This window comes from Silene latifolia, chromosome 8, assembly GCF_048544455.1.
Source record: "Silene latifolia isolate original U9 population chromosome 8, ASM4854445v1, whole genome shotgun sequence".
Taxonomy (NCBI): domain Eukaryota; kingdom Viridiplantae; phylum Streptophyta; class Magnoliopsida; order Caryophyllales; family Caryophyllaceae; genus Silene; species Silene latifolia.
Genome location: NC_133533.1, coordinates 104,993,094 through 105,137,272, shown reverse-complemented (window position 1 = coordinate 105,137,272; position 144,179 = coordinate 104,993,094). Strand labels below are relative to the sequence as shown.

The following is a 144,179-nucleotide window of genomic DNA, read 5'->3' as shown; positions in this document are numbered from 1 at the left end:
TCTCAGTCATTTTGTAATTCTGCTTCTCTCTCATCATTCTTTATCTCTCTTCAACTCATCTCATCTACTATCAAAACCTTCCGCCATCGTCCATCATCAAATTCTGTTTCTCTTTTCTACAATCGAACGATAAATTCTTCGACAATTAACCTTTCGATTTGCTTCAATCAATGACGCCTTTAAATTCGAGGTAAAATTTCGATCTTTATGATTATTTGTTGTGAAATTAGTTGAATTAGTCGATTAAATTAGATTGTTCGTGAAATTAGGGATTGATTAACCGATTAGAATTCTGAATTGAACAATTATGCTTCTGAATTTTGGATTTCGTCAATTAAATTGGGGAAACTGCGAAATTAGGGTTAGGGATTGATTAACCATTTATATGCATCAAAATCTTGTTTAAGTGCATCCAAATTCCTGTTTATGTGCATCAAATTCCTGTTTAGGTGCATCAAAATGTGATTTTGTGAATCAAATTGGCTTAATTGAGAAATTAGGGTTTTATGAATTAAATTGGGGAAACTGAGAAATTAGGGTTGGAGACCGTTTATGTGCATCAAAATCTTGTTTATGTGCATCCAAATTCCTGTTTATGTGCATCAAATTCCTGTTTAGGTGCATCAAAATGTGATTTTGTGAATCAAATTGGCTTAATTGAGAAATTAGGGTTTCATGAATTAAAATTGGGGAAACTGGGAAATTAGGGTTGGAGACCGTTTATGTGCATCAAAATCTTGTTTATGTGCATCCAAATTCCTGTTTATGTGCATCAAATTCCTGTTTAGGTGCATCAAAATGTGATTTTGTGAATCAAATTGGCTTAATTGAGAAATTAGGGTTGGAGAAATTGTGAAATTGCCTTTATTTGTTAAAATCAGGGACTCAATTTCATGAATTATACTGTTGTATTGTTACTTATTTAATTTTTGACATTTCTTGTTGCAGCAATAATGACAAAGACAACTCATCAATACTATCACAAACTTTTTCAAATGTCATTACAAACGAAAGAGCGAATGTTGAAGCTAATGCATGTCAGCCTATATTAGAAATATCTGCAATAGCAGTTGAACATGATGTTCCTGAAGTTGTGACTTTCGAATTTGTTGAAGGTACAATTCTATTCATCCTGGTAGTTGCTTGATGTTTTCAGCTTTTTTAACGTACATTTCATATGCTTTTGTATCCCTCATCTTTCTTACTTCAATTGCACCACATATGCAAATATCATAGTAGAGGAGGCAAAGGACGAGGAGGCAGCAGAAGGTTCTTCAAGCAACAAGAATCGGGTTTTTGAGTGTCTCAACCATCTTAAGCCTGCTATTGGTATGCTATTCGATAAGCTTGACTAGGTGTTGAGTTTTATGAAGCATATGCAAAAGAATGTGGGTTTGTGACTAGATTAAGCTCACAAAAGTCTAAAAATGGTGTCGTTACGCATAAAAAAACAGTGTGTAATAAAGCTGGAGTATGTGAAGCGAAAGGGAAAAATCACAGGAGGCAAAGGACTAGGATAGAATGTCTTTCTTGTATTAAATTTAAGCGAATTTTGGAGGAAGGTCCTGATATGGCTAAATACCAAATATATGATTTTCATGAAGGTCTTAATCATATGCCACAAACACCATCAACAATGGTACATTTGACACAAACGAGAGAGTTGAATGTAGTTCACAAAAAAATGATAATTGACAACTCCAAAAATAACATAGGTCCAATTATGTCATATAGGTTGTTCAAGGAGTATGTTAGAGGTTATAGGAATGTGGGTGCGTCATTGGAAGACTTTAAGAACTTTTCTAGAGATATCAAAAATTATTTATCAGAGGGGGATGCTCAAATGCTTATTGAGCATTTTATGAAGATAAAACACATGTGTCCATCTTTTTATTTTGATTTTGAGGTAGACGAGATAGGTCGATTGTCACATGTGTTTTGGGCTGACCCTATTAGTATTAAAAACTATTTGCTATTCGGGGACATGACCTGTTTTGATACGAACTTTAGAAAAAACAAGTATAGGATGATATTTGGCCCTTTTACAGGGGTGGATAATCATAAGAGATGCGTGACCTTTGGGGCTGGACTTATTATTAATGAGAGCAAGGACTCCTTTGTTTGGCTATTTACGAAATTCGTAGAGGCTATGGGGGGTCGTCATCCAGTTTGTATGATAACTGATGAAGATGCGGGGATAGAAGAAGGAATGAAATTAGCATGGAAAGACAAGGTGCAACACATATATTGCATGTGGCACATACTAAAAAAGTTGCCTGAGAAAGTAGGGCCTGTAATATGTAAAGATACTGAGTTTCTGAAGAAGATAAACCGATGTGTTTGGAGCGAAGATGTGGAGCCGCCTGAATTTGAGGAAAGGTGGACAACAGTAGTTGAATCTCATGGGTTGTCGGATAACGAGTGGCTTAAGGAGAAGTACAACATTAGAAATATGTGGGTTCCAGCTTACTTTCGTGATCTGTTTTTAGGAGGTTTGATGAGAACGACCTCCAGGTCAGAGTCAGAAAACCACTTTTTCAGCAACTTCACTAATCCTAATTTAACCCTAGTTGAGTTTTGGATGAGATTTGGGAGTGAAATGGATGCTCAAAGATGGACTCATTCGAAACTCGTTGCACAATCAAAAAACTCCTTCCCCCAGTTGTCGACTCCATTAGCCCTAGAAAAGCATGCATCAGAAATCTACACTCCAACAATTTTCGGCGAGTTTCAAAAGGAAGTCGAAGCAGCTTGCTATTCATGTGGTGTTGGGGATAAAGAAAAAGATAAAGCCTATCCAATTCTATACACAGATATCATAGATCAAGTTCGAAACAAAACGTATAAGGTTGGTTTTAAGAAGGATGATGTTTCAGTGGTATGCACTTGCAAGAAGTTTGAAAGGCATGGAATACTCTGTCGACATGCTCTGTGTGTCTTTAAAGATCGGGGAATTCAAAAAGTTCCAAGTGACTACCTGCTTAGTCGGTGGAGCAAACTAGCAACCTGTCAGCCAATCGTCGACCCTAATGGCCAGTTGCTTGCTGATTGTACGTCAATAGATGTACAGAAAAACAAAGTTGGCGAGTTATGGTCAGAGTTGTTTACTTGTGTGGCACTCGTTGAACAGAGTCCTGGACATTGTGATGAGTTGGTTGGGATTTTGCGTGAGTTCAAGAAAAGGGTAAAAATTACCCCTGATGAAAGTGGAAATACTGGTATTGCAAAGGTAAAGGACAAGAATGCTGAAATTGGGATGCTTTTAGGAACAAACATTCCTAGTGAGATTAAGGTTTTGCCTCCAAGGCAGTGCAAAAACAAAGGCTCGGTAAAAACGCTGATCTCACAAAGAGAATGAGCTGGGGAAGTGAACAAGAAAGCGCTAAGAAAATGCAGAGCCTATGGGGAGACGGCGAACCACGACAGTAGGAATTATGACCGAAGGACAACCGACAATGAGTAGAGTAATTTTTTATTTTACCTTATTGAAAAATTCGGGATTTTTATTTTATTTAATAGATGTTGGACATTTGCCTTATTGAATAATTCGGGACTTTTTATTTTATTTGATAGATGTTGGACTTTTTTTCTTAAAACGAATGAATGTAACACTTATAGAATGTAAAACCTGAGTGTTCCTGTCACCATTATTTCGTGCACATACAACGGTATTTCATGCACAAAGAACGTTATTTCATGCACACATTATGCGAGTATCAAGAAACCTTACGGCAATTAATTTATTCACTGTTTCACCAGATTTGGTAATGCAAAATGAGAATATCCCAACACTAAAATGTGATCAATTGAAATGAATCTTCCTGTACGACAAGTCTTTAAAATTCAAAGTGACGATCCGAGCGAAAATATTAAGAAATCGGAGAAATACATGGTTTAATTATGCACATCATGGTTATTTCATGCACGTAGAACGTTTTCTAACGCAAGATTAAAAGAAGTATTAAGAAACCGGAGAAATGTGATCTACCACTACATCCTTCTTTGCTACCACATCCCCAACCGTCAAAGTTAATAATAAAATTCCAAAATCTAAATTAAAATGCAACATTTTAAAAGTTCACTTGAGATTACTTTAAGATTTGACCTTGGACACATGAGTTACATATTTCATGCATGCACACTGTTATTTCATGCATGTGTAACGGTTTTTAATGCATTTACGATGTTTTCAGATTTCATTACAGCCTTTTCGTTGTCCAATTTTGAAAATTGTCTCTCGTTTTCGTTGCCTCGTGACATGTTCGTTATCCAATTTTGAAAATTATCTCTTGTTTTCGTTGCCTCGCGACATGTTCGTTATTCAATTTTAAAAATTGTTTCTCGTTTTCGTTGCCTCGCGACATGTTTCTAGAATTAGTCCAGAAACATGACTTCATGTCTTACACGCCTTACATATTCCAAAATCTAATATGTACTCTCAAGAGTTAGTGTACTACATATTCCAGAATAAACTCCACAAGAATCTAATATTCCAGGGTCTACTCCCTTTGTACATCCCTCGACTCAAGGAATCAGATCAAAAAATGGCTCAGTGTTTCGAATTTTGGCTTAGGTCATCTGCCACTCCCTTTGCACATCCCTCGACTCAAGTGTTTAGAAAATATCACCTAGTGATAATCCTACAAAAAAACGGGGGGGGGGGGGGGGGGGGGAATACTGTTACGTAAAAGAAGATTAAAATTAGGCAAAATTTAAATTAGGCATTCAAGGTTCTTTATATTTACCTTTCTCTTGTTTCGCTTCCATTTGATGAGACGTGCAATCATACTCATACCATATTCATCCAAATCCTACATATAAATTTTATTTGACAACAAATATTGAAATGCTTGAAATAAAATATACTGAATAATGTTTACATAAGTTTGTTGAAAAATTTATACCTCGTAAGAACGCTCATCACTCCATGATGTTTGATCACACAAATTTTCTAGCCACTTTAACAAATAAACTCAACAAGAATACCCATTCTTTTGTTGAGGCACTTGCACAACCTCCCACTGAAAAGTCTTGATCTCCAACAACCTTGTGTATCTTGGAGAGTCTCTTGCGATGATCTCCAAAGCAGGCAGGAGCTATACAAAAACAAAAAAGTGAGTGATTGTGATTGTGGTATAAGGCTATTTAATGCACATGCAAGGTTATGTCATGCACATACAAGGGTATTTCATGCACATAAAGATCACCAACAGTATTTTCATTCGACAATGCATTTTGGGCAGTCAAAAACTGTTGAGCAGCCTTCCGGATATAATAAGTCAGGGGTAACATGTTTTTGTGCAAAAACTAATAAATCATACCTGTTCAACTATAAAATTTTGCGTGACTTCACGGCGCCTGGGCAGGTTGGAGTCGAGTATGAAGTTCATCCTTTTCCTAAAGTCAACAACGCATGCAAACCAATGTGATCTCTCCACACAATAAGGAAAGAAAGCCTGAAATATTACAAACTAGTCAAGTAGGATGTATCGACTTCAAATGAAAAAAAAATGCATTGGAAAAAAATTGCATGGAAAAAAATAGTAAGAGAATATTTATTTACCAGTTGGGTTGTGTTTAGATTGAGGGGCAAGTAGTCAAGTAGGACGTATTGACTTCGAAACCCCTTTTTACCGACAACTCCCAGAAATTTGAGAACATTTGTCAAAATTCTTTGTCATTTAAAAACCAAAAACAAGCATTTGACACAATAAGGAATATGAATACCTTTATGATTGTCGGAAAATACACAACACTTGGGTTTTCGATTGTAGTACGAATACCAATAGCATCAATAACCATATCCATTACCCAATTTCCTGGCAGCAAGGTCTGCAACGCGCCTTGGGTAACTTGCAACCAATCGGTTTCTACAACGACCTCACTAATGATACACATGTTGCAATTAGATTAGAAAACACGGAACAGCAGAGAGTAATACAGCACGATATGAGATTTCTCGGGCTAGATGAGGGAATGGTGACAGAGAGGGCACAATGGAGGGCAATGATACATGTGAATTTTTAGTATTTGACGTTATTTGAGACATTTAATGTTTTTATTTAATTTTAAAAAAAAACATTTGTTTTTTTCGTATTTATTACACCTTTTTACCAACAACTTTCTTATATATTAACAGTCTGTCTCATTATAGACGGTCACTATACGTCTATAGCTATAGACGGATAGTGGCCCTATCACAAAATTAAAGTGGGAGAACAAGTGGGGTATCCATTTCCCACCCACATGCACTACCCACTTTCATTTGTGAGAGGGACACTATCCGTCTATAGCTATAGATGGATAATGTCCGTCTATAATGAGAATTTGTTATATATTAATACTTGGTTCACTTTTAAGGTATTCCGGAAAGTTTTACTTCAGTTTCAAAATTGTTTTAATCTTTATTATCATTTTAAATTCTAAGTTTTTATAAAAGAAATCCGGACTTCGTTTTTAAAGCCTATAACCTATAAGTTTACCTGGCTTTTGTATTATGTTTCACTCCTCTTTTATTTTTTCACTTTTTATTTTCTTTTTTTTCGCATTTTGAGGGGTGCGTTCATCCGTGGACGGTTCCAAGGATGATTCATGTCGTCAGCCGACCCCAAATCATTTTGGGATTAAGACTCTGATGTTCTTGTTGTTGTTGTTTTTGGTTGTTGTTGTTGTTGTTGTTGTTGTTGTTGTTGTTGTTGTTGTTGTTGTTGTTGTTGTTGTTGTTGTTGTTGTTGTTGTGACTATTAGATTTGAGATGAAGAATCAAAAGTCATCATGAATGACAATATACAGATTGTGAGTTCCGAAAAAATATTATATTGAAATTACCAAAGATTTATATTGACTGAAGATATCAAGTTTATCATCAACTACGGTGGATTTTTTTTCAACGATCGAGAAGTTACGTCAAAAGATGGTTTTCAAGTTATTGCAAGTTATGTTATCATCAGGGGGAGTAGACATGTGATGTACTCTTTTTCCTTATCCATGGTTTTGTCCCACTGGGTTTTCCATGGAAAGGTTTTAACGAGGCATCTTGTTATGCGTATTTGGAGGAGATTGTACTTTTTTCTTTTCTAGTGTTTTTCCCATATGGTTTTTCTAGTAAGGTTTTAACAAGGTAACTTCACCAACGTATTTACGAAAATGGACATCCAAGCTGGGGGGTATTATGAGAATTATGGTGAATGTCCATAAGTCATGTTCTAATGAATGTCAATTACTATAAGATTATTCTAGAATGTCTTTTTACATTTCCATTGTATAACTCCTCCTTATATATTTGTATATATACCCCATATATGCTAATAAGATGTACACGCTTCTCTATTATCATACACTTATGGGGCGTTTGGTTAGAGAAAGGGAAAGGGAAAGGAAATTACAAAGGGTAAGAGGAGGAAAGGTAAAGGATTACCTAAAACTTAACTAGTTGTTTGGTTACATCAAGCAAATAAAGTGTGGTGGGTTGTGGTTTGTTTTGGTGTGCTGGTGGTGGTTTAGGTGGGGTGGTTGTGGTGGTGGTGGTGATGGTGGTGGTGGTGGTGGTGGTGGTGGGGTGGCTGTGGTGGTGATGGTGGTGGTGGCATCATTGTGGTGGTGGCGGTGTTGTGGTTGTGTTTTATGTGGGGTGGCTATGGTGGTGGTGGTGGTGGATGGTGACTGGTGTGGTGGGAGTCGCAAGTGTGGTGATAGGTAAATAAGGTGGTTGAAGGGTAACAACGGTAATGAAATCTCATACCTTTGGGGGGTGGGGGTAAGAAATTAGATTAATTGAGGGATAAGGAAGGGAATTTCATTCTCTTGTTTATGTCAAACAAACACCAACAAAGGAAATCAGTAACTTTGTTTCCCTTTCCCTTTCTTATAGACCTCCAACCAAACGCCTCTTTTTTGGTTAAAAACTGTCAAAACACGATATTCTATCTCGTTAGGGGTTAAAGTGACCTACTCTTTTTAGCCTCATATCGGGGGGTTAAATTATATATGACTTATGATAGAATAATGATGTAAATAATGTAAAGGGCAAAATAAAGGAAATAATGAGACAAGAGATTTTGGTGACGCGAAAAACCCGATGTGGGAAACAACCGCGGGGGGGAGTCGGTATCCCGCCAATATTCCACTATATGACGATCGGAGTACAAATATAATATACAACGGACATATACTCCTTTAACAACGAATCTGTATGTGCGCGTATAATTGGCAAAGCCATCTTCCAGTGGGTATTGGTGTGATGTTGGCTATGTATGGTGATCGGGATTCATGATGAATGATTATTGATGATGGGTGTCGTATGAGGGTTGGTAATTAGGGGAACAAGATGATAATGATGAGGTCATCACTGCCTCACCATTAATAAGATTATTTGTACGTAGAATGAAAGGGCTTGGTTGTGTACGCCGTCTTGTATGTGAATGAATATTCCTCCTTGTTTCCTTGGCTATTTATAGGGTAAGAACCCTAGTTGTGTCCTACTCCTTTTATGGCAAGTAATATTTGTCCTACCATGCTTCTTTCCATAATTGCGACCTTGTATTCTATTCTCCTTGATCTCCCAAAATTCTCCCTGAATTCTCCCTGACGACTGCACAGCACGCGGGTTTTTTCTTGTTCATGGGCCACTTATTATCGCTAATATACTCGGCCTAATATGCTCAGTGAGTCTTGATGGGCTTGCTCCCTATTAGGCCAACATGCGTAATTTGGCCCAAACAAGTAGATTCACGGGTCGTAGCTGTCTTTGGTCTTCTATCCGTATTTCTCTCTTTTCGGTCCAAGGGCCTGACTCCCCTATGTATGACATGGGTCCATTTGCTTAATTAATTACCCACTCCTCTCGTGCCACGTAGCTTAGGCCAAATAGTGAATTTTGGCCCAAACAGTTTGCCCCCAATTTCGCTTCTCAGCTTCGTTGAGGAGGGAAATTGACTCTTCAAATTTTGCCTGCTATTGTAATTCTGCTACTGGAACAAACAACTGCTATGCTTCTGGATTCAACCACTGAGAGTTTTTTGGAACAAGATGTTGTCATTGTGCTGGAAGATGGCACTGAAACTCTGCTAGAGAAGGATGCTAGAATATTATGCCAGCAAGCGGATTTCTGCTGAAGGATGCTCAGCTCAACTTAGTGGATGCCAGGATTCTGATGATGGACGTTGGGTTCCTGAAGGCGGACATTATTGGCTGCCTCTTGGAATCGGATGACTGACATAGGGATCCTGTTGGCTGACGTTGGGAACCAGTCGGCTGGCGTTTGTGACCAGACGGCTGACTCTAGGAACCAGGCAACTGATCAGATGCCTGATCAGAGGACCAGACGGCTGATCAGAGGGCTGACTCTGAGGACAAGAAGGCTGACTCTGAGGACCAGGAGGCTGGCGCTAGGAATCTGACGGCTGGCGCTGGGGACCAGACGGCTGGCGTTAAGGATCAGATGGCTGACTCTGGGGACCAGACGGCTGACCGGAGGGCTGACTCTAGGGACCAGGTGGCAGATGCTGGGGAGCAGATGTTTGACACAGGAATCTTGTTGACAGCTGCTCAGGAGGAATAGTTTCCACCTGCCCTTACCATCATGTTATCTGGTCACCAAGGATGAATCTGGTAGTTGCCACAAGTTTATTGTGCACTTGTCATGTATGTGGTACCTTAGGTAAGTTTATTGTCGTTCTAGGACCGTTGAAATGTTCTGGGAAGTTGACTTTGCAAGGTGCAAGTTCTTGTTAGTATTTGTTGTCAAATACATTGCTTGTCGTGTGCCCAGGGAGCAGATTTAGACTGGAGGTGGCCGTGTCAACCCAAGGGGCTGATTTAGACCTAGCTAGCTGTCGTGTCAACCCAAGGGACTGATTTAGACATATGTTGAGTTGTGGATAAAGGTGGTCGTGTCAACCTGGGAGGTTGATTTAGACCTGTCCTGTCAACCTGAGAAGGTTGATTTAGACTTAGCTAGCTGGCGTATCGGCCCAATGGCTGATTTAGACATATGCCGCATTCTGACTACTTAACCGTATTCATGACGCAAGGTGTGTTCATCATGTTTAAAGCCAACATGGGCGTATCTTAGGCAAGTTTATCGTCATTCTAGGACCAGTGGAACGTTGCAGGATCCTGGTTGCTCAGAAATCCCTGCGCTCCTTATGCCTGTCTAGTTGGTTGTACACCTTCAAGGGCTTGTATGCCTGTTTAGGTGGTTGTACACCTTCAAGGGCTTGTTTTTGAATGCATGCTAGGGCCCTATGCCTGTCTAGGTGGTTGTACACCTTCAAGGACTTGTACGCCTGTTTAGGTGGTTGTACACCTTCAAGGGATGGTACTCCTGATTAGGTGGTTGTACACCTTCAAGGGATGGTACGCCTGTTTAGGTGGTTGTACACCTTCAAGGTAACTGTATTGTCCTTTGCTGATTTGTTCTGCGTGGTCATCTCCACCTGGTTCTGTTCCTTCTTTCCTCCGGTGGTGTTAATGCCTCTCCTCCGAACACCAGACTGGAGGGTGTTTGAACTGTTCTTTGAGCTTCCGCCCCCAGTCTCTTTTAGCTTTCGTTCCAGGTTCTCAATAGTGAGTCCGCTTGTCCATTGGACTGCTTGTTTCTGGCTGCCACGCGAAATATGTATTCTTTGCCCCCTGCGTGATTTTCATAGCTCGGGTGTGGATGACATGTACTTCTGCTTGTCATTTATTATTTCATGTTCTGGGTTTTAGGGGACCTGGCTGATGGCAGCATGTATTGCTGTGATTTTTCGCTTGAGGAAGCTGATGTAAGAATGTTTTCTGCAGCATTCTGGCTGCTGCCTGTCTCCTGCATATTCAGGGTGCTATGAACTTTTATGTACTGCCAGATGTCGGGCAGATGTTGGGGGATCAGACGCCAGAAATTGGGATCCTGTTGAGGACCAGGCGCATGTCACTGGGATCCTGCTGGCAGAGCGATCTAATACTCATTAGGAGGCGAAGTATCCTGCAAGCAAGGTGATCTCGCAAGCCGCCTTTGGCGCGAGCGAGGTATCTATTTGGCCGGGCCGGGTGGACTGATCCGCATGCAAGAAGGCCATTTTCGCAGTGAAAGTTTCTTGCCGGCGGCGTTCGCGCTCGCTCTCTGCGTTCTGCGCCCTGCATTTCGCAGAAGGACGCTCCATTTGATATGGGGAAAGAGTGGCAAGTTCTGGAGCCCGTGTGACCACTTCTGCTGGCAGGAGAATTTAATCACGGTCATACAAGAAATATTTCTGCTAGGGCTGGCAGATGGCATAGCCAATAACCCTCCGACGCTCAAGGCAGTAGTTATACAAAATATAAATATTGTAATAAGATCACGAATTGATGAGCTACCTTAGGAGCAGGTATGTGCCTATGAAAATGAATCTTCTTTCTTTTGCTTACCGCTAATTGTAGCATATAAAATTATGAGTGTGGTTAATAAGATACCTGGCTTGAATGTTGTCCCCAGGGTTATGAGAGTGTTTGCATCAAGGTTCTGGTTACCGACCAGGGACCTCCCTGGTTTCAGATCTTTTTAGGTGTCCGACTTTTTCAGATGTCAGATTGTCAGGTGCCAGACTTTAAGGTGTCTGACTTCAGGTGGCAGAATTTCAGGTTTGTTGCATGCTTTGGACGATCAGGTGCCTGTCTTTCTCAGGTACCTGTCCTGCTTCCCTCGTAGGTACCAGGCCTACTCATATTCCCCTTATATTGGTGGCCCTACCAGTGCGTTATGTCCAACTCTAGGCCCTATATCTCCCTCTAGGTTAGGGGTGCTTTTATCCACCTAGGTATGAGGTGCTAGACTAAAGTAGGTACAGAGTCTAACATGGCCTGTGACTTAATGGTCGTCCGAGGTTCGTATTTCATATTGTAAGCACTTAGATGTGTCGTTCAATTGGTCATCCCTCCTGATATCTATGGTTTACTCATAATGGCTTTCAGGGGGTAGTCAGTTAGCACATGGACATTACTAGATTAAAAATAAGAACGTGATTAATAGAAGGCTGTAACACGTGCAAGAACCAGTTTTTCAAGTGATGTGTACCTAGTCTCTGCAAGATGCAGAGACTTGCTGAAATAATATTCTGGCTTCTAGCATAACATTGGATGTTGTCTCTCTCAGATAGTGTTTCAGTTTCGTGAATGACTTTCATGCTCCTCTGCCCAATCGAGCTTTTGGCGTCTCCCAAGTATGCCGTAAAATAACCTGCATATGCCCCCTTTCGCTTCTGGCTCCTAGGTGATGCTCCCTGTCCAAGCTGTTGCTAGATTCTGGTTGCCTGGGTCGCTGGCTGAAAGGGTTGCTGCGACAACTAATCCAGGTTGCTGTTCTGGTGTCTGCTGACTGCTTCGTGCCTCCTCAATTTTCGACTCTGCTCCCTCCTGCATCCTGCTTCCTGCTTCCTGAATTTTCGATTTTGGCTCCTCCTGCTTCCTGAATTTGAGAGGAGGCAGCTGGTCAAGACTTCCTTATTCTGCTAGATCTCAGCGTGCTGGGGACTTGATTCTGGATGTTGATAAGATCAGCTCCCCTTAAATATTGCTGAGGCTGCTGATGTCTCCGAGCCAGAGCTAGTTCCTGTATATTCTGAACCTCGTCGAATATGACAGGTGGCATATTTTTATGGCTGACTCTGCAGGAGGACTCTAGGAGATCTTTTTGCCTTTTCTTGCTGCTTAGTATGCTAGGCCGCACAGTTCTGATCCACCTGTTATCACGTATAAAAGGTAGAACCTGATTTGTGGAGCCTATTTTACTGGACCTTGCCCCCACGTGATAGCATGTGGTCCAGGTTGCCTTGTTCGTATTGAAAACTCTCTAGAAGTATTTATGTGTCTTACGGTGCTGCTGGTCATGTTCCTTAGCTTTTGGAGTTGTCACTCCACCAGGTTTACAAGTCCTGCAAGAGGGTTAAGAATAGATAGAACAATACCAAATATGTTACCTCCGCGATGACATTCCTGTAGAGATATGTTCTTCGGAGTTACTGATTACTGGAGTTGGGCGACAATGGCTCCAGATTGTCATTCTGATTCCTGATGGCTGAAATTCCTGCAATGAGGAGAATTTTAGCTTCAACAGAATCAAAAGATAAGGTGTTACCTGACGTAGCCTGCAGTCTGATCAGCTTGAAGCGTGGTTGTATGTTGGGCCTCCAGGTTGTAGTCTGGTGACTAGCTCCTCAGGGATATGTCTATCTGCGCCATAGATTCTTGAGGTCCTGATCTGCCTCCCAGCCTGATATGTTTGGTTCTACGACCCTGTATTGAATACTCCTGCTAGTCCACCTGTTGTCTGTACACTTGCTGCTGGCACACTGTTGCTGATTTCTGGTGGATGGATCATTCCGGCTCTAACAGAGGCTGGTGGAACTCTAGGAACCATATCTGATGTAGGACTCGAGAGGAACTCTAGGGAGTAGTTCTGCTGCGAGCATCTGGATGAATTATGGGGAGTGTGTCTGCTGCAAGCATCTGAAGCGATTCCAGGGACCAGATCTGCTGCCGGGACTAAGGCGTTTGTCGGGGACCAGGTCTGCTGCCAGACTCAGGCGTCTGAAGGAATTCTGGGAACCAGATCTGCTGCCAGACTCAGGCGTCGGAAGGAAGTTCTGCTGTTAGATCTGCTACCAGACTCAGACATCTGAAGGAATTCCAGGAACCAGATCTGCTGCCAGACTCAGTCGTCTGAAGGAAGTTCTGCTGCCAGATCTGCTTCCAAACTCAGCCGTCTGAATGAATTTCGAGGGCCAGATCTGATGTAGGTCTTCTGGAGGATCCCAGGAAGCTGATCTGCTGTTGGCTTCCGGATAACTTCCGGGGAGCAGATCTACTACTAACTTCTGGAGGATCCTTGCAAGCATATCTGCTGAGAGACTTCTGGAGGATCACAGGAAGCTGATCTGCTGCTGGCTTCCGGATAACTTCCGGGGAGCAGATCTACTGTTGACTCCATAAATAGCGATGAGATTTTGCTCGCTAGCAGACATGGCACCGGAGATTAATTTGATGATAACTTAGCTATAGAAATCGATCACCATGCCCCACGGTGGGCGCCAAAACTGTTTTGGTAAAAAACTGTCAAAACACGATATTCTATCTCGTTAGGGGTTAAAGTGACCTACTCTTTTTAGCCTCGGATCGAGGAGTTAAATTATATATGACTTATGACAGAATAATGATGTAAATAATGTAAAGGGCAAAATAAAGGGAATAATGAGACAAGAGATTTTGGTGACGCGGAAAACCCGATGTGGGAAACAACCGCGGGGGGAGTCGGTATCCCGCCAATATTCCACTATATGACGATCGGAGTACAAATATAATATACAACGGACATATACTCCTTTAACAACGAATCTGTATGTGCGCGTATAATTGGCAAAGCCATCTTCCAGTGGGTATTGGTATGACGTTGGCTATGTATGGTGATGGGGGATTCATGATGAATGATTATTGATGATGGGTGTCGTATGTGGGTTGGTAATTACGGGAACAAGATGATAATGGTGAGGTCATCACTGTCTCACCATTAATGGGATTATTCGTACGTAGAATGAAAGGGCTTGGTTGTGTACGCCGTCTTGTATGTGAATGAATATTCCTCCTTGTTTCCTTGGCTATTTATAGGGTATGAACCCTAGTTGTGTCCGACTCCTTTTATGGCAAGTAATATTTGTCCTACCATGCTTCTTTCCATAATTGCGACCTTGTATTCTATTCTCCCTGATCTCCCTAAATTCTCCCTGAATTCTCCCTGTCGACTCCACGGCACGCGGGTTTCTTCTTGTTCACGGGCCACTTATTATCGCTAATCTACTCGGCCCAATATGCTCAGCGAGTCTTGATGGGCTTGCTCCCTATTAGGCCAATATGCGGAATTTGGCCCAAACAAGTAGTGTCACGGGCCGTAGTTGTCTTTGGTCTTCTATCCGTATTTCTCTCCTTTCGGTCCAAGGGCCTGACTCTCCTATGTATGACATGGGTCCATTTGCTTAATTAATTGCCCACTCGTCTCGTGCCACGTAGCTTAGGCCAAATAGTGAAGTTATTATAAAATTATATTAAATAATTACGGTGATTTAATTACAGCTGAAATTAAATACAAACATAATAAATGCTGTATAAATCTCAGCAAAATATTAATTATAGTTTAATAAAATTATTATAAAATTATATTAAATAATTACGGTGATTTGATTCTAAATTTACTAAAAAGTTATTTTGATAAAAATTCTAAAATATAAATAAATACGTTCATTGTGAAAAATGTTTTTAATTGAGTATAATTTTCATTATATTTATTGAAATATTTATTTTGATATGTAGAGATGATTAAAGTGAGTGTCTCACAATGTTTTAGATTTACGTAAAAAAACATTTTGCGAAAGTTATAAAACTTAGAGTATTAAATCCATTAAGAAAAATATATTTGGATCGGAAGAGTCATTGAAAACACAACTTTAAAAAAACTACTAAGAGATAAGTTTTTATAGTCTAGGAATGAAAAAAATTATATTGGACAAATTGAATACATATGAGATTTGATAGGTTTCAATAGTGTGATAACAAGTATATGTACGAGTGTGTATGTACATAGTGATCGCGAGTGTATTTGAATAATCAAAATAAAAGTTATGATTATTAAGTAATATAGTATTATAAACGACATGAAAAAGTAGAAACACGTTACATTTTTCTTTAGTTCTTTAACTAAATATGTATAAGTCAAATATAAAATATTGATTATGACATACAAATACTCGTATTACTTTTAGTTAAATATTTTATATGTTATCTTTTAAATACTTTGAAGTTAAACATCAAAAAATAATATTTGGGAAAGTTCAACCTATTATATTTCCAGGTAATAAACTCTTAAACATCATTATATATACTTTTTTTTAAAAAAACAAAAGGTGCAAATTTTTCATAGATATGTTTGACACATATCACATGCAAGACACAATCAAAATATTTGAATAAGTTGAGTTTGAACCATATATGTTTGATAGATAAATGTCACATGTTATACATAAAAAATTAAAAATTACATAAAATTATGTTCACATCATTTTGAATAAAGATTAACTGATTTGAGACATAAAGTATCGTGAAATGATTTAATTTGAAAACTTATTGTTTTTTTTTTAGGGAGAAAACTTATTGTTGATTGTTGTATTATTCGAATAAATTTTATTTTGATTAATATGATATTTCACCAGTCACAAATTTATTTATAAAACGTTGATCATGCATAATTAATCATCACTTATTAGTTTTAATTAAAACTCTTATGTATTTTATTTTAAAACATTGAAGTTAAACCTAAAAATATTAAATTTGAGAAAAAATTATTTATAAGAGAAAATATTGAAGATCATAGATAAATCATATATTTTTTCTTCAATTATAATCATAAAATATTAAAACAGGCCGCGCGAAGTGCGGAATACTACCTAGTTCCTTGAATATTTTTGTACATTTCTCACAATCTCACCCAAAAGCAAGACATTATTTAGTTACGTGTGCAATGTATGACATGAAATTTAGGAAGCCAATAATGGTAAGACTTCCATGCAAAAAAAAAGTGGAAGGAATATTCAAAGCTAAAGTTAACAATAATGCCTCTTTTTTGTCTTTTTTTTTTTGTCTTTATCTTTAACAAATTTGCTTCGTTTTTTAATTTGGCCTATAACTCATACCCATAATCATTCGACTCATTACATATACCCAGCTCACAAAATTCAACAACTTTGTATTTTTTTTCTTCACCTCATTCAAACTTCACTAACCCAAAATTTGTCTTTAATTGACTATCATAAATACATTTTCTTTCTCTTCAGGCTCAGATTTTTCGTACTACTAGGTGCTGCAATTGTTCATCATAACCTGGTAATTATTGCATTCAAATTATTTTTGAAATTATGTCTTTTAAGTGGCTTTTATACCGATCGTTGCAAAGTGATGATAATTTTTTTGGAGCAAACCAAAGTGATAATTGAGATCCTTTACTTTGCCTGTTTGTGAAATTATAGCCTTTCAATTTAAATTGTAGTGATTAGGCCTCATAAATTAAAGTGAAATTAAATTCATTACCCAAAATTTCAAGAGACATTCAATATATCGTAGTATATAAACAGTGAAATTATACTTTTTACAAACTCTTCAATCAAACTAAAAATTAACAAATGAATCAAAATCTAAAATGAATTAACATCAACTAGAGAAATTAGTTTATAAAAATCAAAATATTTAAATTTTAGTACTCTATAAAAAATCTGAATTTTTTTCTTACTATTTTTAACAATTATTTAAAATACATATTTAATTTTTCCTTCTTTTTTTTTAAAGTTGAATTAAAAAATATGTGCCTAATTTTCAGTACCTAAAGTTTTTGTTAGGTAATAGGGAAATTTTTTAATGAAAATGCACGCGGTGCCCTTGAACTTTCGAATTTTGCCCGAAATACCCAATTTTTTGATCCGGAAATCTTTAAGAGGCTATAACTCGTGTTTACAAGCTCGGAAAGTAACGATTTTTTTTTTCAAATTGATTATCTTTTCGAGACCTACGACTTGAAAAAAAAAACTGTCGTGTTTGGAATTCGTGACCAAGAGATATGGTCACTCAAAGTTTGTACGGTAAAAAAAAGTTTGACGTACAAAAACTCCTAGCCACGGGATCCAAATACGACAATTTTTTTTTCAAATCGTAGTTCTCGGAAAGATGATCGATTTGAAAAAAAAAATTATCACTTTCTGAATTCGTAGACAAGAGCTATAGCCGCTTAAAGTTTTCCGGAACAAAAAATTGGGTATTTCGGGCAAAATTCAAAACTTCAAGGGCACCGCGTGCATTTTCCCTAAAAATAAAGATTTTCTCAAAAGAAAATATAAAATAGAATCAAAATTCTCATTTCTTCAGAATTAGAAAACATTATTTTTATTTACATTTAAAAATTTCGATTATTTTTTTTTTTTTGAATAAACATAACCGATTTCAGCTATTATGGTATGAGAAAGTAAATTTCTAAGTGGGATTTTGGTATCGGGCTTACTTTCACTTTTTACAAACATTAAAAAGACTTAATCACTTCATTTTAAACTTAAGAGATTAAATTTCGCGATTAGACCAAGTAATGGGGTTAGTTTACCACTTTCGCGCATGTTAATGTTAATGTTGTATACTTGTGTAAGTATATGATGTTGAATATATGTATATTTGTGTGGTAGGGAATAGGGATAATTTGACTCCGATGAAAATCCATGAAATAGGGATAATTTGACTCCAATGAAACTCCAGGAAAATATAATGCTAGTTCGAGTGGTATCTATTTGACTCCAATGAAACTCCATGAAAATATAATGCTAGTTCGAGTGGTATCTTTAAAATTTAGTGTACTTTGAGGACATAAATTATATGCATATCTCTAAATGGCTAAATCTTTCAAGTGTACTTTAATTTGTAATCAGTTTTCCCTCTCTATTCTCTATCAACCACACTCCGGCGAGTAAGTTTTGGTTTGGCACTACATATCTATTGTCTACAATACTTCTTGTGTTTCGGACTAGTTGGAGCGGGTCATTTCCGGTTTTCTATCCTCAATTTCAATTGCGCTGTTATCAGGTTAAAACCCTCTCGATCGAGTCACTTCAAATCTGTTTGGGGTTAAACCTCTGTAAATAATTTGGCGAGCCAATACAGTTTTGTATATTAAGATTAATTATTTAGAAGAGTGTGGTTGATGGATCCTTTCTCTTAATTTATAAAATATATGGCAGGACATAAAATTAGTTGTTTTGGGTCATTTCAGGGAAATTTGGATTTGTTCAATTACGGTGCCAGATGGTTTTTCATCCGAGTTAAGCTAGACATGCATATAGATTGGGTCCTCAAATCGTCAATGGTGTAATATTATTGGGAGATAGGTTTGAACAATACATTCAAAACTCTTATCTGATATTTATTTCTTCTTGAAGCTGTCAAATTAATGGCAAAATTTGCAATTATACTTGCTCTGCTGACGGTTGTGGTGGTGATGGCGGCGGACGACATCAATAATATTCGTTTGCAACCCCTGGGAGCTCTTATGAGATGCGTGTATGGTTGTTTTGAGAACTGTTGCAACATGGCGTGTAAGCACAAGTATTCACATATAAGGGTCATGGGATGGTGCACAGACTTTCCCTCAACTGGTGTTATCCTATGTGGCTGCTACCAAGTTTTATAGTATCATTGCAGTTTTTTAAGTTCATCGATATCATTAATAGTTATGGAGTAACTAGTTAAGAGAGTTATTAATATGTAATTCTGTTCTTTGTCCATCCGTAAAAAAAGAAAATTGTTGTGGATGTAGTTATGCACTTATGTATCCATTATCTCTATGCATAGTAACATTTGCGGGTTCTGAAAGTCAAAGTGGGTGTGACATTTGCGACTTTATTCGGGTGTGACCGACCCGGTAAAATTTCCCCCGTTAAGTAATTGAAATATTATTACTTTTATGTACTCTTTTACTTGTCTTAAATCCATTTAAAATAATGTATTCCCTTGATTTCATTCACTAGTTTAATATCCCATATATACAAAGAGACTAACCTAAATTAGGAGATTACAATCCCAGTGATCATGCCTAGAATCATGGGATACGTTGACTAAATTAACAACTACAATCCCTAAAATATGGCAATACAAAATCAATGTATATATAAAAGAGTCTTTTTTTAAACACCGTGAGAGACTCCAACTATATTAAAACACTGAAAAAAAATAGCAAATATAAATAAAAAAAATAGCAAATAAATTAAACTCCTATGTACGTTAAATGAGCTTGTACTCTTTCACTTACAGTATATAATATTAATTATTATTATTATTATTATTATTATGTGATTCAATTTCATTAGGAAGCCAAAACTACTCTAATGAACAAACATTTGTCCACAACCCCGACTCCAAACCATATATAAATGTTATGAGTATATAAACATCCGTAGACATCTTCGTTGGTGCATATGCTTTAAATAGCGGAAGCGATAAATAAAGATCGAGAATTAAACCTCCAATCATTGCTTTTCGGAATTCCTGAACAATTCTTAAATCCCGAATGAAGAAATAAACTCGTTTTCGTCTTTCCGATAACTCGTCTGTGTATGCACGTCCGACTCTTGTTTTTACTCTGATTTCGGTTCCGAAACTTCCTTCTCACTGATTTAGATGGTGTATATTTTCTTAAGGGAGAGTAGGTTTGGTGACCTTGTTAATCAGCAATTATGTTGTACTTATACTGATTTTCCTATCAAAAATCAGTTGCAAATATAGGGGAGTGAGTGGTGGTCAACTGAGGGAAGTGGGGAGACAAAATAGGACAGTTTTACTTCATAATTTGACTGTCATTTTAATGGGCCGAAACTTTAGGATTTTTCATAAACTAAATAATTAACTTATGAAAAATCCAACATTCTTCCACTTGGCATTTACGCAAGAGAAACTTCATGTACGAATCATAGCGACGAATTCTCTAGAGCGAGAATTAATCTTCCATGTATTACGATACACCTAGTCTCTCACCACTCACACTTAACTTAATGAATAAACCATATGTTTACTCTAGGTCAAAACATAATGATGTTTCTCAATAAAAAATAAATAACTAAAGTATGTACGTATATAATCCGAAATGAGAAAATATCCAACTAAATGAAAAATTTCAATACAATAAATAAAGGGTTTTTCTATAAGGTGACCCTGAACTTTTTCATATCCCACATGGTAACCCTCCATATTAGAAAAAGATTTTGGTAACCCTAAAGTCCCTTAATTGTAATTAAGGTGACCCTGAGCTTTAATTCCGTCAAAATGGGTCGTTAAATGTAATATGTGGCGAATGACATGGCTAATGTTGGCTGATGTGGCTAATGACTAGGCATCCTCCTCCTTCATGCGTCTTTTTCGACTCTTTACTTTCATATTCTAGATTCACCAGTGAAGTGTCATAATTTTTGGGTGGTGCTCATGCATGCGTGCTCATGGATGCGTGCTCGCTGACTATGGACCGTGGAACGGCCCGTATATAATGAAGGTTAGCCTCCTTAAGATGTTTACTATTACTGTAGGGAAAAAAATGTGCTTTTGATTTTGCACTAATACTTACCCGGCTTACTCCTTAACATGTGTGTAATTACATCGAACGACTTCTTCATGATTAAAAGAAAAACATAAAACTCGGATATTTGCAGACACACTTACATGTACCTTTGTTGTGGCCCTATGTATGATGCTGCATGTCTTGGGTTTCTGTTGTTTAAACTGAATTTGTGAGAAATTCTGAAACAAGTCCAGCAAGTTTCAATTTTACCGACCTGACTGACATTTGACGCCTATGACAGGCTCTCACTAAGCATTGCAAAAACTGGATGAGATCTTGACATGGCGGCTTAGCCCATTTTCCAACAACATATGTTTTGCAAAGTCCACCCATGAAAAGGTAACGAGACCAACTATGAATCCCGGTCAGGAAATACAGGCTGATTCGGTCTCGTGTTTGAAAATATGGATAGATACTTCTACCTCAAGATCAACCCTATCATTCATCCCTGCTATGCCAAGGCAAGCAAGAACACCTCACTTCCATTGTATGCTGCAATAACACTGCATGAATGAAATAACCAACATTAATTTCGACCAATAAATATAATGTGACAAGGGTTTATGAACGGATTGACAGGCTTACACCTATTTTTAAAACCACAGACAGGCTATTTCCCCATAACTCACTCGCTCAGTATATATTTACTCAAAACACCAAACAGTTCAGTAAGCCATTTCGATTTACATGATTTACTCAGATTAAACAGATGGATAAGTGAAGTCTTTGGCTCCACAAAGGAAGGGAAAATAAATTGTGACAAGTGACAACTATGAGAAATTAAAATGATTAGATGGATAAAGGTTGCCCCAAGCAACTGATCTCACCAAGTAAACCACATGCTGTATACTTTTATTCGGGGTGTAGACTACGAGTATCTCATACCAACAGCCAAGGCGCAATCTCCTTTGGGGTGAATGACTAAATTGGTTGTCAACCCTACACAAAATATGCATAAATTTTCAACAATTTCAGGGTTCTAATCAATCTAGGTGGGGGCAAAGTTAAGAAAGGGTAAATTACTACTTACATGATCCAGCTTAAATGATCTTATTCCTGATCTCTTCGAGTTTCTTCAATATCTCTGCAGGAGACCTATCCAGTTCATCTGCAATTTTCCTCTGCATGTCTATTGGGAGAGTAGGGAATTGTTCGCATAGATCGCCGTCAATCACATCCTGTCGTACAAAGTCCAGCATTATAATAAGCATGATTAAATTAACAATCCCTCCCCCCAAGAAGAAAAATAACAATTTCATATTCCCATCTCGGTTTGTCCCAAAATAATACTCCATGAGCTACTTTCAACACTTGCTAACATCATAGTTGATCGTGATGGCTTTTTAACTAGTACGGAGTAGAAAAAATGAAGAGGCCAGATAGGAATACAACCTTACTTGCACAAATTCTCATCTGAGACGGGCCCATATGAGAATTGAAATAAAGTAGCCATTTTTTTGAGTTAATGCGTATATGGGTAGGAGTTTATAGTTCAATAGACTGGTCTCACATTATATCAAAATGAGATCATCTTTCAAGACACTTAACTCCTTTAATTTTGTGTGAAAATGCGATATTAAGCTATATTTCATTTATTGTACTGAAAATGAACTCCAACTGGAACTTATCCATCTTATTAGGTCAAAGAAACTACTAGCTAACAGCGAACAAAAACCATGCAAACAATCCACATAGAGGAAAGTAAAATAGCATGCTCACCTTAACAGGAAAATATGCAGATCTATAAGCCATATGATCTCTGCCGCACAAAGGTGGATGCTCCTGCCTCATATGCATTTCCAAGTGAGAAAAGAAGTCAACATCATCACGAGAACCAAACGGAAGAAACGACCCCAAGCTCCCCATTACAGTCCCGTAGATGATGCATTCTCCACCGCCAGGTATTAAAGATGCCTTCTGCATGCTAGAAACTACATCACCAACATGGAATTGGACAATTTCCTCCACCTTGTTAGGAGCTCCATTTAGCTTTCCCTGTTCCCATTTTATTTTTCCACCGGTTGGGTCTTCTTCAATCTCATCAGATACGTCTTGAGGCAACCGAACAAAATACACATTTCCGAACTTGTCCGAACCAGCCATAGTGTCGAAATCAACATGGTGTGCAGAAGTAAGCCATCTAGGATAAACGTCATCGGCAAATATGTAAAGTTGGTTCTCATCCCGCCTATACTTGCAGTAATGGAATGACTGCAAAGACCACACAGTTAAGAAGTTAGGTGAAATTTGAACATGGCAAGTATAACCCAAAGAACAGTTTTAATCCGATTCCACAAGACGGATTAAAAAAGAAATTGAAGTGAAGAATCAATCTCATTAACCAGTGCAGCTTTGTTTCAGGAAGGATCTATGTCACTCGTTTATGTACAAAGTTATATTCTATTGATTCTGACGTCCATTTAAATGCCACACGGCCTTTCATGAATGAATTGTTCTACAATCACGAAAAGCCTCAATAAGCACTTAGCTAAAAGACTTGGGAAGGACTCGGCCACCGATATTTGTACCAATGCCTTACTTGGTCAGCCCCCTTGGGAAGGACTCGACCAACGATATTTGTACCAATCTGTGTTACTCGGACACTCCGACACGTGTCGGCGTCCGACACGTGTCGGTGTATCGGACACGGCTATTTGGGGTGAATTTTCCTGTTTTGTGGTCTAAATTGAAGTGTCGAAGTGTCGTGTCGTGTCGGACACCGACACGTGTCTGACACGCGACACAGCAGTTAAGTGAAGTGTCGGAGTAACATAGGTACCAATGCCATACTTGGTCAGGCCATACACATAACGCTGATAAATTATCGTCCAAATGCTCTGGCAATACATTTTTTACTGCATGTAATGCCTCTGGCTCTGAGAGATTCTATTCAAAACACACTCATGAATAAGAGAGCACATATTTTACCCTGAAGTGCTAAAGAATGTATCAAGATTGAAGAACACAACATGAAATCATAACATCAATACTATTTGACCCATCTACTTAATGGGTTTTTAAAAACAATATATAAGTATATTTTAGTTGTTATAGGAAGATTCATTACTAAAATTTTTGCATAAGTTAGCTGCAATACAAGAATATTCTTTTTGTTCATTTTTCAAATGTACTGATCAAACGTATAAAATTAGAGTGAATGGTGGGAGTACCATGATGAATAACAAAGATGTTAAAACGAACATGATATGTTCAACAAAGTTAGCTACCCGCATTGCTTTGTTTACCTGTCCTAACTTGCATGTGAAAGACAACATCTAACGGTTGTGAGGTTCCTAGCTACATCATGCACACATTTACATCTTCCTCAAAAGATTGTGTACAGACGGGAAGATACATAAATGAAGAGGACACACTCATAAATGCTCAGGTAAAACCATTTTTAAGTTGCTTGTTGTGCTACATATCTGGTCTGATGTGTTTTGGTTGGCCTATTGTTCCATATTCGTGGACTACTGATTGGTGTGTGCCAAATGCGACCTTTGATAGCGTGCAGCAAAACCCATTTGAGAGTTGAGACATTTGTGATATCATTGTTGTATTGTTTAACAATTTAACATGTAAAATTCCTATTTGTGTTATATATACCACTTAGGAAAATGGTTTTAGAACAACTATACCGCAGATGCAAAATTTAGCCTGCTTGAGAATGTAAAACAAGAATACAAACTAATTGCCCATTTCTACAAAGCACTCGTACTTGTTTGACCAAGCAACATGTTTGGCTCGACATTTAGCTTGACCCAAAAGAGTACATGACAGTGAATAATTGTTAGCAATATATAGCTGGCTCACATGTTAATAAAGCAACCGCAGGCAAGATAGATATGTGCTTACCAATTATAGTTCGTCTTACTTTGAGTAGAATGCCTTCTTGTTAGAAAAATAACTACAAGTCAGATTTTTGCTTAGCATTATAGTTGCATTTCTAAGTTTTGTTCAGGACTTCATCTATAACTTACTGCAACTTCATGTCTAGTAATGTGAGATGGTATAAGGTTGTATAGGAAGGAAGTTGGTAAAACCTAGCATGCTGAAATTGAACCTGACTTAATTTGAAGTTGTTGGGTGTTGATAGGTAAGATCTATAATTCTATATATTAACCACTGTACTGACTGTTTTATCCTTATTTGTAATGCATATTGTTGTAATTTATGATTGGTCTACTGTTTCATATTTTGAAAATTCGCAGGCTGATCAAACAAGAGAAGTTTGGCACCGTAATACAAAAAAAATTACTTCAAATTTCATATCTTTATCGACAAAGCCATTTTTGACAGGTTTTACTTCTCTTCTACTTGACTTGCACATTAGAGCTACCTCAGATTTTGATGTTTGGTGTTAAAAGCAAAAAAGACTATTTTGTGAACTTTAATTTTAATGTCCTAATTTTTTTTCCTGAACTTGTTATTTAGCGTCACCAACGCTATAAATAAAGGGTCGCTAAAGCCCTGTCTCCTTGCAGGGCAGTCATTCACTATATAAACCCATCGTACATGTTTTTCAAGAAATTAGCAGTGTCGGTTCTGTTTTAGGTTAAGAGGTCGAAAAAAACATCATTAGAATGACCGACTACCAACACAATCAAGCAGGATAAATAACGAATGAACAAATGAAAGCAAGGAAGCAGAACAGCTTATACCTCTTGGATATCACCCACGTAAATACGATCTCGGTAAGTGTGAATTGAAAGAATAGTGTTCGGAAACAGCTTGTTCTCACATTTCCTGAGCAGCCTTTTCTTGCCCAAATCATATAACCTGAGTACAGGTCCAATCCCAGCAAGTAACCTCCCTTGGAACTGGCTAAGAGCTAGGGGGACTCCATCAACTTGGGTTTTATGCAAGAGTTCGAGTTTCCCGCCCTCAACAAATCGATAGATATGAATATAAGCTGCCTCAAATGCTCTCTTAGGGAAAAATTGCAGCGATTTTGCGGTACCAACAGCTAGAAGAGTACCATACTCCTTATCATGGAAATTCACAGTACATATACTGAATGCCGCTTCATTATCCTGAAGCTCCAAGCAACATGTGGTTTCCTCCGTCCTTGGATCGAGAACCCTAATGCAAGAAACCCATTTTTCCTTCTCTACCTTAGGGTAACCATATTGCTCATCAGAAAGTTGGCTGTCCTCATCCTCGTCCCCATTTTCCATTTCGATATTACCATTCTCATTCACTGCGGCCCCAAAGCATTCCTTCTGTGCAGTTTCACGCTCCTCAGCGGTCAAGGCTCGCTGATCACTCTCGATTGTGACCAACAGTTTTCGCTTGGGTTGAAGCACAAATTTCCTTGGGGTGTACCGTAAAGGAATTACGGTCTCGTTAAATGTTTCACCAAGCCTCTCAATGGTGAAAACCTTAAGCGCTTCCGCGGCAACAGCAACTACACCCTCAGCACACTGGTCAGATGAAAACGAGGCAGCAAATTCAAGGGTGCCACATGTAAGAGGTGTCAAAAGAAAATGTCCTTGATAGATGTAACCTAACCACGGCCTGCTAGAGAGGCAAAGCATAGCACGTCGGCCTCTGACGGTAATAGAAAACAATTTCGGGGGTCTCAGTCCCAAAAATCGGGAACGGGAATCAGAGAGTTGACCCGTTACCATGTCCACAACAGTTCTAAAAAGAACACCATTCTGAAGACCAGCATTGAGGAAAAGACTAGCAGCATGATCGGCACCATCTTCTCCACCTGACGATGCTTGAATCTCAAGAAACAGGAGTGACTCAGGGGGCGAAAAAACACTCTGAATACTCAATACCTGCATACAATCATCCGGGTCCAAAGACAAAATACGGATAGTGTTGTCATATGATCCGACAGCCAGAAAGCGGGATCTTTGTCTCCCTTCTGGAACAGGGGCAATGTCCAAGCAGGCCACATCCCCCGGCATCTCATGTTTTTCCACTTCCATCAACTGACCGGTCATGTCGACCGCAAAGTAAATGAGCTCTCCGCCACTGAGAGCAATGACAACCTGAAGCCTATTGTACCCGACTTTAACAATGGTCCTCTTTCCGGGAGTTCTCCACTCATTGATACGTCCATCTTCCCTAATATGCCTAATACCGCTAGGATGAACCTGCATAAGGGAATCATCCCCAACCAAAGAAACAGCAAGAGAAGGGGTAGTATCCAAAAACCCACTATCATTAACTTCCTCAACCGTCTCACCAATAGACAACACAAGCGTAACAGTAGCAAAAGACACAACAATGTAAGCATCAAATTCATCATTAACATTCTTCTTAACAGTCCAAACAGCGTTAGGCACGCCGGGAAGGGGTGAAGTAGCCATCTCGGTTATCCCTAACCCTGGCCTTAAAACTCGAACAGACGACCTAGGCCCCTGCCCACACAAGGTAAAAATCTGAGGTGTCTCCTCCTCAAAGAGGTTAAACACCTTCATATCCATAATGGGCATCAAACTTTGAACCTGATCAACCCTAAGAAGGTTTTTAAGCCTCCTAGGCTGGAAAAACACGGGTTGAAACCCGTCCTCAGTTTCCAACTCCATCATCCTAGCACTAGAAGACTCAACATCCGGGTCCTCCCCAATGGCCTGAAACTGATACAAGCCATGATTACCAAACTCAGACGCAGCGAACAAAAAGCCGGATTTCATGACACACAAGGACGAAGTGACAGGAATGGTATCAAAATACTTGATAATCAACTCAGAAACCCCGTCATTCCCATGTTGTAACGTAACCTTAAAAATATCACCATACTCGGTTTGCAACAAAAAGAAAAACATACTCTTCTGCCTATGAGTAGCAGCAGAGACAATCAAGACCCCGCGTTCAGCAGGCAAATCGGCCCGTCTTGGAATGAGTGCCCTAACATCAGGATGGCCTTGATTCTTATAAATAACGAAATTCTCAGCACAAACGAGTACCCCACTAGGACCATCCCCACCACCCGGAACGGTTACAAGCATATTAGCCCCATTATCAACAGGTTCAGACCACTTCCTAGAAACATGATTAAGCCCTAAATCAAGCTCATAAAAAGTTAAATGTTTCTGGGCCTCGGCAGCTGCTAAACCAGTACTATCCTGATCCGCCTCACTATAATCCATCTCAATTGCAGCGAAAACGGGGTTATCAAAACCGCAATCGACACCAACAATAGAGTAAGTAATAGTATGAGATTTATGAGCCTCAAGAGGAGAAGAGATAGTTAACCTGGCAGAAGCATCCCTGTTGAGAACATAAACAAGCTTCTGCTTCTCGGCGGCGGCAATCATGACGGCGCGTCCTTTGGGGTCGACGGCGATGTACTGACCGGGTACAATACGGCGGGAACCGGATTTCCCGAATGTCTCTTGGTGAACCTTGTCAAAAGAGTTGTTCTCCTTGTTGTAATCCAGGATTACGATCCGACCCGAATCAGAACCGATAACGATGTAGTCTTTGTGAGAGCCGGTAAGACGGAAGTGAGCGAGGGAGCGGATAGAGCCGAAGATATCGACGGAGAGGAGGGTTTGAAGTTTGCCGCTGTCATCGGGACGTACAAGGTCGACAACTTTACCACGGGCGACAACGAGTTCTTGGGATTTAGGGTGGCCGGAGAAGTTGCCGTTAATGGCGCATAGGATTCCCGTCGCTTTTTGGAGGGTTAAGCTGTACAGGTACATCCTAATAATGGTGGTATACTGGTTTTAGGGTTTAGGCTTGTTTTAATTCATTTGGGGGTTTTGGTTGACTGGGGAGGAGGAGGAGGTTTAAGGAGTAAACTATAAAGTAGCTACGGAGTATGAAGGAGGGATAGCAATAAGGACTTCAACTATTTTTGCGTAGCTATAAGCACCTAACTTGTATTTCCGTCAAATATTCTGTTATCTTCTCTTCTTTTTTGTTTTTTTTTTTTTTTTGACAAAGGTGTACTTATATTTTATAAATATAAACAAGATGACTTAGAAAGATTCCGATGGTTTCTTTAGGGACTTTTTATGATATTTATAAAATTGCAAAGACAACTTACAATTGGAGTAGGGAATAATTGATGTAGCTTTTGAGCATTGTAGCTCTACCAAGCATGTAGCTTGGTTTTAAAAAATAAAAAGTAAAAAAAAAGTAAAAAAAATTTCATTGGAGGAAATTTTATTGTAGGACCCATAAAGCGACAAAGTGTTGTAGCCAACTATTGGAGTGGTATGTAGTTGGAGAGCCAAATAGCTTAGAAAACCGAGTTGCAAAATTAAGCTACAATGCATTGTAGCTGTCCACTGGAGATGCTCTTACAGTAGACTGCTAACAAACCAGGTTTCATTACAATTTAAGAAAAGCTTAACATGACTAAAACTATTAGAAACAGCTATCGGGACTATAGGCGTGTCACTTTTGTAAAGCAACTGTAGAAGTTTGTCGTTGCTGACTTTGAACAGCACCGTTTGAAGTCTACGAGAGCAGGCGTAAGTCATAGCCTCCAGTAGAGCTATGATGGTAGCTTGAAGATAAGAGTTGCATAAACAGTTCGTACAATCGTGAAGAACACGATTGTTGTAGCGAATCTGAAAGGAACAAGATGACATATATTTGTTGAAAGCAGCAGCTATAACGAAGCAGTGGTAAGAGTGTTGTAAAACAGAGAAAGAGGGGCAGGACGCTGGCTGTTTAGAAGTTATAATAACATTCTCCGGTGGCCTGGAACTGAAAGCAAGCTGTTGTACGTGAAGCTGCTCAGCGTCATGTATAATAGCAACAGGGTTGACAGGGGAAGCTTTAAAAATAACATTATTCCTGTGATTCCAAATAGCCAAAAGTAGAAGCGTAAAGTGTATCTGTGCGCAAGAATCATCCGCATCAGTATGAGATAAATACCTGAAGATATTTTGGAACCACGAATGAAAAGGTACATTAGAGGTAGACTCCGTTCGAACTCCAAGGTGACTAGCAAACCAAACTCTTTTGATGACTTCACAATCTCGGAAAAGATGGCTCATAGTTTCAGAACTCGTGCGGCAGAAACAACAAACAGGGCTAATAACCAAACCCCTTCTAATTAACACATCCGAAGTAGGTAAAATCTGATGGGCCATTTTCCACAGGAAAATCTTAATGTGAGGTTGACATGGCATATTCCAAATTAAATCCCATTGGAAGTCGGAACAATGGCTTGCAACAAAGGAAGAAAACAAGGAACCTTTTTTCAGAAGGAAGGAGTAACCAGAACGAGCTGAGTATCTTCCATCTTCCGTCTACTTCCAATATATATAATCATCCATTGGCTGGTGAGGGAGTTCCAGTGTACATATACTTTTTGCAGAAAATTTATTAAAGAGCTGAAAAATAACATTCTTGTTCCAGTGAGTCGAGTCTAGCAGAAGATCATCAAAAGTAACCGATTGAGGTTGCATCAGAGACTTAAAAATAGGCTTATTACCAAGAATCCAAGCGTCGGATTTAAGATCGATCGATTTTCCATTTCCAAATTTCCAGGCAATTCCATCGCGAAGTAAAAAAGTGGTCTTGACAACGCCTTTCCAGGCAAAAGACGCTGTAGAACATTTTGATTTGCTAGATGGTAAAGGAAAATCATTCTTGTATTTGGATCTAATAACTTTGGAAAAAAGCAAAGACGGCTGATGGTGAGGACGCCAAAAATTTTTGGCCAGCAGTGCTTGACTAGCAATCGTAGCATTCTTCAGGCCAAGCCCACCATTCGTCATTGGTTGTTGTAATTGATCAAAAGGTAACCAGTGCTGATCATTTGTATGATGAGGTTTTTTCCACCAGGAGATATCAATTAGGTAATTTATTTTAGAGGTGATTTGCTGAGGTAACGGAATGACGGAGGCGACATAAGCAATGGATGCCATGAGAATAGAGTTAATAAGAATTAACTTGGCTGCTTGTGAAAAATTTGCTGGCCCCCACGAAAGGATATTATTTGAGATCTTGTCCAATAGAAACTGAAAAGACGGCAATTTTCTTCTGCCCAGATCAATTGGGATGCCCAGATAAAGTCCGAAATTAGATTTTGATTGCACATGTAAAATATCAAGAATATGCTCCTTAAAATCCGTCGGAGTATTGGGGCTGAATTTGATATATGATTTCTGATGATTAATCATTTGACCCGAGATAGAGCTGAAATCATTCAGGATTCTTCGCAAGGACTCACAGGCAGAGGTTGTAAGACGAAGGCACAAAAGCGAATCATCTGCATATAACAAATGAGAAATAGCAGGACTTTGCCTAAAGAGTTTAATGCCTTCAATTTCACCATTTGCTTCAGCTTTGAAAATCAGAAGCGACAAGATCTCCATGCACAAAATAAAGAGGTAAGGCGAAATAGGATCACCTTGACGCAACCCACATTGAGGAAAGATACGGCTGGAAGGAGTACCATTAATAAGAATTTGCAAAGAAACAGTTCTCACACAAGATTTGATGAGCTTTCTAAAAACCTTTGGAAAACCAAAAAGTTTGAGAACTTTGAATAAGAAGGCCCAGGAAACTCTGTCGAAAGCTTTATTCATATCCAGCTTAATAGCCCCAAAACAGCGGGTACCCCTTTTCCGCTGATTAATATAAGTCAAAATCTCGTGTCCCAGAAAACCCCAATCACTGATTAAGCGTCCGGGAACAAAAGCATTTTGATTTTGTCCAATGGTGCCATCAATTACCTTCTTGAGCCTAAGAGCAATACATTTGGAAGCAGCTCTGTAGATGACATTACATAGACTGATAGGTCGGAACTGAGAAATCATCTCAGGTAGGTCAACCTTCGGAATGAGAACAACATGAGTGTTGTTCCAGGCAGGAGGAAGAATACCTGAGTTTAGGAAGGATAGAACAGCCGAGGTGATATCCTCCTTGATAAGTCCCCAAAAAAGCTGATAGAAACAAGGTGGAAAACCGTCAGGTCCAGGAGATTTATTTGGTTTCATCGAAAAAACGCATATTCCACATCACTGGCCGAGAAAGGCCGAGACAAATAATCCTGCTGAAAACCATCAAGCCGAGGAATAGATAAATCTTGAAGCGTTAAAGAACCCGTAGACTGAGTACTGGAAGTAAACAGGCAGGTGAAGTGAGAAACAATAAGATTTGAGAGATCCATATCAGAAGAAATCCAATTGCCCATATCATCTTTCAAAGCAAAAATCCTAAGACGTTTCTCACGAGCTTTCGATCGGCTAAAAAAATATGAAGTTGGCAGGCCATCATTAAAACGGAATTCGGATTTAGCACGTTGTTTCCAAAAGGAGTGCTGGATGTAGACATCATGTTCAATTGATCTAATATTGGTAATGTGATCAAAAGCAGAGGAGCTATCCTGAGCAAGAGCCGCAGAAACTGACAAGTCTTTGGAAATTAAGCTCCAGTCTAACATAAAGTGATGACGATTCTCCAGAACCCATTTTAGAATTGCAGAACGGATTTTTGCAAGTTTCAAAGAAACAGAAGTAGCAGCATTGCAAAGAGAAGAAGAATTCCAGATGGATGAAATAAGAGCTTGAATAGCCGGAAGTTCCAAACACCAATTATCCACTCGATAGGGTCGCTTTGGTTTCTTGACTTTGGCAGAAGTAGATAACACAATTGGGGCATGATCGAAAAGGAAAAGGTTGAGATTTTTAAGATAAGCATCTGGAAACAAAAGATTCCAATCCTGAGAAGCGTAACAACGATCAAGACGCTCCAAAATCAAACTAGATGAATTCCTCTTGTTAGCCCAAGTAAAATTAGGGCCGGAATACGGAAGTTCTGAAAGAGGAATATTTATACGCCAATCTAAAAAAGATTTCCATCCCGTAATGTTTGAAGAGCCTCCAAGTTTGTCGTAATGATGTTCAACCTGGTTGAAATCTCCAATCATACAAAGAGGAGAGTAGGATGAACACAGAGCTTTCATTTCGTGCCAGAAACTATCTCTAGACGCAATACAAGACTCGCCGTAAAGAAAAAGAGCATACCAAACACTATTTGAGCCATGATTTACAACTTTATAAAGGATGAAATGCGGATCCGTTACAAGAGGGAAAATATCGGATCTGGCATCCCATATCAAAAGCAACCCACCACTCGTACCAACAGAGTCAGTACCACAAAAACGAGGTAGGTTGAGAGGACTAGTTTTACAAACCGCATCCGCTACAGAACATTTTGTTTCTTGAAGGAAAACTAAAGAAATATCGTAGTAGCGTACGGACCAACATAAATACGGAATTTTAGGGGCGTCCGTACTTCTCAAACCCCTACAATTCCAAGAGAACATCTTCATTGGCCTACTGGTGGCAGCAACGGGCCTGCCACAACCCAAGTTTTTGGAGAATCAACTCGGATATCCGGAGAAAAGGAACATGAAAACCCCCTAGAATCTGCAAGGTTAGAGGAAATCTTTAGGCGTTTGTTGGGGAAAGATGAAATAAAGCCACGAGATGCTTCATCCTCAGAAAACAAAGAGAAATCTCTTTTACGAGAGCCATTAAAAGGAAAAAAGCGTAACATAGATTTTCCAGAGGTGGACGAGACTGTCCTGCGAGAATTGATGCTAGAATTATCATTAAGAAACTCTGCAAAGGCAGCAGTTGACATTGGAGAAACAGATGATGACAAGGAGCTGAATGCATTAGACAGAGAACCAGCAGCTGAAAAAGTATCTCCAGGAGTTACGGCATTCATAAAAGCTTGGCTATCAGAATTATGGCTAGAGTGAAATGCCTGACGAGTTTGAGTGAAAGATGCAACCGGCTGAACCAAGGGAGGCGAGTCTGAGAAACTTAAAAACCCGAGGGTGGGATCCTCAGTTGGGTCTGGAGCTTGCATACGAAAAACTAATCGTGGGACATCTCCATTCGGAATATTTGCAGGGGTAGGATTAGGGGCAAATTGAACAGGCCCCAAAACCAAATTAGGGTCATGTGTATCATGAACATCATGACGAGGGTCTGCGTGAACAGTGTGACCTTGGTGTCCCGCTAAATTAGCGCCAAAGGTTGGAGGTGACGGGTGTTGTCCAGAGGAAGAACCAGACGAAGAAGTAGAATAAAATCCAAAAAGAGAAGAGGACGACGAGGAAGAGTTACCGTGAGCATCAGGCTGTTCTGGAACAGAGATTACCACCGTATTGATATTCGAAAAAGTAGAAGGAAGACCCCTGATAAGCTTAGTATAAAGTGGCGCTGTATTTGGTCCGTAGACTACCCGGAAACCAGAAAGATGCAAACCAAACAGACGACGGTCTATCTTGGCTGATGCACGAGCAATATCAAGCTTGCAGAAGGAGTTCTTATGACCCACTGTACCACACCTGCGACAAAAACGAAAAACTCCTTCATAACCAAACGAAACTCAGTGAACTCTATCGTCAGAGAGCGGTATATAACAACCAGGAATAAGGGGTTGTAAGAGGTCAACCCAGACTCGAGCTCTAACAAAAGGCCGAGGAGGAAGCTCGGGACCAATATCCTCTTCTTCAATCACCTCTCCCACATGTTGAAGAAGGTGAGCAGCCACAGAGGGATGAAGATATTGGACTGGAAGACCTTGAACGCTAATCCACAGAGGAACAGTTGTAAAGTTCATGTCTTCAAGCACAGAATCCCAAGACAATTTGCGGAGAACCAAAAGACTACCTTCAATATTTAAAAAACGGAGCTGACTAAAATGCGCAAAGTCAGCAGGGTGTGTAAATTCGAACACAAAGTACGGCTTCATAACGTGGAGCTTAACGACATCTCGAGTGGTCCATGAAATATTAATATACTGCTGGACCCTCACCACATCAAAGTGTCTCTGATCTATAAAAAGGCCAGCTAAGGTTTGATTGAAATTGATATATGTGAGATTGACACGAAGGTTTGTGGGTAAATTAATTAAAGGACCGGTCTGATATGGTAAAGCCATGGAAAGCAACAAGGATTTTGGAAGAAGGAAGGTAAAGAGGGGATAAAGGAGGGATTATTTTATCTTAATTTGTGTGGAGGAGATTAAACGGTGGATAAAAGACGATAAACAACAGCAAAAGCAGAGTGAAGACGGTGGGGGAGATGAAGTGGCAGGGATATGTGTGGAGGAGATTGACGGTTTGGCAGGAAAAAGGAGAGATATTATCTCAAAGGATAAGGAAAAGGTTAAAACTGTTAAATTATGGATTAACCAAAGAGCATAAACAATTAACAAGAAGTTAGTATGGAGTATTTTTTAGACATGCAAATTATTTTGACTCACGCTTTTTTACTGCAATTTTTTTAAACCAGTATTCCTTAAAATAGAGGTATTCGTCTTAATAATAAAACGATTCAAATATAAACGTGCATAACCATATAAGACAAATATTTTGTTTTTCCAAATGTAATTTTGCTTTTTTTTCTTCTTATTCCTTCCACACGAACACATTTGACCTGTTTTAAGTTTAAGACGGATATACCTTTCTTAAGTAGTGAGAATTTGCCTTTTTCGAGTCCGTAACAGAAATATTTTATTTATAATTTTATAGGGTGTGTAATTCAGTGGTGGACCTATATTAATGACATAGACCTATTTGTATTCATTTAAAAGTTACTTGGAAATGATACGAGTAATGGGACGGGTGTGGCTACTAATGGTTCGTTGGGTCATAAGCTGGTGTTGGCAGATTGGTTGTCGAGTTCGAATGCGCGGTTCGTAAGTTTACTCACCTGCATTGGATCCGTCTAAATGATCATTCCAAGACTTTAAGTTACATTTGTTTATTTGGGTCAATAAAGGGGTTGTAAATGCCTTATTTAGTGGGTAGTTATTGCCATTCAATATGTAGTTTTAATTCTGTTTTTAAGGCCTTAATTTGCCTTAGTAATGGCCTTAATTAGTTTTAAGTCTAGCATTAGGAAACTGCTTGAAACGGTAGTTTTAGAGCAAACACAATGAAGAAGTTTTGGACACCTCTTAAACACTTTTTCACCTCAAAAGGTGAACTCTTCATAGTGAGCACCTTTTGCATTCCCTCTACATATAAGGTAACCCCTCTGCAAGGGGTTTGTTTACCTTGGCCCATGTGCCAATTAGTTACCCTTTTTTTACATTTTTTGCATACTTTGTTTGTTGATATTATATTTATTTGCTTTTTTTAAGTGTACAATAATAATGAATTAAATAATTTATCTATTGTGCATATTGTTTTACAAAAATATTTTAATAGAAAAACTAAAAAATTTCTATTCTATAAATAGATTATAATTTCAACCTATTTTCACATACTTGATTTTCATTTTTATTTTCTCTATCTTATGAAATAATATTTTGTTTCACACTAATTAACAAAAAAATATCCACAATAATAATAATAATATAATTTCTTATTATGGATGACAATAATCAACATTATGGAAATAACACATTTTCCCATAAAAAATTGTTTCTTAATCGTTCAATTTGTTCCATCATAAATGAGTATTTGTGTTATAAATTTATAAGAAATAATTTATTTAATAGTATTTGGTAAAAGTAAATGGTAGATAGTATATAGTGGGGTCAAACAAAAGGGAAGGGGAAACCTCTCCATTGTAAAGAAATATAAGTAAAACTTTAAAGGGTAGTGAAAAATAAGTTGGAGGAAAGAGAAGGTGAGGTGTAAAAAATATAAGAAGAGAGAGAAAAATAAGAGGGAGATGAACAAACTCTTTGTTGTTCATGCTCTTAGGGGCTATTTATAGTCCTTCTTGTTTACATTTTCATTCATTCAGTAATCAAATTTCACTAGTTTTGTGACCCGTGAAAATCACGGGTTTTTTTGTTTTAGGAAATCGTGTTTGTTTTCGACCCTAAACCGTCTATGTTGGGCGGGTATGGGTGTCAATTTGCTGGGCCACTTGGGTATTTGTTTTGGTTTGTTGTTTTTCTTTTCAGGTTTTTCACAAAATTGTTTATACTTTCCCTCAAAATTAATTAAAACTTTGAGCTGTATATCGTGTTTCTTTCTTCGTATTCCATTTTAGATATTCTACAAAGGAAGCCTGATGTTCACTTGTTCCCCCTCTCTCTCTCTCTCTCTCTCTCTCTCTCTCTCTCTCTCTCTCTCTCTCTCTCTCTCTCTCTCTCTCTCTCTCTCTCTCTCTCCATTAAATCCTGCACCCGTCGATTCACTGTTCAGCACACCCGAGACGAATCAAACGGTGGCGCGCGTAGTTGTGATTGCATGTGTACCTGGATGCTGATCTTATAGAAACCATATCAGAAAATATCGTCATATAGTTACAATATGATATGGTGTATATATTTAGTATATAGAAAATATTGTATAGGATATCTAGTTGCTATGTTTAGGGAGATATTTCAGGAGTATGAAGTGTATATAATGTAGGGTTATTTTTCTGATGAATTGATAAGAAAACCTTCATCATCAACACTGCCTCTCACGTTTTCGGATCTTGGTGAAGAAGAAGATATTGTATTCAAACTTGTTGCGATTTGATTGCGTATTTTGGCCTTCTATTGTCTGTTTTGTTTATGTATTTTGTCCTAATTGATACGATTAAGTTTGTATTTGGTAGATCTTGTGTGATTTAAAAAATTACGGTTCTTTAGGTTTTGGCTATTGGGTTTGTCATTGTTTTTGTACATCTTATTTGGTTGTTGTTTGTTGTCGATCAATATATGGGGAATTGGGTATGGTGGGGGTGTTCCCATTCCCGATCCATTCTTGTTTGTGCGTTGTTGTTTTTCTGCGGTAGTTGTTTTATGGCATTACTGAATAAATGGAGTTCCTAATATGCTCACTTTTATTTGTAGTTTCTGTAATAATTTGTTACATATCGCGAGTGTAGTGTAACGTTTTGAGCTGTTGTCCTTTGTGTAGCTATCTATGGAGTGGCATATATTTTGTTGTTTCTTCACTATCATTCTTCGCCCTTGCTTCCATCACTTGCTTTGCTTGTCGTGTTGTTGCCTGGGTCTTCGTTATTGCCAAGCATGCTCTTATTTTCTCCTTTCTCAGGGTCATTGTGGTTTTCATTTTGATTTCTTGCCTGCTTGTTGGTCTCCCAGTTGCTTTTCTTTGGTTTTGCTGATGTGTGTGGTATGTTGTACCTGTGATGTGTCATGTTTGAATTTTGTTTTAGTTTATTTTTTCTTTGGTTTGTTTTGTTTTATGCAATGCTAGGTTTGTTTTTACTTACTCTTCTATTATCTTCCTCTTGTCTTCCCTGGGGTTTTGCTGTCCGAGGCCTTTATTTTCCGCTGCTTTTGCACCGTCGTCCTTTGTTGGTGGTTCGTTGGCCTACGCAGCTTTTTTGTCTTAGTTGGGCTGCCGAAACTCCAGCCTTTTAAATATTTCCCTGTGGAGGTAGCTATATTAATATACAAACTATGGAATATGTTAGCTGGTTACATTGCGCTCTATCACAAATTACACTGAATATATATAGAAACCCACTTGCACGCTTAATTTATTTGATTAGTTAGAAAGTGTAGAATTTGTTAGTTGATGGCGTTGCACCATATACAAATTTCAGTGAAAGGCACTGAACTAATAATAAAACAAATGTAGGGTAATATAATACTCCACGGAGGAGGGAGTAGGGAGGAGGTTATATTTTTAATAGGGTAAGATGTAGAAGTCGAAGGCCTGAATAAAGGGTGAAATGTAATGATAAACAAACTGAGACGTACTTGAAGGTGGGTTGCTCGATGTTTGGGCGTTGTCCGTACTTTCAGATGCAGGGACTGTTTTTCTAAAATTGCAAGTAATTAAAAACAATGATGTGTTTATCGTTAATCAATAGAGTTTTCTGGGAATGTACATTGTATATAAATATACAATGTGTTTTGTTTTCGCATCTTAACACCGTTGGCGTAGGAATAATAAGGTTGTTGTTTGAGTTTCCAGGATTTGTAGCCTTGTGTGGTCAGCCTTTTCAACGATAACTCAGCTTGAAGCTTGACGTCAATGCTGCCTGTCATTTGACCCGCAATAAGATTTCAAGTTAGGTGAAATCAGCTAAGGAACAAAAGTAGTCAAGTGGCCTGCATAAATGAGTAATATGAAGGGGATAAAATAGAGTAACCAAATAATAAAGTATGGCCTACTTTAAGCCGGATTCGTGATCGGGGCAGCAGGAGATTGGTCATGTGTGGATTTGGGGGTGGAGGTGTACGTTGCACCTGTTTTTTATGAATCAAATAGTTTTATAGAGTCTGTTAACTGATGACATTGTAACACTACAAATTTCAATGAATATAGAAACCCAATTAGTAGGTGGTAAAGTTGTTTTGTTATTTAATAATTTTCCATCTAGCCAAACTCCTTAGTGAAAATAATATTGCAGAGAAGAAGGTATACTTATAGTAGAATAACAGGCGGCATTGGAAAATTTCAATGGTTGAAGAATGTGTGAAAATCGTAATCAGAAATTATACCTCCGTTGTTGATTTCGCTGCTTAACACGGTACGGTCCGGAGTCATGAGGTTGATGTTTGAGTTCCCAGGAATTGTAGCCTTACGTGATCGGCCTCTTCGGCCATAGCTCATCTCCACGTCACCCCTACCTGCGTGTTTTTACCGGCAGAAATAATGCTTGTCACGTTACATAAACAAAAATACTGAAATTACGCAGGTACCTGCCTAGAGTCGTTACTATGAAGGAGATAAAATAGGGTTAATAAACAATAAAGATGGCGTACTTGAAGTCAGGTTCGTCATTGCCGTGGCAACAGATTGGTCATGCGTAGACGCGTGGCCTCGGAGATGTGACTTGGACCTGTTTTTAATGAAGGCAATACTTATGAAACATTTTTGTGTAATTCAGAAAGAGCAAAACATAAATAAAGTGGGATAATATACTGTTTTTGGATCTGAAGACCACTTGGAGGGCGCGAGCGGTTGAGGCAGGGTTATCAGCACTTGTTGACCTGCGTGGACGTCCTCGCCTACGGGGACTATAAGCCAGGTCACTGATGCCTGTGTTTCTCTTACGTCCGTTGGTGGCTGGATGAACCGAACTGATCGGGTAATTTCCGCCCGCAGTTTCCATGGATGTTGAGATGTTAGAGGTACCAGCTGGTTGGGCCGTGGTCGGAAAATTAGTTGGTTCAATGTCCATGCCGTCAAACATTGGAACTGCGACTCGGAATATGGTAAGTAAGAACAATATATTTTTAATTACAATATTCAGCAACAAATATAATAAAGGGCAGAAGAGGACAACATTGTTGTCTACACTCCGCAACACGGCCGGCCGTGAGATGTTAGGGGTGATCCAATTTGAGTCATTGGAACTTGTCGCCTTACGTGGACGACCTCTTTTGCGACGACCACACTTCATATGAAAACTGTGAGTAGCCATGTTAAATAGGCTGGAATTAAACAAATAATGGTAAATATGTCTAAAATTAGACGTTGGAAGATGGAACAAATAGCGTGCAATTCCTGATTTCGGCATGATCTGTGGTGTACTACTGGAAGGAAACTTCAGTAGAGAAATGTACGACCAAGGTGACACATTCCCAGCCAATAAACAAATAGTGCCTTCCGCACATAACTGTTGTTGGAATTACTAAATACTCTCTATTCAAAATAAGTTGATCGACTTCTATCTTAATTAGTCAAAAAAACGATTAATCACTTTCTATGCTTAGTATCCTAAAATGATTGAAAGTTGTAACAAAGATCGGGCAATTCCTGATTTCAGCATAATCTATGGTGTACCACTGGAAGGAAACTTCAGTATACAAATGTATGACCAAGGTGTCACATTCCCAACTAAGAAACAAATAGTGCCTTCCTGACATAACTGTTGCTGGAATTACTAAATATTCTCTATTCATAGTAAGTTGATCGGGTTCTATTTTAATCTGTCCAAAAATGATTAATCACTTTCTATGCTTAGTAACCTGAAATGATCATATTAACATTTAGAGCACAAAAATAAGGCGTGTTCAAATGGGTGGGTAACAATCTGTAAATTATATGATATTAAGAGTGCAAACCCTGATACGCTTAAATATGAGCTCAATCAAAAGTGGCCGAATTCTTTTACGATGCAGGAAGTTGCGCTTGCGTATCGGACGGTGAGAACTCGCAGAACTCAACTTAAGGATGCTTCATTTATGCTAAACTACGCTTTCTATTGGGGTGGGGGTAGAAAGAGAATGGCAACAGGATGTACTTATCAGTTATCAACTTATCACTAATGACAACTTTTGTGATACATTTTTTTCCATTACTCGTTCCATATCAGAGAAGCATTTTTCTATATAGGTTCTCCTCATTCCCTAAATATAAATGTGTTGATGAATAGCAAAAGTGCTGGCAAAATTTGAAAAAACAAACAACCCACCTCAGGAGAACTTGCTAAGATGAATGTAAGTCTGCCAATTCTTGTTGCGAGTGAATCACAAGCACAACTGCAACAAACAAACACATTCTATTAAAATATAAAACAAATAAGGAATAAACCATTAGTAACACCATGTTACTTAGACTCAGTTATTAGTATCCGCCAAGGGTGCGTCCAAGTGTTGGTCTCAGATATTTTGTTGACACATAGTTTGGGCATTATTAGTTAACCGGTCTTAAAGCCTCGCCACATTTTACTGATCTTCATATCGCGATACGAACACACTTCTAGAATAACAAACTTGTAATTAAACCAAGAGAAATGAAACTAACAAACTACAGTGAATAGATTTGCAGTTGAAGGTGAAGAAGAATTCCAGATTTCGCTAACACGGACAAAATGAATGGGGCATAATTCACGCCAATAGGTAGACCCAAATTACAAGCAAATCCAACAAATATAAGACCCCAATTTAATACTACAATTGTGTGTACAAATCAATTTGGGTAGGCAAAGGGACGACAATTACTCCAATATGTAGACCCAATTTACATCCAAATTCACCTAATGTAATGCCTAAATTAAATCAAATTGTGTGTAGAAATCAGTTTGGTAGGCAGAGGGACGACAATTAAGTGTCATCAATGTAGGAGCTAGTAACCCTGAGAAGGGGATGTTCAAAAGTTGCAATAAATTTCAGACGGTAAAACTGACTAAGCGCAATAAATTAAAGGGCAGAAACGGACCTTTGATTATCGAGAACTGCCACAATCTGCGCACAAGGATAGCAGCTTGCCGTCCAACCTACCGATCGGGGTGAATATAATCCAAAACCAAGGGCGTCGGTGGGGCTCTCCAGATTGACCATTCCATCTTCGGCAGTCGTGTGAAGCCGATAACAGATTGTCCATAGCAGATGATGAACGAAGTGACGGTGTGTCAAGTTGTTGAATGGGATTTTCGCACAGCATAATTAAAAAGCTAAGATGGAGACTTTAATTAATGTAGGCGAGAGATGGTTTGTTTTGGTTGTGGTAGCATATAATGATAATGGTGATAACGTGTGAAGTTGGTGAGTTGGATTTTTTTTTTTAACCAATGTGGCATTTAGTGTGCCTATGTGGCATTTAGGCATGCCTAGGTGGCATTTAATTGAGGGTTTAGTTTACCCTTTTAATAATATTTATAGATTTCACAAAACTATTGCTTGCTAAGCACAATTTCAGTTTATATTCGATTGCGTTTTGAATATTAACTTTGTTCATACTCAATAGGTCTTGAGTTCGTACATCATTGACAAATTATAGGTTTAATTTGTCAAATATCCTTACAAATCAGATCGGGTCGTACCTAGTACGTTCGGATCTTGTTTGTTCTTTCTTTGTTTCCGCTGCACTCACACAAGTTTTATTCTCTCGAGTAAAATTTGTATCATTAGTGGTATCAGAGCTTCGGCTCTTGATTTCCATTTATCAAGACGATCCTAGGCATTTGGGCTCGTCGAAATCTTATTCCGTCACAACAACAAAAAAAAAAAAAAAAGTACTGTTCACGGGTACTGTTCATTCGGGAAAAAAAAACTTTTAAAAAAAAATGGCTGGTGAACAATTTGACGACGAGTTTTATGACAAGCTTCAAGACTTGTTGCGTAATAGACCTACCGGGAGTCGAACCGGTGGAAAGGCGAAACAGGACGAGTTCAAGGTGTCGGAACTGCCCGAATTCGTTGGTGGTACCAACCCGGAGGATTATTTGAGTGGGAAAGGAAAATCGATCGCTTGTTCGATTTTAAAGATCTCAGTGATGAAAAGAGGTGCAAATATGCTATTTTGAGATTGAGCAAGGGTGCATCGCTTTGGTATGAGGGTTTGAAGGCCAAACGAGCACGGGTCGTCAAAGACAAAATTGCTTCCTGGGAGTCCCTTAAGCGCAAGCTTCGTAAACGGTATGTACCTACGACTCACAAAATGTCTACCTATCGAAAAATTGCCGAGTTTAGACAAGGGAAATTGAGCGTTGGGGAGTATATCGATGAATTTGAAAGTTTAGCTTTGATGGGGGAATTAGAAGAGATAGAAGAGCAAAAAATGGCTAGGTTTTTGCGGGGATTGAATTTTAATATTTCTAGTGCCGTAGAAATGTACCCTTATGCGGATTTTGATACATTGTGTAATTTATGTATTAAAGCTGAGGCCCAAGGAAAGTATAAGTCGGGGGGATCGAGGAGAATACAGTAGCCCTAATGTTAACCCCAAACCCGTTTTCTCCCCTAAAACTGTGTCGACCCCAAACTTTACCAATTCGACCAAAAATACACCAAAAACCTCGGAGTCAGGGAAGGAGACCAGTTTATCGAAGGTTCGGTGTTTCAAGTGCCAGGGTTTCGGACATTTTCAAAGTTCGTGTCCTAATAAGAGGGTAGTGACTTTGAGGGAGGCTAGGGAATTTCGAGATGAGTTGGTCGAGGAAGAGGAGCAAATGGGAGATGTGTTTAATTTTGATGAGAGTGAGAAAGAGGAGGAAGAAGTGGGTTATGAGGCTCCCTGTGTATGATACACTGTTGGTTCTCCGTTCATTGCAAGTTCAAGCCGAGTCTTTTTATTCGGATCAGCGGGAACAATTATTCCACACCAAATGCCAAGTCAATAACAAATGGTGTAGCGTAATTATAGACGGTGGGAGTTGTACTAATGTGGCCTCGGAGGAAATGGTTTCTAAATTGGGTCTTGCCACCATTGCTCATCCAAAATGCAGGTACACTTTTGGTTTTTAAGTTTATCTTAATATTATTTTATTTAAGTAACATTGTAGTGGTTTTCTCTACTACTCCCTTTACTTTTAGTTCGAATTAATTGCTGAAATACAATAATTAAAAAATACTTCCTAAACAAAAATATACCCCATATTATATTAATTAATATTTATTAAAATACAACTCATTGTATTGGAAGATTAAAGGACACATTGTCATTTCCTAAACATATTAATTAAAATACAACTTCCTAAACAAAAATATATTAATTTAATTTTATTAACTAAAAAAACTCTTGGCATATTAAACGACACATATTTCATTTAAATACTACATATACAGTAAATGCTAACCACATTTCTCAACCAACTGATTATCTCATTTATCTTTTAATTTCTCCAAAACCTAAATCTTTAAAACCTTTCCAAACTTCCTTCAATAGCGTTCTTCATTAAAAAATGAATCATAATTTGCGATGTGGGATAACTAAATTTAACCCAAAAAACTCCAGCACAGGATTCGAACACGGGCCGCTAATAAAGCGAGTAACAAACGCACCACTACACCAAAATCTTATACTTTTATAATTCCATTCAAAAAAGTGTATTGCCCATTTTCACTATGGACCCTGCCATTTATATTACCAAATATAAATGACCAAAAAAATATTGTCGAATAATAAGTAGGATTTTATAAGTGAAAAATATAACTGAATATGTAAAATATTAATCATAATATACTTAACGAAAAATAAATTAAATTAAAAATTTTAATCAATGTGTAAAAAAAACAGAATTTTTTTTTTAAAAAAATTGATGTCGCAAAAAAAATTACAAACAAAAATTAATCATAACACAACATAAGAATAAACTACAAAATTTAAGATAAAATAAATTTAATTACAAAATAACCGCAAATTAACAAAACTACTGTAATCTTAAAAAAAAAAGTACAAAGAAAAATATGGATAAGAGGTAATTAATATCGTATAAGCAAAGTACAAATATACGATATACGAAATGTATACGCTGAAATTTAAATACACACAATAATGCTTAAATACTGAAAATAATAAATGTATTATTAATTAATTAATTAGAGTTAAATAAAAATTAGTTGAAAAGTAATATTAATTAATAAGGTAGGTTGTCAATACCGAAAACATTGATTAAGTGGCAATTAATGAATGAATCTTGAGAATTAATGACTAAAATAAAATTTTGCAAGTTTGACAAGTGACGCATTTTAATTGGGGTGTATGAGGCTCTCATACACCCGGTGTAACTCTAACATCTTCCATATGAAGGGAGTACAAAATTGATCATTTATGTATTCAAAATCTCAAAAGTTAAAAATAAAGTTAGAGTTAAAGTTAAAGTTAGAATAAATAGTTAAAAATAAATTTGTAGCTCTTAAATTTGACTTTTTGGTTTAAAATAAATAGTTTTGACATTTTTAAATAATATTGTTTGGCATGATATGTGCTTATTCAGTACAAAAGTACTCCTAAAAATTGGCCAAATATGTAATATGAGTTGAGTTTGTATACAAAGTATTAACTAAAACATTCATTGTTTTTTTTTCTTTTCATCGAAGTTATTTCACAACCGTATTTACATCAATCGAGCTTAAATCCAAATACAAAATGGAAAAGATCATCCCCACAACTCGCATTTATTAAAATGCAAACTCAACAAGGCATTTACATCCCTATTTTCAGCTAATAATTAACGATGTTCTCCGCACTAATACATGGAGTATGAAGTAGCCTATGTTGTGAAAAAAATTATTGTTCCTATAAATAAATAGTAAAGGATATTCTCCAACAATAGTAGCATATGACTAATTATATTATATTGCATAATGTGTATGTATGTATAATTATCATGAAATCAATCACTTTTTATGCTCTCCAAAATGGTCTTCTAATTCATCAAAATCACATAAAAATGAACCAAGATCACTAAAGAGCAAATCTTCATCGATTCCCGTCTCATTACTAGTCGAGGAAGCTTGACCTTCCACATACCAACACAAATCACGGTCGATTGGATCAAATTGCAACAAGTCACATTCATCGAACCCTAGCAAAGTCGATGAACAATCGACCGAAGATGGCTCACCCAATAACATATCTACATCAATGTTAATATCATCCTCTTCAATTTGATCATAAATTTGCTCGAAAGTATGCTCACTTAATGTAATAGTGCTACCACAAGTAGTACTACTAGAAGCACTAATTTCATCAGTTGACTTAGTTGGAGTAGGACTAGGTTGGTCATCGCATGAGTTATCAATTGGTTTGACCAAGTCAATGTAGCGGCTAAGGTCAAAGTTGGTCACGGCATTGAGCCCTCTATACTCAATTGCAGCCATATCATAGGCAGTTGCGGCTTCTTCTTGTGTAGCTGCAAAAATGACATAGGAGATTAAATGAGAATTCAAATGAAACCGGATATGGAAATATTAAGAGCCAAATTAGCTCGTATTATAATATACATATCAGGAAATCAAGGAGGTACCGTAAGTCCCAAGGTACATATATTTGTTGCCAAGTACTCTACCAATTCTAGCTTCCCATCTTCCGTTATGATGATGTCTGAAACGAAAACAATACCCACTAGTTGTTTATAATGATAATCGCCATATGTTATACGATTAGGTTTTGATATAGTTTTTGTAAGAGTGAAGTACATAAAATTAGTTGTGTTTATACTTGTAGTACCTAGCGACTCCTCTATATTTAGAAACGCCTCTTGAAAATCCACTGCTTTTTCTGCAAAAGAAAAAAAAAAAAAAAAAAAAAAAAAGAAGAATGTAGCTAAATGTAACATGATAGATAAAAGAGAGAAGGAATGACATGAAAGCATGGGGTAGTGATAAAATTAGGATCCCGGTTTTATTTTCGAATTTTATCTTGTGTTTTACTATTTTTATGTTCTGACACATTATCTCTTATGTCATTTTATCATTTATTTTTAATTATTACAGTAATATTTATGTGTCAAATAAAAAGATAGTGAGACACGAAATAAGACATAAAAATGAGATCTCTTATGTAGATATACATGAAATATTTCAAATGATGTCGCACCTTCTTAGGGATCCAATATATTCTTCCCTTGAGAGTGTCTCCATTTCTTCCAAATCTTTTTCATAATTTGATGGCTAAATTCACAATACACACAAAAAACTAGGTGGTTAATTAATAATTATCATATGAACAAAAATGAAACTACCATTAATCAATCACCAAGTATAATAATACGGAGTAATATACTAAAAATAATAAAAAAATTGAAAATGCAAAGTACGTAGTTGAAGCATAAAACTGACGGGAAAATTGAGAATGGTTTCCTTGCCCCAATACTTCAATGCTGCCAAGTCGTATGCCCGCGCCGCTGTTGCTTCATCATTATAAGCACCTAACACAATTGCCATCATAAATTCTCATATTAATATTGCTCTTTTTAGTTAGGTTTATAAGCTTATTTATATATAAAATCGTTTTACAAAAATATTATTGCAAAATCAAGTGATTATTTACTTAAAAACCCTACTACGATATCTTCCACCAATCACCACTTTTCATATAAAACCGTTTTACATCAGATTTTTCATTATATGGTTTTACAATATGATATTGTAAAACCGTTGTACAGGAGACTAGCTCTATGGCTTCAACACGTTCTAAGATATTGACGAACAAAATGCAGACACGTCAAATGCTAAGCTATGCTGATTGTAATTGTCAGTATATTTGTAAGGTTGACTTTATTAACGAAACAATCTCTTTTTTTTATAAAAAAAATGTGAAAGACTAACACTTTTATGGCTTTTCATATCCCATTTTGATTCATTTTTAGTTTACAAATAATCAAATTGAACAAAATTCATATTTTCAAAACACTGCTCCGTATTACACATATAAATTCTCTCGTAGAAGGTCGTATAGCTTTACTCTCGGTCATTTGTTTACTTATTTTATTTTAGGATGTCTCGTCGATTATTTATATTTCTGTTTTAAAAATACCTTTAATGAGCAATTGTCTTTCAAATAATGAAATAAGTATCATTTTTTTTTCACGATTATTGTTATTTAATATTGTGTGACATGCCACTAATCTAAGTATGATAGGGAAGTACGTAGGGAGCAATCACACGGGAAGGGACCATGTTCATGAGTCATGACTATTGATTAGTAAAAGGTCGGTCCACATGTAACATTAAAGGGACGGAAAATGTAGTTTAGAGTTTCTTGCTAGATTTAGCAGCATTCATGTCAAATAAACAATTCATTTACTACTTGAATTTAATTTTGCCAGCCAGCATGAAGTTAGGGAACATACCAAGATACACTGCATTGTAGGAATTTCCATCCCCAATTTGAAGCACAATGCCATGAGAAATGAAAAGGACATGCAAAATTAGTAAACTCAACTACCCAACAAAATATAGTCTACCTATAAAAGTATTTACGGTCTACCCGAACAATTTTTTTGTAAAACGGTCATATAATAAAATATTACAGAGCGGTTTTTTTTATGCTCAGTGCGCAACAGAGGTAACTCTGTGGCTTACAGAGCAATTTTTTATGCTCAATGCGCAACTGAGGTAAGTCTATGGCCAGCTTTAAAAAAATAATAGTGTATAATAAAAGTCTAAGAATTTTCAATAAAATGTATACAAAATTATAAACACAAATTAATTAGGAAATTAATTTGGAAGAGTAAAGGAAAAAACCTTGTCGTCCTTTTTTCTTTTGTGCATCAGTCCAGCAATCTTTGTCCCATAAATGTGCTTCAAATCTTCCAGTCCACCTATGTCTATGCATGACAACCATAAACAAATGTAAACAAATTAACGAGGTCGTATACAAAATTATACACACTTTTTTTTTTGGATATTTTAATCAAATATAAACAAATGATCAAGATGTAGTGAATAGCTTATCGCGAAAAATTTAAAATGGATTAAAAAAAACTTAATAATTTCAAAAGTTTAACAAAAAAAAAAACTTTTATTTATCCCTTTTTCTTGGTCCACTACCATATCATATACTTGATCAATTAATTACATGCTTAATCAAATTGAGAAAACCAAATAAATCACATTAAAAATTTTAGGGACCGGAAATAAAAAGTTCACCTAATTCAAGCTTTAATAATACTATTAGAATGGTAAAATCTTCAGTTCAAAAAACCAAAAAAGCTTTAAATTTTCACCATGTAGTCGTGCCATAATAAAATTATATCGCGAAACATAATCAATCCGAGTAAAGATTACGACTACCTTGTGACGCCGCGGAATATGGAGCTACGTTGAGAAGGGGAGTCTCTAGGCAAACTGCGTCTTGTTCGCTTACCTTTACTAGTAGAAACTTTGACACAATCGTCATTGTTATTACTATTACTATTACTATTTCTAACGATTTCAACTTTATTTTGGTAATCGACATTCTTCCTCTTATGTGAAGCTTTTGCCATAATAATTATATATAATTATGTGCAAATATTTTTTTGTAGAATTGTTAGATGACGTAGGAAGAAAGATGATGAATATATAGGATATTTTGATTTGTTTGGGGTAGTCAAGTTTCAAGTATATATATTTTTGAGAAGATGGTGAAATAATAATACTATGATGTTTGGGTCCTACGTTTCCCAAGTATTAGGTAAGCAAAATGAGGTGATTCCCAACTATATGGGAAATTAATTAAAGATGGATATGCCTAATTTGACATTTTGGTGTTTCTCTTTTGTCCTTGTGATTTGGAGTCTTGCTTTATGATTCATAGGAGTACAATTTCTTATTATAACTTTTATAATGCTAATGTAAAATGTTGCAAAACATTGATGTAAGTCCATATCAATTGGATTCAATTTTCTTTGAATATGATGAAATTTGTGATTCTCTTAAAAGTTGCTTGGAAAATGACTATTTCATTGGTAGTATGTGCAACAAATTATGTGAGTATTTCTTAAGTTCATTATTAGCTAGAAAATGCAGGCGGTTTTTTAATCGGCCTAATTTCGGGTTTTTAATTCAGCTCGCTTCAGTTCAACTCTATTTATCTCAAGCTCAATTTATCTCAGGAAATTTTAATTCAGTTTAACTCACTTCAGTTAAGTTAAGCTCACCTCAGCTAAATTCAATTCAGTTCAACTTCATTCAATCGAAAAAAAATAAGGCTTAAAAACACACTGTCAAACTAAAAGTATCCGGAAAAAAAAAAACATACTCGGTATCCATTAACAATTCAAATGAGTAGGTATAGTCTTACTCATTGTTTCTACAAAATCCTACTCTATTATTAGCCTAATAAGAAGGAATGTAGACGTATATATTACACTAATTTCATGTGCAAATTAAACTAGACAACAACTATATATGGACAATTTTGTCATGATCATCTCACTTTTTCCACATTAATACAATTGATTTAACAAAATCCTTTTTAACTAATACACTAATGAGGGAAGCAATGTAGTTGCAAGTTTAGGCACGTTATGGTCAAAATGGTACGGTGGACATGTCTTCTTCAATCATCTGAAAATGAAGCCACAAAAAAGGCCACATAAAAACTTAAAATATAAAGGCTCTAATGTTTGCAATTTCTTCGGCTAGCTTAATTAATACGGTCTTTGTCCCGATTATTTATTTACCTTTTTTATTTTTTTGTGAGTGGTATTTTAATTAAAGATAAACAAATAATTGGGACGGACGTAATAATACGAGACTAAGTATTGCAGGCATATTAGTTGTAGAGACCGTGTTGTCTTCTTTTTTTTCGGCTACTTTGTCCTTTTTGTGTTTGTGGTTAATAATAATTGATTTGGCAACATCAAAGCGATCAAGGCACCGTTTGATTTTCATTTAATAATTCGGAGAATGTACTTTTTAAATGTTGTACTATGTTGAAATCACTTCGAAAATATAGTACATTTTATAACTTATTATATATGCAGAGTATGCCGTACAAAATTATAATTTTCATTTTCATGAACTTGAAATGTATTGTTTTGTCGCCCAATTAAATGACCTTGTATATGGTTATCTTAACTTTGGTACAATAATACTCCGTAGTAATTTATGCTCGATATAGCTTTTTATTTGTCGACAATTTATGATTCACGCTATAGTTGATCTTGTTTCTAGTATCGAACAAGTAACTTCTAAAACCCTAGTTAAATAAAATAAATAAAACCCATACAAATAGATAAAAGTGCTATGTGATGTAACTTGGATTAATTGTGTTCTTACGTCTTGATGAATGAGGTCATGTGGTAATTAACCAATCCCGGATACAAAGGAAGTGAATAATTGGAGCCATTATATTTGGTAAACGACCACACGCTCATGTCTTACAAACTTGTACCCATATGCCATCAACTCTCAATTATAGTTCAAAATTATGGAACTTGCGTGAGTTATGGGTTAATTCAATGTGCATTTTACCTAACACAATCTGATTATATGGTATATTTCATTCCAGTAGGTCTCATGAGAGACCGTTTCTCACTAATTTAGTGAGAGACATAATATGAAAAAAAGAAATTTCGTGGATCTCTCAGACTCACCCTATCATATGAGAGGTCTCTCAATAACGCTATTGAGAAACCGTCTCTCTAAAGTTTTTGTGATTTCTTTATATTGATCTATAGATATTTATGTCCATAGTACAATAATATTAGGGGCGGATCTAGGTAGAAGGCAGTGTGGGCTTGAGCCCAACCAGTTTCTAAGAATAAAATTAACTTTTGTTATCAAACGTTCATGACGTTCATGGATTCAATGTATCTTAGTTGGTCTAAGTACTAACATGAAGAATTTGCTTCTATTTTGACAGCCGGGTGTCAAACCCCATATCAAGCATTTTGTTTTCCTCATAATATCCCACAAGTTGGTTGACATTTCATCATAAATCTTAATAATGTTTATTTTTTATTTTATTTTTTGGTGCGAAAATCTTAATAATGTTTATCATAAATGTTAATACGGTGCACATAATAATTTGATTGTTGTTAAAATTAATTTAAAAAAAAAATTGTACACACCTGCCTATTCGAGAATGCAAAAATATCATATTTCAAAAAGACGGAGATAATAGGACGTCTGCGTTTTTTTCATGATGGTTGTTAAATTTAACGGAACTTTGAAAATAAATTGTAAACAAGTATAAAATTTGCAATATTTAATCATATATTTTTAAAAGATAACATTTATTCCGTATATTGTAATTCTCCTTAAAAAAATAGCTTTGCCTAGTTATGATATACACTATGTGCGACTCCGATTATACGGTTTGCCGGTTTCACAAGTCTAATCACTGCGGATGTTAACCTAGTTAGCCCAACCTACTTCTAAATCCTGGATCCGCCCCTGACAATCATGTTGGTGTCATGACTATACCTAAGTATCTCAATTGATGCTAGTAAATAAACAAATAACTAACAAAAAATTCGGGTCAGCTCTTGGCTTCTAAAAAAGATTGGGGTGAACAAGACACGATATCAGCGAATAGTAGAAGAATTCAAATGCAGGTAGACCTGATAAATGGGTCAACCAGGCCAGGTTCGAGTCAGGTCAGTTTCGGGTTTGTTGGTTGACATTCTGGAGTTAGCATCGTTGTTGCCTTGATTTTGTTGATTTTGCACAACACTTGAGTAAGTGTTTGAAGAATAACATTGTCAACACTTATCGGTCGCACCATCTTTAACCCAAGTTAACAAAAAGGTTAGCATCTAGCAAAGAGAATGCACTAAGAGACTGCTACCTGCAGCAGGAGTTGATTAAGGGGACGCCAACAATCCTGACCTTGACTCAAGCTCCAACCAACCTCAGACTGAATCAAGTCCAACCCAAATCCCTAGGAGGTTCATAAGGTCCGGTCAATTGCCAATCTGGCGAGCTGATAACAGCCTTAATTAAGCCAGCAACATCCATCAAAATTCAGGGTTAACAAGCAAGTTAAGCAGCTCAGTTAGCATTAAATAATAAAGCAATGGTAGATGAAATGTCACTGTCACAGTTTCCTTATTTGATCAGGCAATGACCAAGCCATGGATTCGAGGCCTTTGGAAAGTATACCACAAAAACAAGGCCTCTTTTGCTGAAGTCAAAAACAGCGGGAAGCTTTGAAATTATAAAGAAAGGCAAACAGCAAAGGACCTGCACCAGAACAGAGCAAAAGGGAGGACTGACAGCCTGAATTTCTCCTGTTTTTACATATGCTTTACCTTAGTTGACATCTTTGTAATATATTAATCTATATTGTGTATTTCCTAGATGCATTGCTAGCCCTTAGATGAACAAGTGTACTTAGAATGTAACCTAAAGCTGGCCTATATAAGGACCAAGCTTCTACTGAATTCAGCAGACTTTTGTGAATGAAAAAACTAATCTTGAGAATTTTCTAAACCAAAAATCAACTTGTGCTTTGGTGTAGTTGAGTCCAGGCCTGTTAATTAACTTGTGCATTGTTGTAGTTAATTGAACAAAGTCTGTTGGCATAATTAGATTAGTCTTGTGCCTTGCTGTGGATTAGTTTAGTTGTGTTGTTTCAAGTTTGAGTCTTTAATCCTGCCAAGCTGTGGATTTGAGTCTTAAATTTGCTAAATTATCATCTTAAGTATCTTGTACGTGATTCTTCTGTGTAACTTGAGATCATAATTATATCTAGTTACTAGTCTAAAAATCTAAACTACTTCAGTTCAAGAAAACTGTCAGAATCACAAGCATCGGGCCGTCTTGCTCGAATTATTAAAAATAGTTAGAATGATCTTAAAATCTTGAAACTTTACTCAGAGTCTGTTTATATATTGAAGTTGATTGCCACAAAATTTCAGAATTTGTGGAGGTCATTTGGTATTTTATCTAAGTCACCACAGTTTATTGCATCAAACCTTTGTAAGTCTAATTTCCCTTAAATTAGTGACTGTCCTGGGTTATTACACTGCACTACCAACTTAGGTCCTTAAACTACCCAACTCTCATTCATTATTAAGGGTCAAATTCACTTTAAAGGTTGGGTCGGGGTTACTCAAATGTGCGTCGTGAACGTTATGCTTTGATACCAACTATGAGAACCCCGCGGTTATACACAAATATAAACACACAAATATGTAGCGGAAAAACGTAGTTTATAAAATTTTTGAGTAAAAACCACAAGACTCGCTAAAACATTTATAGGAATGATAAAAGTATCTTCGTAAAGGCAACGGTTAATTTTTTTTTTTTTTTGAGAAAACCCGAAGGTTACTTAAATTAAAAGCGAATCAAAACGTACAGCATCAGATGCAATCGGAGGTAACGTATCCGACCACACACACCTACCAATGACTCGAGGCTCCACGTGTGCAAGAGCGTGTGCCACAGAGTTATTAATTCTACGCGTAAAAGACCATAAAACCGTATTAAAGTTACAACAAAGAGCTAAAATGTCATCTAAAACTTGATGAAAAATACTCTGACCTCGTTTCCTCATCTTAAGAGCCTCAACAACTTGGATGCAGTCACTTTCGATGAGTACATTCGCATGCCATCTATTCCTTGCTTCCTCGAGACCGTCATAAACCGCCACCGCTTCAGCAATGATAGGTTCCCACACTTGTCGTCTCATCCACGACAAACCCCATAACACCCCTCCATGCTCATCCCGACACACAACACCCGTCCCAACCCCCACATCTTGTTTCACCCCCGCGTCAACATTAACCTTCACAAAGCCACTTTGAGGAACCTGCCACGCTTCACTCCCACTACCCTGCCGTGCTGCTCCCCCCCCTTCCATTTTCCTGTACATTTCCACCCCACCCTGCCCCTTCAGTTTCCTCCACAACATCTCGGATTCTCTACAAAACTCGTAAATGATTAGGCTCAATTGACTCAAAGACGACTTTGTTCCGATGCTCCCACAAGGCCCAACACCCTACCATAAGCCGCATATGCTCCACCGCGCCCAACTCCTTCCACCTTGCTTCTATCCAGTCTCGAACTCCCCCTCCATCCCCCCTCGTCTCATCATCACATTCCAACCCCAACCCTTCCCAGACTCGACAAGACACATGACAAAACTTAAATAGATGTATACGTGACTCAATATGAGAATTACAAAAGGGACATAAAGGGGACTCACCTCCAACTCGAGCGACTATGTTTGCTCTCGTCGCCAATGCCTCATTGCACAGCTGCCAGAAGAAGAATTTCACTCGGAGCTGAGGAGTCTATTGATCGAATACGAAAGAGGGGGGGGGGGGGTGAATTGAGTATTAAAAACGATGACCGCTTTTTCGAAATATATGATATAAATTAATTAATTGATTTTATTGATTAAAATCAATTAATTAAATTACTAACAATAAATGCAAAAATGAAATAACAATAATAAGGAGAGAGAGAGAAAGAGAGACACACAGGATTTTTGAAGTGGTTCAGTTTCACAATTCGAAACCTACGTCCACTATTCTCGATTAATAATTTTTAGTACCTTTCTCCGGATTACAAAAATTATCAATCCACTCGTATAATCAACTATATGATTATAACTCAGATTGAGTATCGCTAAATACTCTAGGTTGCTCTTACGTTAATAAGAAAAACACAACGACAAATACTAATCTCACGTTATGCGAGTGAGTATACTATCCTTGTGTATTTAGTATCCTATAACGATTTTTCTTTGAGTGATTGACAAATTTGATGCGTAATTTTTGTATAAGCAAATTTGAAAAATAAGAATTAAAGCTCAAATGATTTTGCTTAAAATATTTTTCTCTCTTGAAATTTGTAGATGTGTGTGTCAACAAAAATTGTTGAATGAATGAAAGTATTTATAGTAGAGCGAATTAGGGTTTGGAATGTTCTGGAATTAGGGCATAGGAATATTCTGGAAGAATAAATCCTAACAACTTGATGAACAAGTAAGAAGCAAAAGGAAGGAGGAGTTTGGCCTCCTAGGGTTTCGGCCACCCTAGGGTTTCGGCCTCCCTAGGGTTCGGCCCACCTAGGGTTCGACCACCTAGGGTTTGGCCGGCCTCTAGGGCTCCTTCGGTCCACTACTTGCTTCTATAGCCCGCAACAAATCGAGATAGAATTTAGTTAAAGTCCTAGGTTGCATGACGATATAAATATCGTGTTACAAACCAATAGTTTATTTGACTTAAATTCTAATTAATTAATTCCAAATAAAATAAATACTCTCTTATTTTTATAAACCATTAAAAAAATATATTTTCCAAAAATTAACGCATCATTTTTGTCTAGCAATGAAGTTATGTCTATTAGGTCATAACTTCACTAACCTTTTAAATCAAACAAAGTAAAACCATTACCGGATGACGACCTATACTATCTAATCTTCAGTAGATCTTCAGTAAACGAATCATCTCTTCACAAGTCTCTTATCTTGAGTCTCGTGGTTGATTTCCAATCTTGATCTCGCTTGAAAACATCGATCAAGTATATTTGAAGTTGTACCTCCTTGGTCCAAACTTCAAGCTTGCATCATTGTAATTGTTCCTTTCTAAATTAAAACTTAAGCACACAATTTCATGCATATGTTTATATATTAAGTCCACATACAAATCATTACTGTCATTATCAAAACAATTAATAAGGACTAAAGGTCCAACAAATTCCCCCTTTTTGATGATGACAAGTCTCCTATGATTTGTGTCTAAGTCTAGTTCCCCCTCAACATAATACTTCCCAAATTATAGAACAGTTGAGCGCAGAAGCTAACAATCTCTTCAAAGTTATAACTATAGAACGCCATGAGAGAATTAACTTTGAGACGGTCGCAAATCATAAAAATAATTCCCCCTCTTGGCATCATTGAAAAGATAAGAACAAACATAAAACGACCAGAATAATATATTATGAGACAAGAATTAATCATGAAAATCATATTATATTAAACGCAATCTAGTTCTTAATTAGCATAATAATATTATAAACTTGCAATCACAAAAGAAATAATGCGGAATTGAAAAAGCTAATATCCATAAGAATGGATTTTTATTGTGAGCAAAGGAATTAAAAAGATAAGGCTAGGTTGAATGGATTAGGGCAAGATGGTCAAGGGTAGCGTGGGCTTGGCGGGTTGGACCTAGGACGGGTTCGGTATTCCAAGTCCTCGAGTCGCGTATGACAATGGTCTAGGAGTGCAGCTTGGGCAGTCAATCGAGTATCAAAGTTACCAATCCTCAAAGTCATTGCTTTAACTACTTCATATATAGTTTGCATCTCAGACCTCATCTCCTTCCCAGATTGCAAAATATCATCACCAAACTTAACCAAACTAGTCATACCTTCCTTCATAAGAGTAGACTCGGAGTGTGTTCGCACGGCGGCCTTAAGAGCACTGTCGAGTTTTGTGTCAAACCGTGACAACACGGTGTTTATACGAGCTGAGCTAACTTCACTTGGTCCAGTAGTATCAACTCTCTTTTCCTTTTTAATAAGATCAAACAATTCTCCTAATTTCTTGTCTTGCTCATTAATCCTTCCAAGAATAGAAGTAAAATTTGAATCCATCTTTGAATCCAACATATCAAAATTCACATTGCTTTTTCCTCCTTTTTCTCCTTTTTCTCCTTTTGTCTCAAAACATAATTCCGGGCCATTAATAACGAGCTTCATATAAGATAAATAAAGATCGCTCATCTCGTCATTTGATATCACTCCATAACTATTCTTCCCAATAACTCCTTTCTTCTCTAAAATTCGAGATATCCAATTCCCATAAGGCAAACTTAAAGTAGAAGCTAAATCATCCATCTTAGCCGTTACACTAGCTTGTATAATTTTATGAAACACAAGCATGGGTAGACTAACCTTTTCTCCTTCAAGCCAAGCCTTCATCATAATCATCTCATGTGCCCCGAATTTATCTCTACCTTCTTTTCGAGGAACAATGGTAGTCCAAAGGAACCTCTAGATTGGCGAAAACTTTGCAGTTAAGATAGTCTCAGATGAAGTCGCATCTTGTTTGAAATACCGTTTCACAATCAACCTCTTTTCGGGTGTCAGACTTCCCCATTCTACGCTTGGATTAATTTCGATTCCTCCTCCAGGAACTCGAGCCAAGTCGCAAAAATCACCAGGAGAGACTCGTATAGAAGTCTCATTAACTGAGGAGTCTATTGATCGAATACGAAAGAGGGGGGGTGAATTGAGTATTAAAAACGATGACCGCTTTTTCGAAATATATGATATAAATTAATTAATTGATTTTATTGATTAAAATCAACTAATTAAATTACTAACAATAAATGCAAAAATAAAATAACAATAATAAAGAGAGAGAGAGAAAGAGAGACACACAGGATTTTTGAAGTGGTTCAGTTTCACAATTCGAAACCTACGTCCACTATTCTCGATTAATAATTTTTAGTACCTTTCTCCGGATTACAAAAATTATCAATCCACTCATATAATCAATTATATGATTATAACTCAGATTGAGTATCACTAAATACTCTGGGTTGCTCTTACGTTAATAAGAAAAATACAACGACAAATACTAATCTCACGTTATGCGAGTGAGTATACTATCCTTGTGTATTTAGTATCCTATAACGATTTTTCTTTGAGTGATTGACAAATTTGATGTGTAATTTTTGTATAAGAAAATTTGGAAAATAAGAATTAAAGCTCAAATGATTTTGCTTAAAATATTTTTCTCTCTTGAAATTTGTAGATGTGTGTGTCAACAAAAATTGTTGAATGAATGAAAGTATTTATAGTAGAGCGAATTAGGGTTTGGAATGTTCTGGAATTAGGGCATAGGAATATTCTGGAAGAATAAATCCTAACAACTTGATGAACAAGTAAGAAGCAAAAGGAAGGAGGAGTTTGGCCTCGTAGGGTTTCGGCCACCCTAGGGTTTCGGCCTCCCTAGGGTTCGGCCCACCTAGGGTTCGGCCACCTAGGGTTTGGCCGGCCTCTAGGGCTCCTTCGGTCCACTACTTGCTTCTATAACCCGCAACAAATCGAGATAGAATTTAGTTAAAGTCCTAGGTTGCATGACGATATAAATATCGTGTTACAAACCAATAGTTTATTTGACTTAAATTCTAATTAATTAATTCCAAATAAAATAAATACTCTCTTATTTTTATAAACCATTAAAAAAATATATTTTCCAAAAATTAACGCATCATTTTTGTCTAGCAATGAAGTTATGTCTATTAGGTCATAACTTCACTAACCTTTTAAATCAAACAAAGTAAAACCATTACCGGATGACGACCTATACTATCTAATCTTCAGTAGATCTTCAGTAAACGAATCGTCTCTTCACAAGTCTCTTATCTTGGGTCTCGTGGTTGATTTCCAATCTTGATCTCGCTTGAAAACATCGATCAAGTATATTTGAAGTTGTACCTCCTTGGTCCAAACTTCAAGCTTGTGTCATTGTAATTGTTCCTTTCTAAATTAAAACTTAAGCACACAATTACACGCATATGTTTATATATTAAGTCCACATACAAATCATTACTGTCATTATCAAAACAATTAATAAGGACTAAAGGTCCAACAGGGGCCAAACCCGGACCTTCCACATCCTATTCCAGAGCCATTTCTCCCTTTCCCAATCTGATGTATCGCCCATATCAATCGTCTTCCCCGCTAGGCACCTGTAAGTTGATCTTACTGTATATTCACCATCACGCTCGGCCTCCCAATACCACGAGTCAGCGGAAGCAGATGAGCTAAGACGGATGTTTATAATACGCTCACCCTCAAAAGGTAAAAACCGAGAAGAGATAGCCTCAGATCGCCATGCTCCATTACCGTCTATAAGCTCAGCTACTAGGAGATTCTCATCCCCTTGGGGGCACGGTGAAATTATCCGACCCGTTTGGGTCCCCGGTATCCAAGCATCCCCCCAAACCTTCGTAGCCAGCCCATCCCCCACACGTCTCCTGAGTCCCTTAAGCAGAACTGATCGAGCCTCGAAAATCCCTCTCCAAGTGTAGCTTGGGTTGTACCCAAGTGAAGCCGACAATAAGTCACAAGCGGGAAAGTATCTAGCCTTCATTACCTTTGCCCATAGCGAATCCGGGTTGACCATTAATCGCCAAGCTTGTTTACCTAGGAGTGCAAGATTAAAAAGGCGAAAATCCTTGAATCCCATGCCTCCTTTACTCTTCGGGTGACACATTTTCCTCCACGAAATCCACGCCATTCCTCTCTTACCCTCTTCATGACTCCACCAAAAGTGCGTGACCATAGAACAGATGACCTCGCAAAAGTTCGCAGGAATTTTAAACACACTCATCGCATATGTAGGGAGTGAATTGGCAACCGCCTTTATAAGAACCTCCTTACCCGCCCTAGACAAGAATTTCCCACGCCATCCATTAAGTCTCTTGCTCAGTTTATCGCGTAAAATGTCAGTGATAGCCTTCTTCGAGCGCCCTATAACCGTAGGAAGGCCCAGATATCGCTCTTGCTCCTCCACCTCGACAATGCCCAGAATATCCACAATATCATCTCGCCTAGCCCTCCTCACACCTTTGCTAAAAGAGACTGTGGTCTTATCCAAACTTACCAGCTGCCCCGAGGCTTCCTCATACCATCGCAGCAAAGCTTTAACCGTGCTTGCCTCCTGTCCCGTGGCTTTCACAAAGAAGATGGAGTCGTCGGCGAACAAAAGGTGCGAGATGACCGGAGCCGAATTTGAAATGCGGATACCATGAATTGCCCCTCTCTCAATAGCCCTTCTCATCAGATTCGAAAGAGCTTCCGCACATAGAATAAATAAATAAGGCGACAACGGATCCCCTTGCCTTAGTCCCCTCGACGGTTGAAACTCCTCCGACGGATGCCCATTAATAAGAAACAGAGAAAGAGACAGAAGAAACACAAGCCATAACTCGGTCAGTCCATCTCGCATCAAACCCCATAACCTCCAGAACCCGTCTCAAAAAAGACCATTCCACCCTATCATATGCCTTAGCCATGTCCAATTTGATTGCCATAAACCCCTCCGTCTGTCTGGCGTTCTTCATGTAATGAAACATTTCGAAAGCTATAAGAATATTATCAGTTATCGCTCTCCCCGGAGTAAAAGCACTCTGAATTTCTGAGACGATATCCCCTAGAAAAATATTCAATCTATTCGCCAGGACCTTCGAAACTAGCTTGTATACCACATTACACAAACTAATCGGACGCAAATCGCGAATTTTATCCGGCGCTTTCTTTTTTGGAATGAGGACAATATTAGTTTTATTAAATTCCTCCGGTGATCGAGAACCACGAAGGATGCTCAAAACAGTCCGCACCACCTCCGACCAAATAATACTCCAATAAGACTAATAGAAAAGGCCATTCATCCCGTCCGGACCCGGCGCTTTAAGTGGATTCATCTGGTTAAGAGCTTCGACCACCTCAGCCTCCTCGAAATCTCGCCTGAGTTCCTCATTCATACCTTCAGTAACCCTCCTCTCTAAGCCCACCAGCACATCATCGACCGCTCCTGTATTCGACGAAGTAAATAACGACTTAAAATAATCATTAGCCACAGCCGCTATAGCTTCATTTCTCTCCCTCACAGTTCCATGGTCATCGACCAGTTTTTGAATATGGTTCTTTCTTTCCCGGCAACGGTTAATTATAAAATGTCTATAAGTAGCAAATCGAAACATAAGTGTATCAAATATAAACAAGAGAAATCAAATCTCTCAAAGTAATACGTTCGTCTCAAAAAGATAAGCTAAGTTACACCGTGAAGGTCTATTGTTGTCATGACAATGCCAGATAGCTCACTCGTCGTAATCCCCCCAAAAAAACACGGACTTTAACTTGTACATTTATGAAACATGAACGTCACATACAATCAGTGGGAGCAACTCAGGTGTCCTCTCAACCGTATTACACAATGATAATGCAAAATAAAATAGATAAAACATATTCAGGACTCACGTTAAACATATAAGAAAATAATAAACAATCGAAAGCGGTAAATAAACATCCAATGACTCTTTATCACCATAGGGAGACATATCTATACAACATCAAATGAGACCAAACAAGACAATTAAGTCAACAAACATCCAACGGTCCAAAATGATACCAAGGCAAGCAAGTAAAGGTGACTCATGAGCACGAACAACATCATAGCCAAACAACAACAGTGAACCAATGCAATATGCGACTCAACCAATACGACTCAATGACACGACAAGCCTCCTGATGAGGCTACGACTATATTAAGTCCTCAATTTGAACCTGGTGCACCAAACTCACGGGACAAACCATCATGTATAGTGATTAATATTTCACTTTAGAGACTCGAAATATGGCTCACACATTCATGGCCAACAGTTGAGTAGTCTCAGTTTAGAAACATGACCACACAACCATGGCTAACGGTCCAAAAGAGATGGATATGTTAGTCTAAGAAAGTATACAATAAGCAAATGGACACAACAACGCACAAGTACAAGACGACGGGGTCGGAGAACGCAAACGTCCAACTCCCAACAACTTTTTCATACTTACACAACTCAATCAAAGACTCAAGCAATGAAGCTCAAAATGCATGATGTCGACATACAACATGTACAACAAATTAACAATGCATTTGACATAATGATTAATTATAAACATGAGCATGACATAAAACATGTGATATAATGGACGTATAGAAAATGAGGAATCATACTTAACATAAATGTGAAGTAATATAAGCAAAGAAAGAATAAAGCGTTGCAAACAAAGCTGACCAAACTCAACAGAGCTCGACCGAGAGTGCTCAAACTCGGTCGAGTAAGCCTGGCTCGGCCGGATAGTGTTGAGCTCAGCTGAGCTTGTACAGGCAGGGGGCAAAGGCTGTTGTTGTCATCTACGGCTTGACCGACGAGGAGTGTGCTCGGTCGAGCCTGAGATCGACTCGACCGAGTGACTTCTAGGTCAGCTGAGCTAGCTTAGTGTAGTTCGGGCATTTTTCGTGCATTTCATGCTACGAATAACACAAACAAAACGACATAAACCATGTACCATTACTTATAAGCTTCAACAACAACAACAACAACAACAACCCAGCATATTAGTCACAACTCACAACCAACGACATACAAGGTTGATTTACAGCCAAATCATTCAATAGAATAGACAGGAACGACTTTACAACATAAACATGTGAAAACAACCTAGATAACGACTCTATAGCATCGAAATTACATTATCATGCATGATACCGAGTAAATCATCACAGTTACCTCGATAATAGGGTAATCTCCAAGATTATTGTCGACAACGTAGATGTCGGAGTCGAGATCGTTCGTCCTAACATTTATAATAAACAAAATAGCACAAAAGTACACATTCGTCATTTACTCATAACTAGGGTCACGTACTGACGTGCACTACGTGGCCTTACATGAACAGTGTACTGTGACGGAAATTCCGTCGCAAATTTTGACTTTCTGGTTGATCCTTGTGCCTACGTGGCCTTCCATGAACAGTGAACTGCGACGGAAATTCTTTCGCAAGTCCATGTTTTGCGACGGGTATTTACGATGCTTTGATCCGTCGCAGATTTTACTTTGCAACGGAATTCCCGTCGCAAAACGAAATTTTGCGACGAAATAAAGCGACGGGAGATTTCCGTCGCAATTCCGTCGCAAGTTCTATATTTGCGACGGGATTTCGTTATTGGCGACGGATTTTTCCGTCGCTATGGAAGCTTTTCTTTGTAGTGGTGGTTATAATTTACGGACTTTTAACTCCTTAAGTAACCTCATTTTGCATGTTATTTTGGTCTTTTATAGTCATTTTCCTAGTCAATTGCTTCCTATTTGTTATCCTAATGCACTTCTACGTGTTTTGTAGGAAATGAGCTAAAAGGGGCGAGATTCCCAACTTTTGTGCGCATTTGAGAGCAATTGGACAACATAGGAGGTTTAGCTTGAAGAGGAGGCGAGAATGACGACCGGAAGATGTTAGACACAAAATTTAAGAGGAATATGTGGGAGCTCGTTTGATTACAAGTTGTTCTCAAAGAGTTTGAAGCCATTAAAATCAAAGAGGAGGAAACTAAAGCCTGTCCCGCTCGAGATAAGGAGCAATATACAGTAACTCGCTCGAGTTTTTTCTATCCCGCTCAAGATACATCCCAGAAAAGCTCATCTCGCTCGAGTTGACCACGACCCGCTCGAGGCTACGACCAACTTCGCCTCTCCGCATTTCCACTTAACACTACACTTAACCTAATCTTGTAATGACTATAAATACCCTATTTGTAATAATTCTAGGGTGTTACTTTATTAGCTTTAGGAAGCCTCTTTAAAGTAGGTTTGATTTCCTTAGCTTAGAGATCTCTCTAGATTAGGAGTAGATTAGACTTAATCTTTCCCTAATTTACATTAATCTTTCAATATTGTTCTTTCAATTCCATCTTCAATAGTTTACATTTGGATATCTTGGTTATGTATTTGAAAACTAGGTGACAAGTTTTCATCATTATACAAGGATCCACCTTTGTTCATATTCATCTTTACATATTAACCAGGTGTTTGGTTGGGTATATTGGAATGGAATGTAATGGATTTGATACATTCGATTGTTTGGTTGGGGTGATTTGGAATGGAGTTAGATACCCAATGGATTCTAACTCCACCCTAAACCCTTGGAATCCCATACCCACACTCCCCCATGGATTCAAACTCCATTCCCCCCTTTTATAATTTGTGGTGAACCAAACAAGATTAGGCAAGTATGAATTTAGATATCCATACCACCCTACTATCAAACTCCATTCCATTCCATTCCAACTTGTTGAACCAAACGGCCCCTAAGTTGGTATATTTCTATTTTCCTTTTGTGACACCCTCACATTTAGCGATAAATAAACACGTAAATTCTACAGAAAAACTGACAGGATATGTTTGTAATTGGTTCAACTAAATAAAACCTGTAATTTTAAAAACTTTTCTAAACCATTCACAAACATTCCCAAATGTAGAGTGCCAAAACCTGCAAATACTAACAAACTAATTTACATATCTATGCTAAAGACAAGAAAATATAGTGATACAAACCAAAGTAAAAGAGGGAGACATATGTCCCTTCAAAATATATACACAACCAAAAGTTAAAAGGTTTACTACAAAAATAGCCAAACTAGGTCCAAGGTTCTTTTGCTCACTAGCTCGTCTGTGACCCCATCTAATCATCATCAACCTGTCGATCGCATTTTATACAAACACGAAAGCCACAATTCAGTGGGGAGTAACTTCGAGTCCTCCCAGCCACGAAATGTCATATTTAATGTAACATGTAGTGTAACATGTAAACAACATGATAAATAATTTAATTATCAAGTATTCTAACATATTAACACTAGACTGACCAAATTAAACTATCATGTGAAACATATAACAACCAGTAATCCAAACTTTATCAATTGTAACCGGCTTACATCTCACCTATTACAATTCATAAAATCACCATACAAGAAAGGACAATATATCAAAGACAGGCATAAGTTCTTAGTCCCGTCAATAGTCACTCAGAACTCGAGTCTATACCACGAGGTAGGGAAGGTAATCGAACCGGTATCTTGGCTCAGAGGTTCTATCAAAACATGGCCAAGACACAACACAACCCTAGCCTAAAATCTGCGCAGACCTAGACATGCGGATACACACCACCGCACCCAAGACCCACAATTTTTCTAAAACAAAGTGAGTACCCTAAGGAGTCCACCAAAGGGTTGGCTAGTACTTAAGCTGACCACTTACTATCAAAATAAGTAACGAGGTCATGCCCCAACTTGGATATAATCCCACCAAGTCAGGAACACAAAGGCTATTAAGCAGTGAACATATACTCGTCAGAGACTATAAAGGCCTATCTATGACAAACACAACAACCTGCAAGAAGTATTCAATACCAATTCCAATTCTAGCAATATTAACAATATTAAAGGTTTCAGGGAATCTAGGGCCGTTTCTACAATATAAGAAACTATTAAATTCAACCAACTACACATGTGAACTAAAAACTTAACAAATGGCCTAAAACAAGAATAAGGCCAATTATCCATTTTTCACATTAATTTTCATCCAACCGAATTTTTACCCGCAACCCCAGTCCTGCGACAGGTACGGGTTAAATTGCGGCTGACCAATCACACAATTGACTGACATCGATTCAGTCAAAGGGACCAAGGCTCAGTTTTCGGCATAATCATCCAAACATTACAATTATCGCTATAAAATTCATTTTGAGCCTATTCATTACAATTTCATTTTATAATCTATCCTAACATGTGCAACTACCAATATAAACATAATTTTTTTACTACTAATATGATTCATTTCAAAAGATTACCCATTTGTTACTTATACTAATTATAACATTAATAAACCCGAAATGACAAATAATGCATGAAAAACCGCGAAACAAGCAACGGACCAACCCGGGCCAACCCCAAGGCCGGCCGTGGGCTGCTGGGCTCTGCCGGCTGGTTGGCCGCCACCCCTAACCCTCCATTTCCCCATTTTTGTTCGGTTTAACATAAATCGAAGCATCAATTAATCATCCCCATACTAATATGTTAACTTAAACTAACAAAAGACATGAATTAGACATGCATTTAACCCATATTATCATGTGAAAATTAACTACTCAAACAACAATCACAAAATCATACAAGAAAACAAAGTTGTGACATTTATTCGTCGAGTAACTCGAAATAGTTACCTTTAGCAACAAAATGAGCAATTAGCACCTTGAACACCAAACCCTAATCTGCCAACTAACCACTATCTTCAACAATATACGAGTCCCCAAACTCGTCCTCTAAATCTTCACCTAAATAAACAATAAAAACACAACAATTAGCATAAAAACCGAAATTATGCCAAAATCGTCTTAAATTGACTTAATGAAAACTGAAATTAAAACATACAAGGATGTAGATCTCGAAGAGAGGATTCCGAAAATATAAATTTTGTGAAAATCGGACTAGAAACAAGTGAGTTATGGTGAAATTAGCTTGGATTTTGTATAAAAATGGTGGTTTTTTGATTTGGGAATTATTTGGAGTAGATGGAAAAGAAAAAAAAATCAGAATGGAAGGGGAAGGGGGGTGTGCCGCGGGAAAGGAAAGGAGGGAGACGGGTTTTAGGCGGGATTTTACGAGTCGGTTTTGGCTCGTTTCGACGATAATTAGAACCGTTTGTCAAACGCAAATTCCGACAAGACCAAAGTTCTTAAACACGAGATTACAAGAAAATTGAATACTCATACGACCCATTTCCAAAATCGTTTACCCGATTTTCAAAAGGGTTGTCATTTTTTTCCCGATATGCCCATTTTTCGAAATAAAAAGTTTTTACACGGTTTAAACTATTTTTAAACATTTCGGAACTATCAAAATAAATACTTTACTTCAAAATATAATAAAATTATATTTCTTTGAATTATTATTACTTCAAATACATTAATATCAAATTTTACTTGATTAATAAATTACTTTCGCAAAATAATAACGGTCCGAAATTACGGGGTGTTACACCTTTAATCCTTTGTTATTACTTGCTTTATATCATCATGCTTAGTTTAGACTCTTTGTTTGTTGTTTTTATTAGCATAATTTTCATGATGATTAGTGAGTATAAATAGTCTCTTAGCTAGGGTTAAGAGGGGGGATTAGGGGAATGATTATTAAAGGGTAAATCCATGCTTATTGAGTCTAATAAATTGATTAAAAATTGTGGTTTCACGTAGTGCATATTAAGTGTTTGATGAAATGCTTGTTTGACAAACTTGTATGAATCTCTATATATTCAACGCTCATATACGATGTAGAGCCTTAGGAGTTGTTAAACCATGTACTATGTTGGTGGGAAGAATGGGTGTACGCGAGAACTAACCCGACTCGACCTAGGTCGGACCGTAATATCGAGAGCCTCGACCCATAGTCCGACTACAATCTTGACTCAACCTAGACTCATACTAGTGGACCTTCTCTTCTATAAACTCATGATGACACCCTAGTGTTTTCTCTTGATTGTTTCATCTCTTGCTTTTGTTTCATTAGCTTAGTTAAAGCCCAAAACCCCCAAACATTGTGACACCCATACAACTTAGAATAGACAGACTTAGAATCCAAAGCACACCGTCCCATGGATTGACTTCGACCTAATCACTTGCTAGTTTTTAGTTTGATATATATAAATATGTTTGATAGAGCGTGACGACTAAACTCTCATCACATACTTACGTAAAATACTAATTTATGTGAAAATTGACTCACAAAAGACTTGAAAGGAGGAAGAATGAAGAAGAACGAAACTCGGATGAGTGAATCCCATCAAGAAATGAGTGGTTGATGGTGATTTGGAGTTTGGTGAAGAAGATAGCTCATTAATGGGGCTTTTCTTAGTGAAAATCTGATTTTGTTGGAGAAGAGATGGAATAAGTTCATTTTCCTGATATAAGGTTAGATGAGTTGCATTTAGATATATCTTACCAAATAGGAGTCGGGTTTAGTAATTAGAGCAAGTTAGAAGCAGTTTGAGCTAGAACTAGACTTACTCTTAAATTAAAATCAAAACTCACCTAAATTCCTATTTATCCAAATTAGAAAACATTCGGTGTTACAATCGCCCCACCTTCAAAGGTTTTGTCCTCAAAATTTGAGAGGACAAAAATAAAGGAAAGAGAGACAAACAAAAGGAAGGAAAAAGGGAAATACTTAATGATTAGACGTGTTTAGTATGTTGTAATACGGTATACTCTATGTTAATTTGGTTGCTTGGAAAGGGTATTTGAGAGCTTTATTTCATATCTTGTCTTTGACGGTATTTAGCTGGAGTTGTGTGGTATTTTGATAAAATAAGTAACATGTGTTGGGCTAGTGGAATAAGGATGAGGTTTTGATGTTTGTGATGGGTTAAGGAGTGCATTAGGAGTTATTTATGATGAGGGTCAAAGCCCAACTTTGCAAGTCAAGCCACAAAGTCAAGATTGGAGTCAAAGCGCGAGGAAAAGAGCAGCCGCACTATGCGGCTGTAGCCGCATCAAGCGGCCAGACCAGTCCACATATTTCAGTTGGCCGCATCACGCAGCTAGGGCCGCACCACGCGGCGGAGCACGAAACCACTCAAATTGCAACGCCTCTTTGAATTCCTTCTTAAGTTATTACATTTACTTCATGACATTAGTTTAGAATTTTATGGGCTATAATTAGTCATCAGTTTTAGCATTGAGGATGATCTTAAACATTAGAATGAATACATTGCATCTTCATCTTCTTAGTTTTTCCAATAAAAATTGTAATCTTTAATTATTCATGGAGGGCTAATCCCCCAATTCTTGGAACAAGAGATTGAAACCTTCAAGCTATTTTGATTGTAAGTCTAGTCTTTATTTTGTCATTTAAATATCAAGTATTGTTTTGTTTAATTGTTTGATTGTTAATTTAATTCTAGTTTGATCACCTAGTTGTTTAATTAAGAATCAATTGCTAGTTTGGGTAATCGAATCCGATTGTTCATTTACCTAGATATTTTTGTGGCAACTATATTTTCTCAATTTCTATGCCGATTCATCGTTGTTGATCTATAGAAAGATAACACTTGTATGAATCAAATCGTCTCCCGCTTGTGAATGCGTTCATTCATCTTTGTTAATTCTCATTGATTTATTCTACATTATGATTAAACTTAGACGCTTGGATTAGGTTGTCATATTCGTAAGGGTTATTTGCGTACGCGTCCGTAGTGAATAGCTAAACATAACTGAGAATAGAAATTCATGATTTCAATAACAAAGTATTCAATGACAAAGTAGAGTAATAGAGTCAATGATCAATCTTTAGTTTGTTGGTGGAAATCGTTTTGTTCCGGGTATGAATTCCGAAGTAGGTTTGTTTACCACGCTAGCTTTGTCGAATAATGCCTCTTCTAGCCTTGACTGCTCTCCTCGGCCTCTCCTGCAACAATGAGCAAACTGAGGGCTTGGCTTTGTGCCAAGCGTACTCACTCCGACGCTCAAGTCAGTGAACTTATTGTGATTAAGTAGAATGTTGCTTGATGACGTGTATTGTAGAGAGATGAGAGAGATAATACCAATTTAAGTGGTTCTTAGGTTAGATTCTGAATCCCTTCCTCAATGAGGATTGAGGAGTATTTATAGACTTTCACCTTTTGTCACGTAGTGGCCAAGTGGGCCAAGTGGCGTAGCGGTGGAAAGATCGATCTACCCTCGGCCGAGGGACCTATGGCAGCGGCGAGCCTGGTTGACTCCATGCCGAGGGTTCTTGGATATGAGTACGCGGGTATGTGCCCCGGCTGGTAGGTTGCCATCCGAGACCAGTGGCGGGCAGCCGAAAGGTCGCATCGGTTTGGGATGTCTAAGTCATTGGCTTCTTTGTGGATATCTTTGACCTCGTTCAATATGTTGACTTGGTCGGGGCATGAGAATATGCCCCATCAATTTGCCCCAGCCGTAGTCTATGCCGTGGTATGGGCTCCGATGTATCTTGAGTGTATATTCGTGCAAGTGAAAATTTTACGCCCGGCTTTTTCTCCTCGGCTTACTTACGTACGGGCCGTACCGTATCCCCCTCCACATGGATGTGTAATGGACATCAAATGTGGAAGAGAAGGTGTTCTTTGGCCGGCGGACCCAAGGTTGAGAGTCGGTGTATTTTTGATTGCCCCGGCCGTCTTTGCCTAGCTTGGTTAGTCGTGTTGCGGCGGAGAATAGATACTTTAGGAGTTTTCTTTGAGGAAGATGAATAGGCAAAGGGATATGAAGGGGCGTGTTGAAGACGCTTGGTTCTTGTTGCTTTGATTGACATTCAATTTGTTGCGTCGATTGACATTCCGTGTACGCATGCACGACATGTGTCTCTTCGTTGATTGGCCGACGCTTCATGGGCTGCGTTTTGATTGGTCCTCCTTTATGGGCCTTTGCCTATAAATACGGATCTACGAAGTGAAATTGGTTAATAATTTCATTCATTCTAAAAATTTTCTTCTTTCCAAAATTCCAAGTCTTTCCCTCTCTTCCGATCTTCAGAATTTTTACGTCGGCGTAGCACTTTTCTTCAAGGTAAACCGAAAAACCTTTTCAACTTTTTGTTTTGTTTAAGTAATTGTTGTGAACCATGTCTTCTACTGATGCCGGTCCCAGTACCCGTGCGCCGGGGGGTTCCCCGTCGCATTTTGATGAGGAGGAGGCGGTAGCCGCAATTCCGTTAAGGTCGAGGGGCCCTAGGTCTCCTTCCCCGAAGTTGACCGCGAGTTCGGAGCGAGTGGGAAGATGATGTCGATGATGAGGAAAGGAATCCTTAGGTGCGGAGAGGCGGCAGTCTTGCATCATTACGATGCTGTACCATCGGCCCCAATCGTGCTTGGACCGATGGGCTCGCCCATTGCTCCGGCTCGAATTTTTCGAAGAGCACTTCTTTTTTGGCAAGGGTACAACATTGTCATCCCGGAGAGGGTCGACCGTCTCGTTGCCCTCCCCGGGTCACATCGGCGTATATATGAGGCACTTGGAGTATGGTCTCCGGTTTCCTCTCAATATGTACGTCTCTACCATAATTCAGGCGATGAACGTTGCAGCGGCGCAGCTTCACCCTTTGGCCGTTAGGACTATAATCGGCTTCGTGTGGCTGTGTCGCTTCAGGGGTGTGATCCCAACGGTAAACTTATTCCGCCGAATTCATTTTCTTCGAATGAATGTTCAAGGTGGCCGGGGGTGGTATAGCGTCCAGACTGAGCCAGGCTATCTCACCGTGCCTAAGCTCACCTCTTGCAAGGGCTGGAAGGAACGGTGGGTGTATGTCGAGGTCCCAGATGATTATCCGTTGCCTCGGTCTTTTCAGCACCACGTTAACTTGCGGTGCGAGAGCAAAGGGGAGCGTGAGAAGATGATCCCCAAGGGCAAGAATAAGATGGACGCCGGGAATGTCTATCTTAATGAGGACGAGAAGCAGGCACTGAAGCTTTTCGAGGTCGATGATGATGGGGCGCCGAAGGTTTGGTTGCCCCCGACGCAAGTCATCTTGATGGACGAGCCGCTTTGCTATGTCGGCCTCATACCGGCCCTAGCACAGGGTGAGTGGGGTCGGTGTGAGGCCCATTTCTGCTTTAATGTTTTTCGTTGTTTGTTTCTTGACATGTCCCTTTGTCTAAGTTTTACTTTGTTTCTTTTACAGAGCACTTTGGTCCCGTTCTGTCTGAGCAACTCCTCGAGAAGATGGGGCTGGACAAAGACGGAAACGTTAAGGAGAAGAATCCGAAGGTCGATGTGCATGACCGCCGTCCGTCGCCTCTCGACCTCTGAAGGGCTTGGACGAGACGGCGGCCCGAGGCCAAGGTAGCCGCCGCCTTGCCTCGCCGGTCCGAAAAGCCAAGTCTACGGCGGCGACGGTGTCAACCTCGCCCGCCTCTACCGAGGTGGAGGTCGTTGACATTGTCGATGGAGAGGATTCCGATCTTTGAGGATCTCCGCTTAGGCGTAAGAGGAAAAGATCTACCCATGCCACCGATGCTTCGGCTTCCGTCGCTCATGTTAATGCCGGTAGCCGAGAAACGGGTCAACCGGCCAAGAAGAGCAAGCCCTCCGTGACATGGTCTAACTTGCGGCTCGTATTTAGCCGGCTCATTAGATATACCGATGACCAAGCTCTCTGGTATGTCCATGAACGTTGACGTGGACTCTTTGGTTGAATTTTTGTAGATCAACCCGCGCGATCTGTCCCAGTGCGAGCGGCGAGTTGAGAAGAGGCCTATGCGGACGGCGGGAAAAATGCCGACTCCGTACTCGCGTCGATATCCAACGACCCGCTCTCACGGCGGAGGGTACAAGGTGAGCAAGAGGATTGGGATTTGGTCCGCACAGTCGGCTCTCGTATTAGGGAGCAAGAAAAGGCCTTGGCCGAGACGGGACCGTTGATAGAGCAGCTGAGGCTCGATGTTGTTGCCGCAAAGGGGGTGGCCGGGAAGGCTAAGCTTGACCTCCTTGCCGCACAAGCGCGGGTCGAGGATATCTTTGACCTCGTTCAATATGTTGACTTGGTCAGCGGGCACAGAATATGCCCCATCACGTTTGTTCCTAGATTCGTTTTATTATTATTTTCAATACCAAATTATTGCATCTTATTTTAGTAGAATTAGAATCAAATTTAAACACCCCCAATTGGTTACTTTAGAGATAATTTCTACACACATTTGATTGACATTAATACCTTCCTTGTGGGTTCGACCCCTACTTACACTCGCTACTAGTTTGAGTTTGTAGTGGATAAAAATAATAATTTGAACTTAATAATTTACACTTCTTTGTGGGTCTTCCTTCACTAGCCCTGGCACGATCCACCCCATATCCCCGGACCGGTTCTGGTTCTGCCTAGCCAAGCCCGGCCCGAACGTTTGACCACTCCACAATAGTCCTACTTAGGGGTGGTCAACAGTGCGTGTCGGCCGGGTCCGGGCTAGGTCGGGGGCGGGCCGGGTCAGGTTTTGGGAGACTCGGAACCGGCACGGGTAAGGGGTGGGACGGGTCGGGTTGAGGCGGGCCGGGTTAGAAGTGACCCGTGAGGCGGGTTTATGGGCGGGTCTAGGACGGGTCCAGGGCGGGTCCAGGTTTGACATTTGGGGACCCGTAACCGGCCCGGATATATGGCGGGTCAGGCCGGGTCTGGGTCCGGCAGGTCGGTTTCATCAGCGGGTCACGGGCGGGCCGGGTCCGGGTTAGTAAGGCCGACCCGCAATGTTGACCACCCCTAGTCCTACTCAACACATCCCAACAATATCTTCGTAACATCATATCCTCACACTACTTACTATTTTATCTTCAAAATCAACTCCTGCAACTCTTCTTCCCCTCCAAAAGCTTATACTTGAGGGTCACAGAAATGGCGATGTCATCAGTGTTATCATTCAATTCAACACTAGTAAGGCCTAAAACACTCCCGCCTTCCACACCTCGTAGTATTTCATCCCATGGCATTTCTGTTGCGCATTTCAACAAACATGTTATGAGCACTGTTAGTCTCAGCTCTTCCTTCAGCATTTCTTCTTCTTTTTTGCAACCAATTCTTCTTCACAAGAGAATTTCAACCGTTGATTCAAGTTCGTCATCATCTTCTCCTTCAAAATTCACGATTTTTGCTGCTAAAGGGTATAAGATGAAGACCCACAAGGTTATTTCTTTCTCATTATGTCTAATGATGTTGTAATTATGATTTGTGGTTGAATTGAACTAATGGGTTTGTGAGAATGTGATTAAACATGGACTGCTTTGGTGGGTTTTGAATTATAATGGTTTTTCTATTGTGCAATTGCGCCACTGACAAATACTTGTGTAAAACCGTCTTAAAGCGCACTTGTTAGTAACTTCTATACGGTATGTTATGGGTTATGTTAATTGGATATAGAAGTGTGACTAGTTAGGTGGGTTTTGAATTATTATGGTTTTTCTTTTGAAATAAGAAGCAATTTCCTTGGGGGTTGATTAACTTATGTCATTGGGTAATGGTAATTTTGGTTAACTGTTGGTAAATTGGAGTTCTTGCAGGCCTCAGCAAAGAGATTTAGGGTGACTGGCAAAGGTAAGATTGTGAGAAGGAGAGCTGGAAAGCAGCATCTTCTTGCAAAGAAGACCACCAAGCGAAAATTACGCCTTTCTAAAACGGTATAATTCTTAACTTTTGCTTGACTTAAAATATATTGTTTAGTTTGACATCGAGTTTTTGCTCTGCTGGGTGTATAGTAAATAATAACAATAACATTACCAAAGAATAATGAGTCGTTGTCGTGTAACATTACCGTTTTCGTGTTCTTTTGTCAAATGTAGTTATCAATTTAGAAATTTTGAGTGATTGGGTGGTTCCTAACTTCACATTATGTTGATTTCTAGGGGTAACTGTTCTTTCAGTACCCAAATTAGCTTAACGTTCTGATCATAGTTTCATTTGGTGTCTCACTCAAGTCGCATTCTGCGCATCTGTATTGCATTAGTTATGCCTTGCACAGTTGGAAGGACTGTTTCCATTAACTATGTGTCTTATCTAGCCAAAGTGTTGTTACATTTCATGACACAATTATCACTGAGGGTCACTTGAAAACTATTAACTACCTCTATAATTTTAGTGTGATTAGATTCCATACATTGGACCTCTCGAATTATTCCACGTGTGAGAGCCATTGAGGCACGGGGGAAATGCTGTAAAACAGATGGAAAGACTAGCAGCATCCTGTCTGTTGACATGAATGCTAGATTGTTTTGTAAATGGCTAGTCATCGGAAGACAGGAAGTAATCTCTTGAGATTGCGCCCTAGTAATGTCATGGACTCATGGTAGCGTTTTTTAAAGATAGGGAAAGAAGGCTTGGCTTACTATTAGGCGAGAGCTAGCATATTTAAGTTTATTTACTGCATAGCAGTAGCGAGACTCGAGCGTGTTTGAATAATAGGAGTACATCTCCCAACTTTTTTTGGATCAATTGAGAAAACATATGCTATAGTGAAGAGCATATAGGGTCACCTTGAGGAATTTGGTGATGAGTTAAGATTCGCCTGTATTATGGTATGCACAATGGACATTTCTGATACAACTATACAAGAGTTAATCAAATAGTGAAGAAACAAAAGTTTGCTCCTTTTGTGACAAGTTAGATGCCTAATTGTCAATCTGTAACGAGTGAAGACTACCACTTCGGTTTTTTCTATTTGTATGCGAGGTCGACAAATTTGAGAATTTGGGTTAAGGTCCTGCTTTTCCTCAAGATATATTGAATCCAAGCAAGCAGCGTGATGATATTTCCCCTTCTATTTTTCCTTTCTAAATTCTAAACTTTATAGCTGTTATAACAGAAGCAAGAAAGACAAATAAAGAACAATAAAGAAGCAACGCGCAGATTTACGTGGTTCACTAACGAACGGTGTGTTAGCTACGTCCATAGGGCAGAAGGGAGAGAGTTTTATTAATGTGTGAGGAGTTTTCAGATTACAGATTTAGACAGTATGATAAGCATGATGGCTTAGAGAGTTTATATAATACTCTTTAAGACCTAATAGCTTGATAGGATGGAATGGTTTAGAGGGAAAGGAAAGAACAATTTCGTTTGTTTGGTTACTAAGTTAAGGGGGAGTAAAATTTATAGTGGGGAGGGAAATCGCTTATAATCGTTGAAAATCATAGTTGCTGCATCATCTTACATCATCTTCCTCTACTTTGCATCGTTTTTGTTTCTCCTTGTTGAAGTGTCTCGCAACAGTAAATGTCAGGTTATGTATTCTGCCCTTCTAACCTTAAGTATCATGTCAAACACTAGTATGGCCCCAAAAATGGAGGTTTGAAGTTACATAGTTCATGATAATCTTTTTATGTACCATCATTGTTGATTTTGACTGTTTCTATTCTACGAACTTATAAATAGGTCCAAGTCAACCGAAGTGATTACGACAATGTCATTGGGGCTTTGCCGTACCTGAAAGTGAACCGAAATGTATAAAACTGGAGCTACAGCTCAGTTTGAATCATGTACAACTACCTTGTAATTCTATCTTTTGTAACTAACTCTTGAGTTATACTCCCGTAATTCCGTATTCAAAAGCTAGCAAGCTTGTTTTAGTTCTAGCTAATCATCTGCAATCAAGATTTGCTATTGTTTATTTCCTTGTGTACCTTTAGATTACTGTTGGAGCTAAATGATCATTCTTTTGAGTTGATTTTACAGCATTCTCCCTCGGGTGCATCAGGTTTTTTTGCGTTAATATTTTTTTTTTTACTGAAATTTAAATGTAAAAAACCGGTTGAGACGTATAGCATACTTTACAAGGAAATTTTGCTATAACTTCGGCTTGTTACACAACATATCTAACAGTGCATTTCCAGTTGCACCTTAGATACTTAAATGGTAAATCATAATTGATAATCACAACTTAATCGGTAACCAAATAACCAATTTATCAAATCTGGGTTGTTTAGTTAAGTTGTACTCGTAGTAAGGAGATTTTGAGAAAACAAGGTTAATTGAATAGGACCCTACTACATAAGTACATATATAAGACTAGTTTCCGATAATAATATTATCTCGTGTTAATATATATACGAAAAGAAAATTATTTGGTGCCTAGTTGTACCACAACACGACATGGCTAATTTCACGGTTTCTTGAGTTTTCTCATTTGGTGCACAAATTAATGAACGCACTATCTTATGGATGAAATTGAGTAGTATTACTTTCATCTTCAAAAATGAAAAAGTATACTCTTATCAATTCAAATCATGAAATATTTTTTAAAAAAAAAAAAAAAAACTTCTAAAAATGACGCAGAATCTGGAGAACAAGTGTTTCAATTGATCCAACATTCCAAGTAGTTCCAACCAAGCTAGCCCCAAAACGGACACGACACGGACACGTAATACGGTATCCCGTGAAATTTAGGACACGAGACACGTTATTTAAATTTAAAAAAATATACAGTATATTTTATAGTTATATGTGTGATTTTATTTTTGAAAAAGTATTTGATATTAAATTTAAATACGTGAATGTAAAACTTGACTTTGATTATAACTCATTCTTATTTTCAAAACCAAAACTCAACTTATAATCAATCTATTTTGACTTTTCATTACTCGTCTAAAGAAAAGCATTTGCCCCAACTCAACTTATTTCCCCACCAAATTCAACCATAAAACAATTCACACCATTTACCTTAAATTCAACTTAATTCCGTTTGAAGGTGTGTCCAAAATGTGTCCAAGTACCACGGACACGGGTCCAAATACAATGGACATGGGTCGGACACGTGCCCAAATAAACGATAAAAGTTAGACACGACTTTATAGGTGTCCGACACAGAAAGGCCGATTAGGAGAAGTGTCCATGCTACCTAAGTTCCAACCAATGATAGAATCATCACAAAATCTCATTATAAACGGCACATATCCGTCTATAACTAAAGACGGGTCAAATACAATACCACATTCCTAATAGGACGAGCAACAAGTGGGGGTGGTGGGGGCTAAAAATGTCACCACTTTTAAGCTATTTGACCCGTCTTCAGTTATAGATGGATATATCCGTCTATAGCAAGACTATCTGTAGAATCATTGACAAGTATGACAACTAAAACTCAGGTCCCATACATTATCCATAACTAATACTCAAACCCCCAAAATACCCTTATCATACCAAACACAAATTGTACAATACCTAACATTACAAGGGCATTTTTGTCTTTAAATCCATGCCACCTTACCGTTACCTGTAGACCTGACAAAACTTACCCGATTCGAATAACCCGATCCACACCTAAATAGAGCACCCGAATTTAATCCTGGACCTAAATTAACTCGACCCTATCCAACTCGACTCGAATATTTATTATCGAATACTGATCGTTGTCTCCAAATAATTTGACATTACCTTCTTTACCGGTCTTCAAACCACTAACCTAGTATTTTTGGTTTTGAGACTTGGGTTACCCTCTCTAAAAAAACACTCTCTAAAAACCTAGCCTCCATTATTATTCGGGGGCTTCCATCGATGGTAAGCCCCACAAAAACTTTCTTAAACAACTAATATTATGCAGATCTATCTTATTTTCAATAATAGTCTCCCTTTTGGTGAGATCTGTTGTTCCGTCCCTTCTTTCGGGGTTTTTCCATTTTTTCGTGGGATTGTTATCAATATAATAAGTTTTAATCGACGGGGAGATTATCAGATTTGTTTCGTGGATGAATACATCAAGACGGCTACACTGTTTCCCTCCATCAAGAATGATGCAAAGACATCGATTATTCATAGATTCAAGAAATTATCTGATTTTGGAGCGGTATACCATTCAGAGTATTTAGATAGTTATTTTGAATGTATTTTTTACGTTAGCAATCTTGATTTTCCTTTGTCTATTTGTTATCTTCATTGTAACCTACGCTTAGTTGATTATTAATGAGATGACAATTTCAAAAAAAAAAATAATAATTTGACATTAACCCACCTGAAAATTAGCCGAAGCCTGTGATGGTCAACCCAACTCGGTCAATCTCTTTTGCAAATCCGAATTGATTCGATCAGAACCGACGAGGTTGACCCGTTTGCAAGGTAAGTGTCTAACGCGTGCCAAATCCAAATATTACCCGTACAACTACCTGAAATCCCCAATTATTTGTCTTTCAAGTTTCAACAAACCAATCCCCAATTACTTCATTACTCCGTATAATTATACAATAAATAAATTCTAGGGTTTTGAGAAAAATCCCCAAAATAACTCCTCCAATCTCAGTAATCCCTCTCACTAGCTAACACAATTTTCAATCAATTTGATTCACAGAAATCGCCGGAAACCAACCTAATTGCAGAACCCTGATTTTCGATTCGTCAATTATTTTCGGAATTTCTGACATTTTTTATATATATAATGGTTAAGTTTGCGATTTCCGAGGATGGTGAACAGCCTCCAGTGAAGTTGGAGATTGAGGATTCATTAGATGATGAACATGGTCCATTTTTGAAAAAGCAGAAACAATTTCAAGCTCATGATCAGGTCATTTAACTTAATTTTCTTGTTTAATGTTTTCATTTACAGTATTATATTTGGATGAATGTTAATTGAATAAATTAGTACTTTAAAGTATTGAAGAATTTATATGCTGTTTGTGATGAAATATATGGTGGATTTTCGTCGAATGCACAAATGGACAAAGTTGGTGTATTGTACAAAGAATAGTATTATTCATGATTGTGTTGTTAGCTACTCCTTTGATGACACATTTGCCCTTTGTGACGAACCGACTGCCAATGAATGCAATGATAGTCTATTGTTTTGGATGTTCCTACTGTAATGTTGCTGAATTGGTAGATTGAATTAAGACTGATGTTGTCGTGCCCTTGTGATCAGCTAATCTAACAGTAGTTGTCATCTTTTTGGTGATGAATCAATTGCCTTATGCGGTAATCAGTCGGATACAGTGAGCTGATACAATGACTATAATTGCCTTTTTGTCGAGTTTATTGCATTCCCTAAGTTTGATAACACAGTTAGCAGTTTTACAACTACAGTATACTGTGGGAGTGTTGAGGGTTGCGGAACCAGGGACGAAGCTAGGACGAAAAAGTAAGGGGGCCGGTTTATAAGCATACGAAGTCACTTCTTTATATAACTTTTAGCATGGTCTAATAACATGTACCTTTATATACTTCGTAATAAATTTTATTATAAGCGTATAATTATAAATTGCTTCTTTCGATATAATCACAAAGGTTACACACAAGTTTTTGTTTTTCCGTAGATACCAAGCTTTATTTATTGTTGAAACTTAGTGACGCAAAGATTGTTGAAACTTTTTATCAAACTTTCATTAGGTGGCGCAAAATCCTAGACTCCCTACACCAAAGCTAAAAACAAACCACAGTTGCCATCTTTACCAAGTTATAGCTGGTGATAAATTTACCAACGAGAAATATGTATATCCTGTATTCAAAGCAGCCCGAGCCATGGCCCATCCGGCCCAGGCTATGCTTCGTCACTGTGCGGAACATTGTGCTTTTTAGGCTGAACCACAATCAGTATTCTTTTTATGGTTACTGGTTAGTCAGAATTGGTGAGCCCCTTGAAATTGTTTAACGGGTTTTACCCACATAACCTAGGATTGGCTTAGATTTATCTGAAAAACCGAGTTTTACTTACTACGTTTCTCTTCGTCTATTATTGAGAAGCATTTTGATTGAAGTACTGTTGCATTGATGATATGCAGTTTAATGCTGGAAATAATTTGTTTCCTGCTCAACCTTCACAATATAATCCACTTGATGAGCCTAGTCCATTGGGATTGCGGCTGCGGAAAAGCCCATCACTTCTTGAATTGATCCAAATGAGACTTTCTCAAGGAAAATCATCAACTCTTAAACCCACTACTTGTGATGATGTTAGTACTCGGGAGAAAACTAACACCAGGAACAGCGCTGCTTCTGCTGCTGCAGACAAGCTCAAAGCTTCAAATTTCCCAGCCTCTTTACTGCGGATAGGCGATTGGGAGGTAAATGAAATATGTTTCCTTTTCATTGAAACATTGTCAGTTTTTTTTTTCCCCCGCAAAGTACTGACTTGAGATGACTGTTAAAGTGTTATTGCTTTTTAATTAGAAAATATTCATGTTTTTTTTATTGCTTACTGGCAGTATACTTCTCAGCATGAAGGGGACTTGGTGGCTAAGTGTTACTTTGCTAAACATAAGCTAGTTTGGGAAGTTCTTGACGGAGGTCTCAAAAGCAAAATTGAAATACAATGGTCTGATATCATGGGATTGAAAGCAGATTTGCCAGAAGAAGCACCTGCAACCTTGATAGTAGTGGTATGCTGTTCCGTTTTTTTGTCTCTCAAAATCTGAATATTGGGTGTTGTGCTACACTTTTCTTTGAGGAGAAGTTTAACATTGTACTTGAACAGCTGGCACGCCAACCTCTTTTCTTTAGGGAGACAAACCCGCAGCCAAGGAAACATACATTGTGGCAGGCTACTACAGATTTTACTGATAATCAGGCTAGCTTACATCGGTAAGTCGTTGTGTGGGTACTATTTTGTTCTCTCTTACTTCATCCCATTTATATAGTCCCTGCTTGCTTTTTGGTCCGTCCAAAAGAATTGACCCCTTTCTTATATAGAAAAATAGAAAAATGAATTTCTTATACTATTTCCTAGCTAATGAAAAAGCAATGTGGTATCTTTACATTTAGATTTTTCAATCAGGGGGTAATACTGCTATTTCATCGAAATTTACCTCTAGTTAAGTGGGGACAAGGTAAATGAAATGAAGTATATAAGAGTCTTGTTTTATAGAATTTTCTACAGACGTGAGATAGAAATTGCTACCCGGGTCACACAGCAACATGTCCTTACCCATTTAATTTTGGTAGATGTGGATGGGTAGTTAAGATGTAGCATATCTGCATGTTGAATAAAATACATGATGCAAAGTGTTGCTGTTACGTACTGAAATGCCACAGTTGAATTGAGATGTTTCTGTTATATAACACCATATTGAAAAACAATGATAGTTTGACCGTAACAACCCATATTTCAAAATTACCAATACTTAACTGGTGCTTCATGACAAAATTTCAAATTATTTTTCTAAAAATGTTATCCGTATTGGCGGATTTGCCAATGGGTGCGTGTGTAATTGTGAAAAGAAGTCATAAGATAGAGAGCATATACTTTGAAGTACTAACTTTTGTACACACTATAAAAGAAGGTAGTGAATTACACTTGGTAAAGTTTCTGAATTTACGTCACATATATCTCAACACGTACCATTACATCTGCTGATAGTCTGATACCTCATCTTTGAGATGGTTTCTGCCATTGCAATCCATACTGCATATTCGCACCCTGATGAGATACGAGTATGTCCTATTTTAACAACCGTAAAAAACTATAACGAATACCGGTAACCCTGGTTGAATAATGAATGAGAATCTTTCTGCCGAGTGCAATACACTGGAGGTAGGTGCTATACTCATTCTATGATGCTTTCATAAAGGTGTTGGTGGCCTTGGAACTTGAACTCTCCATGCTTTCTAGTTGTTCCTTAAGCACCGATGTGACTCTAGGTTGTGTTGTGCCGCACATTTGTTGATCTAAAACCTGTGGTTCTAATGTTATGTAATCAGTTTCATAGAATTCCTTTGTACAAGGAGCTATTGTGTGTTAAAAAAGTTGTGCTAAAAGTGGGTAAATAGTTTCTGGTGGAAGGGGTATCTGACTTTGTACAACCATTGCAACCCAAGCTATCTGATGTTCAGTGTGCTGGGAAATGGAGTTTTGTTGAAGTGGCTTTTTCATTTCCTTTTTTTTATATGACTGGATAGTAACATTTGAATCTATTAGGCTTCCTGTTATTTACTTGCAAATGTCATTATCCAAAATGTTACTTTTGGCCAGTTTCCCTCCAAATAAAGGAAATATCAAGATCATCTCGTTCTTGTTTCCAGGATAATATCCAAGATTATCTCATTCTTGGTTTTCGAAAATTAAGAAACATTGTGAAGATAATCCGTCATCTCTGATTCTTGTTACTGAGGAATGTTTTCTAAAAGTATTGATGTGCTATCCATTGAAGCTTTAAATCAAATTTATTGCTTCTGTGACATTGCAGGAAACATTTACTTCAAGTTCCAAGTGGACTTTTAAACAAGCATTTTGAGAAATTGATTCAGTGTGATATGCGCCTTAATTTTTTGAGCCACCAAGCAGAAATAACTCTGGATTCTCCCTACTTTGAGTCTAAACCTACTGTTTTTGATCGAAGAGAAAGCAGTAAAGAAACTAGCGCCTCTATATTTGAAGATATTGCTACACCATCTATATCCCATTCCCAGTCTTCTTCTATATCAGTCAAACTAGAGGATGCTCTTCACATACTCTCTCGTGAGGCTACTTCTCCTATCTCAGGTATAGTTGGCGCGTATAGACATGTGTACAAATTATCTTTGTCTGATCTGATTTTTAATACTATTTTGACAAACTGTTTCCCTCTGCTACTAAATTCTATGATTATTATGGCTTTTTTTCATGGTTTCTTATACTCCCCTTTTCCTGGTCATCATTTGGGGTATTTTGTTCATTTTTTTACCTTCGTATGTTGGGAATGCTTTTAATGGTAATTGATCATCCGCGTACAATCATTGTCCATGTCTGTGATCCAATAACAATACCCACAAACTGTCCCCTTTTCTCACCTTGATCTCTGTGCCAAAACCAAAGGTAAACAAATGACCGGAACAGAGGGAGTATTTTTCCTTTTTTAATTGGGGGTAAAAATGACTGTTGTGGGTTGAGAGGGGGCGGGGGTGTAAAGTGAGGACATTTTTTAATACTTCGCATCAATTTTTTTTATCCTTTTTTCTTTTTTCCTTTGGGGGTGCTGTAAACCATTGGGTTTCTTCCGGGTAGAGGTCTTTATAAGGAGCTGCTTTAGGTATGCTGTAAACATTTGTTGTTACTTGTACAGTTGTATGGACTAAGTAAAAATGTAAAATTACTTTCTTTGGATGTTTTAACAATCTTAAATGGATAATTTGGATATCATTATTTGTGCCATTTTATTGAAGTTAAAGACTCACCATTCTTTTGTTTTTCGATTACGACCTAATAAAGAAACAGGAGTCACTAAATTAGATGCTGTTAATATATTGCAAAGTAAGTTATTCCATCACAATCCTGAACATAATTTATGGGAGCCCTTGACACTCTTGGGCCTGGAGTATTAGTGATGAAATTCCCCATTGTTTTTGAACTTCTAGTTGACGGCAAGTTCTCTATTTCAGTGACGCCTACAACTGAAGCAAGTACAAGCACTGAGGCAAAAAAAATGAAAAACTCAAAAAGCTTCGAGCAGCTAATAGTCCAAGGTATTCACCCGTCCATGTCAATGAACGACCTTGTGAATCACATCGAAAGTTGCATGACTTCCGAGAATCTGTCATTCACAGAAGATGAATCTGAATCTCTGAAGATCCTGGAGGATATCTCCCAGCACTTGCTGGGTGACTTCCAGTTCACCTCGTCTTCTGATGAGAAGTCACTCATGTCAAGAGTCAACTCCCTCTGTTCTCTCATTCAGAAAGATGGCCCTCCTGCGCAAAGCTTTCAAGTATTAGAAGGAAAAGATGCAACAACTTCTCATGAACTTGAGACAACCGATCTAAGTGACGGTAAACCCAATACAGGTGCCCTTGAAGGTGGTAACAAAGATGTATCTGGGTGCAAGCGGGTCCCCAGCATGGCAAGGATTGATTCCTTTGGGGACTTGCTACTACAACTCCCTCGAATTGCGTCCCTTCCTAAATTCTTGTTCGACATTTCTGAGGACGGCGATAATCAAGCCCGGTAGACAAGATAACTAGTACATTTCTTGTTCATTGTGTCGGTAAATTGTTGGGATTCAGAAATTTGGTTTGATGATGAATCCAAGTGCACAACTGTACAAAAGAGAATTATTAGGTTTAGGTTTGAAATTATTACAGCTTATTTTTCATTTTTTTTTTGTGAAATGTTGAGTTGTTGATGACTGGTATCTTCTAAACATTTCCTACAAGTGATAATGTGTATTTATTAATTTTTTTTTTCAGTATATTGATTTCGAGCCTATCACGTACACTCGGAGGTTTACCTAGTGCACGCCTAAAGTAACGGCGGTAGATTCCCTAGACTTAAAAAAGAATCATCTTTTCTCACAAGAAAGACGCATTTCATGTTGCCCAATTTCCTTGGTTTTCTGATAAGATTTTGAGATATTAGTATTTCGTGTATCCTAATCTTGTTTACTCATGGCTGTTTTAATTAGAGGTAAACAAATTATTTAGATAAGAGAAATATTTCCTTGTGAGATGTCGGCGAGATTTGAGGGTATATTGATTTTCTGATAAGATTTTTAGCGGAAAGATGAATTGCGAGGAAAAAAAATACTCCCTCCTATTCTAAATAGCTTTCCCTATTTCTTTTTTCGTCTATTCACAATACTCTCCCTATTTCCTTATTTGGCAAACTTTTATACTTATTTTAATCACCCAACCCCACAACAATACCCCACAATACTCATACTTTATTTTATTTTAATCACCTTACCCCACAACAATACTTATTTTAATCACACAATACCTTCCCTCTCTCCAATCTTCTACCCCACTACAATATTTTATCATATAATACTCCCCTCCCTTAATTCTCGTGTCCTCCATAAAAGAGGAGACTTATTAAGAAATAGGAGGGAGTAACTCTTTTTAAAATTAAAAGTTAAGATGTCACAAGAACGTAGAAGTCTCCATCACTTATTACTGAATAGGGTCTGAATCCAAATGATTTGAAGTGGCCAAAACTCAACCCAACCAAACAAATAGAAGTATGTAATACTGGGATCCACTCCTAACCCATTTAGGTCGGGTTTTAGCGCCGTTGTTACCCAATAACACACTCAAACCGGGTAAAAGGAGGTCCATTTTCAAACTCAAAAGGCAATTGAAAGATACTGTGTATCAAATTAACATCCCAAAAAACGAATTTCGAAAATGTTAAAGAAGCAAATGGAATAACTCATCAACAAACCGCGAAGTAGCGAGATTAGCAGTAAACAAAATAGTTTTGTTATAACCTTCTTCCCAATCATTTTTTGTGAATCGGACGGTAGAAAATCTCCGTTGTTTAGAAGCAGGAATTAACCAAAAACAAAATCTAAAAGTATCATTTCATTTTATGCACATTTTGAACAAACTAACCCTATACTGCTTCATTGACAAAATCGGCTAAAATCACATTAAACTTTCACAGAACACACAAATAAGATCTCCTTGATCATCTGAAAGTTCAGCTTTATCAAGGCAACTAACATGAAATGCATGCCCACAAGGAAGCATTGCCACTACAGGAAGCGTCGAGAACTCTGTCTCATTGACATCTTCACTTGATGCACTTCCGAGATCTAACTCGCAAAAACAGCAGGCCTGTCCTATTCTATATTCCGGTTCATCAAAGCCTGCAGTCAAGTTAGACGTTTTTAGACAAGTAGACCTACGGAATGTTACACAACCTCGAGTATAGTATTTGTTAAGTTCTAAAATGAATTTAGTGTTTGTTAAGTTCAAGTAAACCCCACAAGCGATAATGTAGCGTACTAGTCATGTTAATCTTACAGACTTCAACTCACACCCCCACATACATTTTCTCAAGTGCAAAAAAGTGAAAGTCGAATTGAAAGATTTGTGAACCAAGCTAAATGTAATTTGGCAGTTTGCTAAGCAAAATGTAAGATAAAATTATAAGGAACGACTAAAAGACAAGAGCCATACCATCCCATGTTATATGATGTTCATAACTATCGTCGTCAGAAAATTGATCTTCTAGCTCCTTTACTGGAATCTGCTTGGAAACTGCGGGCTTTTTACGAGGTGTCAGATCAGCTTTCTTTCTCCATATTTGACGTGGGGTCGCAGTCTTCACTGTTGTAGTGTTGTTAGGTGGTATTGCAGGAACTTTTCTGATCTTTGGAGTTCGACTTGTTTGCGCAATTTCCTGTACATCTGCGGGCACAAAATCAGACCTATATAAATCAGCTTATGATATCATGGGACAACAGTGACAAGTCAAATAGTTTTAACAATTTTGGAATCGACGCCATCAAAGCCAACATTCCTTAATGAGACTCCATGTTGAAGTTCTACGTACAGTATGTTTTTCGTCAGAGAATGATAATGTAAAAACAAAAAATCTACAACTTCCATCAACAACATTAGTCGGTGTCTAATGGCTCCCACAAATTGCGGGGGTAACTCTTCTATGTTATTGACATTGGAAGACGGCTACTTATAAAAAGGAGCACAAACAGTTATGGGAAATATTGTATTTTACTTTATTTTATTAAGAATCCAACCAAATTAAGCACCAGCTTTTCAAGCAATACCTCCTTCTGTTTCCTGTGAGCTAGGTGCTTCGTGCTGCAATGCTGCAGAATTATCAGCAGAAACAGTCACAGGTTTTTTGGGTTTTTTCTTAAGAGCATCAGGCCTGAGTTGAGGGGAAGATTTTGCTCTTGCAACACTAGGAAGAACATCTGGTCCAACTTTCTTGGGTTTATTTACATGAGCATTACTCTTGCTAGGCTTCACTGATGTTCTTTTCTTACCAAACCTTGATGATTCATGTGGCCCTTGTTGGTACTGGCAGGCACAACATTTCCTTGAAGATGATGCTCGAGATCGTGTTGATCGATCACCACCAGTGACACCAACATCATTAGAGTTCCCAGCTGTCTTGGACATGGTATTTCAAAATCTTGCCTGTCATTGAGAAAAAGTAAATAATCTGATCGGAGATCTCTTGACAGACAAAAATCAGGACTTTGGAAAGGAATTGTTCGCACGCAACATAATCACTAATCAACAACTACACATAGAAGTAAATAGCCAATTAATCAGATGAGACAGGATATTTTAGGGATTAACCCTGCAAAACAGGGGAAAAAAACACTGGCAAAATCGATAGCCAAAACACAAGCATTGGCGTACACCATTCCAGAAACCAAAATAGTTTAAGAATACAAAAGTAAACCGTAATATAATTAAAATCGCCGTCAAGTTACTAAATTATACTCCCTCCGTCCCGGTCATTTGTTGTCCTTTGGTTTTGGCACAAAGACCAAGGAAAGAGCGTGAATGACAAGTGGAATAAATTGAGTGTGAATGATCAAATTCCTCATCAAGTTCATTCTTAAAATAGAAAGGACAACAAATGACTGAGACACCCCAAAATAGAAAAGGACAACAAATGACCGGGACAGAGGGAGTACTATATAGAAAAGATTGTGTAAAGCAGGTACAAGGCCATACACGAAATACAACTACATTACCTCAAGTAATGTAGTAAGATAAAAATCTCGAATGTAAGTCGACTTGCAACAGCCGCACAACCACACATTAACCAAGACAATCCTCCTCTTGAACACCAACTACAAAGAGAACCGTGTATCCGAAAGTAAGACGAACAAGATAAGCTCTCTCTTCATATGTTATGCGCTAATGTGCCTTTTTTTTTTGACAAGACTTGAAATTGTCTCTTCTTATTTAGGTAAAGACTAATCCTCTACTTGTATATAAATAGTATAATAATCTAGAAATTTTATTACTTGCAGTGCAAGGTCAATGCATCCGTGGAACCCAAGCAATTAATTTGGTCATTTTATAACCTTAATTGGAAAAACTAACCTAATATCATTTCCATTCTCTCTCAATCTAATAGCATTATATAATCTAACTAATTATGGAGTACAAATGATCAATTTTAATCAAACATCAAGGAACTAACAAAACAATTAGTCTTATGTAACGCAATTTTACACAAAGATTATGTAAAACGAATCCAAATCAAAAGAAAACCGCGTACACTTAGTAAGGCCGTCTTACACAAGTTTTATGCATAACAAATTGCCAATGTTGGGGTTAATATCAATAAAGATTTGCCCCCAAGAAAACGCAAAAAAAAAAAAAAAAAAAAAAAAAAAAATGAAATTGACAAATGCAAGTGCATAAAATAATCATAAATTACCCATCAGTAATTAATGATCAAAGTCGACAAAAGTACCCAGAAACGAAATTATCATCAATGATCGAAATGAAAAGTACCCATATAATTATTAATGAAATTGATGTTCAATCATGAATCAATAAATAAAAATAACATAAATTATTGTATAAAGATTGCAACTTTATGGTAAAAAAAAGTAATACATTATGATTAAAAAAATTACCTGAATAAATAAGAGACGATTGAGATTGTTGAATAAAGGGTTTAAGAAAGAAAAAGGGAGGCGTAGATGAAGAAGAAGAAAGTAGGAAAGGAAGAGTACGAAAGTTTGGCCTTTGAAAATAAAGGTTGTGTTTTTATGGCCCTTTTAAAGGTATCGGCTTGGTCGGTTTATGTGCTCTTTTGCATTGCTTTACTTTTTTATAGACATATAAGTTTTTGTGTAACTTAAGGTAATTATTAAATTTGTGATTTTTTTGGGTGAGTAATGATTAAATTTGTGATGATGGACTAGTTTAAACATTGACTGTTTGATGATAGTCGGGATACGGATTTTGATATAAAGTATCATACATTAAAACGATTATATATAATAACAATAATATATGATAACAGTAGCTGTATTAGTCGACTATTTTATAATCTTCTGAATATATCTTTGATTTTTCTTATTTCTTACTATAAAAGGAGTGTTTTTTTATGAAGATGATGCTCCATTGTTTTTGTATATTTGGCATGTGTTGAACTAGACAACACATTATGTAAGGATCTTCAATTATTCTAATAAAGTTTCTCAATTTTCTTCTTTGATCGAAGGAAGCTTGAGTGAACGGAAAAAATAACACCAATTTATTGTTAAGGATACCAATAAATGAAGATATGTTTTCTTTACTTTTATATTGAAAATCCCTCGCAACACAGCATTTGCAAATTGCAAAGGAACTTCCGTCGTGAAATTTCGTTGCCATATTTCCTCGCAATGAGAGATTATGCAAGGAATTTTGCAAGTGAAAATCCGTTGCGAATCTTGATCTGGCAAGGAAATTTGCAAGGGATTTTCCGTTGCAAAAAGCTGTAACATTGGGCAGCTTCATCCAATTTTTGCCTCTTCCCATTTGCTTAAAATTTTATTCAAACCTGCAAAACACATGTTTGCAACGGAATAATGATCCCTCGCAATGAGTCCTTGGCAAATCCCATGTTTTTTTGTAATACAAAATACAAAGCGTCTTGCTTGTGACGGGCTAATCCCGTCACAAGCTGAAGATCTCTCACAAAAAAGGAGAGGAGACAAGGTGGGGCATCCCCCTTGTGCTTCCCACTCAGCTTTCAATGGGTATTTTGTGAGAGGAAATGGTATCCGTCACAAGCTTGTGACGGATATCGTCCGTCTTCAATGAGATTTTGTGTACAAAATAACAGTTTTGAGATTTAGTTGAAAATAATGAAGATTAGGCTAATAATGTCATGCGTATGGTCGTGAAATGAAAAATTACGTAGCCTAATTTATGATAATGAAAATACCATACTTGTCAAAATGAATAATTAAATATCAATCAATACTATATATTAATTCCAGAAATTAATGGACTTCAATGTAATTAAAGAAAGTTATACAAATTAATTATATTATATAGTTTTAAATCAATAGCACCGTGTGATGGACCCGATTAAGGGATCTCAATGCAAATATTATATAGTTTGGGTTAAAATTAAATTATATAGAAGTTTGATAATTTTCCTAAACATTTGTAAGAGAATAAAACATGGTCAATTTCCTTAAAATAAAATAATTAATTAAGATGGTCAATTTCCTTAAAATAAAATAATTAATTAAGATGATCAATTTCAATGCAAATATTATATAGTTTGGGTTAAAATTAAATTATATAGAAGCTTGATAATTTTCCTAAACATTTGTAAGAGAATAAAACATGGTCAATTTCCTTAAAATAAAATACTCCCTCCTATTCACTATATTCTTCCCCTTTACTTTTTACCCAAGAAATAAGGAAATCAATTTGGACCACACAAATCACACTACCCCACATGCCATTGAATTTGGACCACACAAATCAACCCAAAAAAGGAAATAGGGAAGAAAACTCGAATAACCGAATATGGAAATAGGGAAGAAAACCCTGAATAGGAGGGAGTAATTAATTAAGATTGTCAATTTTCTTAAAATAAAATAATTAATTAAGATGATCAATTTCAAGAAGACTAATAAAACTAAGAAGATGCTTGGTAATTTTCCTAAATATTTATAAAAGACTAGAAGATAGTCAATTTCCTTAAAATAAAATAATTAATTAGTATAAACATGCACACGTATGGTATTAATTATTATCATCATAAAATTATATATTAAATTTAAAATCTATGCAATTTAATTAAACTTGGTAGTTTATTAGATGTATAGAGATGTTAATTATTTAACATACAAAAATATAATATAAGTAGGTTATAAATAATTCAAGTTAGATTCCATAATATAATATTGCATAATTCTTTCGATTTGAATGCATATATGTAAATATGTAATATATTTATATAAATATATAATCCTCTTAAAATTGCATGCCTAAGTAGTAAACGTAATTTCGTCAATAAAAAAAAGAATTGTAGTAACATTGGATATAGTTATATGATAGTAATCACTCATTTGAATAGTAAAGGTAACAATATTATCAACGGTATTTGTGAAAGTGGTAAAAACAACAACGGGAGTAGTGAAATAATCAATATTAATGCGGCAATAGTGAAAGTAAAAATAATTACGGCGGGAGTAGTGAAACTATCAATATTAATGTGACAGTAGTGACAGTAATAATAATTACGGCGGGAGTAGTGAAAGTAACAATGATTACGGGCAAGTAGTGAAATGTTATTACTATTGTTTCATTAATAAGAGTAAACTCGGGAGTAGTGAAATTGTCTCAAAATTTATTTCATCGTAATTTTAGGATATGTCATAGAAAAATAGATTAATGATAAATTTATAGGTTATACAACTTTAAATAATTTTATTTAATGAAAAAAATAATAATAATGGTAAGTAGAGGTAGCCCGGGCGAAGCTGTGCACCAATACTAGTTCAAGTATAAGTCTAGAACCCAAATAACATAAAAGGGTGATTAGTTTCAATAAAGTGGGATCAGAATTCTAAAGGCTGAGATTAGTGACCTAGTCGATTACCTTGTTCTTTTAATTTTTGGGCTCTCACTTTCAGTATCTTTTCCTTTATTAAAAATTTAAAAAATGTAAAGAAATTTTTAGACATTATTAAAGACATTAGAATCGATTCTTGTTTGTTCGCCTGTTTTTGGGAAGTTACCCAAATCGTTGACTTCATCATATATTCAGGACGTTCATAGCCAACTCTTTCAAACTTTGTTTTTAAATTCCAAGATTTTGTCCACTCGTTCGTTAGGATGAAGTAACTTGATCCTATATAGAAAATAGTAAGTCTCAATGACAATATCCGTCTTAAGATAAAACAGATCAAATATATTCTCACTCTTTTGTAGATCTCTAAATATCTTTTTTTTTTTTTTTGACAGGTAAATATCTTTCTTTTGTTTATTGATCATTAACTATTTTAAGTTTCAAAAACACATTGCCGTCTAAACATGAATGTGTACTGAAAGTAGACCTGACAAAATTGGCATGCCCATATACTCTATTCCAACACTCGAATTTGACCCGAACCCGAATTGTCCCGACCTTATATGACTCGACTCGAATGTTTATTGTTCGAAACGGGTCGTTATGCCTATATAACTTGATAATACCGGACTCGACAATGACCAAGCCCGAATCAACCCGACTCGAATTCTGTTAAATCCGAAATGACCCGATGGGACTCGGTTGACCCGCTTGACAAATAAAGGGTTTGGCCCTTTGATAAATTTTGATGTTAACCGGAAAACCCAATTCAGAAGACCCACCCACCAGAAATGTGAATGTGCAGACAAATTCAATCAATTTTCATCCCGATTTGCAGCTGAAAACACAAGATAATTGGATTAATTTCATCCTCTTCTTCATCAACCATTATCTATCTATCTATTATATACTACTTCAAGGTATGACACCCTACCTTTTATTTTCCTTTATTTATACATATATAGTTCATAAATTTTTAATCTTTTTTACCTTCAAGTTCATCAGTAATTTATTATTCAACATTTTTAATGTTGTATGTTGATGCAATTGAGATGTTTTGTGTGACAAATTGATAATTGGTTTGTGGGTTTTTGATATTGTTTTGATGGCTTCATTGCATTTACCATTTACTTTAGATAATTCATATGAACTCAAGAAGCTTAATTTTAATTTGGGTTTGGTTCAATTGCCCAATACCCAGTTCCTAAATTGTAGTAATGGAAGTGGGTCTAGTGTAATTTATGCTGTTCATAAGATTAAACATGTCCAAGCTTCTCGTTTCGACTCGGGTTTAGTAGAGAGTTCAGGGAAGAGTGGTAATGTTGAGGGTTTTGTGGCAGTTAGACCATTAGGAAGTGGTTTAGCTGATGAGAAGTCGAGTTGTTCCGATGGTAGTGGGGTTGGTAGTAAGAAGGTGTGGAGGAGGTATGGTGATAAAAGAGATATAAGAGAAGGGAAGCAAAAAGTGATTGTTGATGATGATGAATTTGATGTTGGTGTTTATGGTGTCGGACCTGACTCGAGCGCAGAGTTGTGCAATAAGATATTGAAAGGTTTCGAAGAAAATGATGATCGTAAAGCAATGAAATTTTTTGAGTGGATGAGATGTAACGGGAAACTAGATAGGAATTTGATGGGTTACAATCTGATGCTTCGAGTCTTGGGAAGGAGAGGTGATTGGGAAGGTGCAAAGAAATTAATTGACGAGATGACAAGTCATTCTAATTGTAAGCTTGAGGTTCGGGTCTTTAATACGATTATTTATGCGTGTTCTAAGAAGGGCGTGGTGGATGTTGGTGCCAAATGGTTCCGTATGATGTTAGATTCTAATGTTGAGCCCAATGTTGCAACCTTTGGTATGCTTATGGGTTTGTACCAGAAGGGTTGGAATCTTGAGGAGTCTGAGTTTGCATTTGCTCATATGAGGAAGTCAAATATCATATGCCAATCTGCATATTCTGCTATGATCACGATTTATACGCGTTTGGGTTTACATACTAAAGCAGAAGAGGTTATTGATCTTTTGGTCAAGGATAGAGTTGTTCTAAACCTTGAGAACTGGTTGGTTATGTTGAATTGTTATAGCCAACAAGGCAAGCTTGAAGAAGCTAAACGTGTGTTGGCGTCAATGAATGACGCAGGTATTCCTCCAAATATCATTGCATATAATACACTGATAACTGGGTATGGGAAGTCATCCAATATGGTTGCAGCTGAGCAAACATTCCAGAGTTTACAACATATGGGACTGGACCCTGATGAAACAAGTTACCGGTCCATGATTGAAGGTTGGGCAAGATTTGGGAGCTATGAGAAAGCTAAATGGTATTATAAAAGGCTCAAAGACATGGGTTTTACACCAAATTCATCTAACTTGTACTCATTGATAAACTTGCAAGCTACACACCAGGACGAAGCCGGTGCTGTCAAGACCATTGATGATATGTTGAAGATGGGTTGCCAGCCGGCCTCCATTCTCGGCTCCCTTATACAAGCCTACGACAAAGCTGAGAGATTTGATATGTTGCCGCTAATTATGAGGGGGCCATTGTATGATCATGTCTTAGTCAACCAAACTGCATCCTCAATTCTTGCTATGGCTTATGTGAAGCACTCGCTGGTGGAATATGCAATTAAGCTTCTACGTGTTAAAAAATGGATAGATTTAGCCTTTGAGGACAACCTGTATCATTTACTGATTTGTACTTGCAAGGAACTGGGCCATCTGAAGAATGCTGTCAAAATTTTTACCCATATGCCCAAGTCCGATAAGCCCAACTTGCATATAATGTCCACCATGATTGACATTTTTTGTATCATGGATCGATTTGCAGATGCTGATTCCACATACCAACTTTTAAAGTCTTCCGGACTTGATATGGATATGGTGGCCTTCAGTATTGTCGTCAGGATGTATGTGAAAGCTGATCGTTTGGACGATGCTTGTCATGTCTTAGATGAAATGGAAAAGCAAGGCAACATTATTCCAGATACATATCTTTTGCGCGACATGTTTCGGGTATATCAAAGGTGCAATAAGCGTGATAAGATATCAGATTTATACTACACTATATTGAAGAGAGGAGTCACTTGGGACCAGGAAATGTACAATTGCGTCATAAATTGCTGTGCTCATGCTTTACCTGTTGATGAGCTCTCCAAGCTCTTTGATGAGATGATTCAAAGAGGGTTCATTCCTAACACTATTACTTACAATGTAATGCTTGATGTCTATGGAAAGTCCAGGTTGTTCAACAAGGCTAAAAAAGTGTTTTCGATGGCCAAGAAACAAGGATTATGTGATATCATCTCTTACAATACTCTTGTGGCTGCTTACGGTCAAAGCAAAGACTTTAAGAATATGACAAGAACTGTGGATTTAATGCAGTTTGATGGATTTGCAGTATCACTTGAAGCTTACAATAGTATGTTGGATGCTTATGGAAAGGAACGTCAAATGGAGGATTTTAGAAATGTCCTTCAAAGACTGAAAAAGTCAAGTAGGGTTTCCGATCAGTATACATACAATATACTGATAAATATTTACGGGGAGCAAGGATGGATTGATGAAGTTGCTTCGGTGTTGAAAGAGCTAAAAGATTATGGACCAGGGCCAGATGTGTATAGCTATAATACATTGATAAAGGCGTATGGGATTGCCGGAATGGTTAAAGATGCTGTTTCTGTGATTAAGGAAATGAGAGAAAATGGGATAGAACCCGACAAAATAACTTATACGAACTTGATAACTGCACTACGCAGGAATGACATGTTTCTCGAGGCTGTCAGATGGTCATTGTGGATGAAACAAACAGGATTCAGCTGAAGAACCAATGAAGTACCTGCGCAATGTAGTTTGCTCTTGTTTTTTCTAAGTTCTAACCAATACATAAATTTTTACTATTTGCTATGATTTTTGAATTTTGATCTATACCCAACTGTGGATCCTTGTACAGTGACATGGGGTCCCGGTACACCGTAGACCACATTTTTTTGTGCGTTTTGACCAATTTTGGTGTTTACAAATGAATTCTTTCATTTTAATAAAATAATGGCTTTTCTACTTTCTAACAAGTCCCGGGGAAAAAATTCACGATCCTAAACTGTCTATGTGGTGACTTTTGATGTTTAGAACAATAACAGTAATTCCCACTCTTTGAAGTAGGTACCTATGATACTTTTATACAAATGAAGATACCTGAAATTCTATTTGTAAACCTCAGTTAATCTATGTCTAACTCAAATGTGTCCTGACCTATTTTATTCAGACTCGGTTGCAAGTGTCAGAAGCAACACGGTGTCTAATGTAGGGCAAGGTTATTTTGTGTGAAAATTTTATAATTTTGGTCGAAAATGAAGTGTCATGTTGTGTCATAATGTCCGAGTGGTAGACATGTGACACGGTGCCAAAGTGAAATGCCGAAGTAACATAGGTTTTTGCAACCGTTTCTTGATTCTGGCATTGTGTACACTACTTATTCGACATGTGTAATTTTATTTTTTCTTCCTAAATGGATCTTGATGGATTGTTCTCCTCGTCATTAATGTGTGTGTTACTGTAATGTGGCAAATTCACATAGCTACAGTTATTTGTTATAATTGGATAGTTGCTCGAAGCCTTTACAGTTCTAAGTGGGAATAATGTGGGATATAACAGAAACCTAATAATAAACATTATTCAATCCGTCTTTTTTCTTCGCTTTCTAAATTCATTTTTGCTGATTGTTGTAATTGATTGTAGGTGGTGAACTTGTGATGTCGTGCACTGATCCTACGACAGACCAGTAAGGCAGTAAGTCTATTTTCCACTATGTTCATATTGTTCAAGGGTTGATATTCTGAAATAATAGGTTACTAACCTTTTCGAAAATGACATTCGGTATCAGTTCATTTGAATGAAGATTTAACATCAGTTTTTCTTACTTTTTGTTTTCTCCCTTCTCAGAAAGGTTGGCAAACTTTTGGAGAAAACCTTTATGGCCCGTTTTGGAAAATGCATTTCATTTTCAAATTCGTATTTGAGACAAATCTTTTATTTGGGAAATACATAAATTTGGATCTTTATTTGCGTCAAATCCTGTCAAGTTCTACCCCTTTGTAAAACCATCAATATGAAATCACACCTGACCCCCCCCCCCCCGGCTTTTACAAATCCACCATCATTATTTTTCTTTTATTTTCTCTTCATTTTGTTTAGTGAGTCAGTAACTATAAGATGTACTGCTCTTCGATAATGGATTTGAAATCTTTGGCTTTCCCAAATGTAAGCTTTGCATTTGAAAATTTCAAATTATACATTTCAAATGAAATTCAAGTGTATCCAAACACTATCTTAAAGAGTTGATTATGGATTGTAGCAATGTTTGTTCATGCTATTTTGAGACATGATTTTGGAATTGAGGAATTGGTCATCGTGGTCTGATTTTCGCTAATGCCCCATAAATGGGATCAATACCGCCTCAAACTTGGTCATGTTAACCTTCAAAACTTTATAACTCAGTTGAGATACGGTCTCGTGCCCCAGATTTAATGCTGTGGCCTTATTCATTTCAGATGTACAATTATGGAATTGCCTTTTCTGCCTCATAATTAGAAATTGAATTCTTCTTCTGGGGCATCCCACTGTTATTATCAGGTCCTATTATCACGATGATGCAAACTTGAATGGCAAAAAGAGCTGGCCAGTGCTACTACAAAATTTTACGAAGCTTTATGCTGGACTCTGGCCATGGGAAGATCCATCCTATTTTTACTACCTTTATAAAGAAATATGGTTTAAGAAAACCTACTCTAGGTACGATGCTGGTTCGTCACTTATGCTTGGAGAGTAATGTGGATGTAGCACTTAGGCTAATTCATGAACTCGATCAAAACAATCTGAAGTTACATTTTCCAGCCGACGTTATTAGGACCCTTAAGGATCAAGGTAGACTGGTGGATGCATATAAGCTTGTGGTAGGAGCGCAAATTGACGATATCGATGTGGTTGATTACTCCATCCTTGTTCATAGACTCTCCAAGGAAGGCTACATTGATAAGGCTCTAGAACTCTGTAATTTGGCCATAAAAAGGGGAGTTTTTCTTAATGTAGTAACGTATAATTCACTATTCAATGGGTTGTGTCGTCAGGGTTGTCTTGTTGAAGCTTTTAGGCTATTTGATGCTTTGGAACAAAATAACATCTTTCCTTCTGAGATCACATTTGGGACATTGATTGATGCTTTAGTTAGAGAAGGTTATTTATTGGATGCCAAGCAATTGTTCGAGAGAATGGTTGTGAAGAATATAAAACCGAATACCCATATATACAATTCACTTATTGATGGGTACTGTAAGTTTGGTAATGTGAAAGAAGCATTGAGACTTTTCGGTGATTTGGAGAACAAGTCTCTCCAGCCTGACAGATTCACGATAAGCTCTTTGATTTATGGCTTTTTCTTGAAAGGAAACATGGAGGAGGCACTTGTTTTTTTCATGAATATGAAAGAAAATGGGTTTTCTCCTGATTTCTTGGGTTTCTTGTATTTAGTAAGGGGTATGTGTTCGAAAGGTAGAATGGAAGAAGCCAGGAGTGTTCTAAGAGAAATGCTCCAAGATCAATCCGTTATCGAGCTGATTAATCGAGTCGATGAGGAGATTGAGACGGAATCTGTAGAGGGTTTTCTGGTCAATTTGTGTGAACAAGGAAACATCCAGGCTGCTCTTGTCATCCTCAATGAAATTGGATCAATGTTTTTTCCTTACAAGAGAAATACTTCACCTGAAGAGGAAAACCTGACTATTCCCTCCGAGGGAGACAACCAGGATGTTTCTGTAAATTTTTTGTCCACCATCCACCAGATGGACTTCGATACTATATACTCGAGAATGGCAACCCTTTGCTCCGAAGGCAATGTCCAGGGGGCCGCTGATGTAGCAAAAGCCATGATCAGAGATTGCGCAAATGACTGAGCATTGCTCAACTTCTTTTCTCAGGCTGCTTAGCGTAGAAGTATACGAAACAGGTGCGTATTTTGTGAAATGCATCGTGTTTTTGGTTTAGAAATGGCGTTTCAAAGTGATATACCCAAGTCAGGGTATTGACTGTCGAACATAGCTACCTGGGGTAATATATCGAATCATAGGAGGCTAGTAGCACATAGACTTTAGGTAGACCTCAACCTTTTACCCCTTTTGCTGTCTAATATTCAGTCTTCGGCATTTGGATGATTGGATCATTGCCATCTGAGTACAAATTCTTGTTTCGCGAGTTTTTCTTCATTTTCATGGTAAAGCAACTTTCATCATGGTGTACGGCTTCTTCCGAAATTTCACTCAAAATCATTCTTTGCTTGTACTGTATATTATTCATTTATACGGGAAAACTTCATCAAAGAAAACAGTAACATGTGTTATCAGACAGGAAGGTTGTGACATTTGTTCCGCCAGTTTTGCGCCTGCATTCTTTTTCGTCACAAAGTTGTGACACATGTATTGATGCTTTTTTTTTTTTTTTTAAGTATAATGATACCCACCTATTTGATGGGTCACCATGGTAGGTCTTGAAACTGTAGTATGTGACGGATTCAAATCATCTCATTATTTACCTTTTGAGATTTGGATCTGTTTTATAATAATGACTATACAACAATCTTAAATGAGAATTTGTTGAACCCCGGCAACAAACCGATGAGCATAGAAGAGAATTGGAGATATTTAGGATTTCTCTAAGTTTTACTCTATAGTTTCATTAAGAGCATCCACATCCAAGAGAATGATTTTCTCCTCTTATTTTTTCTCTTTCCTTTTCTAATTTGGACACCTCACATTCACCCATATTCCACTATGTTCATCCTCTCATTTTTTTCCTTTCTTAAAAAAATTGCACATCAAAGAGGATCCTTTTATCATCCTCTCCTATGTGTTTTGTTACCAAAAAAATAAAAAATAAATATATTATATGCCAAATGGTAGATGATGGATGAGTAGTGTGCACAAGGGCCAATGTTTCATATCCTCTAAAAATAGAGGAAGTGTTCATCTTCCTCCTTCTAAGAGGACATGTAACATTAGTTCCACATTGTAGAGGACATCCTCTTAGATGAGAGAGAGTCCTAAGAGGATGGTACATCCTCTTCAATGTGGATGCTCTAATACTCCAATTATATTGTACTTTTAATTTAGTCATTAAGCAATGTTAATTTTTGATCGACGCTTTCTTGCAATATGTCACCTTTTAGAAATGATAATAGTAGTAAAATACTCGGTAGTTATTTTAACTTTCGAAAATCAACATGGTAAAGTGGAGATGGGGTTAAGCAAAATCAACATTTTAGGTTGAATATAGTAGATGATGATTTTAACTTTAAACGGACACTATCCGTCGAAAGCTGTAGACGGATAGTATCCCTCTCACAAAAATGGAGTGGATAGTATAAGTGGGTGGAAATATTTTGTGAGAGGGACACTATCCGTCTACAGCTTTAGACGGATAGTGTCCGTCTACAATGAGACGGATTGTTTTACTTTGTACAATACCAATTGTATCTGACCCGACCCAAATGTAAAAATTATTGGAGCATGGAGATAGCAGCACATGGTAGCAAGAGAGGCAGAGACGAACTCCACGTTTAGATGATCAGCCTGCTGCCGGAAATTGTGTCACAAATTAGGTACCTCAATAATGACATTTTTGTAAGCTGACAACACGACATTCTCTGCATTTGGTAGTAATAATGATTTGGAATTTGGATATATTTTTCATTCGCATGTCCAATTACTTTGGACTTCTGCGATAGACTTTCATATGATTTTATAATTCTTTTTTGGTGTTTTTTTAATAATGTGTTGAAAGACAAAGTTATTAATAACAATTACATTACTTTATATAAAAAAAATCTTTTCTTTTTCTTTTTTTGGTCTTTCCATATGCTATACATTACGGATTATTTATTATTTCATGTAAACTTATTTTAAACATACTTCATGTAAACTTATAAAATATTATTTACACAGTTTTAAGTATCATTGTTAATGTAATAGTTTAATGTTTTTATGAAGTTATATGGATGAATAAAAAATTAACTCTTCTTATGAAATATAGATATATAATTAATTTTTTTAACCTAATTCTTAATTAATTCATAGCATATTAAACTACTCCGTAATTTACATTTTGCATAAATTTCTTATCAAGAGAAACTTATCATTTTAAATATTTGGCATATATATTTTATAGCACACTAATACATAATTTTTTAATCATGTTTCGTTATAACCAACATTTAAATAAAATGATTAATGAACTGTTATTAATTAAATAAAATCATATGAAATGAAAAACATAGAAAATATTTAAGGAAAAGTAAGGAGGCGTTTGGTTCGAAGGGAAGGAATGGAATGGATTGGAATCTCATACCATTGTGGTATGGATTCTAAATCCCATACTTGGTTTATATTGTTTGGTTTGGTTGAACCTTGAAATGGAATGAAATGTTAAACATTATGGAATGGAGTTAGAATCTTGGGTTAAAGGTTGGGTATGAGATTAGAGGGGGTTGGAATGGATTTAGAATCCATCCAGATTCTAACTCCATTCCAAAATAGCTCAAACAAACACTAGAATGGATTAAATCCATTCCATTCCATTCCAACTCTCCCAACCAAACACCCCCTAATGTCTTTACAATTTGAAGGTTTGACTAAAACTTAGCTCTCAATATGGTGTTTATGTTGGTTTGGAAGGTAATCCAAATCTACATTAACACCATATTGGGAATTAAGTTAAATCCTAGCCTAAAATGATAATTATTTTTTTTCTCAACACCTTATTCGGAAATCACTCTAATTTCATTGTTATTGTTATCTACTTCGCTTTTCAATTTTTTCTACTCAGAGTGTGTTTGAATATAGTGATCTTAGTTTCTAGTGATATTGGTATTAGAATTGGAGCTGGGGTGGAGAAAATTGCATTTCTTACTTTTGCGGATGACACTATCGTTTTCGCTAAAGCCTCTAATCAGAGTTGTAGAACCATTAAGTCTATATTAGATAAATTTTGCACGATATCAGAATAATTTGTTAATTTTGACAAATCTACTTTTCAATGCACTAGATATCACATGCAATTACATAATGTCATATCACCACTAAGAAGAATATTAAGTCTTCTTAAGATATTCTATCCAATTTAAAGCACCTACATTTCGACTCTTAAGCTGTAACTGTCCTATTCGCAGTTTAAGCTCATTTTTAACATTTTGCATTAGACATACCGACCTGATGACATACCCACCAATCTTGCTAATATTGCGTGCATACCATATGTTTTACATTAAGCTAGCCAGGATCATTGCAACTATCTTCTTCCTGCAGGCAGCCTGGTCACGCATCCTCACCCACCATTTAATCACATCTTGCTGTGGTAGATCAAGCAGACACCAATCAGAGATCAAACCCACACATCTTCTGCTGACTCACAAGAAAAGAAAAGATGTTCATGATTCTCTTCCCGTAGTCCATAGAGAAAGCAACTGTTAACCTGAATAATTTGCATCCTAACCAATCTGTCTTGTGTTAGTAGTCTTTTTTGGGAAATCAACCAACACAGGAAAGAATGTTTAGGGATGATCCACTTATTTAGCATCCAGGGATACCAATCCACCTTATCCTCATCTGGTTTGAGCCACTGGTATCCAGTCTTAATAGTGTAATGCTCCACGTCTGTTCTGAATAAATTATGCTTAAATACAGTCTTCACCTGACAAATCTTACACCAAGCCCAACTAATTCTCATCCCTGGTTCATAAGCCTCCCAATTGGCATTCTTGATGTAAATGGCATGCACCCACTTAACCCAGAAATGCACTAGAAATATTGATCGCTCTCTTCGTGAATCTTTTAGGGATATTCTTCGTATGAACGAGGAAACTCATTTAGGTAAGTATTTAGGATGTCCTATAATTGACAGCAGAGTGACTAAAAATACTTTTGAAAGTATTGTTCAATCTTCTTGCACTCAATTATCGAAATGGAAAGAGAATTCATTATAGGCGCGCAAAATAATTGCCTCACCGCCAGATGACTTATAATTTCGAGTATAAAAAAAATCATTTATAATTAAACCCATGTACATTACATTCATAACTCAATAAACCTAATAACCCTCAATCATCCCTCATCATCTCTTACTCGACATTAAATTCATCAAAAAAACCAAACCACCACCAGACGATCGTCTCCCCCAGGCGCGCATCAACCACCAAGTGTTTGTTGGCAACGTCATCTCGCGCTGTTACCCGTCACCATCATTAGGTATTTTTCGATTTTTTTACTAAAGGCTTAATTTTTGGTTAATTTGCTGCATGCATGTCTGGATTTTGTCATTATATTTGATATGTTTTTACTTGTGATTCAAGAATGAGTTATGGGTTTATAATAAAATTGGAGTTTACGCTTTTTATAAATCGTGGTTTTGATAATCAAATTGGGAGTTTATGCGTATACCTGTTAATTATTTCAAATTGGGGGTTTATGCTTTGGGTGAGAGCTGTTACCGTATGCAGTATGTAGTTATAGGAAAGGTGTTGAGCATTTTGTTAGAAGTGTGTCTGATTAATGGTTTGTTAGAAGTGTTAGTAGTGTGCATTATGATGCACTTAGTAGCTGTTCAGTCAATAAAACTGATAGGCCACTTACTAATTCAGACTGCAGCGGTATGGATTAAGAAACCACTTGGGTACTGAACGAATAAAGCAAATATATTGCAAGGGATTGAGAGAATTTGAGGAAGAAGGTTATATTTCATTTCATACCATAGAATTCCTTACAGCCAGCTATTTATAGGATTAATGCCTTGGAGGCTAAGGATAACCACTATAATTATTCTACTGAAATAGCAATATTAAGAAAATAGCACATGCTAGGATGGAGGCTAAGGATAACCTGATACTATTAGCTGAAAATACCATAGGTAGTACTATTAGCTGAGCCACCACATTCTCCACTAACTCTCCTGTGACACTGCAACGGCCATAATTCTGAGCTGTCAGAGGATGGAAGCTTCTTTTTGTGGGATGGCATGCACCAGGTGCTGTGCACCATATCTTCCCGGTTCCGCAAAAGCATTGACAGTTACTGCCAATTGCCTGATACCCTCTACTATCATGCTTTCAGTCGTAGCGGCATTTTGATGTGCATCCAATTATCAGTGGATTGTTTTTTTTTCGGTGCTCATGAGGGGCTAAGCCCCGAAAATTAATTGTTTGTTACAATACGAGGAGTGGTAACTCCGAAAATATCATCCCTAAGAATAGAACGAAGATTATCAAAAGGGGTATCTAAATGAGTAGGATTAATACTAGACTCTATCCCTCGATTGGCAAGCATATCGGCAGCTTTATTTCCTTCTCTGTATATAGGCTCCAGCTTGACGGACCATGTGGGATCGTTGATAAGATTCTTGCATCGCTGTATTATAAACTTTAGGCTATTGCTAACCAATTGATCTCCATTGATAATCTCCACACATGGTGAATTGTCCATATGCACTAAGAGCTTTGGGATGCGTAACTCCCTAGCCCGTTCCAATCCAGTTAGAAGAGCTAGCAACTCCGCCTTCATAGATGAGCAGTTCCCGCAACAATCAGTGGATTGTTAGAAGTGTAATTATAGAGTAGATGTTAAGTATGTTGTTGATTAATGGGGTGGTCTTTTGCCAAAATAGCCGTTTAACTCAAACTATTTTCCAAAATGACCATTTTAGAAATCTAATTACCAAAATGACCATCTAAGTTATAAAGTTGCCTTAAAAAAAGCTAAACAATTTTCTTCTTTTCAAATTTATTTATATTCCCTAAAAATAATACAAATATGAAAAAATTCTACAAAACTGAAAAAAACAGTAATATTTAAATATTATTTTCAGAAAATTAAGAAAATTATTCATTGACCATTGTAACTACTTTGGACTTTTGAATGAAAGCCTTTTTTTTAAGTTTCAGAAGAACACGCGGTTTTATAAATACACTTTCATAAACTATTGTTTATAAAAAAATAAGAACATGCATTTAAAAAAACATGCAATTTTCTTTCTAATTGTCAAAGCAGTATCAGTAACATAAGAGTCTTTCTAATCTTTTAGCTAATATTAATGCAGATTTTATAGATAATTTTTTTTATAAAAAAAATTATAAATTATATGTCATGAAAGTGAATGATTTCTTCACTTATCATGATAAACTTAAATAATTTTTTAAATTAAATTTGGATACTATGATTAGTTACTTAATTATAATCATATTACTATGTTATATGGTCATTTTGGTAAATGCCTGAGTTTTGAATTATTCGTCCCGAACTTTACAATAATAACCTTTTCACCTTATAAACTATTGCAGTGGATCTTGAATATATATGGAGATTGAGAATATGGATTGTGAATGGATGTTTGTTGATCATTTGGACCCTAGATATAGGAAAGGGGTTGAACATTTTGTTAGACATGCTATTAATAATGCGGAGAATGTTGAAGAAATTTATTGTCCATGTGTTAAATGTGGGAATAATGTGTATCTTGATTCTGAAGAATTGAAAAGTCACCTCTTATCTAATGGTATTGACAAAAGTTATACAAGGTGGATTTGACATGGAGAGGATGTGTTGCCTACCTTGTGTAGTAATTTAGAGGATGATAGCGACTTTGAGGGAGATGGTTTTGATGAAAATTTCGATCGAGTAGATGATCTGATTAATGATTTAAAACAATCCACAGAAGACCCAACACAAGTAGAGATGTTTGATAGGCTAGCTAGTGATTCAATTAAACCCCTACACCCAGGTTCAAGTTTCGCACGCCTATCTGCAACTTTAAAATTGTATAGTTTAAAGGCGGAAAATGGATGGAGTGATAAAAGTTTCACAAGTTTGCTTCAGTTGTTGAGTGAAATTTTACCATATGGCAATGAACTCCCTAAGCGTACCTATGATGCTAAGAAAATTTTGTGTCCAATGGGAATTGATTATGTAAAGATACATGCATGTCCTAAGGATTGCATTTTGTATCGAAAATATTATAAAGATTTAACCAAATGTCCAAAGTGTGGGGCTTCACGTTACAAGTTGCCGAAAAAAAATTCCAAAAAAAAATATAGGGGTCCCCGCTAAAGTCTTGTGGTATCTTCCCATTATCCCAAGATTTAAACGAATTTTTGCAAATGTAAAAGATGCAAAAAACTTAATTTGGCACACTAAAGGTAGAATTTCAGATGACAAAATTCGTCATCCAGCTGATTCAACACAGTGGAAAACAATAGATCATTTGTTTCCTGAATTTGGATCCGAGGCTAGAAATTGAAGGCTTGGACTTTGTACTTATGGTATGAATCCGTTTGGTAGTCTAAGTAGTCAGTGGAGCACATGGCTAGTTTTGCTAACAATTTATAATCTCCCTCCTTGGTTATGCATGAAGCGTAAATATCTTATGTTGTCACTACTGATTCTGGGGCCTAAGCAACCTGGAAATGATATAGATGTTTACCTTGAACCATTGATCGATGATTTGAAGTTATTATGGTATGAAGGGGTAGAGGTATATGATGCTTATCATGGTGAGACTTTTAACTTACGTGCCATGATATTTTGCACCATTAATGATTTCCCAGCTTACGGTAACCTCTCTGGTTATACTGTGAAAGGGGCTAAAGCGTGTCCAATTTGTGAGGAGGATACAGTTTCTGACCGTTTAGTTCATGGTGGAAAGAATGTGTACCTTTGTAATCGAAGATTGCTCCGCCTGTCACACCCTTATAGAAAAACAAAATGAAGCCTTTTAATGGGAAACAAGAACTTAGAAACCCTCCAAAGATTTTAAGTGGGAGAGAGGTTTATGAAAAAGTGAAAAACATTGAAAATAATTTTGGAAAACCAAATAAGAAGCCAAGTAATGGGACCTTATACAAAAAGAAGTCCATATTCTGGGATTTACCATATTGGAAACATTTGTCCGTGAGACATTGTATTGGTGTCATGTAGGGATGGCAATGGGTCGGGTCTGGGTCAGGTCTAGCAAGACTCAGACCCGGACCCGTGCCCCCAACATTGGACCCAGACCCGACCCAGACCCTAAAGAGTCTAAAATTATTGGACCCTTACCAATACCCAACGGGTCCGGTTCAGGTCCGGGTCTACCCGTGGATCTGGGTTGGTTGAACACTTTCCCCCTGTGCAATTTTTTTCTATTTCAACAAATGGCCTCTGCCTTGTGCCCATTATAGTGCACATTTATGCACTGACTTCATTTTTGCACTCCTTACAAATACCAAATACAAACTCTCGAATAAAATTACAAAGTCTTGATTAAAATTACAAAGTCTTAAGCAAAGAGTTATAAAGTCTTAACAAAGTTCGTAGTCCTTACAAATACCAACTACAAAGAAATGAACTAACAAACATAATCCTTAAACAATACACGGCGGATCAAATAGCTCCTCTCTTCCATATCGTCGATTGGAATATCATCAACATCCTAAGAAAATAAAAGGTAGAAAGAATATGATTTCTAGTACTAAACGAATACAATATCAGACTTAACTCAATCAATATCAGACTTTGTTTAATCAAATTGACTCACGCCTACTACTTATTCAAATGCAGTATTTAGATAGACCAAGTATTTTCGTCATACTCATAGGCATCAAAATGGAAGTAGACATACAACACGACTTAACTAAATACGAAACAGTATACATAAATTTCTGAATTTATGAATACAAAACAGTTACATAAAACACGATTTATATCAGTTTCTTCATCATGTAAATATCATTTCAAGTACTAAATGAATACGAAACTAAATACGACACTAAATTTCATCACCTTCTTCATCGATTTATAGTACTAATTGATACAAAACTGAAATTAAACAATGATTAAACAAAGAGATTGGCAAGAAGAATGAAATGGAAGTAGAAACCGGAAGTCCGGAACCTATAACGATTAAAAATAAGGAGATTGGGCAAGAATAATGAAAGGAAATAAGGAGATTGATAACTAAACAAAGAGATTGAACCTTTGTGAAAGCAGAAGCCTTGTCGTTGGCTCGATGGTGTCCGTCGCTGCCGTTGGTTGATGCAATCGCCGTCCAGATTAGGGTTAGAGAAAGGGGAAAGTTTAGGGTAGAGGAGGATTTAGAATTAGGGTTAGAAATTAGAATGAATTGTGTGTGTTGTATTGCTGTGTCGCATGTGCGTTTTGTGTAAGTTTTTTTTTTTTTAAAAAAATTACACGGGTGTGTCATGAGTCATGCGTGTTTATTTTTTTTTATTTTTTTTAAATTATACGGGTCTACAGGTCGGGTAGGGTCCCAAATAATCGGACCCAGACCCGAATTAATTTACTAAGACCCATACCTGACCCATGCCCATCGAGTCCCAAAAAGTTAGACCCAGACCCGACCCATTAGGGTTTGACCCTAAGGGTCTGGGTAGGGTCCTCGACCCACTGCCATCCCTAATGTCATGCACGTGGAGAAAAATGTGTGCGATAGCCTCATTGGCACACTTCTCAACATCCCTGGTAAAAGTAAGGATGGGTGTCAAAGCTAGAGAAGATATGGTCGCACAAAAGATACGACCAGAATTAGCACCACAAATTTGAGGTTCAAGAACCTATTTACCCCCATCTTGTTTTACTTTCTCACGAAATGAGAAAAAAAGTGTGTGTGAATGTTTACATGGGGTGAAGGTTCCGCAAGGCTATTCATCCAACATAAAAAATCTTGTGTCTTTGAAAGTTAAAACTGGTGGGATTGAAATCACATGATTGTCACACTTTAATGCAACAATTACTTCCAGTAGCTCTTCGTGGAGTTCTGCCTAATCATGTTCGAGGAGCTATTACTAGACTTTGCTATTTTTTCAATGCAATATTTAGCAAAGTTGTTGACTCAGATACCTTGAATACATTACAACGAGATGTTGTTATAACTATGTGTGAACTTGAGATGTTTTTTCCTCCTTCCTTTTTTGATATAATGCAGCATCTAGTAGTACATTTGGTGAGAGAAATTAAAATTTGTGGACCAGTATTTTTAAGAAATATGTATCCATTTGAGCGATATATGAAACCCTTAGGCGGCTACGTAAGAAACCAAAATAGGCCAGAAGGGTGCATGATTCAGGGGTATGTGGCGGAAGAGGCGCTAGAGTTTGTAACTGACTACCTGTCAGATGTTGAATCTATTGGCCTTCCGACATCTCGACACGAAGGAAGAATAGAGGTACAAGGTACGCTGGGAAAAGCCGTAGTCACTATTAATCGAGATACCCTTGATCAGGCACACTTCTATATTCTCCAACACATGGTCGATGTACATCCGTATTTAAAGAAGCATCAAACCCTTCTAAGTGCACAAAATCCTTCTAAGGGAGAAAGGTGGTTAGCAGTGGAGCATAATCGATCATTTCTTAAATGGTTTACTAATAAAGTAGATATTGAGCTGGAAAACAACCGTGGAAAAGTATCCTAGGAAGTAAGGTGGTTAGCACATGGACCTGGTTTGAACGTCTTATCTTATCAAGGTTATGACATCAATGGGTATTCATTTTACACCAAGGCTCAAGATGATAGAAGTACTATGCAAAATAGTGGAATAGCTTTGATGGCCATGTCAATGAGTGTTGCTAGTGCTAAAGATAATACACCTACTTATGATACTCAGCCATATTTTGGGGTCATTAATGAAATTTGGGAGCTAGACTATGCTCAGTTTAGGATACCTGTTTTCCGTTGTATGTGGATTGATCGTAATAAGGGTGTTCGAGTAGATGAGATGGGATTCAGATTGGTAGATTTAGCACGTGAAGGATACAAATCGGAGCCATTCATTATGGCTAGTCAGGCCAAACAAATATTTTATATTAAAGATCAAGCGGATGAAAAATGGTCGATTGTTCTTCATGGTAAGAAGAAGTTTGTGGGTAAAGAAGTCATGGATGAAGTGGATGACGAATTGCCTCCTTTTTCTTATGAATTGCCGTCTTCTACCAATACTGACGATGTAGATTATTTTTATCTACGAGATGATCATGACGAAGGGTTATGGGAATAATAGACCTGCTTATGTAGGAGATGATTTTTATCCCAAAAAATAGTAGCTAGTTACCTTTTACAGTCTGTTTAGTAAAAGTAATAGACCTGCTTATGTTTTTTTTTTGCAACCTCATATGTTTTGCTTGTTCCATTCTGTTTAGCAAGAACGCCATTGAAGTTAATTTATCGAATGCTCTTTCCTTCATAGTTTCCTCCATCATTTTAACATTAGTTTATTTTTATACCACTAAATATCTATCAGAGCAAGTATCCTGCATTGTTTAACATTAGAAATAAATTTTGATGCAGGTCAGCATGTCTTCTTCCGCAACTGACAGTACTGCCCCTAAAAAAAGAGCAAAAGCGTAGTACTTATGAAGGAATTGACAGCATTACGTGATAAAGGGATAAACTTGATGTTCAATTTGATGAAGCTGGTGAGCCAATTGATAAAATTGGTGCTAAGTATACGAGTTAAGCTGGTCTAATGGGACGCGCAAAAGTGCCGATTGATATTCCTACATGGAAGCATGTAGGTGAGGATCTTAAGATGAAGATTTGGGAAGAGATTTTGGTAAGAACTCCCTGCTTAAGACCTGTTTATTAACACATACATATTTATATATAAACTGACTATTAATGACCATTTGCTTTTTGTAGACAATTTTTAACGTTCCAGATACGAAGAAGAAGCAAGTTATCAGCATTGCCAATACTACATGGACAAACTTTAAGTCAAAGTTGACTTCGTTGTATGTGTACATAAAACCTCCTAAAAAAAGAAAGTTGCCTGTTGAGACTGATCCGACAAAGAAGTATCCTTACATTACATCTGAGGTATGAAAAAGGTCTAAAGAGAAGCGTATGATGGCAGAATTTCAAGTGAGTAGTTAACATTTAGTATATATTTTAATTTTTTAGTTAACAATATTATCATATTTGATAAGTAGTTTAATTTTTTCAGGCTATAAGTAAGAGTGTTGCAGAGAGGCAGTTGATGAACAAATACCCCCACAGGATCTCTTTTGGAGGATATAGGAACACAAGGCGAAAATTGGAAAAAAAAAAACTGAAAGAAAAAGACAAAGATGCTGATGAGGTCGACGACTCAGGGGAATGTAGTCAATCCACAACTACTTTAAAACGAGGTGACTTATGGATAGAGGGAAGAGTAGATAAAGATGGCGAATGTTTAAATTCCGAGACTAAAAAAAATAGAAGACCTTGTGAGTTTTTTGTTTATAGCTAATTTCTTTTTTTTTTTTAAGGAAGGTTTAAAACTAATTTCTTTTTTTTTTTCTGCTAATAACGATATTATATTTGCAGAAAATGGTGAATGAAATGGTCAAGAAAGGGGAGTTTGTACCTAGTGGAAAAGTTGATGAATTAACAAAAGCACTTGGAACTGATGAGCATTATGGTCGTGTAAGAGGTGTTGGGGATCGAGTGGGGCATAAGCAATATTTTGGAAAATGTAAAAAACGTCGAAGTGAGGGAGTAATGTCAAAGGAGTTTGTGGAGAAGCTTACTCAGCAGATCACAGAGCAAGTCACAGAGCAAGTGAGGGCAGAAATGTATAAAGATATAGAAGTGATGGTGGAGCAACGGACAAATGAGAATGTTAGTTATTCCGTTGAAAAAGAAAAAGATGTTGAGATTGAGATGAATTGCAAAAGTGGGAATGGTAGTTATGATAATGTTCACCATGACCCTGACGCATTTGCTGACATACCTGACAAGCTAAAATGATTCTGGTCCTTAGCTTGTTTTTTTATGCTGGTAAATTAATTTTTTATGAGGTAAATTAATTAAGCAAGGGCAGACCTTAGCTTGTTTTTTTTATGCTGGCTGTGATGTTGTTCCTCAGGGAGTTGAATGCGAGCTGGCTGTGAAAGATACGCAGTTGAAGAAGGTGGCACTGAGTATTCAAGGCCCCAACTCAGGCATCAATATGTCACGGTCGAGCCTTTGGAGCAAATGAGTTCAGGGTATGCATTGACGTTGTCATGGAATATATGGAGGACACACCATTACCTCTACCAATTGAAGAACATTTTACTGTTGGTGAGGCACTTGGTTCATTTGTTCCCTGGCCGAGAAATTTAATCAGTTTGTGCTACTTAGAGGTATGGATGCCATTTTAAAGTTGAAGTTACATTTATTAAACCCTTCTATTTTGAATCGTAATACAATGTCACCACGACAATATTATTCTAGGCTTCAACGGCCTCTGTTGGTGGCGCAGTAAGGGGGTCAGATATGGCTAGCCTTAGCTTACCCAGTGTTCAACACATAAAAGTTGGTTCTGAATGTTCATACTAAAAATTGCATTGTAAAATGCCTCGACCCTCGAGAATTTACACAATATAATGTCATTAGTTTGCGCCTTTTTTTTCCAGGAATCTCAGAAAGACAGTGAGTAATCATTTTGCGCCTTTTTATTTCCAGGAATCTTAGAAAGACCATGAATAAGAGCATACGGCTACACTGGTGCGTCAAGGAAGAGTTCTCAAACACCGCAATGGGTGAAAGTTGATGTAAGTTGTTGATATGCAATAGTAGACTCATTTATATTACGTTTAATTTACAAAGTGCGTTGGTTTAATTCGTCGTCATGTTGTTTTTATTAGTGTGCTTGTCAGCCAAGTGCTATAGAATGCGGTTACTACATCATGAGGTATATGCTGGCAATCGTCACTCGTCCTAATCCGACACAACTATCAATGAGGTCAGATTATTTCACTCGCCTGCTGTCATACAAATATTTGTGTTTCCTTGCAAATTTCCCCCCATACAATCCCATTATAGCGAGAATTGAACTCTCCAACTAGCTCAGACCTATTATATCTTTTATTATGTGTGTTATTATCTAATTAGAAACCTTTATGTGCATGATTTACAGCTTTTTCAAGACAAAATGGCTTATTCAGAAGAAGAAATCAATGAGGTTCGGGACTTATGGGCGAACTATTTTCTTAATGCCTAGTGATAGTAATGTGTTAGCTAGATTTTGCAAATTATGTTTTGGGCCTTTGTAGGTTGTTGAATTTGGAAGGCATTTGTATAAACTATGTTTTGGTAAGGTCGTTGTAAGAAACTATGACGAACTACCTTTCTTGGTTGTTGAATTTGGATGGCGTTGTATGAATCTATATTTTGGTCGTTGTATGAAAGTATGACGAATGACCTTTGTTGGTTAGTTGTTGAATTGTGGATGGTGTTTTTTTTGTTATGAATGACCTATGTTTTGATAAGCCTGCAGATCATGAATGGCCTGCTTTAGAATTACCAATTCCAATTTTTTTTAAAAAAATGGCAAGGAAAAGGACAGCGGTTTTATTAGTAGACGGATTGTAATATCATTTATAATACACATGAGGTTAAGGTAAAACACTGATGTATATAGGTACGTAAAGACATCAGAGTTCTATATAAACTGATGTAGATAACAAAAACAGACATCAGATTAAAACTAAAACTGATGTACATAATACTGATGTGTTCATTTTATATATACTTTTACCCCTCATTTTAGCTCGGTTTCTATTGTTTATCTTACTTTAAATAGTATATTTATGAGCTAATCTTGTGTTCTAGGTGTATTGTTGTGTTTGTTACGTTTTTGTAGGAATCTAAGCATTTAGAGACTTTTTCCTATCATTTTTGCATACACCAAGTTCACTAAGCTAAACAAGACCAAGTATTGGACTAGCATGGAGTGTTTGCATGGGTTTGGCATGAAGATTTGATGGATTGAAGTAAGAATTACAATTGAAGTCAAAAGCAAACTCAAGCCCAAAAATGAAGGTCCATATTAAGGTGCAAGCATTGGATACCAAGAAGCTTAGGATGCTATGAATTTAGAGCATTACCGGATGATTAAGGAGCATTAAATGTAAACATAGAGATTCCTCGAGCAATTAATTGAGGAATTAAGGAGATTAATCAGAAATCACACGTCCCTGATCGGGGCTCCCAACCCCGATCGGGGTTGCATGTCTCTTCAATGCTTACTTTCTCCTTGCTCCCCTATATAAAGGGGAGCCATTTCATAGCTTGGTGATCCAATTTTCTTACGACTCACATACTTTACATAGCCTTAAGCATTATAATTCTCTCAATAGTTTTCATATTGGTTTTCAATATTGTTAAGCTTGTAATTCTCAAACATTTGGTTCTTAATACATTTCAAGCATTTGGTTCTAATTTGTTTCTTCCATACAAGTTCTTGTCTATTAAGATATTTCTATTTCTAGTTCGTAATTTTATATTTCTATTTAGTTTATGCATAGTTTATTATTAGTACTTTATTTACATTTCATTAGCTTTATCTATATTACATGTTATCTAATTTAGTTTATATAAATCACACAATCATGTTTAGCATTTCTTGCAATATAGTTTATAATTTACACTTTAATATGAGTAGCTAAATTTCCTAGTCCAAGGACTAGGGGAGCCATGCAAAATCAAGTATATAACATGTTAAAATAGGTTGATAATAATATTGTTCAAATTGCTTCTATCACATGTTTGCACTATAATGTTTAATCTTTGTTTAAGGCCTTATTCAATTGATTAAGTTTGTTCATTCGTTCTAAAGTCGAGAGGCACAGAATTGAATTAGACTAAGCATGTGTAGTAGTACGACCTAGTCATGGACGAGAGTTTCTGTAGGACCCGGTCTATGGTTGACACTAATGCCGTAAGGTGGGTGTCTCTAAGCCTAAGCAATTGACAATGTTTTCAATACCGAGTTTAACATAATTATATATTTACCTTTGCATGTCTGACCCGACCCCCTTAGACTCTTTTTTATTATATAATTTACATTATAGTTTTTGTTAATCATCAAACAAATAAACAAACCCAAAACAAAATCGATCTTGATAGAAATCTTCCCATAGCATTTCACAAGCAATTCCCGTCTCCTTGTGTTCGACCCCTATTGCTACATTCATTTGTTGTCTAGAGTAATTATCTTTGCATAGGTACACGATAAGGCTATCAAATTTTGGCGCCGTTGCCGGGGAGCACGGTTTTATTGCGTTTTGAATTGTCGATTTTTATCTTGTTTTCTTTTGTCTTGAGGAACACTTGTTCCTTGAGACCGTTACTTATCATTTTCCTAGAAATTGTTGTCTTATGCCCAGGTCCTCTCGTAGTGGAGAATTGCTTTCACCGGATTCCGATCCCGAGAAAACCTTTAGGAAAAGACGACATTTTTGGAAGGAAGTGAAAGAAGCCACTTCTCCCGTACAAGTTGAAAGTGCTATAAAGTCTTACTTAGACGATCTAGAAGTTCTTGAAGAGGAGGTTTCTAGTTCATCATCTCCACCACCACCACCATCTACTACTAAAAGATGGAAAACTTTCCGATCACTCAAAGCCCACCGCGGCCATGCTTCCGGCTGGTATCACAACTACTCAAATTACCGTGCCGGAATTCGAGATAAAACCGGCTTTTATTAGCCTTGTGGAGAGGAAGCAGTTTGGGGGAAGTCCTTTGGAGGATCCCAATTTACATGTGCAAAAGTTTTGTGACTATTGCTCCATGATCCGTCAAACGGGCGTCACTCAAATCCAAATAAGGGAAATACTTTTTCCTTTCTCTTTGAAGGACAAGGCCAAGCTTTGGATCAATAGCCTTGACCGCACCGCCATGGGAATCACCTATTGGGAGACATTGGCTCTTGCTTTCTATCAAAAGTTTTTTCCACCAGAGAAAACTCAAACTTTGAGGAGCCAAATCACCGGATTCCGTCAACAAGCTCTTGAGAGCTTATATGAGGCTTGGGAGAGGTACAAGGAGCTATAAAGACAATGCCCACATCATGGGCTAGATGATTGGTTTCTAGCTATAACATTTTACAATGGATGTTGTGCCGAGTCCCGAAGGATTCTTGATTCCGCCAACAATGGGAGGTTTGATCAAATTGACACCAACCTTGCTCATGCCACGATCAAATCTATGGCGGTCCATGATGCTCAATATGTCAATTCCCGAATTATGCCACCCAAAGGTAAATAAGAATCCTCCAACAACTTCGTCTTGCTAGCTCAAATTGCCTTATTCCAACAACAATTGGCGGATAAAGATGCTAGATATTCCCTACAACAACAACTCAATGTCGTGTCTTCAACGAGTCAAATCATTGTTTGTGACGGTTGCGGAGGTGCGGGTCATTACGCCGCCCATTGTCGAGCCCCTATTGAAGAGGTAAATGCTTTTCAAGCTTTTAGACAAAGTTCCTATCCACCGGGTACATTTTCCAACACTTATAACCCGAATACAAAATTCCATCCGAACTTGTCTTACACTAGCAACAATGTGCTTAACCCACAACCCCCACCACAACAAAATGCCTATGTCCCTCAACAACAAAAGTATAATCATCCACTGGGTTATCAAAATCAACAAAGGCCACCTCAACAAAACTACCAACAAGGGCCACCACCTCAAAATAGCCAACAAAACAACCAAGGAGGAGGTAAGCTTGAGGGCTTGATTGTCCAAATGCAAAGGGAATTACTGTCTCAAATCCAAAAGAATGATCAAGCTCATAGTGCCGCAATCAAGATGTTGGAGCAACAAGTGGCTCAACTAGCCGCTTCTAGCTCTCAAAGGAAGACCGACCAACTACCACCCCAAGGTACGCAACCACACGAGACCGTTAATTCTATTTCCTTGAGAAGTGGTACAAGCTATGATGGGCCATCCATGACCTTGGATGATGAGGTGGTTGTTAAAAAGGCTAAGCTTGGGGGAAGTAACAAAAAGAAGGCTAGTGAAGAGCCTCTTGTTAAGGATCGTGTGCCATTTCCTCATCGGTTATTGATGCTAAAGAGAAAGAGCAAGCTTGATGCCAAAGATGTTGAGCCCCCTATGCCCAAAGAAGGTGACAAGGAAATTGTTGAGGAAATCTCTCCTAATGCTAAGGAGGGTGATGCCGTTTCAAAGAAGGTGGATGTTCTCATTGAGAATGAGAAAGTGAAAGTGAGAGATGTGGAGGATGCTCCTCCAAAGGAAGTTGTTCAAGTACCGTTTCCCCATCGTCTAGCAAAGCACAAGGAGGAACTAAAGTTCGGTAAGTTTTTGGAAGTTTGTAAGAATTTGCAAGTCACCATCCCATTATAGAATTGCTTACCCAAGTCCCCTCCTACGCAAAGTTCATGAAGGAAATCCTCTCAAAGAAATGATCCTTCAATGAGGTTGAGACCATTTCTTTCACCGAAGAGTGTAGTGCACTCTTACAAAACAAGTCTCCCCCGAAACTTAAGGACCCCGGTAGCTATTTTATTCCTTGCACTATAGGCACATATAAAATTGATAAGGCCTTTTGTGACCTAGGTGCTAGTGTAAGTGTCATGCCCTATTCCCTTTGTGAAAAAATTAACATGGGTGCTTTAAAATGCACAAGTACAACATTGCAAATGGCGGACCGTTCTTTAAAGCGACCTTTAGGTGTCTTAGAAGATGTACCCGTCAAAGTTGGCAAGTTTTTCATACCCGCTGACTTCCTCATACTTGATATGGCCGAGGACTCACAAACCCCAATTATATTGGGTAGGCCATTTTTATGCACCGCGGGTGCGCTAATTGATGTGAAAAATGGGAGGTTGATGTTGGAAGTGGGTGATGACCGGGTTTCCTTTAGCAAAAACAACACCATTAGAAGCCCAATGTTACAATAATCTTGTTATTTATTTAGCACTGTGGACTTTTCTCATGCCTCTACTACACTTGGCTTCTTACTAATGGATCCGATGGAAGATGATATTGGTGTTGTTTATTTTGTAGGTGACAATGCTAAGGGCATTATTGCTAAGAGTGCCAAAAAGAAAGGGAAATTTTATTTGAAAAAATTCAAGTGGTTTCGGAATGCAAAATGAGCTATGAAATGGAGCTTGGTTGGTGGCAAGCTCAATGATAAAACTTGATCAAATAGCTTCTTTCGTCGTGCAGGACGTTAAACCAACGCTTCTTGGGAGGCAACCCAAGCTTTTTATTTGCTTTTATTTATTTTTGTTTTTATTTTTCTGCAATTTATTGTTTTTTGTAGATTAGTAATAAAATACTCGACTTGACGATGTTTCTTTTTGTGATTTTTAGGTGAAAATGAAGAAAGAAGAATTTGGAGAGCATATGGCACGCTTCCCCATGCAAGAACTCCATTCGGGGACTTGGTTTTCGAGAAACGAGAAGGGAATTAAATCAAACGCGGAAAAGAGTCAAAAGGCGAAGAGCAGGTCAACCCCGATCGGGGTTGCCAGCCCCGATCGGGGACGTGGTTTTCTACTCGGGCGCTGTTAAGAGTACAGGTAAGTAAAAAAAAGACAATCACATTCATCATTCCTCAACCCGACGCTATCCTTTCTCTACTCTTTTTCCATTATTTTTCTTCATTTCTTCACCTAAAATCACAAGGAACATCACTTTCTTCATCAATTTTGCAAGAATCATTCAACCATTAACATCAACAAGTAAGTTTCTCTTCCTTTTCTCTTTAATTTCATCCATTTCAATCAATTAAGTTGAATTATACAAACTCTAACTCAATTTGGGGGAATTTGATTTTGTGCTTTTTAGTGCTAGAAGTTGATTGTAGAATGCTTTATTCGTGTTTGTAGTATGAATTAGTTCACTAATTCGTTCTATTATGTCTATTTGGATAAATTTTGGTTTGCCTTAAGATGAATTCTTGTCTTAAATTTCAGAAAAATGGCACCAAGAAAAGCTCCTACCCAAGGTGCTTCTAAAAGGAGAAGAGGTGAGGCGGAACCCTCAAATGCTGTGGAGGATGTGCAAATGGAGGAGGCCCCGGAGTGGCAAGACCCGGATTTTCCCGGAGTGATCTTCAATTCACAAAAGCAATACAACAATCGGATCATCCTAAAGAGCAAAGGTATGAAACCAACCAAATTTATCAACCAAGCTTCTTTAAACAATATTGGAATTGAGAAAAATGTTAAGGCTTTGTTTAAAAATCTTGGTATGAAGTATTGTTATACAATCAATTATAAGACCTTTCCCGAACTCACCCTTGAGTGCTTAAGCTCTTTTGAGTTTCATAGGTCTAGGAAACCCGGTTTTGTGCTTTTGTGACCTTTAGATTGTTTAATGAAGACCATAAGATGGACCTAGCGGACTTTGCAAATATCTTCCAATTGCCTCACAAGGACTTACCTACCGAATCACCTGACTCATATAATCCCGTTTTGACATGGAATGCCATTTCTCACTTCTCCTTTCAAAGTTGGGACCATTGCCCTCATCAATTTATACATTACCCGACATAAGGGTTTGGCAAAGGTTTATGGGATTGACCTTTTTTGGGAGAAATGAGCCTCACTCGGTGAGAAAAATTGAGGTAGAGATTTTGGGTGTTTTCTTAAATGTTAATGGTGTTGATGAATGGGGGATCAATATCCCCTACCACTTTGCGGTCCACTTGACCAAACAATGTAACCCCAAGAATAGTTGTATTGTCTTAGGAGGGTTGGTTACAAAAATTGCTCACCATTTGTGTAGGTTCAACCAAGAGAACACTAATTTGAGACCATTTCTTGTGTCTAGGGAAAAAGAGGTTGGGCTTGATTATGAGTATTTTCTTTCTTGTAATTGGTTTAGGGACTCTTACCCTAACATGGTTTGGAAAATAGGTAGACAAGACTCCATTAGTCTACCCGAAGAAAAGAAAGAAATTAAGGCTTTAGTCCACACTAAGCCTTATCATGGGAGTGTCCCTTTTACTAGACCTACTTACCATTTGGACCTAAGAGGTGAGCCTAGCACCACCGTTGAGCGGCGTGAGAGAGGTCAACCCTCTCAAGCACGCCACTCCACCTCTAGTGTCCATTCACCTTCTAGCATAGAGATGATGGAAATGATGCGGGAATTGAACTTAAGTGTTAATGCAATTCGTGATGACCAACGACTTGCTTTGCATCCAATTTATGATCATTTTGCTAGACAAAGAGTAATCCAACCCGAGGGGCCACACCTTTCATTTTATACTTATCCTCCGGGTGGATTTCATCCTCCCATTCCCACTCCCATTCCCACTCCCCCTCCTAACAATGATGCAGGTACATTTACTACATATGCACCCGGTCCGGATTTTTGTGGTTCGGATTATGGTGTTGAGGCATTACAAGGAGGCTATGGTGGATATGGTGGCTATGGAGGGTATGGTGGGTATAATAGCTATGGTGATGGTCTTGGTAGTGGCCAAAATATTGGTGAGTATGTCACTCCTCTTCAAGAGGATGATTCAAGTGGAAGCGGCCAACAAGGTGAATCAAGTGGTAGTGGTAAGAAGAATAAAGGGAGGAAGGGGTTCAACTTTTGGCCCTTTTCTTAGATAATTGATGAATAAATCCCCCGAATTCATGCTAGCTTGGGGGGAGGCTAGCAAGTTGAGTAAGTTTTCAATTGCTTTGCATTTTAGTTTAGGTCTTGCAACCCATTAAACATAACCTATAATCCTTCTTGTTTTGTGTTTTGAGCCATTTTTATGGTTTGATTGGGTAATCTGAATTGTTGGTACATTGAGGACAATGTGATGTTTACTTGGGGGAGATTGCATTTGCATATAGTGTAGTTCGCATGAAGTGTAGAAAATTTGAAAAATTTTGAGAGAAATTTTTGCTTTGTGCTTGCTTGTAGCCTACTTTCCTCTTTGCTTATCCTAATAATGGCTTTTGGCTAATGATTTATTCTTTCATGATGGGATAATAGCTACATGGGGATGTCTTGATATAGTAGGTGGGAGATGGATAATGAACCGAATAGGCTTGATCTTGACTATTGGCAAGCTACAAAATGGTAAGGTAGAGCCTCTTTTGACCGATGCATCCACATCCGGTCTCTCTTAGGTGAGTGTAGATGTCTCCTTATAATGTGTGTTTCATCAAAACGCACAAGTATGGTTCTCATGTCATCTCTTGGTAAGCATGCATTCATTTGTTATAGCATTTTGGAGCCATTCACATGATATATTTGCCTTCTTGACCCATTCATAAATATTTTTCCTAGCTACATTATAACTTGCCTACCCTTGTTGAGCTAGTAGCTTTATTTTGTTTTGTTTGGGTGCTCAATTGGGATTTGTTTCAAAGGTTGGAAAATCATGTGAGCTTGGTCTTAATGCTCAAAAGAGAAAAAAATGGAAGAGAAAGATGAAAGAAGAAAAAAGATGATGAAGAATGAAAAAATCAAGCAAAGATGAGAAAAAAATGAATGAATGAGAAAAAGCATGAAAATAAAAAGAAAGTATGAATTGAAAAGAAAAAAAAAAAAAAAAAAAAGAGAAGAAGAAAAAGATGTGAGAAACTCTCAAACATTACTCATATATTTTGGAGAGTTGTCTTATGATTAATTGCAAAATTGGGTTAGAATTGGGATTGAGCATCCTTACATTTGATTGTTGCTAGCTTGACATTAGCTCCACAATCCATAATTCATTTGTTCCTCCTTCTTACCCATGACATATTGCCTTCTTCCCACTCATTTGGTTTCTTTATCATGCTTGCATTTGATTGTTTTGGCTTACTAGTTTTGACATGTTCACCATATTAGATTGCAGGCACATTATTATAAGTTGAGGATAGTTGAATGTTCATTCACAAAATTGTCCTTTCACATATAAAAGAGTTTGAGTGCACCGTGAGAGTTCATAAGTCAAAAGATCATGCAAAAGCTTAAAGGTTCATTTCAAGTTTTTCATGCTACGCCGTCGTGTAAATCCCATCCGTGTTTTGCTTTGTCCCTTGCCCATGTTGATTCAGGTTTTTAAATCCTTATGCATAGCTTGTTTGGATATTGCATTTGATGGGATGTGGCTTCTTGCTTTGGGACAAGCAAGGGTTTAGCTTGGGGGAGTTTGATGTGTTCATTTTATATATACTTTTATCCCTCATTTTAGCTCGGTTTCTATTGTTTATCTTACTTTAAATAGTATATTTATGAGCTAATCTTGTGTTCTAGGTGTATTGTTGTGTTTGTTACGTTTTTGTAGGAATCTAAGCATTTAGAGACTTTTTCCTATCATTTTTGCACACACCAAGTTCACTAAGCTAAACAAGACCAAGTATTGGACTAGCATGGAGTGTTTGCATGGGTTTGGCATGAAGATTTGATGGATTGAATTAAGAATTACAATTGAAGTCAAAAGCAAACCCAAGCCCAAAAATGAAGGTCCATATTAAGGTGCAAGCATTGGATACCAATAAGCTTAGGATGCTATGAATTTAGAGTATTACCGGATGATTAAGGAGCATTAAACGTAAACATAGAGATTCCTCGAGCAATTAATTGAGGAATTAAGGAGATTAATCAGAAATCACACGTTCCCGATCGGGGCCCCCAACCCCGATCGTGGCTGCATGTCTCTTCAATGCTTACATTTCTCCTTGCTCCCCTATATAAAGAGGAGCCACTTCATAGCTTGGGGATCCAATTTTCTTACGACTCACATACTTTACATAGCCTTAAGCATTATAATTCTCTCAATAGTTTTCATATTAGTTTATAATATTGTTAAGCTTGTAATTCTCAAACATTTGGTTCTTAATACATTTCAAGCATTTGGTTCTAATTTGTTTCTTCCATACAAGTTCTTGTCTATTAAGATATTTCTATTTCTAGTTCGTAATTTTTCATTTCTATTTAGTTTATGCATAGTTTATTATTAGTACTTTATTTACATTTCATTAGCTTTATCTATATTACATGTTATCTAATTTAGTTTATATAAATCACACAATCATGTTTAGCATTTCTTGCAATATAGTTTATAATTTACACTTTAATATGAGTAGCTAAATTTCCTAGTCTAAGGGCTAGGGGAGCCATGCAAAATCAAGTATATAACATATTAAAATAGGTTGATAATAATATTGTTCAAATTGTTTCTATCACATGTTTGCACTATAATGTTTAATCTTTGTTTAAGGCCTTATTCAATTGATTAAATCTGTTCATTCTTTCTAAAGTCGAGAGGTACGAAATTGAATTAGACTCAGCATGTGTAGTAGGACGACCTAGTCATGGACAAAAGTTTCTCTAGGACCCGGTCTATGGTTGACACTAATGCCGTAAGGTGGGTGTCTCTAAGCCTAAACAATTGACAATGTTTTTAATACCGAGTTTAACATAATTATATATTTACCTTTGCATGTGGGACCCGACCCCCTTAGACTCCTTTTTATTATATAATTTGCATTATAATTTTTGTTAATCATCAAACAAACAAACAAACCCAAAACGAAATCGATCTTGATAGAAATATTCCCATAACATTTCACAACGCAATTCCCGTCTCCTTGTGTTCGACCCCTATTGCTACATTCTCTAGGGTAATTATCTTTGCATAGGTACACGATAAGCCTATCAAATACTAAAAGACATCGGATTATAAGTATACACTGATGTATATTAATATATATGGACATCAGATATATAGAAATCCGTTGTGCAAATTTTAATGGACATCGGTTTAAAATCCGATGTACATTAATACACAAGGGACATGACTAAAATCTACATGGGGTGTGTATCCGATGTCCATATACCAAAATGTACGATGTGAATAACGAGTTTTATAGTAGTGCTTCATTCTTCCTTCATCAATCCAAAATAGATTAGATAAAATTAATCGAGACTTTCTCTGGAATAAGAATCCTTCTCAGCGCTCCTCTAATTTGATTGGTTGGCATAAAATTTGTTTACCGAAATCGGTTGGTGGACTAGGGGTAAAATCTTCTGAAGCAGCTAATAAAGCTCTTCAAATGAAACTCTTATGGAAAATTCTTATGGATAAGGAAAGCATATGGGTCAAAGTGATTACTAAAAAATACCTGAGAAATTGTTCACTCTTTGATCATAAGTCTAATTTAGTCTCTTCGTGGCAATGGCATAAACTTATGAGTCTTTGGGCTTTTTTTAGAAAAGGGTTAAGATGACAGGTAGGGAATGGTAGCAATATTAAATTTTGGACTAATAATTGGGTCTTTTCACACCCAATTACCAGCAATATTGGTGAAGACAGTACTCGTGATCTTAATCTTTTGGTTAAAGATTTCATAACCTCTGATAAACAATGAGATGTTTGTAAATCATCCAATTTAGTGAACAACAATATTGTTAATCAGATTTCTAACATTCCACTACCACATAATGACATTCCGGGTACTGTCCTTTGGGGGTTGTCCGTAGATGGAAATTTTTCTACCAAAACAACAACATGGTTAACACAAGGTTTGTTCGATCGTCTTGAAAAATGTGAATTTCATTTGATTTGGAAATTGAATATTCCTCCAAAGTTAAATTTTTTCCTTTGGAAAGCCTGTGTTGATAGCCTTCCAACGAAAAGCAGGCTTCTTAAAAGTCATATTAATGTCCCACCTACTTGTATTTTATGCAACCATCATATTGAAAACAAAGATCATTTCTTTTACGAATGTCCCTTGATTGGTTCAGTTATCCAAGACATGAATATTATTAGCTTTAACAATTTTTTGTCAATTTATGATAATATTACAAGTCAAAGCTTTCTTATGAAATTCAATTATCTCAAAGACTTAATTCCAAAAGATGATTTCATTAAAATTATTTTTATTTGGTGGAATGAATGGTTTATAGAAATGACATTATCTTTAATAATGTTCATATTATTAGCAGCAAAATTATTAGTTTATGTAATAATAGCGTTAAGATCTGGAATAAGACTAGACATAAGGATCTTAATAATCCCGAAAAAGACAAGTCAGCTAGAATCAATTTTAGTAAGGAAGAAATCTGGTGGGAGAAACCTAGTAACAGTTTCCTAAAGCTAAATTTTGAAGGTTCTAGGATAGAAAGTAATAAAGCTGCTTTAGGATGTTGTATAAGAGATCATAATGGTAAAGTCGTTCTGTTAGGAGCAAAAAAGTGCGGATCAAATAGTATTCTTGTTGTGGAAGTTCTCGCTTTAAAAGAATGTATTTTAGTCGCTAAACACATAGGAATCTCAAAGTTAATTGTAGAGGGTGATAATTTATGTGTTATTATTAACTCACTTTGTAGTACTTGGCAAATTACATGGGAAATCTCTAGTATTATCAAGGATGTGAAATTAGGCCTTTATTTCTTGGATGAAATGATAATTAAACATTGCTTTTGTGAAGCCAACAAAGTTATTGGCTTCATGGCTTCTATTGGACATTCATGTCCAACTCTTTCGAGGTGGTTTGAAAGTCGGTGGCTAAAGAACGTGACACCAAAGGTATTTGGGGAGAATAATTTTGTGTGTATATTGAATGAATAATCAGACGATACAAGGATGGGTTATATACAACTGTAACCCTAAATTTCCTATAACAAGATCCTATATTTTAGGTAACTAAATTATACATTACCATAATATATTAAATACAAGATCGTATCATATCTTCCTATACTCCCCCTCAAGTTGGAGCTGCGGGAATGCCGATGCCCAACTTGAAACGTAGACGAGCAAATAACTCACCACCCAATGCCTTAGTAAACATGTCAGCGATTTGGTCTTTACTCCGCACGTATGAAGTCGAAATGGTCTTATTAACTAGATGATGACGAATGAAATGACAATCAATTTCGATATGCTTCGTACGATCATGAAACACGGGATTATTAGCAATGTGCATCGCCGCTTGATTATCACAAAACAAACGCATGGGCTCGGTGTGCTCGATTTTTAAAGAAGCAAGGAAAGCTTTGAGCCATATGAGCTCACTCGTAGCTGCAGCCATCGCTCTATATTCGGATTCTGCTGACGACTTAGAGACGATAGCTTGTCTTTTAGCTTTCCACGATACTGGCGAATCACCCAAAGCAACAAAATAACCTGTCACGGACCGTCTCATCCAAGGATCACTGCCCCAATCAGCATCCGAGTATCCTCGCAAATGTAACTGAGAATGCTTGTGCAATGTAATCCCATGACCTGCGCTGCCCTTAATAAAACGGACCACTCGTATTGCAGCTTCCATATGCTCCTTTCGTGGTTCATGAACATGCTGAGACAAAACATGGACTGCATAAACAAGGTCGGGACGAGTGATTGTCAGGTAAATCAGGCGTCCAACTAGCCTCCTATACGGCATTGGGTCCGTAAGTTTTGGACCATTTGCAAGTGCTAAACGATGATTCGTCTGAATGGGATTAGAAACGGGTTTGCATCCCTCCATTTTCGCATCTTTCACAATCTCAAGAGCATATTTTCGTTGACATAAGAACAAACCTTTGGGTCCTGTGGCCACTTCGATTCCAAGAAAATATTTGAGTCGACCAAGATCTTTAATTCCAAAACTTGTATCAAGAAAGGCTTTAAATCGTGTGGCAGCTGCATCATTATTGCTGACGACGATCATGTCGTCAACATACACCAAAACCCCAAGGAAAATCTCGCCCTTATGGTAAGTGAAAAGCGAATAGTCCACTAAAGATTGTTCGAAACCATACCTCTTCATGTAGTTGGTCAGTTTGGCGAACCAATTTCGGGAAGCTTGCTTCAAGCCATACAATGATTTTTGGAGCTTACACACTTGATTCGAACCTGTTATTTCAAACCCCGGGGGCAGTCGCATATAAACATCTTCTTCGAGTTCTCCGTGAAGGAATGCATTATTGATGTCCAACTGTGCTATCGTCCACCCTTTAATCACCGCAACTGCTAATAGGCATCGAATACTTGCCATCTTTGCCACTGGAGCGAAGGTTTCATGATAGTCAATGCCTTCGACTTGAGTAAAACCTTGCGCTACTAGCCTTGCTTTGTATCTCTCAATTGTTCCGTCAGCTTTAAATTTTACTTTGTAAACCCACTTGCAACCAATAGGTCGCTTGCCTGGAGGTAATGTCACGATTTTCCAAGTCCCATTGGACTCGAGTCCTTCAATTTCTTTGGACATGGCAATCCTCCATTCATGGCTTTTTGCGGCTTCCACATAAGTGCGGGGTTCACGTATCGCATCAATGGCTGCTAAGAAGTGCCTGTGTGTGGACGAAAAACAATTGTATGTGACATAATTAGCTATTGGATAACGCGTACCTGTCTTTGAGGAATTGGATTGAGACAGGTGAGCATGTTCGATGGGTTTAATAATTCGCGTCGACTTGCACAAGTAGTCTTTCTTCCAATAAGGGTCGAACTTTTCTCGAGCACCTCTACCACTCGGCCTTTGTTCATTTTCGGCCTCCTGATTCTCCAAACTGTTTTCGACCTCCTGATTGTCTAAATTGTCCGGCTGCTGCTCCTGTTCAACCGTGTCTATTGTACTCCCCATTTCCCCATGAGTCTCACTTTCATCATCATGGTCATCTTGTATCATTGTTGGATCATTGTTGGTGGATGAGTCATCTAAATGAGTCTCTAAAATATTCACATCATTGTTTGCAGGAACTTGGGTCACGTTTTGATGAGTTTGCACAGCGGGATTATCATGAAACGGAAAAACATGTTCGTAGAATGACACATCTCGTGACTCAAAAATAATACGCTTCTTTAAATCATATAATTTCCACCCCTTTTTACTATAAGGATAACCAACGAAAACACAACGCTTGCCTCGCTCATTGAACTTATCTTTCGGTTTATCTTTATTGTGAGCATAAGCAAGGCACCCGAAAACACGAACATTGTCTAACACGGGTTTCTCTCCATACAAGACCTCATAAGGGGTTCGATTATTGAGCAATTTTGTGGGAGTTCGGTTAATCAAAAATGCAGCGGTCATGACACACTCACCCCAAAAATATTTGGGTAGGTTGGCTTGGAAAAGAAGGGCCCTTGCCTTTTCTAAAATGTGTCGATGTTTTCTTTCCACCCTACCATTTTGTTGTGGGGTGTCGACTTGGCTAGTCCGAAAAAGCATACCATTCTCATTATAATATTCCCTTAATGACCCTGAAAGAAACTCGGTACCATTATCACTTTGCACAATTTTAACTTGCTTCCCAAATTGTGTTTTAGTCATATTGAAAAAAAATTTCATTAATTGGTCTACTTCCCCTTTGTCTCTCATTAGATGCACCCATACTCCCCTACTATGATCGTCAACAATTGTGAGGAAATAATGAGCATGGGATAGAGTACTCGTTTTATACGGTCCCCAAATGTCGCAATGAATTAAGCCAAACAAATCACTGCTAACTTTATTATTAATCTTAAAAACTGATCTTGTTTGTTTAGCACGACAACAAGAATCGCAAACATCACGAGTATTCCAATTTAAATCACAACCGACTAAAGGAGAAAAGAAAGGTAAGACACTACTTGAAGGATGGCCAAGCCGTCTATGCCACAAACGAACTTTGCTGCTAACCGTGACCTTAGACGCAGGTTCCTCTCGACCAATCTTCATAACGTAAACCCCATCTTTATGCTCACCCCGTCCAATCTGAGTCCTCGTAGGCGGGTCCTGTATAACACAATAGTCAGGGAAGAATGTCACAATACAATTATTTTCTTCTAGCAATTGTTGAACGGATATTAAGTCACAAGTAAGACTCGGAACGTATAAAACATCTTTTAAAACAAAGTTAGTACCGAGATTGATGGTGCCGTGTTCTTGAGCTACAATATGCGACCCGTTTGGTAACCCGACAGTTGATCGACCACCTACCTATATATTTTCGAGTAGTTCTCTTTTTCCTGTCATATGGTGCGAAGCACCGCTATCGAGTAACCATTCTACAACATGATTATTAATTGTACCTTTCAATTTCTGATTATTATCACCTTTAGTGCTCAAGAGAGTTCGTAAGGCAACCAACTCGTCACTTGTCAAGTTCTGAACAGCCTGCTTGCTTGATTCTCCTTGTTCTGCGTGCGAGGTGGAGTTGGCAACTTGGTAATCGCCTCCCCTGCCACGGCCTCCGTGGCCTCTGCCTCCGCGTCTTCCACGCCCTCTACCACGAGTGGGGTAACCATGCTTCTCGAAACAGTTCTCTTCTATGTGCCAATCCTTATTGCAATAATTGCAATGTGGTGGAGCCGGCTCTTCTTGTTCAGTTTTGTCTTTGTTGGCTCCATGTCCATTGACACGGTTTCCATTACTCGAGGTTCGTGCTGCCATGGCTGCTTCGTTTATCTCCAGAGCCTTTGTTTTTGTGATGGCTCGATGTCTTTCTTCACGCAATATCAAAGAGTACGCACGGCTTAACGAAGTAATATCATCTTCCATTAATAAATTAGAACGAATATTACCATAAAGACTTGAGTCGAGACCCATGAGAAATTGATGGACCTTTTCTTCCTCGCGCTCCTTGAGTATGGCGGCTGCAGCTCTGCACGTGCACTGAGGAATTCGACTGTATGTAGCTAATTCATCCCACAGGGCTTTGAGTTGGGTGTAATATTCAACAACTGACTGGTCCTTTGATTGCTTGCAGTCGCCAAGTTCACTCTTCAATTGATGCACACGCGGTGCATTCCCGGTTGCGAAACGATCTTTCAATTCCTTCCATAATTCGGGTACAGTACCCGTGAAAGCAATGCTCGGGTGGAGCTTCACATCGATGACGTTTCGTAACCAGGCCTTAACCATGGCGTTGCATTGACGCCATGCCACACTTTCGATACTTTCTTCACCATTGTTCTCTACCTTTGGTTGCTTAATGGTACCCTCGACAAAAGCCATCTTATTTTTGGCGTCGAGATCATTGCGAACCGCATCAGCCCAAAGGTCGTAATTTTCACCATCGAATTTTATTTGAGACAACGACAAGGTTGGACTTTCCGACGGATGGAGATATAGCGGAGATGTTGGTGGAATCGGTTCAATTGTTTTAGTTCCACTCGTCTTGGCTCCGTTCGTCATTGTTAAATTTTTTTGGTTAAAGGAAAACGATGATGAAACGATGATAATCAGGATCGTTATTGCTCTGATACCATAAAGAACGTGACACCAAAGGTATTTGGGGAGAATAATTTTGTGTGTATATTGAATGAATAATCAGACGATACAAGGATGGGTTATATACAACTGTAACCCTAAATTTCCTATAACAAGATCCTATATTTTAGGTAACTAAATTATACATTACCATAATATATTAAATACAAGATCGTATCATATCTTCCTATAGTGGCTTTAACTTACCCCACTCATTCGAAAGGACGAGATAAGTTGGTTCTATCCTAGAGGATCAAGCTAGTTTTCTTACCTTATCAAAAAAAAAGTGTGTTTGAATAGCAAAAGTTGCGGGAAAAGGAAGAGAGGGGGAAGGAGGGAAGGGAAAAAGAGAGAATGGAATGGGAAGGCCGGAAGGGGATAAGGTGTGAGTACTGTTTGGATACAATTTTTCTCCAAATCTTACATATTGTGGAGATATTTTGATTTTTGATTAGGCTTGGAGGAGGAAAATTGGATCCCTCCAAAACCCTCCCCCACCATTTCCCTCCACCCTTATTTGTTATCCAAACAAACGATTTTAAATCCCTACTCTCCCTCCTTTTCTTTTCCCTCCAAATCTATCTATCCAAACTGTCAAAAAACCATCTCAATCAAAAGTTTAAGCTGATGGTTGGAGTCCTAAGATCGGTTTATACTCTAAAACAAACATACCTTTATCATCAGTCAATCACATAAATTGGCCCAAATACGTGTGTTTACGGGATTTTTTTGCTCTCCAATTAAGCATTATATATACAAAGTATGAACTTATTTTAAGTAAAAGGATAAACTTGTAGAAGATTGAAAGGAGAATTTAGACATAAAATAAGAAGGTTTATTTTGTAAAAGTTCGTCCAAACATTAGGAGTGGTTTTTTGTATATTAGGGGTGGCGGTGGGTTCAGGGCTTTACCTAGACCCTTAGAGTATTATCCTAATGGGTCAGGTACGAATCTTCTTATTTTAGACTCACCCGACATACAAAAAATCAGGTTCGAATATGGGTTGAATATGAGTCCTATAGGCTATACCCATACCCTTGAACCCTTACAAAATTTTTGTATACATATTTAGTTTAATTTTTCCAGTTAAGAGAATGAATTTTTAAGTTATTCTACATTATTTTTTCTATCATTCATCTTTCTGTCGCTCAAGATTCATTTTTGTCATCATCTCGGTTGACGTTGACATTCGTATTCGACGTCATGAATGGTTGTTTTCAAGTTAAGTGTATGATGTTTTGAAAATTTTTGAATGTAAACATGGAAGATTTTGTTGTTTGTCTTTATTATTACGCTTTTATTAAATTTAATGGTATTATAAAACCAAGTGGTATATTTTAAGTTAAAAATGCTATGGTAGGGAAGATACTACACATACACGAGGTGTATGAGTTTTTCCATACACAACCAATTACATTGTGACACGTGACAAATTAGAGTTAACCTCCATTAGTTAGTTTAAGGCTAGGTTAGTAATTTAGCATTTGTAGTTAAATTGTTAATTACATCTAGTTAACTATATTTATGAAATTTTTTTATTTCTTTGCTTTATACACTAGTTTAAATCCCGCACAATAAATGTGCGGTTTTTATAGAGTTTTATTTTGTATTACTTAAATCATGCTAAAGTAACACCTTATTAATTTTTCATATTTCACGTCATTATATTTTGATATGAGAAAAAAAATTGAACTATAAATTTTTTCAAGAAAAATGAGTAGAATTGAACTGTAAAATAATAGTGGTATCTCATTAATTGTTCATTTTTCTCGTTATTGTATTTTGTTTTGAGAAAAGAAAAAATAAAATTGAAAATTAATCAAAGAGAATTGAGTAATGTGCTGAAATGTACTTCCTCCATTTCATTCAATTCTATACATTTGCTTTATACACGTATATCAATGCTCGTTTTCTTTTATTCATATTTTTAGTTACTTCCATCATTCAACTACACTCTACCTATTGCCAAAATGCATAAGTTTTAAGGGTTTATTAAAGAATGAATAAAAGTACAAATGGAGTTGTGTCATTTACTTTATTGAATCAGATTGTGTGGTGTATTAGTGTGTTAAACAAACACTAATCTTCCCACCAAAATTACAAGAGTTCAAAAAGCCCACCAAAAGCTTTGATTACACTTTATTTCCCCCCCAAATCTGCCCAGTCAACTAGTTGGAACCCACCAACTAGGTTATTTTTCTGCATAAATTACAATCATCCTCACATTAAATTACATATTCCCTCATTCATTAGCAACACAAAAAAAACTTTCTACAATAAATTACAGTCCATTACTAAAATTAAATTACACAAAATTCCTGAATTTTCTACACAACATCAATGGGGTTTAAGTGCATGTCTGAAGAAATCAGAGCTGAAGGCGCCATCTACTTGCTTCGAAAATCAAATGACGGACTGCTTGATCGTGGAGCAATCAAAGAGGCAGCAAACAGATTCAATGTAAGTCTAAGGACCATATCAAACATATGGAGACTTGCAAAAAAAACCAAGGTTAGTAGGTAAAAAATTAGATGTCAAGAGTGGCCGGTAGGATAGGCAACAAAAATAGGAAAAGGATCTTACCAAACATTGAACATATCAAATCACTTGATAAATCACTAAGGGACACAATGATCAGAGTTTCTGAAAATTGTGGAGTTTCAGTTGAAACGGTCCATTCATGGGTGAAACAAGATTTACTTAAACGTCATTCAAGCCCATTACATCCTAAACTCAGTGAGTTACACAAGGATCAAAGGCTATTGTATTCATTAAAGTCATTGGTTGTTAAACAAGTTCTTGAAGAGTTCTTAGATCTCAATAATGTTCCATTGGTTGAAATCATTTTTTAATGAAATGAGCAACATAATACACATGGATGAGAAGTGCATTCAAAAATTATAACAAATCAGGTAAATGCATTCAAACATTATAACAAATCTTAACAAAAGAACAAACCAGCAGAGAAAATCATGTTCAACACAACATAGAAAAAATCCTACCAAAAAATCCAGCAAAAATTCCTGCCAAAAAATCCTAAAAGCAGTTAACCTAGCAGTAGTTCAATAAATTGTTCAAATAATATACGAATAAATAATAATAAAAAAAGCAATTGTTTTAGGAAATATACCAACACCTTAAAGTAATTATGGCTTAGATAAGAATCAATCCACATACGCATTGAATCTCCTTGAGCTTGGTGATGGAGAATCAAAATCCACTTTATCAACAAATCCTGATGTTTTCTCAGGCGTTTTAGGACGCTTATCAGCCATCCTCTTCAAATACCCATTTAAATACTTTGTACAAGGACTCTCAGGTTCACCAGATCCACCATCCACTTTGACAACAAGAGGGATTTCAGGCGACTTTGGACGAGCGACGTTCTCAGGGGACTTTGGAATACAAACGCTACCATCATCGAACTCCGTTTCTTCAACTTCAGACCCCATATCATCGGATCTAGTGAACCAGGTACGATATTGGTTGGAGGAGGCGATTCAGGAGCAGATTCATCATAGTCATCATCTTCTTCATCGTCTACTAAACTAACACGATACCGATGAAAAACACACTGTAAACACTCATTACCACGGTTTGGATGAGGAGGTTTCATGATATTATTTGAAGAGATACAACAACAACAACAACAACAACATCAGAGCCTTAATCCCAAAATGATTTGGGGTCGGCTGACATGAATCATCCTTTCGAACCGTCCATGGGTGAACGCACGCCTCAAAATGCGACTAAAAAAAGGGAAGATGAAAAACAAAAAGGGAGAACGAAAATGTAATGCAAAGTAAAGGTGAACTAAGGGGTTTTAAAATCGAATTCCGTCTTTTTTTTATAAAAACTTAAAATTTAAATCGAGGGAAAAGATTAAAAAACGATTTTTAAAAACCGAAATAGGGTTAAGGATCCAGAATGAACCAGGTAAAATCTATTTGAAGAGATAAAGATGAAAAAATAAAGATGAAGTGATGAAGTGAAAGAGGCAGATGTACAGATCTAGGGTTTCAGAAGAAGATGAAGCGATGAATTGAAGGAGGCGGATGTAGAGAGAGGGGGGAGAGATTAGGGTTTTAGAAGTGTGTAGAATGTTTGAGAGAATGAGATGGGTAGTTATAGGTTTGAGAGAATGAGAGGAGCATATTGGGTTAGAAAGATGGAAGATGCAATGCAGTGATCCAATCCAATTTACACTGAAATTTGAATGGGTTTATGAATGTATATTGGGTTTGAGTCATTAAAATTTGGAGGGAAGGGTTAGTCATTTGGGATGGATTAGGTAATGCTAATTGGGCTAGGATTAGATTAGGGTGTATTTTGTGGGTAAAAGTAAGTGGGCATTTAGTGGCATTTTTTTTAAATAAAATGTTGTCATAAGGACTATATGGTCATTTTATTTTCTTTTTATGGAAAGTGGTAGAGTGAAGTTGTATGGATGAAAATGAAAAGGTGGTAGAGTGGAGTTGAATGGAGGAAGTACATATTATGAACACAAATTCTCATTTGTGACGGAAGCTATCTGTCACAACCTTGTGACGGACCGAATAGATACCACATTGAGCAAAATGGGCCGGATAAAACTTTACTACATGCAATTGTTTATTGAGTTTTCAATAAAATATAGGGAACATATGGTACATTTGCATTAAATGCTTGCTTGCATGTGGAACATCACCAATCAACTTTAATCTTTCTTCACGTCTCATTCCATCCTCTATCATCTCACAAACCCTACTCCTTCCATGCTGCCAAATTTCAAAAAAAAACATTCCTTTAAATCTTCATATTCTATCAACAAATCTTCATCTAAAATTCATTCAACAACAACAATAACATATTCTATCAACCAAATCTTCATCTAAAATTGCAAATACATTATACCCAAAAAATAAAATAAATAAAAACATGGTTGAGGAGATAGCTACGACGGCAACAGAGGATCAAATCGTTGATGTTGTTTTGTCGTTGCTGATGAGATTTTAAGTTGCTTTTGTTGATGAGATTCTAAGATTTTGTTAATGAGATTTTAAGATGATGTTTATGTTGTTGTTAAATGAATTTTACATGAAGTTGTTGATGTTCTTTTTGTTGTTGATGGTGAGATTTTATGTTGTTGATGGTGAGATTTTAAGTTGTTTTTGTTGATGAGATTCTAAGATTTTGTTAATGAGATTTTAAGATGATGTTTATATTGTTGTTGAATGAATTTTACATGAAGTTGTTGATGTTCTTTTTGTTGTTGATGATGAGATTTTAAGTTTTTTTTGTTGATGTTGATTGAATTTTGGATGAAGGTTTGTGATAGTTGATTATTAAAAATAACATAATAATGAGCACAAATACACTGCGTTTTATCTTGTTTATACATTCCGTCATATATGTAACCATTTTAGTGTACAGTATGACCACTTTTAAGAGTTTTTTTGTCAATCACAGTGTTACCATTTTAGGGTACGGTGTCACCATTTTAACCAAATATTCAATTTATACAGTCAGTCATATATGTAACCATTTTAGCATACAATGTGACTACTTTTAGGCGTTCTTTGTCAATCAAAGTGTTACCATTTTAGAGTACAATATCACATGTTACGTAGTTAATTCATTGTCACATGTTCTCGTATATCTAAAGCATGACTTTACTTTTGGCCCTAATGTCACCCTGTTAACTTGCGTAATTAATTCAAAAGTCACATACTTTTGGGACCATAATGAATAAATATATAAACAATTGAAAGATTATGTAAATGCACTTGTACATCTCAACAATGTCTTTACTTTTAGTTCTAATGTGACCCTTTAAACTAGTGTAGGTACAATCAATTTAAAGCCACATGTTGTATATCTAATGAATATTTATATTTTCTGTACTAATGTCACCTTGTCAACTTGTGGGCAGATTATTCGAAGTAACTACTTATTTACGAGATGTACTTATGTCACTATGAAATTTAACAGTTGCCATTATTAAAAATTATGTTACCATATACAAGTTAGTAACATAATTGTTAAAATTATAAACAATTGTGTTCATATTCTTATATATCAATATGTAAAGAATTAACATGCAAGCTTAATATGTTTTGAACATGTACACAAATACGTGCCATTATTGAAAAATATGTTACTGTACACAAAATGATAACATAATTGTTAAATTTATGAACACTAGTGTTTTAATATGTAATAATTCTAACATTCATCAATAACCGAGATATATTGCCAATTAGTTATATTCTTGATGGAAATATAACCATTCAATAGCTGGTTACATGTTGACAAATTGTGGAACGATTGTACAAAAGTTTATGCCCAAAAAGTGAATCTTTCACGGACTACCCACCCTTGCAACCACCACTTTTTTCTTTCCTTGAGGTTTTGACTGCAATCGGCTCAGTTGTCACTAATTCTCCTACATCTAACAACGATATATAAAAACAACAAATCACTTTGCATGTGTCATAAACAAAATCAAAATCAAACAAAAATTTTAATAAAAATAAATAAACAAATAAACTGAAAAAAAGTTAGCATGTACCGATTATTAAACCACAAAAAAATAACGACAAAAAGAATTAAGTTTAAAATGGTTACAAATAAAATACACCCAAATACGTAACAAGTACATCTTTTAAACAATAACTAGTTTTGTGGCCCGTGAAATTCACGTGTTTGGTTTAAGGATCGTTCATGCATTTTCCCTTCTAGTTTTTTGATGATTTTTCCATTTTTTTCATTAGTGGTCTATCTCTCTAATTATTTTAGTCGTTTATATTTTAGGTATGTTTTACCGAGCAAGAAAATGAGTCATTTTTACGAATCGATAACAAAAATAAAGTTGACACATGAGACCCTCCACGATATCTCATACTAATATACTCATATTTTATGAAAGTAAAAGATTGGGCTTTTAAATAGGATGATGAATTTGAATTTATAGCAAATTAATGAAAGAATTAAAAGTTAGAAAAGATGTAAAGACATACAAAGCATTTATGTAAGGTTCTAATTATTGCAATATTATGATAGGGAAATTGAAAGGATGAGGTGTGGTTTATTCAATATGAGATAACATATTGTGAAAGTGTAAGAGTTAAGCTCTAACTTTTCATTAATTTGTTGGCGTAATTTTTTTTTTTACTACTTTTTGTAGTAGCTTGATATTCAGTTATTTACGATTTTACGTCATTCTTTAGTATTGTTTTTTTATTGTAACTTGTTATTTTGTTATTCTTATTCTCATTACTTTTGTGATCAAATGATATCATTTTTGTTCAACGACAAATTTGATATTTTTGTTAGTCAACTTTATTAAATTGATGATACTCCGTATTAAATAAAATAATAATAAGTAGTATTAAATATAGTTTATATACCCTTTTTTTTTAGTTTGAAAATAATGATGATATTTAAGATTTAAAATATTCTTCACTCATTTTCTCTTAACTACTGTAACGTTTAATAAACTAAAAATAATTTAAATAAGGTGGTAAAATAGATAAAACATTCATTCTCACATTGAAAATTGAAATTAGAAAAGATATTCTACTCATTAGTATTATGTTGTTTTAGGATAAAATGTAAGTAATTATACTAAGAGAATTAATATAAACAGATTATCGCAAATCGATATATACAATGTACTTTTTCCATCTTATCATCAAAGTAGCAATAAGACAACAAAATCAAATGTATCCTATCTCATCTCATTAGTATTCAAATCATAAGGAAAATATAGATTTACCCATCTAACCAACTTAATTAAAAATATAGAGAATACTATATTTACACTATCTTGCCTTAGTCATATTTGTAATTTGTTATTAATATCAATCTTAATAAATTTATTACACATTAACAATGATAAATATATTAAAAGCATCCGCAAAACAATCTATCACTATTGAAAAGAGATTTAAAAAATTAAAGTTACAATTTAGTCAAGTTATATTACTACGAAAATTACTATGAAAACGCGAGTTACTGACGGGCAAATCCATCAGTAACAGCCTTTTTTCGTCAGTAATTCGTTGATGATTTCCTTCACCAAAGTTTAACCACCATTCGCTGATGATTATATTCAATCGTCGACGATCTCAAGTGTCTTTATATACATTCGACAATGCCTAAAACAAATTATATAATACAAATGCTTGTCGAATTCTCCACTTTTCTTATACTTCTCTCTTATCTCTTCATTTCTTGTCCATTTGATTCCTACACACCACAAAGTAAAGATATGAGAATTGTTGAAAGATAAATCAAATAAAATAATTAGGTAAAAATAAACAAACTTTTTCATTAATTTGTTTTTGCTAGGAATGTGCTAAAAATTTTATCAATTTATTTTCTTTTATAGGTGAAATGTTTTCATAACAGTAGAATTTATCAATTTATTTTCTTTTATAAGTGAAATATTTTCATAACGGTAGCATATAAAAAGATTAGTACTAAATTATGATTATTAAGTGGAATAATGCATGGTAAATGAAAGTGTTTAAATAAAATGAATAATTAGTCTATTGATTACTAATTTACCTTTTCATTTTCTATTTTTTTTTTTTTTTAAAATAAAAAATTGATCTAACATGTAAATGTTACGCGCAACGTGTCATTGTACTAACTACTCAATCTAGGCTTTTTATGTTATTTTATAGATAGATTATATAGATTACCACTTAAACAATCTGATTTTCTTAAGATGTCAAGTATACTTCAACGTCATTTATTTTATTATATTCATTTATTATAATTCAAAGACTGAATATATAAATTAGTTGTAAAACTGACACATGGAATAAAATTTGATGCTTTAGTAGGTAGCCTTTTAACTATATTGTATAGATATATATAATAAAATTTGATGCTTAAATAGCTTTTTAACTATATTATATAGATTTATATACTCACTCCGTTCCAATTTTTTTTTTTTTACATTAATTTAAATACTCTCACAAAGAATATAAATGAAAAACAAAAGCTCTAAACTAACCAAATAATCAATCACAAATATGTGTAGGAGATGATGTGGACATTATGAAAAAGTTAGGTGGCATTTATCGGTGTCTACGTGGCATTAAAATTGATGTTTCAAGTAGCCTTTTAATAATATTGTATAAATAAGTGAATTAAATTAATGTAATATTATAATAAATTGATAATCAATGTCATATTACTTTGCCAAGTCACATTGTTATTGTGTACGTGGCTTTTTTTTCATCCATGTGACATTGTCTATGTGACATTTCTAGGCTAGCCTTTTAATAATATTTTATAGATGTCACCTACCTACATTTTAAAGCAAATTGATAACATGTTAAGGTAAGAAACATACATCCAATTCAAGTCAAATTACGACCATATATAAACAACATTTAATCCTAAACTGGGAACAAATACCAATTTCGCCTAATACACAAGTTGTACCTATTTTAACAAACTTTGTCACCATCTCAATTATTAAATCAAGAATCGGAAAAATAAACAATAAAATCCAAAACATAAGCAATAAAATCCAAACCATAAACAATAAAATCCAAAACATAAACAATAAATTCCAAAATATAAACAAACTATGTCGAAAAATCCAAACAATCAAAGATTAAAAATATGCAATTATTGAACGAAAAATCGAAAACATAAACAATAAAATCGAAAAAACCACCATTATTATCATTTGCATGTATAAGAGACATTATATGTTGACATAGATCACTTGCATGTCACAATTAATAATAATCTACAAACAAAACCAGGGCCGACCCTAACATTTCGAGGCCCTAGACAAAATAATAAAACGGGGCCCTTTTAGAAAAATTATTTCTATTAATAAAAAAAATCATGTCTTTATTAACACATGATATATTTTTTTGCCTACGAGCATTTTGAGATGCAAAATCATTAATAATAACATCGACATTAATGTTTTCCAAAATTTCTTTCTCGATTGACAACATTGCATGACCATTCAACCGTTCTTCCGACATTGACGACCTCAAGTAGGATTTAATCAACTTTAACTTCGAAAAACTTCTTTCGGCTTATGCCACGGTTACCGGTACTATTAGAAAGATTCTATATGCGATTGAAGCATTTGGATAACAATCTGCACATTTGATAAACTCAAGAATATCAGTGGCGGACAACAATGTATTTGGCAAAGTAGATTGTAAAACTTTTAATTCTGAGTAAAGATCATTTAAATCAACATCAAATGTATATGTATAGTGAAAAGTTACACAACATTCTCTCAATTCATTTTCATATAATGACTTTAACTTTTTTGAATCAAACAAAAATACAAAAATACTTAGTTTTTAGTTGCTCAAATCTACTTTTCAAAAAAATAACTGTCATATCAACAACCACAAAAAAATACTCAAGTCTAAATACTTCTTCGGTGATTGATTTTGTTCTTCTTCATTAGTTTCATCAAAATGTCTTTTTCTAATAATGCGACGCTTTGTCGGAAGGGTAGGTTCTACATCCATATCAAGAGCAATATTTTTAGCAATAATATTAATACAAGAAAGAAATCTATCAACTCTAAACTTCTCAAAATATGATATTATACCTTCAACATGTACTATTGTGGTGTCAATATACATGAACTTAGATTGCAATTTCTTACTTACTTTGTTTATGACAAATAAAATTTCATACCAAATAATCATGCCAAGCAAAAAATCAAAACTCCCAAGTGAATTATACAAACTTTCAGCCTCACTCTTTGACATTGCATCATTATCACACGAATCATATAAAACTGACAAAGCCACCCTTAACTCGGGTGCTTGAAATCTAATAGCTTTAATACTTTTAATTCGACTCTCCCAACGAGTATTAGATAAAAATTTTAAAGTAAGTTCGGGAGCATTATCAAGCAAAATTTTCCATCTTTTTGACGAACTAGAAAACAATGCATATATGCGTTGTACAATACCAAAAAATGAAACAGCTCTAGTACAAGAATGTGCCATATCATTAAGAGCAAGATTTAAACTATGACAAGCACAAGGCATATATAATGCACTAGGGTTCACTTCAAGTAAACGTTTTTGTACGCCTTTGTGCTTCCCTTTCATATTGGAACCATTATCATAACCTTGACCTCTTATATCATCAATATTAAGATCAAGAGACTTTAAAACCTTTTGTAATTCAACAAAAAGTCCTAATCCCGTTGTATCATTCACCTCCAAAAATTCTAAAAAGTACTCATCAATTTTTATTTTTTTCATTTGACATATTTACGCATTGTACTATCAAAGTCATTTGTTCTTGATGAGAAATATCAGGAGTACAATCAAGAATTATAGAAAAATATTTTGCCTCTTTGATGATTTTGATTATAGAACTTTTCACATTATAAGCCAAAAGAGATATAAGTTCATTTTGAATTTTATGTGCAAGGTAATGATGATGAATATCATGATTTTGAATCCGTCTAACATGATCTTGCATGACCACATCAAATTCAGCAATCATTTCAATCAAACCTAAGAAATTACCATTATTATCTTGATATAATTTTTCATTAGATCCTCTAAATGCCAAGTTATGAGTAGCAAGACACTTTACGGCTGGAAAAATTCTAAGTAATTACTTGCCTCCATCGATTTTTCTCTTTCATAATTATTTCTTGCAAGTTTTTATCAATTGTTTCACACTTATCTAGCCTTACTCTCGTTTCATTCCAAATAATCATATTATTCATATGCTCCGTACTATTTTCGTGTTGAGTTAGTCTTTCACTAATACGCTTCCAATCACATAAACCATCATTTGCCAACAAACTTTTACTAGTAATTGATTTAAACAACTTGCAGCAAAAACAAAATACTTTGTCAACACGTTTAGAATAAACTAACCATTTTCTATCACTAATCTCACCATTGTTCATCATTCTAGAAAAATAAGCATATTTAAAATGTCTATTATTATCATCAAGAGGAAAGTCAAAATTCAATTATCTTATAGGTCTCTTTTCAACTATAGAATTTCTTGTCTTGTTATCAAGATTAATCCAATTTATAGGATCATAAATATCAATAAAAGTATTTGGCACATCATTTGGCAAGTTAGACTCATTTCCAACATTATCTTCATTAACATCCATTGATACATTATTTGGCAAATTAGACTCATTTTCAACATTATTGTCATTAACATCAATTGGCACATCATTTGACAAATTTTCATTAATAGAATTGTGCAAACTTTCATTTGGGTGAGATAAATTTTCAGGGACAACATTTCTAACTACAAATTTATGAATAGCACCTTGTTGTGATTTTATTAAATCCTCAGTAAGTTTTTTTTTTCTCACATCCAGATAAGTGTTTTTTAGGCAACATTGATAATCGATAATTCACAAACAAAGATAACAAAACAACATTTAACTATAAAGGCTAAAAATCAGGAAAAAAAAAATCATATAACAGCAGCACAAAACTCCCCAGCAGTACAATTAATATGACAAATTGACAATATTCAATAACTAAAACTGAAATTAATAAAAATTTAATAAAAATTGAAGCAAAGAAATAGGATTAGAACACCCTGATTCCTTTGAATGTTTGCAATATGAAGATCGACGACCGACGACGAGATGAACGATTGAACAAAAGTCGATGAACAGCCGAGCAGTAGAGACGATTAGACAAAGAGAGTAATTGAAGAACCCTAAAAATTTTAGAATGGAGAGAGAGAGAGAGAGAGAGAGAGAGAGAGAGAGAGAGAGAGAGAGAGAGAGAGAGAGAGAGGAGATAATAATTAAATATAGAAAAGGAATAAAGGAGTTGATCTATTGTTTGATCTATTGTTTCGTGCGTACAATTTACAATTTTTAATTTTTTTTCTTCTCAAGATTGGGCCCTTCTCATTATTGGGCCCTTGTCACAAAACCCAGCAAACAAGGCTATGTGTCGGCCCTCAATAAAACCATATTTTCAGAAAATAAGATCTACGAAAAATGAGATTACCTCCTTCATTCCCGACATCATTTACTGCTTTAGTTGCTCTCATATTCTTCTTAACCTATTTCCGTTTTGCTGGCATTTTTATGAAAATATTGATAGATTTTTTGGATGATTTTTAGGAAGATCTTGAATTTTGAGAGAAGGAGAGGTTGAGAGAGAAGGAGAAATTTCTAGAGAGATTTAAAAAGAATATTGGACGGCTGAATGAATTAGGTTAAATGAAATGGATTCAAGTTTTGTGGTTTCAAGCATGCATGGGGAATGATACAAAATTAAATTGTTTTTTAATAAAAAATCTCTCAATTGTAACTGTTCAATGCCAGACGCACAGTGCCTTTCACATCCCTACCTGTTTTACTTTGAAATGGTACTATCCGATCCGTCGCAAACTTGTGACGGATAGATCCGTCACAAGTAAGACTAACTGTGAACATTTAGAGTGCAGAGGGCATTTTCCATTCTTAGGTAAGTAGATTTCTGCACAATTAAAAGATCCGTTTTTTTGTTTTTTGTTTTGTTTTATCATATATGGAGTACCTTTAAATATGTAAGATACTCATTATCAGACAAATAGATAATGTAGTACAGTATAGCTAAGTAGATAACTAGGGAAGGCGTGTTGTCCTAGACTTGTAGGTTTTATATACCTGGAGAGTTAGACTATTTATGTAAACACAAAATCTCATTGAAGACGGACGATATCCGTCACAAGCTTGTGACGGATACCGTTTTCTCTCACAAAATACCCATTGAGAGATGAGAGGAAAGCACATGGGGGTGCCCCA

The 144,179-nt window shown here is 36.9% G+C and overlaps 9 protein-coding genes and 1 non-coding gene across 15 annotated transcripts; 5 read left to right on the top strand and 5 right to left on the bottom strand.

Annotated features, from left to right (window-relative positions):
* Positions 1 to 2,149: 2,149 nt before the first annotated feature.
* Positions 2,150 to 9,210, top strand: LOC141595647 (protein FAR1-RELATED SEQUENCE 2-like). Its single transcript, XM_074415609.1, has 3 exons — positions 2,150 to 2,492; positions 2,814 to 3,328; positions 9,070 to 9,210. The coding sequence occupies exons 1-3, from the start codon at positions 2,150 to 2,152 to the stop codon at positions 9,208 to 9,210; spliced, it is 999 nt and encodes a 332-aa protein (XP_074271710.1).
* Positions 9,211 to 21,098: 11,888 nt separating this feature from the next.
* On the bottom strand, positions 21,099 to 28,930 carry LOC141597183 (spliceosome-associated protein 130 A-like). 4 transcript variants are annotated; one of them, XR_012522717.1, is made up of 6 exons: positions 25,801 to 28,930; positions 23,919 to 24,025; positions 22,859 to 23,726; positions 22,170 to 22,317; positions 21,876 to 22,078; positions 21,099 to 21,185 (listed from the first exon to the last, which is right to left on the bottom strand). XR_012522717.1 is itself a non-coding variant. In XM_074417556.1 (4 exons), the coding sequence occupies exons 1-3, from the start codon at positions 28,801 to 28,803 to the stop codon at positions 22,180 to 22,182; spliced, it is 3,633 nt and encodes a 1,210-aa protein (XP_074273657.1). In that variant the 5' UTR covers positions 28,804 to 28,926; the 3' UTR covers positions 21,099 to 21,642; positions 22,170 to 22,179. The 4 variants fall into 4 exon arrangements, 1 of the variants encoding a protein (XP_074273657.1); XR_012522715.1 differs by lacking the exon at positions 23,919 to 24,025 and having other exon boundaries at positions 22,859 to 23,350; positions 25,801 to 28,926; XR_012522716.1 differs by lacking the exon at positions 23,919 to 24,025 and having other exon boundaries at positions 21,099 to 21,642; positions 21,967 to 22,078; positions 22,859 to 23,350; positions 25,801 to 28,926.
* A 3,127-nt stretch (positions 28,931 to 32,057) lies between these two features.
* On the bottom strand, positions 32,058 to 33,029 carry LOC141595645 (uncharacterized). Its single transcript, XM_074415607.1, has one exon. The coding sequence runs from the start codon at positions 33,027 to 33,029 to the stop codon at positions 32,058 to 32,060; it is 972 nt and encodes a 323-aa protein (XP_074271708.1).
* Positions 33,030 to 45,781: 12,752 nt separating this feature from the next.
* On the bottom strand, positions 45,782 to 49,916 carry LOC141597182 (AP2-like ethylene-responsive transcription factor At1g16060). Of its 2 annotated transcripts, XM_074417554.1 has the most exons (8): positions 49,478 to 49,916; positions 48,929 to 49,011; positions 48,535 to 48,543; positions 47,522 to 47,610; positions 47,280 to 47,353; positions 46,911 to 46,961; positions 46,708 to 46,784; positions 45,782 to 46,593 (listed from the first exon to the last, which is right to left on the bottom strand). In XM_074417554.1, the coding sequence occupies exons 1-8, from the start codon at positions 49,669 to 49,671 to the stop codon at positions 46,079 to 46,081; spliced, it is 1,092 nt and encodes a 363-aa protein (XP_074273655.1). In that variant the 5' UTR covers positions 49,672 to 49,916; the 3' UTR covers positions 45,782 to 46,078. The 2 variants fall into 2 exon arrangements, with proteins under 2 accessions (XP_074273655.1, XP_074273656.1); XM_074417555.1 differs by lacking the exon at positions 48,535 to 48,543 and having other exon boundaries at positions 49,478 to 49,915.
* A 24,047-nt stretch (positions 49,917 to 73,963) lies between these two features.
* Positions 73,964 to 76,839, top strand: LOC141597181 (large ribosomal subunit protein bL35c). The gene is made up of 3 exons (XM_074417553.1): positions 73,964 to 74,366; positions 74,741 to 74,857; positions 76,605 to 76,839. The coding sequence occupies exons 1-3, from the start codon at positions 74,079 to 74,081 to the stop codon at positions 76,677 to 76,679; spliced, it is 480 nt and encodes a 159-aa protein (XP_074273654.1). The 5' UTR covers positions 73,964 to 74,078; the 3' UTR covers positions 76,680 to 76,839.
* Positions 76,840 to 79,277: 2,438 nt separating this feature from the next.
* On the top strand, positions 79,278 to 85,305 carry LOC141597179 (uncharacterized). Its single transcript, XM_074417551.1, has 6 exons — positions 79,278 to 79,722; positions 80,933 to 81,214; positions 81,356 to 81,529; positions 81,625 to 81,731; positions 83,333 to 83,628; positions 84,504 to 85,305. The coding sequence occupies exons 1-6, from the start codon at positions 79,597 to 79,599 to the stop codon at positions 85,067 to 85,069; spliced, it is 1,551 nt and encodes a 516-aa protein (XP_074273652.1). The 5' UTR covers positions 79,278 to 79,596; the 3' UTR covers positions 85,070 to 85,305.
* A 966-nt stretch (positions 85,306 to 86,271) lies between these two features.
* LOC141595815 (uncharacterized) lies at positions 86,272 to 89,617 on the bottom strand. 2 transcript variants are annotated; one of them, XM_074415778.1, is made up of 4 exons: positions 89,474 to 89,617; positions 87,632 to 88,007; positions 87,021 to 87,251; positions 86,272 to 86,707 (listed from the first exon to the last, which is right to left on the bottom strand). In XM_074415778.1, the coding sequence occupies exons 2-4, from the start codon at positions 87,987 to 87,989 to the stop codon at positions 86,484 to 86,486; spliced, it is 813 nt and encodes a 270-aa protein (XP_074271879.1). In that variant the 5' UTR covers positions 87,990 to 88,007; positions 89,474 to 89,617; the 3' UTR covers positions 86,272 to 86,483. The 2 variants fall into 2 exon arrangements, with proteins under 2 accessions (XP_074271879.1, XP_074271880.1); XM_074415779.1 differs by lacking the exon at positions 89,474 to 89,617 and adding an exon at positions 88,577 to 89,182.
* A 3,555-nt stretch (positions 89,618 to 93,172) lies between these two features.
* Positions 93,173 to 99,855, top strand: LOC141597178 (pentatricopeptide repeat-containing protein At4g30825, chloroplastic). Its single transcript, XM_074417550.1, has 3 exons — positions 93,173 to 96,269; positions 97,160 to 97,210; positions 98,054 to 99,855. The coding sequence occupies exon 1, from the start codon at positions 93,524 to 93,526 to the stop codon at positions 96,242 to 96,244; it is 2,721 nt and encodes a 906-aa protein (XP_074273651.1). The 5' UTR covers positions 93,173 to 93,523; the 3' UTR covers positions 96,245 to 96,269; positions 97,160 to 97,210; positions 98,054 to 99,855.
* Positions 98,083 to 99,369, top strand: LOC141595644 (pentatricopeptide repeat-containing protein At5g57250, mitochondrial). The gene has a single exon (XM_074415606.1). The coding sequence runs from the start codon at positions 98,083 to 98,085 to the stop codon at positions 99,367 to 99,369; it is 1,287 nt and encodes a 428-aa protein (XP_074271707.1).
* A 16,363-nt stretch (positions 99,856 to 116,218) lies between the features above and the next one.
* LOC141597726 (small nucleolar RNA R71) lies at positions 116,219 to 116,325 on the bottom strand. The gene has a single exon (XR_012522946.1). It is a non-coding gene; the product is annotated as a small nucleolar RNA R71 (small nucleolar RNA).
* Between the last annotated feature and the right edge of the window lie 27,854 nt (positions 116,326 to 144,179).

Coding starts and splice junctions, on each gene's coding strand:
- LOC141595815 (XM_074415778.1), bottom strand. CDS start 87,989: ATGTCCAAGACAGCTGGGAACTCTAATGATGTTGGTGTCACTGGTGGT. Junction 87,252..87,631: donor CTCACAGGAAACAGAAGGAG/GTATTGCTTGAA, acceptor TTGTGCCCGCAG/ATGTACAGGAAATTGCGCAA. Junction 86,708..87,020: donor ACATCATATAACATGGGATG/GTATGGCTCTTG, acceptor ACTTGACTGCAG/GCTTTGATGAACCGGAATAT.
- LOC141595647 (XM_074415609.1), top strand. CDS start 2,150: ATGGGGGGTCGTCATCCAGTTTGTATGATAACTGATGAAGATGCGGGG. Junction 2,493..2,813: donor TCGTGATCTGTTTTTAGGAG/GTTTGATGAGAA, acceptor TTCTATACACAG/ATATCATAGATCAAGTTCGA. Junction 3,329..9,069: donor AGTGCAAAAACAAAGGCTCG/GTAAAAACGCTG, acceptor AAACTCTGCTAG/AGAAGGATGCTAGAATATTA.
- LOC141597181 (XM_074417553.1), top strand. CDS start 74,079: ATGGCGATGTCATCAGTGTTATCATTCAATTCAACACTAGTAAGGCCT. Junction 74,367..74,740: donor ATAAGATGAAGACCCACAAG/GTTATTTCTTTC, acceptor GAGTTCTTGCAG/GCCTCAGCAAAGAGATTTAG. Junction 74,858..76,604: donor AATTACGCCTTTCTAAAACG/GTATAATTCTTA, acceptor ACTTATAAATAG/GTCCAAGTCAACCGAAGTGA.
- LOC141595644 (XM_074415606.1), top strand. CDS start 98,083: ATGGCAAAAAGAGCTGGCCAGTGCTACTACAAAATTTTACGAAGCTTT.
- LOC141597178 (XM_074417550.1), top strand. CDS start 93,524: ATGGCTTCATTGCATTTACCATTTACTTTAGATAATTCATATGAACTC.
- LOC141597179 (XM_074417551.1), top strand. CDS start 79,597: ATGGTTAAGTTTGCGATTTCCGAGGATGGTGAACAGCCTCCAGTGAAG. Junction 79,723..80,932: donor AATTTCAAGCTCATGATCAG/GTCATTTAACTT, acceptor GATGATATGCAG/TTTAATGCTGGAAATAATTT. Junction 81,732..83,332: donor AATCAGGCTAGCTTACATCG/GTAAGTCGTTGT, acceptor GTGACATTGCAG/GAAACATTTACTTCAAGTTC.
- LOC141597183 (XM_074417556.1), bottom strand. CDS start 28,803: ATGTACCTGTACAGCTTAACCCTCCAAAAAGCGACGGGAATCCTATGC. Junction 23,351..25,800: donor ACGTGGGTGATATCCAAGAG/GTATAAGCTGTT, acceptor TGGTCTTTGCAG/TCATTCCATTACTGCAAGTA. Junction 22,318..22,858: donor CTGCATATTTTCCTGTTAAG/GTGAGCATGCTA, acceptor TTTGTACGACAG/GATGTGATTGACGGCGATCT.
- LOC141597182 (XM_074417554.1), bottom strand. CDS start 49,671: ATGGCAAAAGCTTCACATAAGAGGAAGAATGTCGATTACCAAAATAAA. Junction 47,354..47,521: donor AAACCATTCTCAATTTTCCC/GTCAGTTTTATG, acceptor TTGTGAATTTAG/CCATCAAATTATGAAAAAGA. Junction 46,962..47,279: donor TATATTGGATCCCTAAGAAG/GTGCGACATCAT, acceptor TTTCTTTTGCAG/AAAAAGCAGTGGATTTTCAA.
- LOC141595645 (XM_074415607.1), bottom strand. CDS start 33,029: ATGAAAGCTCTGTGTTCATCCTACTCTCCTCTTTGTATGATTGGAGAT.